Genomic DNA, 117,870 nt, shown 5'->3' with positions numbered 1-117,870 from the left:
CCTCGCTGTTGGGCCTCACCTTGGTCGAATCAAACTCTTTGCAACGTTTATGAACAACCAACATAACGTCCAATGGCTCGGTGCTGGGACTTTGCCCGCTCACAAAAGGGATGGAAAAACTACCCCATTTGGACTCGTTAAGCTTGTGCTCGTCCATTTCGCTCGTCCAATGCGTTAATTTTTCGAATCTTAACTACCTCCGGAGTGTGGAGTTTGGAATGTTAAATGCCACATCCTGCTCCAGCCCCCCCCCCCCCCCCCCCTCCCTCTTTTGCCCCGTCGCTCTTTAACGCATCCAAGGGTCACACAAACGCTTCACAAACGGCGAAAAGGCGAACGTGCACAACTTTTCCGACCGCTTCTCAGGAAACGCACCGACGCTGAAGAGTGTCGGCCATCCGTTACTCCCGACCTCTCCACCAATGCAGTTGGCGTCAATCCCTGCTACGAGTCCGAGCTGGAGCTCACTTTGTCCTCTTATTGCCGAGGTTTCGGTTTCGAGTTCGGAACGTTTTCTGAAGCTGCGTGCTGCGTGGCGTCCCTCCCGCTGAAGTAGGTGGTGTGGGAAATGGAGTAAGAGGAAAAGAAAAAGAAGCCCCAGCCCAGGCGCGCGGGAAAGCAATTGTACGGTTGCGGTCAGCCACAATGAGAGCAATGGACAAAACAGTGCCAAACAAAAATCAAAGCAAACCCAACCCCTCTCTCGGGTGTTCGGATCGGAAAAAACGGAAACCGCAACTGGCAATTTTCTCACCGGGTGCGCTGCTCCCAATAGATGGGGCCGCACCGGTAACAACAAATCTAGGGTGGCGGTCGTCAGTTCGTCTGTCGAACTAGTCGTCGCTGCCCCAACCGGCGACTTTTCGTCACTTCGAATCTTCCGTCCGACTTTCTTGGGCGGGTCAGAACAACAATGTTTTTTAATTAGACAGCGAGAAGGTTTTCTTTATTTATTTCACCCTCCGCGTTCGAGCGTCGACGACGAGCTTCGCCAATACCGCGGGGCACAACATGGCGCTGGAAGAGGTGCTATAAATTTTCCCGCGCCATTCATAGAAAATAATACTGAGTGCTGAGAGGAGGCAAAGGGAAGGAACGTAAACCATTCCAATTCTTTCGCTTTTAATGTTGAGGTTTCATTTTTCGCTCGGCTTCTTGGGTGGCGTACATCTATGATTAGCAGGTAAAACAACGAACTTCAATTCAATGCTTTAATATTTTTGACTTTGCTTGGAAAATAATGGCAAATGAATGAGTTCTTCTAGACCAGAACAGAAAAGCACGGTGCTTCAAATAGCAAAGACTCTTGACGTTCAAAGCCTTATGAGTTTCACATGAAGAATGGTTGATCTTTATCTTTCGGGGTAGGATTCAATGGAAGGTAACATAAAACGGTAGCACTAGATCTAAGAAGTATTAATTTGATGTAGGCAAACTTTCAAAAAATTCATATTTCGTTGTTTCTAAAGAATATTCGACTTTAAATCTCTAAAACAAAACTCACAGTAAAAATGTTCATTTAATTTATGCAAACAGGCGTTTTATCTCGTTCTGTGCCGTAACCGGTTGACTTGTTTACACAACTCAGGTTAATTCCACACGACATACTGTTTAAAATTTAATTTTCCAAACGGGGCCCTTCATGGTGTTGGGCCATAAAGTCCACCCTCGCACCACGCACAGTAGTAACCATGTTTACCATCCGAAGGCCAAATGGTCCGCGTGTGAGTGAAGCGCACCGATAGCCGCTTCGTCTCCTTCTGTGGCTTTCCAAACCTTTCCCAATTTATTGAAGCCACCGCCGGTCGGATCTCCTCCCCCCACCCCCCTCTGGTTCAGGCCAATCATCCGATGACACATAGCCGTCGGCACAAACTTGTGACGGTGGAGGAGGAAAAACGGTCCTACCAACACCCTCCGGCCGGCCATAAAAGGTGATTAACGGAAAGAGGGGAGAGATATTCCCGGAGTTGGGGAATACTTTTACTGGCCGGGCGAAAAAGGGATCTGTATCCTGTGCGTCCCTTTGAAGCCGAATACCGAAATTTGGAGCAACATTTGTCCGGCAGTTCAAAACAGTTCCAATGGCACACTGGAGTTCGCTTCATGGAACGCGAATGAATTGGAAAAAATACTTCGGTTTAGAAGGAAACTGCCAGGAGGTTCGTTTGGGAGGGATGGGGCTATGTTTTTAATCGTAAACGATTCTTCCATTTTCCCAAAACGACCCTTGCCCGCGTGGAATCGCACGTTTCCCTACGCAAGAGAGTATGCGAAACCAAAGAGGGGGACTTGCGAACAGCACCGAACTCCAGATGGGGGAGTTCGGGATTTGTTTGTTTCGATGTAGCGACAGGATGTTGCTTCCGTGGGATGTTGCTTACCCTCGTGCCGGGAGGAAGAAAATTCGTAATCGGAATTTCCCCAGGAGACGCAGACGCTCGATTTCGGCAGCTTCTACGAGCGACGAGGGTTCGAAAGGGCACTCCGATTCTCAAGTGCTTCCCGGAGTTGTGCGCGTGCGCTCGTCTCGCTTCGTTCCTTGTTTTTTTTTTTTTGGCATGGATTTTCCACCCCCGGGTCGTTCGCACGCGTCCAAGCCATCTGCCGCCACCAGGGAAAAGGTGTTCATTTCATTCATTTTCCACTTTACGTACGGAGTGTCGTGTCCTATCCCTTCGACCGGTGGATTCTCTTTGTGCGTCTGTTACCATACCCTAGGATCGGAGCTTGCCGTGGGTTGTCGAGTAGATTTGGCCGGTTCCTCGCAGTCGTGGTGGTGAGTAAACAGGAAACTACAACCCCGCGGTACACATACCAAGATGTGCGATAAGCCACGCGGTCCCGTTTTTGTTTGCGTTTCGAGGTTGATTTTCGGAAGGACATGTTTATCAAGAAGGAAGATTTTTCCATCAACATTTGAGAATTATAAGCGTTCATTTGTATTAATTTAAAATTCTCTGTTTATTCTTTTCAATAATTATTCGAGCATAGCGTTGCATTTACTTCAATTGAAATGACATGTAATCGAAGCTAGGATTGAAACATCTCCAGAACATAAAAATCGACCAAGGAAAACGAGGAACCTCGGATCGGTTTCGATTTGTTTTGAGATGAGTTTCTGTTTTCCGCATCATCGGTTTTACCGCCACACGATCGGATGTGTTTAACTTTCCGATTTACATTTAATGGATTGATTTCGTATGGAAATAGAGGAAACCACGACGTGGTGTCCCGTTAGCCGATGCTGTGTGTTCTAAGATGTTTTGTTTTGATCTCCGCTTTGCCAAGAAAGGATGCATGATGCGGAATGATGAACGAGCGAGCGAGGGAATACATAAATTTCCAGTTCCAAAATAAAATACGACAAAAACCAGCTTCCTTTCCTCCCTCCTGGTGGGGTGGATTTGCGACCGGCAAAGCGACAAACACGGTCCGTGACACACCGGAAGCTTTGGAGAGGTTTCCAGAGTTTGTTGGGATGTGGGTTTTATTTCTTTTGTTTCTTTATTCGGGTGCAGTTCATTCATTTCATCGCTTCCGCCCGGCGGTGTTCTCTTCGTTCCAAAGTGCAACATTCTATACTCACACACACACACATACAGAACCGGTTGTGATGCTTTGGTTTGTGGTTTTCCGGGATTTTCCTTTCACCTGACTCTCCGTTCTATTCTGCATCGCGTTTGCAAAGAGCGACCCTTTGCTTGCCTCCGGTCCAAACCCATCGTCAATATTTCACTGTCATCTTACCGTCTCCTCCTCCCCCGGGCGGGCGAAAAGCGATTGTAGGAAATAAGTAAAAATTATCCAACACTGCTGCTGGTTAAGCATAGACGCTCCACCGGAGAGAAAGGAAACCAGCGGCGTACAACAACAACAACTAGCGAAAAAGAAATGAATGAACCCTTAGGGCCAAAACGAACACCGACTAAAAAGACACGGAAACCACATTAGCCCACTTGTGTGTGGTGCTGCTTAGTTATCAGCATCAACGGCAACAAACATGCCAGTAGTAAAGCACGACCATTGCGAGGAGGATGGTGTTGGTAGGGATTGCAATTTCGGTCCCTTCTTACCCGGTTCGCTTTCTTCTCTTATCCGTTCACGGTTCAGCCACCTTTTGGGGATTCTACAATGCATTTAAATGTTTTCACAGTTCAGTTTCTGTTTTAAGCCTCAAGTAAAATATTCCCTCGTCCATGGCTTGGAATCGGAACCCAATCGGGAAAAGTGTGTTTCCTTTCTAGTTAAGCACGTAAGGGTTAAGTGTAAAATGGCCAAAGCGGGTAGCAGCATCAGCAAGCAGTGGGGAAATAATTACACACGTCAAAGAGCAATGGCGGCGCAGGAGGTATATGATGTCTTGTGCGAAGCGAACGTTCAATTTCCAAAATTGCTAAATCGCCGTCATTCTCTCTTGTGCCAAAAAACCCACCCCTCCACGTTCGTTTTCCACGTAAGATATCGCATGTAACTCGTGCTGGGACTGGGAGTCAAACTGGGATCGTAAAACGTACCGAAAGGTATTACGGGGATTTATCCGAGAAAATGCAACATTTCGCAGCCCACTCCAAAAAGGGGGCAGGTTTTCTTGCTCAAAGTCGTGCACACTTTAGTGCACCCTCTCCCGTTCACCACCCCCTCCCTTATTGTAGATGGGTTTCTTGCAGCTTCTCAGCGCGAGTTCTTCCCGCATGCTGATGTGTGACGGCAAGAGGGCATGGCGACTGAGTAGCGCCGCGTGTGATCCGTTGTTGATATTATATGTCCCGCCAGCAACCCGCGGGTTTCCCGCGTGTCAAACCCTTCGCTGGGCATCACACGTTTTTTGTTTTTTTGCGGAAAACGTCGGCGTGAACATAAAGGACGCCGGTGCCGGAGCTGGAGCCGGAACGCAGTCTAGGCGTCTGCCTTCTTCCTTTGGCCAGCGTTTCTGGTGTGGTGGTGAATCCGATGGGTATTGTGTAAATTTCCAATTCATTCTGCTGAAGATTATCATCGGAAATACGAATAAGGGGGACACGGTGGAAAACCGAAAGAAAAATGGAAAACTAGGGAGAGACTTCGGTTCGAACAATGTTTCCGTATTTTCGTAGTGGAGAGTTTTTTGTTTTGGGAATGCTTGCATACTTTAGTTTTCCTTGGTTGCCTGTTCTTATGGTGGTGATTCTGCGCGACAAAGGAGTACCGTATTGTCACTACAACAGTGCCTTCTTGTCCTACATAAGTAACATAGAAATAAGAAAGAATCTGTTTTGTATTGATAAAGAGCACTCACCTCAGTTGTGTTCTGCATCGGAAAGGCACTACGTTTTCCACTCTCAATTAACAACCGTCGAACTGAATCGAATGAACTTCACATCGAGTGAGCGTTATGGATTCTATTTCCTTACACCACAGACCGTTGCCATTAGCATAAACTCTGAATTTTTCCCCCGCAATGAAGGACCGACGTGCTTTTCCGAAGGCATTACCTTTAAAGGGCAAGTGAGGAGATTCTTTGCTCGGCCGGAACAACGCTCGAGTGCCTTTCGGAGTGCATGATTCACAGGGGGTGATTTTCGGGGTAGGAAAAAAGAAAGTGCTTCAAGCGTCGTTTCTTTTTCCCAACGAAATAGAAGATGCTTGAGAATTCGAAGAAAATTGTTCTTCTACGCAAAAGGAGGACCAGGACTTGTTGGCGAGCAACGTACACAGTTTCAGCCGAAGGGATTGAACCGAACGTGAACGAGAGGAAAGAAGGCGTTGCATGAAACCATGTGCGTTCAGTGTAGCATAACGTTATGCTTCGTTCCATATCATATCGCGAGCTCCGATCGACCGACGCAGGTTGGTGGACGTATGTGTGTGTGTGCATGCGTGGCCAGAGAATACCAGTTGCATTCTGCTGCACATCGGTGCAAAGTGCAACCAGCGAGTCTAAACATTAAATAGTCAGTGTTCGAATGGTTGGCGGGAGACAGCGCGAAGGCGCGAGGGCGACGGTGAAAGGGCAAATAAATGCACGTCCTCATGAAGAAGAAGTGTTTCGCCCCTTTTCAGAACTGCACGAAAGGGGCCTTTCATTCTCGGTTCCATTCTGAATGGCTGCGAATGGATATGAAAACGATGGTTGTGTTTTTTTTGTAACTGAATGGAAAATCCATTGCCACAACGAGAAACAGACACCAACAAGTTCCATTTCATTCCATTTCATTGCACTCTCCGAAAGGGCGGAGGGATGCGGTCGGCGTGGAATGGATCAGACACCATGGAAATGAGCCGCAGCTCGCGTCAGGAAAACTATTCCCCACATGTGCGAATTCGAAATAATAATATGCCTCACACACCGAATTACAAACATTTGGCTCGTGGGGAAGGGTGGAAACTGGAACGTTCTTTCTCGCCAAAGCGCATCATTTGCTGCAAAGGTTTCAGACTAATTTCCCCCCAAACAGATCCCGATGAAAATGGTGTTCGACAAGGAAATAGAACAGTACTAGAAATGAAAACAAAAAAGTTCCCTCTCACCAGCTTCCTTTCATACAAACACGAGCTGCATTCAGGTGCAGCAGGGAAACGGGAGTGGAAAATGCATTCCTCATGCAGGGAGGTGCAGTAAACATTGCACCAAACTTCCTGTTGTTGTTATTCTCACTCCGCTTTCCCGTTGAAGAGTGTTGATTCTATAGTTTTTTCGAGTTCGAGCTGGGCTTTGTGAACTATTCGGTTTGTTTATTTGTCGCTCGGTTTTTGTGTGTGGATGCTCGTGCTTCTTTCGTTATGTTTGTGCGGCTGCTGGTGCCGACGCCGTGTTGCCGGCCGTGTGCTCGGCCGACCGGAATTGAGATGAATTTCTCTGAACTGGTGTTCAAACAGACAGCCATAAACATAAGCATAACCCTTGATCAAGGAGATGAAAAGGACTCCTCGAGTCTGCAGCGTAAGAGGAAGAGGCGACGCGAAGGCTTTGAAATAATTGGAGAAGGTGGAAAAAATACCGACCGCTCACTGGGAAGCGAGATGAAGCAAAAACAAGGCACATGAAAACACACAACCATTTCCTGTTTTAACAGCACTTCGGAAGGGAAGCCAATCTGCTAAGCATCACATAACAATCATGTGGTACTAATTTAGTTTAAAAAAAAAGTAACGAGTGATGCATTCGATAATAATTCGAACTACGTTTGCTTTAGCGACCTTGTGACGCTGGGTCCCTAACACTTGCCTTTGAGAGTCACTTTTTCTCAAGCGTGTTTCATTGCGCGTGAATTTACGACCTGGTAAGATGAAAACAGTTTACCGAAAACCAAAAAAAAAACCCGTTCACTAAACGTTCATCATGGTTCGCTGAACGTTTCTTCGAATCATCACTTGCTCACCATCCCCGACCGAGCGTGTGTATGTTTATAGGAAAAGATCGCATTGTGTTTCATCAACTACTCATGCTAGTCTTGCCTAGAGATCCTTCCCCTCCTAAATCGATCCCGCTTGGCAGGCGTCTTTTCCACTTTTTTTTTCGCTAAACCGGTAAAGAAAATAGCAACACAATGAATTGACGATAATTAATTAACCAATTTGGCTGAGCCAACCGTACGATGGATGATGCGATGAGAGGGTGTGCGCGTAGCGAAAAAATTGACACCTTTTCGGCTTCGCAGGTGCAGGTGTTGTCTTGCTTCCTTCGCTCAGCTACTTTCTTATGGTAGTTGTTTGCTTACTCACGTGGCTCATGGAGCTACAACATCGACGACGACGACGAAAGTCACAACAACGATCGTTTCTGCAATGATTGCGCCAGTCTGGTTCAGAGAGAGGTTCGTTTTGTTCGTTTCCATTTCATCATTAGCCACCAAAGTACGCACCGAGCGTGTAGTGTGTGGTGAATGTGTTTAATGTGGAACTTCATTACCATTTTAAAACATTTGGCGCACCTCTTGACGACACGAAACTGGCGGTCGCCGCCTGGAGCATTCACTTTTCCTTGCCATCCGCTTATCCGCAACAGTTGTGTTGTAAACGCAATTAGGGAATCTCAACTTGCAACGAACGTGTCGTCGTTTGTCTCGCCGTTTCCGTTGGACAAAAGTTGGAGAAATGGATCGCGCGACGGACGTTCATCCCCACGGATTTTATTATCCACATTTCTCCTCTCCATCGCACGCAGCATCACCAGGAAGATGGGATGGGAAAATGTGTGCACACCATGTGTGTGTCTTTCGTGTTTTAGTTTGGGAAAAAAGACCTTTGACCGGGAAAGTGCAAACAAATGCACGCGAATCCAGATGAATAACGATGTTGTCTCGTGCACGGAAGGCTTTTGGCAGACACATAAAAATACACAGATTCGTTCATTAAAAAACGGAATCTTGAAGCCGCATGTTAGCCTTTTAAAAGTGACTTCTCCGGTAGCTCGATATGATCGAAAGTTGGAATTTATCAGATGTCAAACACAACGGGTGGTCAGCTCCTTGTGTTTTAAACGCCATGCTTCCGGTTATCAATGCAATTTTATTACTGACCAAACTACAGCTGGTTTTCTTCCAATCACGATGTTGCTTCATAAACGAAGGTTTGGGATTTACTTATACACTTTGCGGCCTGGAACACTCCACTTTTCATTGCCATCCGCTTATCCGCAACAGTTGTGTTGTGGTCTTGTTGCTTCTTCGAATCCTACCGCCTGTGAATTGTTCCTACCGCCTGTGAGTCGATTGTGTTTTAAACTTTTTGCAAATTGGTTGCAAACATCATCAAATCGAGATATTTAAGGTCCAGCCCGACACGGAGATGATCCGCGAAGTTAGTCAGGCATGCCAACCGCTGATTTGAAAATCACAATTTGAAAATAAACCGAGCTCTGACGTCTAGAGGGCGCTAGCGCGGCGTTCCCGTTTCCAACCGGTTCGAACCGGGAATTAGAGCCTACGGCTCGTTAGAGGGCGCTAGTATGCTAGCTAGGTCTACGCACCACTAGAGGGCGCTAGCAGCTTTCGTCCGGTTCGGATGTTTCGAATTTTGTAATTTCAATTATTTTTTCCGTTCATTCCGAATGGTTTCCTCTCCGCATTGTTCACAGAGAGACGATCTTTGTCGTCTAATCTTTGATCGTTCTTAAGGATCTAATTTAGGTCTCTTTCTAAGTTAGTTTCCTTCACAATTCTACTCGCTGATGTGGTTCTTTTTGTCATTTCCTTCAGTATTGCATCTATTGTCATTTTATGTTTTTTTATGTAGGCCATAGCCCTTTAAAAGGATAAATGTAGGACAATACATTTATGAAAGAGTTTGTTAGGACTGCGATTTTGTTTGACCCTTGGGAAAAAGGCAATGGAATTGGGAAATAACTTCCATTTCCGTTCTCTACTTTTCCCACCCTTTTCCCACCGGAAGCAACGAGCTGGAACCAAAACAAAACGAAAAGGGATCCATTGATGAAGTTAGGGACCCCACTCAAAATAAAGAGGGGGTTAGAACCTTACCGTGGTATGCAACAAGTGCGGCGCGGATGGCGTGAACAGCAAGTGCTGCGGATGTCCGCTATCGACGCGGTTCCTTTTCCTTAATTTTCTTTCCTGGGAACCCTTCTCTCTCAGTTCCGGTCCGTTTGATTGCATTCTAATGCCACCGACTCAACAGTCGAAAAGGTCGATTTAAACACCGCTTGCTGGCGGGTCCCTTTTGTACATTTCAAATCCTTCGGGACTCCTGTTTTCATCTGGACCGCTTGCTCTATTCTTTTTTGTTTAGTCTTCGCTTGTTTGTGTCTCATGCTCTTCTGAACAACAGATCGCTTTGATCTGTGACGACATAACTGGCGACTTATGCTGCAAGTCTTCTGCGTCTCTTTAACTCTCCATCAATGGGATCGAGCGGTTTCTCTCTTTCTGTGTTGGTCTTCTTCTTCGATTGAGACAACGATCCACCATCAGAAGAGAAGGAGAGCGATCGGTGGAAAACCGACGGGAATCTCTTGTACAAGCTAAGACACTCTCTTCAGTTGAATTCGAGGCGCGATCGTAGACGGTTGGGGATCTTAGCAAGTGCTTCGCGAGCCAACATCCTGCTCGTGTTTAGTTTCAGTAAGGTAGTCTTTTCAGTCCATAGGTTTGAAGTTTGGAGCAACAACTAATGGCAGAGTGTCTGTTGGTCGGAATGACATAACATTTAACCGAGTGTAGCGAGTCAGTTTTAAAACTTTGTTCGTTATCGCTCCTCCTTCGCTGCATCGCGTGTGCATTTTGATATCTCCAGGACGATCATAATTTCAGCTTGTCCGCGTGTGTGCGTGTGTAAAGTTTTATGGTGCCCACTCTTTCGCTTTTCAAACCAACCGTCCTCTCCGGCGTTTGTGTCCTCGGGAAAGCCGGCGACGCCGAGAGATGAAACAGGTCCCACCGACGAAAGGTGGTGTGCAGTGTGTGCGCACGTGTGTTCGTGGTTTTCAACGGCGCAGGTGAAACGCATCCGCGTTCCCCGGGATCGAATTGATCGCGAAGACAGGAAGAAGAGAAGCTTGCGACGATGCCGTGAAGAAGTCGCGCCGATGAACGTGCTTTTTGACGATCAAGAAAGAGTGTTATTCCCGCCTTTCCTCGCCAGCGATTCGCCAGCGTGGCTTCGTGGATGTCGTTGTGCATCGATCCGAACGGCGTCTGGTTGTGTGCTGCGCATGTTGTTGTTCGTGTGCGTCCAAAGATTGTTTCCCGTTGCATTGGCGTTGCAGTCTGAAGGAATCGTGGTTTTGTGATAAGGAAGCTCTTTCGAAGTGATGTTTTTGCAGGGGGAAGATTCTTGATCGTTCGCCAAAGTTCGGAAGAGTAAACTTCTGAGCCTTTTTGGTAGAAGAAATACTTATTTTCAGCTCGATCCTTTAAGATCACCGTATCAATTTTCAACAGATCAACAACGCATCTTGAGCAACACAAATCCCCAACCTGTGATCGCATCTTGTGCACGTTTCCGTACTGGTATAGGTGCTCCGGTGTGTGCATGTTCTTCCGATGCTCGCTCGACAAAGTGTGTACGAATTCAAAGCATTCCAATCCGTTCGAAAACTCGTTTCTCGTTCGATCCTCGTAGGCCATAGAGCAAAGCCGCCACCACCATCGTCCAAGCCAGGCCAGGGCTTTCGATGTTTTGATTTTATATTTTTGCCTTTCCCCCACCGTGCCCTCTTGCCCCTTCCAGCACCCGATTGCGTTCAACATAAAGAAGGTGGCTTGGAGAGTTATGTTTTGTTTTTTCCCCCTGCCACCAATAGAGACTACCAATTCTCGGGCGATTGCAAACGATCGCCAACCGCCAACCTCTAGTCTCTAGTCGGGACGCGTGTGTTCGTGTGAATTTTTATGTCGATGCTTATTATTGGCTGAAGGTGGAATCGGTTGTGCACATATTAACAGCACAGGATCTTGCAAAATCGCCCACTCATTGAACGGAGCGACACGCAAATCAGATGTGCATGTGTGGGAGCACATGTCCATGGCAGTCTAAAAGTCTTATTTTATTTCCTATTTTCAAACACAATTTAAAGGTTTGTTTCTTGGTCTCCGAATGTTGACAAAACAAGCACTCGGAAGTAGTGACTTAATTTTTATTTACATAAACCACGCTGCCTTCTTAAAAGCTCCCCCTTGCTTTGTGGGCACAAACAAAAAATCGAAAGCCAAACCCACATACACAAACACACACACACGCGCGCGTTTTTCCGTAATGGCTCACCAAACGAACGTCGTTACGAGATGCAGGAGATCCGGTGGACCTAAATACGGCTCCGGCTCCGGGACTTCCATAAAGGAAGCTTAAAAACGAAAGGCAAGCGAATTATGATGGCCTCCAGCGCGCCCTCCGGGAAGGGTTTCGAGTCAAACCGTCGAAAGGGGGTGGTGGAACGGCAACATTTGAGCACACACGAGATGAAGTTCGTACGCGCCATCGATGGTTGTATTAGTTGATTATGATTAATGGTCGCCTACGGATTGGACGCCGTATGGGATCGGGTTCGCCGTATGGGAGTCAAGAAAAAAGGGAGGAAGGGCGAGGGGGTGCTCGATCGTCTGGCCGGCCGGGAGTTGATCATGTTTCTCCCTTCCCAACTCACACACTTATTTGATCACCCATTCGAGCACATGTTGCACGATTCTGGAGCTGGAGCAATAGACGGAAAAAGGGAGTAGAGGGAAAGCCCTCGCAGCGAATTATTGGTCGGTCGGGAGGGGGAGGGGGAAGGAAATAGACACCGGTTTTTCTTTTTTTTCTCAGCTGACGAAGGAAGTATATTGCGAGGCACTCCGTGCACAAATAAATCAAACCAACAATCTCTGGTGGCTTGGAGGACCGGATAGATGGGGGAAAGGCGTTGGGCGCATATCGGAGAAGGCAAAGAAACTCGCTCTCTGGAGTTGTCTACGTTCGGCTAGGGGTTGTGAAAATGGGCAAGGAAAAGGGAAGGGAAAATAAAAGCAACGTTTGGCGTGTCGCAAGCAATGGAAAATACGAACCGCGGCCAACGCAATTGTGCAGGCGCCACCTTTCGGGTGACTCACGACATAGGAAAACCTTGATGCGTGATCAACGAAAACCGACGCATGGGTGAGAGAGAGAGAGAGCGGTTTTCAATTTTCGGTTAAGTTCCGCATGGAAAGATTCCAACGCTCGGTCAAGCGACGAAATTCAACGCTAACCTATGGTTTTTCTCCGTTTCTTTTCGTTGTCATTTCGGAGTATCTTCATCGGGTGGCATGTCTCTAGATATCACTTCCTGCTAGAGGCGGCTTTTTCCTACTTTCCTTCATCCCTGTCACCCCCGAAGACGAATCCGGCAGGAGATTTAATCGGCTTTTTAAAACCAAACATTCTTCTACCACCGGAAGGCAGGAAGGGGGAAGGCGGAAGGCAAAAGAAATGGAACAGGCACACGCAGGGCGCAAGAGTGTTGCATGCCACGAACCGATCGCGCAACCCGAACCCGATGTTCCCGCTCCACTCCATTTCCCCCGGCCCGAGGATTTACCTTCGCTAGAATTCATGACGATGGCCTCTTGTTCAATCGAGCCAGCACCTCTTAACTCGAGCTCCACGGGCGATCTCTCCGATTCCCAAGGCTCGCTCCTCCAATGGAGGAAAGTTATGGGATCATTGTTGTGCGGTGTCGGCCTAGAAGAAGTGCGAAAACACTCTTAATCCCGATCTGCCAGCACCGATTCGTACGTACATGCGCGCGTCTAGCTTACGGTAAATCACCGCAAATGGAAGCAAACTCCTATCCCACCAAATGTGACCCGCCGTGTGTGTGTGTGAGTGTGTGTGTTAGCTAGCGGAGCATTAGGAAACTTGTTCCCCATTCCAGCTTTTCACCATCGGCTCCACCAGTTGGGAACGTTACTGGCCAGAACCGTAAAGTATCACTCCCGGCGGTGTTGTATCGAGAGCCTTCCAGCGGGCAGATTATTTAACGCTAATACCACCACCACATAAGCCACTAGCATCTGGTTGTAAAGTCGTACCGTGAACGAGCGACTCGTTGGCCGCATCCGTTTGGGGCGTTTTTATGAACGTGAAATACTCGCGGGATGTAAAACTATTTCAAACTCGAACGAAACATTTCGTATGCGTGAGACGAAAGCCCCAGGTTTTGCCATTTTATGGAGGTCATATACAACGCTCCTGCGTGTTCGCCTCCCGCTTCTCCCTGTTTGTCATCTCGTGACGACACGCGTTATGCCCGGATGATTAGTGGTGCGAATTTTTATGCTAGGCCAGCTCCAGTCGCTAATCGCTAACACAGCGCGCTGTCTTGATTGATCTTTATGATATGAAACGAAACCAGCGAGATTCCCGTTGCCTGGATGATGGATGGATGAGAGATTGTGTTGGGAATTCGAAATGGGAGCATTTTTTTTTTGCGTTATTTCTAGCCGAAACGGCGATTTTCCTTAACCTGATTAACCTGTTGCAAAAAAGGACAATATTTGAAATGGTTTCGTTGCGGTTTCGAATGAAATCAGGACTAAACTCTTAAACATTGGAAAACAAACATACATAATTTAGAATGCATTCACATGTGTTTTTCAATGTTATTTTATCAAGCTCAACAAATCATTTGCTCGTTTCACAACGAATTAATAAACATAAAGCAAATTTGTTCAAAGATAACGTTCGATTAAAAGCACCAAACCGAGTCGAGGAATGAGAAAAAGGGTTCGTTTTTCATCCCACCAGCCATAGTAATCAGATTGGATGAAAAAGCATTTTTCTTCCGTCGACAAGGCTTATAACCGGACACATGGTCCCGGTACTGTGTGTGAGGGGATGGGTGTTCTTTCCGTTCTGGAACCTGCTTTGTGGTAGAACATGAAACACAATAAAAACGCGTCTTTGGGGAGGAAAATGAGCGCAGCGAGCGATAAAGGGGACGTCCAACAGGTGTATGCGGGAATGAGTTTAACAACGTTTTCCCTCCCGCTGCATTGCACTTGTGTGTGGGAAAGCAGGGAAACTTACTCGCACGCTGCTGCGCATGAAGTAATCGCTGACTTCGTTAGAGGCAATTTGTAATCGTTACGCACGCAGCTCGCAGCCCCTCCAGGGACCGACGGATTGTAATAAATGTAAGCCGACGGAGTGCACGGATTTCATGCGCGAGAACAAACGCAGCCGGAAGAAACAACGAATTGTTTCCATTGCTACCGTGCAGAAAGGAGGAATGGTTCCCTATGGCGCGAGTGTTTTCCCGGACACTGCTTCTAGAATGTGTGAAAACATCACCCCTCGGAGTCTGGAGTCTCATCTCGATGGCGGTAGGAAAATGTTAAAGAACTACAGGAACTTGCTTTGCGTTGATCTTGAAACACTTTGTCCGTTGTCAACGTTTCTCCCGGCCATAATCTCGAAAAGAGGAATCAACTGATTATAAACATACCAGCAAGCACCCAAGAAGAGTACGGAACTGCAAATAAATGGCGCGGAAAAGTGTGTTCCATTGCCACCGATGTGTGCATTCTGCGCTTCAGAACACCGCGATGCGTTTGCATTCTCACTCTGGTGGTGTTTTTGTTTTTCTCACTTTGATGCAGTGCATTAATGCACTCGAGACGCGGCCAGAATTGTGGCCGAGGCTCGGGGCGGAATGTTTGTGTAGGTTTTCTTTTTATTCTCCATCGTTCGTCGCTTTTAAGTGGCTTGCTATGTTTGCGTGACGTGCTGCTGCTCCTCTGCGTACGCGCTGCGGATCATTAAAATAATATTGAAACCCCTCGGGGTGAAGCGAACCCGGTTTCCCTGGAAAGCCAAGAATCAGAAGGACCACTGTACGAAAGGACGGAACGGTGTAAAGAACCGGCGAGAAGACAAACCACCTTTCGTGCAGGGGCAAGTGCAGTCCCCGTGCTGTTATTGGTACACAAACACAAACACACACACACATCGGGGCATCGGTTGCACATGACGGGCGATGCCATGCACTTGCTTTCAGCCCAGTGTTCCAGGAGTCGGCAGCCAAACCGACCGGGAGCAGCCGATGAAGTCGAGCTCGCGGGCAAAGGGCGTTTTGTTCAACGGTTTTTCATTCCTGCTGTTGCTCTCCTGCGCCATCGCAGTTGGCTGCGAACGACCACAGAATCAATGGACTTCAACGCAGCGCACGGCGACGAACCTTAAAGTTTTCTTAGGGCGCGCTGTGGTTCGTTTGCACGAAGCACGGTTCGCTAAGAAGGAAGAAAGAAAAGTATCGTCCCGAGCGATGCCTACGGATCCAAAATGGGAAAACAGAACGGCACAGATGGAGGGGAAAAGCCACCGAATGCAAAGCAAGCTGCCAAGACGACGCAGCGTTTGCTAGGATGATGCTGGATGAAGTGGTCGCTATTTGCTTTGACTTATAATTTGTTCCTCGTTGCTACGGGGCACCGTATCGATGGAGTCTCTTGCTGTGTATTTGTTTGCCCCTTGAGGATCGCTATTGCGACTGGGGAAGAATTCTGGACGAAAGCATTTAGCTCCATTTTTTGCCAGGCCTGCTGAGATTATTAGGTTGTGTATCTTCTCAACTCGTTTGGAATTTGTTTTTGATGCAACCAACTCTTAAAAGACTCACTTTTTGGAAATGATTGCATTTTGGCCTAGGGCTGCCTCGTGGACCGAACTTTAAATTGCTCGTTCCGATTTGATAGCCTTCATCTCACTGTGGCTGTAAAAATACATCTCCCTTCCAAAGATACCATCACGAAAAGTATGTTCGTTTCTGCCCTCTAGCCTCTAGCGGTGGCTGGAGTTCTCATTTTGGGTGCAGTAATAATTGGCCGATTTTTCGGGAGCTACGTTGAATACGGTTCTGCCGTAAAAGTTCGAAGCGGCACCAGCTCCTTTTGCCAGACATGAACACATTTTTAACGATACATTTATCACGCCTGAACCGTTCTCCCGGGCGACTTTAAAAAGAGAAACTCTGATTGAGACCCTTAATTGCAGTCAGAGAAGGAGAAACTGTTGTGGCCGAAAGCTAAGAGTCATCATTCAAAATCGAACCGAAAGCCATTGTGGGGTGGAAAAATCCACCAAATTCATCTTCGAAACGCCTGGAGGCCAATTTTTCTCCTTCTTCCATTATTCTCGCCGAGCAACGTCGGGTCCAAAATGATGTAACAGAAATGGTCGCCAAATTATGCAGTTCTTTTCAAAAACCAACGCACACATTCAGTAGCGACAAAAGGGGCTACCGAAGGTAGCTGATTAACCTTTTGACCTTTTGCATACGCGAGGATGTGCACCAAAACGAGCGGGCTTATTATGTTCGGTAAAAGTCATTCGCTCGATGCGACGGGGGAAAATTCACACGCATCCAATTATGCCGGCCACTTAATGCCGGCCCGAAATCTCCTGCCGTTTGGCGCTCACTGTCATTTAATTTCTGCTTTCATGCTGAGCAAACCGGTGGCGTTGTTATTGCTGCGCTAAATTTGAGGGGGGTTTTTCGCTGACCAGTAGCTTCTGGTTTTTTGTGTTTTTTGGCTGGACAACAAAGCCAAGACAAGCCGGGTGGTGAATGAAACTCGCTGAACAGCCACAGGAACGGAAAATCTGCATCTCTTCCCGTGCGGGAGTGATTAGCGTATGATGGGAAAGCGAACACATTCATGAAACCCGGCTCGCATTCGTGTTGATTGTTGTGAGCTCAATTTTCCGGCGCGCGCTTAATTCACAGCAATTGCGGCACGGAAAATGGAGGTAGAAGGGAAGAAGAAGGGTGGCGGAAAAAGCACACCAATCCAGCCGGGATGATCCGAACCGCGGACACACAGAGGGCAGTGTGTTTTTGGGACTCAAGACCCGGGCGGGTAACATGGATGCATTCGGGATGGAGCGGAAGGCACACACACACACTCGGGAAAGTGGAACGTAGATTAGCCGCGGTTGAAGGTTGAGGAGCTCGAGAAGAAGCTCACTGGCGGGATAATTAGAATAGCACAATTTTGAGTAATCATCTTCACCCGTGTTGTTTGCAATGGTCAGTTTCAGTTCAGCAATGTTTACCGCGCCGTGCGTTGGTAAAGAAAATGGAGCCTCCGATGGGCCTCCATTTTTTCGAATATGCAAAACGGCGGGGATGACAAATTATTTAAATTACACAACATCAGTGGCAACCTGCGTTTGCGGGAAAAGCGAACAATATAAAACTGGTTTGCTGCTTGAGCCTGACCTATTCCCCGTGTCCGTGCGGCGTTTCGTGCGCTGTGTTCATGTTCATCCATCATCTTTTTTCACCCATCGCCAGCCGACCACCAATCATCGGCCACCTGAACCCGCCTCAGGGGGGGGAGGTCACCTGCTCCTGGAGTCGGGGTAAAAGAGGTCGCGACGCAGCAGCTCTCTCAACTTTCCCGCCGACCGAGCTTCCTGAGACGCACGCATGGGCGACTTTAATTATAGGCCGAGGAAGGGCGCGCGAGACTGGGCGATGTTTTGCGCCCTTTGTCTTGCGCGTCGGAAAATGACAGGATCGATGGGTTTCTGCTGTGCCTGTGTGCCTTTTTCTCTTGCACAGGCATCGGGCCGTGCGAACCCAAACGCACAAGACTGGTTGCCGCTGGATTGTAAATCAATAAAAATGAAATCGCGACCGGCAGCGACAAAAGGGAGCGAGAGAAATCGAAGAAGCACCGGATCTTTGGAATGCCATCCAGTTGGAGGTTGGTTTTCTAGGCCTGGGTGTGTTTTTTTTGTTTTTCAAGTTGCGATAGATTATTGTTTTACCACCGTACGCTATTAGTTCACCATTCTTCAACGTTGCTGCGGCCGATCGTAAAGGCTTACTTTTGTCTCCTTTTCATCATACGGCTGTTTGAAAACAAAAGGTCACACAACGCAACGATGATTTGTTGAAAAAATCTCGCTTGGTTACGAAAAGTGGCACCTCCAAAAATATGGAAAACAAAAACATGTTCATATGCTTCGCACAATATTTGCTCTTTGACGATTTTTTGGTGCATCTGCACGAACTCCAATCTTGTCACAGTTTGATCCTCTTTGGTGGCTGGAAAGTCTCCCGGGAAAGCCGTATAGCGTACGCTGTCCCGTGGTGAACGTATTAGAGAACGCAGTCTCACATTAATGAACCGATTAAATGAAAGCCCTCGGTGGCGCCTTTTCATTCCCAAAGCATCGAAAATCGATTAAACTCGATTCGGACAGGTTTGATTGAATAACATAAGCCCAGGGGGGTCAGGTTTTTTTCCTTCCTTCCCCCTCTACCCAAAGACAGGTGGCCTCGTTTTTCTTTCTCCGGCTCCATTGACAAGAAAACTGTGCGGACCTTTGAACGGCGTTGAGAAAATGTATTCTTTTTAATCGGGAGAGAAAACCAAACGGACAAAAAACTGCGTCTATTGCTTATCGCAAAGGTTTAGCAGTTTCTACTACCACGATCGAATCTTCGGTGGGGGTCTTTCTTTTTCATGTGAATCAATCACACTCCACGCACCCTGCAGCTCATTTCGTAGTGAATTCGTTGGGAAAATGAAAAAAAAACTCGCAGTGGGAGATTTGGAATACATTTTCGAAGCACATCGTACCATAAAGAATTTCGATGTCACTCCAACTGAGCTATAATAATAGTTACATTCTGTATAGTTATGCTGAGCCTATCCATCAACCGTTATTTTGAAACATGAGGTTCGTCGCTTAAATTTGTCTTTCAAGTCTTTCGTTTCTTTTCGTTATTTTAGCGAATTGGAATGTTCACCATTTGCTTTTACGAACAACGCATGATAACGCAAAAGTCTTTTTCTTGTTTTATAGTTCGATAAACCGTTTATGACAGAAGGTTGAAGGAATTGGATTAGGTCGAGCTCAACTAGACACCCTTTCGAGGCAAAAAAACGCCCGTATTTCGTTTCGATACGTTTCGGAGCTAGAACCGATCTCGTCTGTGCTTGTGCTTCCACAACATCGACGCGTTAGCATAGGACGAAACGCAAAAGCGCCCCACCTTTTCGACGGCGTTGTGGGGATGATTAACCGCATTTTGTTTTCCAATTAGCCGGATTTTAATTTTCTGCTGCTCATCAATGTTTCATAGCGTATCCTCGTGGCGAAGCGGAGGTAAAGGTGTCGACACATAGGAATATCCCGAAGAGGAAGAGCGGGCAGGCACTCTTCCTTTCCTCCTCTCTGCCTAATGTTGAAATCGCGGACTCATGATGGGCGCAATAAAACGGCGTGTTTCCAATTCGGCGTGTGTATGGCTACGGGATGTGTGAACGTGTTCATCTTGAATGGGGGGGGGGGGGGGGGCATTATGTGTGTGCGCGCGCGGATCCCCTTGAACATCTATTTTTGAGTTTCGCCCAACCGTTCGGTCCGTTCGGCGCTCCATTGGTGCACTTTGCCGTTTCTAATGTGATTTATCCATCCCCCGTTTTTTTATGGTCGGCGCAGCTAGTTGTTGGCTGATGCTGTGCCAAATCCGGGCCGCTGTTAAAGAGTGTTTGGCATGCGAGCAGAATTGGCGTGAGAAATGGAGTAATGCTGATGGGGGCTGCACATGAACTTGAATTTATTGTTCCGGCGGGAGTTCGCATCGAACTTCGCAGCGGAAGCAATTAAAAGAAAGGGGAGTCGGTTTAAAGGCTCAATATATCAAACAGTGACATGATGGGATCCACAAATAAAACGAGAAATGATTGCCTCCCGAGGAAAACAGCTACACGATGCCAATGCCTGGAGGTATTTCACTTGTATGAGGTCGAGTTTTAAATTGAATATCACTGTTACAAATCGAATGTCTGATCTTAAATTTTACATGCCATTTGTGAACGGACTACCATTCCAAAGTGGTAGCGTAAGTAAATCAATTAAGATAACAGCTGTTTCGTGCCTTATTCGCTCGCGTAGTAAACATGGTCAAAAATGGACAAACCATTCGTACATGAAACCGACAACCGGTTGGAACGTGTACGACGCGGATGTTTGAGCCGTCGTCTATCTCGCGGAAAGGTGCGATATTTTCAGATGATAGAGACGTGTGTAGAGTCCCTTTACCTCGTTCCTTCTTCTGTTCCACCCCATCGCCACGAGCTTAACGAGATGATCGATCTCTCTCAGCGAAAGGTGTGAAATAGTTTGTTCGTATGTAATTTTTCACACCGATCCTCCTGACGGGGAACGGTAGGAACGCTGGGTAGGGAGCAGAGCTGGTAGCTTCTTTGAGCCGTAAAATTGTGTGTCAAACAACCGACACGAAAGGCGTACGTCTGGAGACACTGTTTTATTTTCACACATTCCGCCTGGCACAAGGCGTACTTTACGTAGAGTCAAGAAAGGTTTTTTACTTAACCAATTAACCGATCTTCATCCTTCCTTTCCGGGTATTCTTACGTCACCAAAGGATTTAATTAACGAAAATCGTTAAACTTTCACGCTACACTATAAACGCAAACTACTTGTGTCCTGCTATGCGGCGGTGAGCAATTTCCATTTACTCGTTAACGAACAGGGTGAGAAGGGAGGGATAAAGGGGAGGGTGGTCTTCAAGAGTTCCAAAAGAAACTTTCGTTTTTCCCAGCGGAGTGCGGCTTCGCATGTATCGAATTTGGCTAGATGAACCCCATCCCTCGTTACGATTTTCGGCGCAAAGTTTCCCCCCTTTTTTCGGCGTTTGTCTTTGCTTTGGAGTTGATTTCTTCTCTGGCGCACCTTTTTATCGCCATTCCCACATTCTGAAGAGTGCTTTAAAGCGCATTTTTCTCGTTTTACGATGACTTACGACGGTCCGCCGCCTCTTATCGGTCCGTCAGTTTCGGTTTTTATTTGATTGTTAGTGCGATAGGGCGCGCATTCCGCATGCTTGGCCGATGTTTCCTCCCCCCTCCTTTTCCCACCTGAATCCACCCTAGTCTCGGATTTCCGATCAGGTGCTTGCAGCGGCATTCCACAGCCCGGAAGTGTTTCCTAAAATATGAGCCAGACAAAAGGAAGATAACATCCAGTTAGGCGTGTTTAACTGCCATGTTATCCAACAGGTCTCTCGGTAAGGCACGCGGTTGAAATGAAATTGCTTTAACACCCATCCGAGTGGCGGGCACCTTCTTCCATCTTCCAACGCTTCGCAAAGTGTCGTGGTTCATTTTGCAACACTTTTTTACGACAGATAGGACGGCCACTTTGACGGAAAGGAACTCAACAAACCGTGGCTTGTATAATTCAATTTATGGCCGCGGGAAAAATGCTCCACTTCATAAATACATGTGAGAAGGAAGGGAAGGGGGGTAGTCCTGGAAGGTAGGAGGTTTTTTCACCCCAAAAGATGTGGAAACAATTTCACGGTGTGGACAATGAAAGCAGAGTGCGTAAACTAAAGTTTGAGGAAATGTATTCCGATGATCAGTATAAAACCCAGCCAAGGCAAATCCGAATTAGACATTTAAGAATGTAAATAATTTTGAGAAGATACTCTCTGGACGAAAAGAAAGCTATGCTTCGCTAAAAGCATCTACATTTCAAGAACATCGTCGAACGATTTTTCGCATTTAAAACCCGTTGATTAGCAAATGCAAATGATTCGTAACCCAATGATGATCGTTTCGATCGGCGATAAGATCCACACAGGCGTAGAGATTTGTGTAACATTAAACGTCTGGCGCGAGGCCGTGCTCTTCTGCTGTGGTTGTGGCAATGATCGATAACGAACCCGTTTGCGAGCGATGGGCAAGATCGTTAAGATCCGAACGAAGCAGCATATTGATAGCACTTTCGCGTGCATGCGAAACATTGGCGGATTCCTTCGGGCATGTTCTAGCGCTTTGGTGCTAAATTACGAACCCACAGAACGGAATCCCGCAGCAGCCCGCAACGCACAATCTCGCGCGGCCTTGTTTTACGAGCGTGTTCGAATAAATTGAAATTTATAAGATGGCGAATTGGTGGTTGACGAGGAAGAAGGGGAAGCGGCTCGGGGATGATTGGCTAAATCATAACTCAAGGTGGGAAAAGGGCTGTGTAGGGGCTGTGGAAAAAGGTCTTGCTAGTTTAAAGGTTTGGTGGTTGGGTGCTGACTAGACAAACCAGTGTCTAACGGAACATGATAATCAAATTCTTCCCAATCGCGAGCGAGAACGAATGCCTCCTCGGACCTTCTGGGAGGCTCTTCTGCAAGCGGCGAAGGTCAGGCCATCCTATTAACCGAAGCCATAGTTCCAGCTCCAACCACCCAATCAATTTCCAATCGAATTTATGAGCATCTAAAAACTCCAGCTAAAAGCTTTGACTGATTGGCTTGCGGGGGTGCTGTTGGAGCACGAACGAAGCACCAAACCACCAGATTGACTGGTTTGTTCTTCAGCGCGCGTGGAAGAAAACGGAAACGAGAAGGCGTAGACGGAGGTCAATGATTGTAATTTGATGACCTTTGAAGAAAGATAAGATAATGTTCGGAGAAGGTAAGAACGCAGTGAGTTCGAGAGGAGTGTTATTAAAAAGTCCGTCGAAATGAAGTTGGTTTTGAATTATGTTTTTCCAAACGCCTTCCGATGATGGATAACAAAGCCTTTACCCAGTATGCGATTCATGAACTAAGGGTATAATTTTAAAAAGATTAGTTCACAGTAACCTTTTAAAGGTTTGTGACATTAACGCACCGAGCTTGGCAAAAACGTGTGCCTTCACACATTTTTTCCCAACACCTCGCTAAATTTAGGTGGACAAAGTTCGGTGGAGTCGTTTTAATGAACGTTACTTTGCTGTTTAGTGTAACGAATTGATTTTTGTAAGCTCTCCAATCGGCTCCCCAACCTCCAACCCGTCCACAGGAAGAGCCTTTACTTTCACTTTTTCGACCCCCAACGGATTTTAGTAGTGCGCCACAAATCAAAATTACACACACACATGGGAGGTTTAACATTTCGCCGAATTTGCTGTGAGAAAGACAACCCGAAGGCCTGGGAAACAACCTGGGGTGAAAAACTCCTCCACTCCAACGACGAGAAGATCGAACGAAAGCCGATATAAAATGGAAGCTTATTTGAACAAATATCAAAAGAGCAAAAAGCTAACTCGCTAACGGCTTCCGTTCGCGAGTCTGGGAATGGTTTTGCGTGAACTTGAAGAAAAGTAAACTTTATGCCCGGAAGGCAGAAGGTCTTCTCCAAACCAAAAGGGGGAGGAAATTGGGCCGAAGAAAGGAGGGGGATTCGTTGGAGAGAATCTTTTTGGTTTCAGTTTTGTTGAGTGAAAGCCTAATGAAGCAGCCACCTTCGAGTTGGTGGCGCCGCTGATGGATGATTGTTTCGAAAGAAAGTCCAACCGGCTAAAAATATGCAGGCCGACTTTTTTAACCGGAAAACCTCCGGGACCATCATTTATCTTGGCGAAAACTATGTTTTCTCCCAACGAGGAAAGCAGGCAACCGGCAGCCAGTTACATTTCCGGCGCTTGTTTGATTTAAAATACACCCGTTTTATGGCTCCATTTAGTAAAAACTTAGGCGAAGCTCAATCATTCGTGACTTGTGGCTAGTGGAAGTCCCACAGTTAAGTTATTTACATATGAATGTAGCTACATTTTAGTGTTTCGCCTCAGTATCAATCATTGGTCTGTCTGTGGAAGGGCTTTGCCATTCGCCGTTTTTGGTTTCGAACTCGCCGTCCGTGAACCGTTCATTTCGTCTGTCGAGCTGTCAAAAAAACCTTCACGGGTCAAACGGAGTGGTTTGGTTGGCCTTCTACCAGTTATCACCAGCACTGAAGGCTATTCCTTTTTCCGGTTTAATCTCTTATATGTTGTTAGATAGAAGAAACGTCATCTTTTGATGCTGACACCCCGAAATAATGGAAGATTGAGAAGGGAAACCGCACCGTCATTCACTTTCAAGCGTTTACCAATGAGAATCGTTTGCACGGCGAACGCTCGTTCTTCGCCCGGCCATAGATGGAACTGCTTTTTTTGCGGTTGATCAATTGATTGATCTCGCAGCATCCCGTCTGCAGAGATGAAAAATAGGTGAAGCTTCGCTACAATCGATAAAAGTAGATGGAAGAACAAGCATGAAAAAATTATAAAAGTATGATGCTTTCAATGGTACCGTGGTGATTCCTTTATTGTACAACTCTTTCGATAACACCTCGAACTAATCCGATTCAGTGATTGGTAATGCGAAAAACTAGTTTTTCGAATCGATTAATAAACTGAACTTCGAAATATTAATGACGTTGTTTTGAATGCATCCATTTTGATTGTATCGCCGTAACGACTTGGCTCTTCGAAATTAATTTCGATTTAGTCGACAGCCCAAAAACCATGTCGGAGACATAGAAAATGCACATGGCCATACTTTGAAAGGTCAAGATTTTTAGTTTTTTAATACGTTTGGTGTTTGACAAATCTGAAAGATGCAAAAGGAAGCTTGCATAACCCCACATTGCGTTACGGTCGGATTATGGTTCGATAACAGAGAGAAACAAAAACACCATTCCATATTCACATCCGGCCATTTATTGCAGGAAAAATACTGACCTTTGCTTGATCGGAATTATGCGACACAGTTGTGTTAGTCTCCTTGGCTAACAAGCCCCATTTTGAGGATGAAAGATTAGAGTGTATTTGCTGCTTGAGCGACGAACCAGAAGGTTAAAGGTAGTGAAGTGGAAAAGTGTGGAAGTAATCGACTCTAAAACGGAAAACGTTCATCGCGACGCTGCATAAAGCTGGCGGATAAAAGTAATGCGTAAAATGGGCATTCAAATAAACTGTCTCCACGAGCAAACAGCTTGTTTGCAGCTCATTACGAGCGATATTAGTTTCGGATACATGGTTAGCAGTGTGGAATGGAACGGGAATAGGTGGACGTACTTTTACAACCTCTTCGCTCGTAGGAGACTAGTTTGTTTTTTTCTTTTGGTTATAAACATACAATTTGCATTTTATATTGCTGAGAAAGCTAGGAAAAAAGCGGTATGGCGGATAGGTATACAAATAGAGGCGTGGATAGCTGGAACACAGACATCAAATCGCCCACCGATCGCGTTCTTCCCGACGGATGGAATGTTTCGCTGGTGCCAGTTTGGACTTCACTCAATGCGAGAGGGAGATCAATTAAAACCACACAGTCGTCTCCCGTCATTGGAACACGACCACGGATCGAAGAGGATCGACGATTCCTTCTTCGGGACTCGACGGGAATCGAAGACATATTCCCGCTGGAGATCGCTTCGAAGAAGCAGCGATGGCTGGTGGGGGCTTTACGAGCTGTTTTATGGCTCGATCTTAATTTGTATCTTTGTTCGTTGATGGTGGTCGAGGAAGCGAGGGGACGATCGCCGAAGGGAAGGCGAACGACGTCACATTCTTCGCCCGTGGAACCACGACCGCCACCATCATTCTTTATCGCAGCCGATTTAGTGCTACCGGGACTACAAATGGCGTCCAATCGGGGGCAATATGTAAATCAGAGAGCTTTGTGAAGAGCCTTTTAAGTGAGCCAACGCAGCGCTCGAGAGCCCCCGAAAGAATCGAACGCATGCCAACTGTCGGCTGGCTTGGAGCTTCGGTTGGAAGAAATTCCATCGCACTTCGATCGGGTGGAGGAATCTTCAGCTCGACGTAAAAGCTCTCCCGTCTTCCACTACCAATTAGCATACGCGCGGCGCAGGTTGCTGTAATCGCTCGGGCCGGCATAATCGTTTGAGTTATATCTCCGCGATGTTCGCGATTGCTCAAACAAGGGTTCTGTTCGTTTAAGATCGTACATAAAAGCTCGTGATTTGTTGTACAAATTTTCGGTCCCCCGAATCGTCAGGGTTGCGTGTTTCGTTGCTTCTCTCTACCTCCCCTAATGGCGTCGCTCTTGAGGGCAAGAGAATCGTGCGGCTCTTTTCGGGATGATTGATGATAAAGATTCAAATACGTACGAAGGAAGGGGTGGATGGATTTTTATTTGCTTGTCCGTTGCTTGTTTCGTTACTACCATCGAAAAATATCAAACGTTACCGGAATCGAAATGTTTCAGAGGCAAAAAACCCCCACGCACACGTAAACAAACATGCGGCGCACACAACACTTTTAACGAAGACGATCACGATCCTCCATTAAATTCTACATTTCCTTGTGGCGTCGCTAATGGAATTTAAAACACCATCGTTTGTATCCTGCAGCTAGAACGAAAGTTGAACGATAAACAGAATCATACGCGGGTGTCTGTGTGTGTGTAGAAGATACAGAAACGAAACTCTCAAACGATAGACTTCGTCGAGGTGGCGAAGCGACGAACCCCGAGAGACAAACGCCGAGTGCAACTGGAATCGCGCGTGGTGGGAAAATCCTCTAAAAGCGTGATGATTTCCTGAGTGTTTACATCCAAACCCCTTGCTCGAGTTTCGGTGTTTTTAGTGGCGAAGATCGAAGAATGACAGCCGGCGGCGAAAGCCCGACGAAAGCGTCGCCAAGCGGTGCGAGGGCGTCTGCAAGCAGTAACAATGCAAACGGCGGTGGTGGTGGTGGTGGTGGTGTGGGAGGAAGCGGCACCGCCCTCACCAAGCAGTGGTGGAAGGTGTGCTTTCTGTACGGAGGCAATCAGGAGAAGTATTATCGCCAAATCTACGGCAAAGCCGCCTCGGAGCGTCTGGCAGCGGCGAGCGCAAAACAGATGGCCGTCACCGCGGAGGGTGGTGGTGGTGGTGCTACCGGTGGGCGAGGGGATGGCTTGCCGACGAAAAAACAAACACCGTCCGCCCATTATCGACCAGTCCCACCGCCGTCGTCCTCGGTGCTCCCGGATGATGGATTTCGATTCCGCAAAGGGTCGCCGGTCATAAAGTCGGCATCCTCACGCTCCAACCTGGCCATGCCCTGCTCGGTGATGGCGTCCCCGGGCGACCGCCGCCAACCATCACCGGCGGCCGCACCGGTGACGGGAATCCTGCGGAAGCGCGTCACCGTGCTGGACGAATCGTTCCTTTTGGGTAACGCGCCGTCGATCGAGGGCGAGCTGCTGGAGGAGGTGGAAGCGGACGAGCAACGCTCGGACAGTGGCATCAACGTGGACGCGCGTCAACCGTCGCCACAGAACGAACATGATGACCAGCAGCAGCAACAACAGCAACAGCAGCAGCAGCACCATCGTCTGGAATGCCATCGGCCCGGCATGAGACGAACCTTCCATCTGAGTGGAGAGGAGTTACGTTTGCTTAACTTTGACCAACCGGACGGCGACGACGCAAGCTCCCGGGGGGAACTTCCCTTCAACGGTACCTTGGCCACCAGCCACCACCAGCACCACCAGCAACAACAAATTAGTGCCGCCAGCAATCCATCATCATCATCCACGTCGTCGTCGACGATGACGTCGTTTCCGAACCTCCCGGCACGTCGTTCTCCACCCAATACCTCCACGACCGGTGGAAGTGGACCTGGAGGAGCAGGAGAAAGAGGAACCGGGTCGTTAGCAGCCAGCACGCCAGCTTCCAACGGGACCCGAACCGCCGGTCCGCACAACAATGAGTGAGTAAATATTTGTGGTCATTTTCCAACCACGACGGGCGACTCCCGGGAACGAAACTAATGAACATCGCGCGGCAGGAGAAAGACTCCATGCTACGTGGAATCGAAACTGGAAAAACAAACGGAGGGAAATGTTCCGGATTTTCCCCAACCCCGGGACAACCCGTGGGTGTTGCGAATTTCGTTGGGTACATGCAAATGACATCGGAGGGAGGTTAATTCTGGCGCACTGCATTGCCCGAAGAAAATCATTAAAGACATCTCACACAACCCCTGGCAACATTTTTTTAGCAATGCTGTGCCCTTTCCCCTGGTGGCAAATTATTTTTCCTTCGCAATATCGCGCGTTTCCACGGTGAAATTACAAGAGTTCCGTTCACACGCGGTGCGTTTCGGGGTTGCGCAAAAGGCAGTTCTCCACGAGTTCTGTTCTCCCCGGGAGTAAATGATGGTGATTACGAAAAATTTAAATTTTCTGTCTCCGTTTCCCGCGCAATCCACAACCTGCGGTGCATTGTTTTCGTTTCGCGCTTTTCTTCGTTTGAGGGGCAGAAAAAAAAGTGATACTGGCCGAAAAGGAGAATATTCAAAATCGGGGAGAAAATTGACCAATTTAATGTTGTGAGACTGCACCGTTCGTTTGGTTTTGCTTTATTCTCTTCACCGTTTCTTTCGATTCGTTGGATTTTTGCTCCGTAGTTTTGTAAGATTGGAATCATCGATATGTATGGGTAACATTAAATTGTCCTACAAATGAAAATAAACGTCATGTAATTTGTCTGTTCGGACACGAATCTTTATCCCCCATAAGTGTTGTGGTTAAACACAGGAAGAAAGTCTTTTAATCTCAGTTTGTTTTGACCATCTTCACTGAGAATGTTTTGGGTTTCTTTCAAGAACAGACTTAAGTTTGTGATTCCAAATTATGTTAAACTGTCAAGGTTTGCAGGTCATTTGCACCTCGTTAGGTTCCAACAACATCGGCAACAAAGAAGATGAGTCACACACCAACGAAAAACAACTCCACCGAACCATAGGTAATCAATTCGAAATCGAGTAACGTTCGTAGAGGTGGCGTCCTGGTCCTTGAGAAACCTCGCCGAAACTCGTCGTAAACCTCACGATCAAGGTAAGGCGCCGCCGGCAGAGACCTACGATATTCCGTCTTAACCGTATGGCTTTTAATTTCCTGACGCTCGAATTTAATTAAAGTGAGCGCCTGAGGAGTTGCGAAACGGTTTATTCCGTGCAGTGAAAGGCTCGCGGACCAGGCCCGGACGGCATTCACGTTTTACAATCGAGTTCCATCGAAAATCCACAGCTGAGTTGAATTGAATACTCGGTTTGATGTGTGTGAAATTGCCCTTTTTCGGCTTTAGCACGCAGTGGAGTGTTGTAGGGTTACGGTGGAATCCGGATTTCGTCAAACCCTCATATGTGCAGTGCCGATTTCTTAATTGAGAAGACAATTAGCGTTAAAGAAGGTATTTTTATCGACATGTTCCTGATCGTTCAATCCAACAGGAATTTTGGATTGTTTTTTTTTATTGGACGCAAAGGATATAATTGGATTTGGAATCGAGGTTGCAAAATGTTACATGACGGGATAAACGGGACTCCGGCTATCAGCAATCGATTTCGGATTGAATCAGTGATGAAATAATTATCCACCAACTTACCAATACTGTAAAACTGGTTGGAGCAACCATTTCGAATATGTGAGAGGTTATTTTGTGTAAAAAAGTGAAGGTTTGAAGCTCTGGTTCCCTTTAGAGTACAGTTTAAATTCTTTTCAACAAACATGTTTGGAAGAACTTGTGAAAAACAGAATACTTATTTTGGATTTTCGTTTTTCTTTTATTGTTTCAGGTTGACCTCATCAGTACAAATGTCATATCCATACCAAAAATCGCATCCTCAAATGCAGCAGCCCCTGGCGGGTCCGCACCCGACAAACCCGCAGCATCCGCTCCTGCTGCAGCATCATCAGCAACAATCGCTGGATCATCATCGCCAGCACAATCATCATCTGCATCAACACCATCATCAGTCGCAGCAGCATCAGCAGCAAACTTATCTGTACGATGTCGGGCGAAGTCCGCTGCGTAGTCCTCAGTCGCCACCCCTGTACGATGAAAAACCACCCCCACCACCCCAACCCATCCACTACCAGCATCAACCCGGTCCACAATCGTTGCCCGGAGGAATGGGAGGCCTTTCGCAGCAAACGGCCGGCATGACCCTTTCCCTGTCGAACGGTCCGGGTTCGGCGGACTGCTATATGCTGCCACCGCTACAACCTCAGTCCCAGCAGCTCCCGGACGGATTGCCGCCCGCAACGACCTCTTGTGGCGCTCCCTCGTCCCGCGCGATCTTCCACCACCACCAGCAGCAACAACCATACCCTTCAATCGTGCCGCCTTCCCACCATCCGTATCACTCGCCCGCCTCGGCCCAGGCCGCGCTAATCGGACCCTCGATCCCCCATCAATTGCCACCCTTCCCGGTGCATCCCCAGCAAGCAGCGGTGCACCTGCTCGGCCCTGGTACGGCCGGTCCACCAACTCTTGGAGGCAGCACAGGCCCAAGCGGTGCAAACGGTGGAGTGGTTGGTGTTGTTGGAGCAGCAGTGGTCAACGGAGGACCTGGACCGGGTGGAGGAGCAGGAGGAGCGGGTGGAGGAGGCATGGGAGGCCATAACTACTCACAATCGGACGACGATAGTGGCTGCGCGCTTGAAGAGTACACCTGGGTTCCGCCAGGACTACGACCGGATCAGGTACGTTCCAAAGGTTTCACCTACATATCTTACTTTCAAATCAACCCTCGACTACTTAACAACATCCCTTTCTCAATGTAGGACAATAATTCTTACTCCACATTACTTGATAGAAGATTTTTAAACATTAACACTTGAATTCTAACAAAAATTCGCTTGAACTAAGTAGGCTTAACGTCGCTTTGTATACTGCAAGGCTGTCTTATGCTACCGCTCAATGATGATGATGATGATGGTGGGGAAAGATGATCGGTTTTCGCACTCGTGAACTCGACGATGCCGATGGAATTTCATAATTACACACTGCAAACGCGACGTGCTCGAGCCGCGCGCAGCCTTTGCGGTTCGATAGGACCTTCCTTCCATCTTGGACCGACTCGGTCGTACTCTTACCCCCGAAGATAATAAATAAGAAGACTGCAATGCAATGGCCGCGGATGAAAATGGTACGCCAAAGCGCCATAGCACAAAGAAAGTGTACGCGAGCGGGAAGACGAAGAGAATGAAGTAGACCGGAGAACAACCAAATAATATACAACCCAAGAAACTAGTTCGGCAACGTAATAAATACTCTGCTGGGGTGTAAAATTATGAGTAACTGAAAAAAGTTAGGAATTACCCGACGAAAACACCCTGAAGAGATGAAGTTAACAGTGGTACGATGGGAAACTTTCGCCGCAAAGAACTGTAGGATCATCGGAATAGCGATTCGATTTCAACTAAAGGTTCTTAGAGTGGTTTTATCGACTCGATTGCCACTAAATTAAGATTTAATCCGGTATAAATACCTCGATCGCACAATTAAAAGATCAAGAACCTTCGGCGGCAATGAAGCAATTCCATGGAATGTTATCTCCATATTGGCTAAATGGTGACGCATTTTATTCCATCCAACCGTGTGCCATTCCTGAACCGGCTCTTTGTATCTTTTCCGATCAAACGTTTTACGCCCTCGTGAAAAAAGCGAACATCTTTCGTGATAAAATCGCGATCGAATGTTCCGTTCGAAGTCGAATGTTGGGGACAACTGTGTTCTGTGCCGGCGGAACACAACGGCTCCCGGACCAAAGTGTGTGTTGCTGCGACACTTCACGCTGGATTTACTTCACAAGTGCACATACACCGATGGCACGACCGGTGCATTCACCTCTCCGGGAGTGTGCATTAGCGTGTGTCGGAGGAGGGCGCGCGGGAGCGGATCGAGGGGAAATTATAAATCCAGTTTTTGCATCTTGCATGTTGCAAGACCTACCTCCCCTTCTAGGACCCACACTAATTACAACCCAGACGTCAGATAAGTGTTATTGCTACCGTCTCGGCACACACGGGAGTCAGCCCTCGGGGAAGCAGAGTTGTCGCCCCGTGCCACTGGCCAGGTAGTTGCGCCTTCGCGCCCTTCGGTAATGGATATCACCTGCTTCCGGTGCCGGTGTGCCGGGTTGGCCACCAACCTATCGATCGCACCGATCTAGCGAACGAGTGAGAGACACGGAGCGAAACGACCTCCGAAACGGCTCCCGATTTGGAGCTTCGATCGGGAACTGATCGTAATCACGAGAGTCGGCGGACCGACCAGCTAAAGGCACGCGATTCTTTATTTATGTTTCAACTTTTTCAAACGCGCACTACAGATTACAACAACAGAGGCCGCTTTCCTCGGTGGTTTCGTGAGACAAACCCAGCAAAGGCCCCGGTAACACTGGTCTAATCATTTCGAATGTGTTTCGATTAGTAGGAACAGGCGGCGGGAATGCACGCAATCAGGATCGGTTCCCGCCTCCCGAGTGTTAAGCGTCTTCGGCGGAGCAAATCAAATGAATAGTTAATAAATAAAAACAACACCAAAGAACGGGTACTTGCGGTAATGGGCGGCTGGTGGCGGCAGGACAGGGTGCACGAATGAATGGAAAATATGCTTGCTCGTCTCGACCCATGGCATAACATGGCGACGATAAAGCAGCATAATTCGAATGCAAATGCACATAACGGCAGCAAATACCTATGCGCGTGCTGCCCTTCGTTTTTCCCTTCGTCCCTGCCGGGAACGAGAAATTACTCCCGACTTCATCAAGTCTATCATCATGGCCCTTGCTTCTTCCTCCATTGAAATTTGTGTCTGCTTCCTGCAATATTGAAAGGTCTTTACTCGTACCTGGTTTTTATTTCTGTTTTGCCCCGATCACTTTTCGATTATCTAGTCCTGTTTGCCTCGGCCGAGTCGAGTAAAAAGACAAGCGGAACCGTTGCAACAACTTCCTGTCCGTTCGTACACTCGGGGAGCAGCTTTCATTATCCTTTTGTAGCTGGAAACCACACTAACTGTTGATAAAATGCTGTACATTGGACCTATTAATTAATCCCGTTTTTTTTTTTCTTCAACCGTTTATTGTAGGTTCATCTTTACTTCTCCGCCATCCCGGAGGATAAGGTCCCGTATGTGAACAGCATAGGCGAAAGGCACCGGGTTCGGCAGCTGCTCCAACAGCTTCCACCGCACGATAACGAGGTGAATAGTTTGGTTGGTCCCCTTGCCTTGCCTTGCAGTCTTAACAATGAAGCTTTCTTGTGTTCAATTTTAGGTCCGCTATTGCCATTCGCTAACCGACGAGGAACGGAAGGAGTTGAAACTCTTTTCTGCCCAGCGCAAACGGGAAGCGTTGGGACGCGGCACAGTCAAACAGATAACGACCACGTTGATTTGCGAACGGGTAAGTAGATAGGTCGGGCCAGACCAAAGTCCTGCCGTTGAACGTAATAAATCTGATCGACCTTTCTTTTCGCAGTGCGGTGAATGTGCTTCCTCCGGTGACATGATGGTATTTGCGTCCCGCTTCGAACCGAACACCTGCTGGCATCCGGCTTGCTTTGCCTGCTGTGTCTGTAAGGAGCTGCTCGTCGATCTGATCTACTTCCACCGGGAGAACCGACTCTACTGTGGACGCCATCATGCTGAAACGCTGAAGCCGCGCTGTTCCGCTTGCGATGAGGTAAGTTTCGGACAAAGATGTTTGTGGCCAATTACCAGCACATTTTTCTATCATTTCCTCTCTCTCGATTTTCAGATTATTCTGGCCGACGAATGCACCGAAGCAGAAGGCAGAGCGTGGCATATCAAACATTTCGCCTGCTTCGAGTGTGACAAGCAGCTTGGTGGACAGAGGTAGGGACTGGATAATTTACCCACAATGCGGCTTTTTCTAATCGTTGTTTGTTGATTCTTCCTATAAAAGGTACATTATGCGGGATGGCAAACCGTACTGTCTACATTGCTTCGATGCCATGTTTGCCGAGTACTGTGACTACTGTAGCGAGCCGATCGGGGTAGACCAGGGTCAGATGAGCCATGACGGCCAGCACTGGCACGCGACGGATCAGTGTTTCGCCTGCAGTACGTGCCGTTGTTCGTTGCTGGGTCGCCCGTTTTTACCGCGACGTGGTGAGATTTACTGTTCAATAGCGTGCAGCAAGGGAGAACCACCGACACCATCCGATGGGTCCTTACCGGCTGCAGCTGCCCTGATGCACGGACATTTACGCAGCGCGAGAAACACCGAACAGCAGGATCAGCAGGACGGCCATGAATACGAGCACACTGGCTCGACCAAAGCGTACCGCTCTTCGCCATCGCTGCCAAAGTCTCCCGAGCCTCTAAGGAGCCCCGAAGGAAGCCACCATGATCGGCGTGACTCACCATCGCACACAGAACATTCGGCGGTCGGGAGTGGGGTCGATCAGAACTTCACCGATGGCAACGGTAACGACGAGATGACCCTTTCCTGCTACACAGCAGCAACCAGCATTACCACGTCGTTGTCGGCGGCTACGGGCAACACCAGCGCCACTCTTGCCACCACCACCAACACCATTGCCACCGAGTCGGCCACGGCCAACGAGCACGAAGTACAAAGTCATGGTAGTCGCGCCAGCAGCGATCGGCTTATGGTTCCAGCCGTTGTCGGCGATACAAACCGTCATCGCATCCCGCAGTGTTCACCAGAATTGAACCGATTATTGCACAAAGATCGCAGCCGGCAACCGCTCGACCTGACCGACCTTTCCCTTAGTCTCGAGCAACACTGGCAGACGGAACGGACGGGTAGTGAAACGATCACCACAGTCATGGCTACAAATTCCACCACCGGCAAGACACAATCGGGAGCCCCATCATCTCCGGTTGGAGCTCAGATACTGACCTCTTCAATGCCGGAGTTGAACCGCTGTGTGCAGGTGGGATCGCCAAGCTTCAGCAGCTCCAACAGCCCAACGACAATGGGGGGTAGCACAAACGTCACGTTAGGACACGATGCGGATGAGCAGAACCAAAACGCTTCGGATGCATCCCATTCGGTGGTGGAGCTTCCTACGCCTCCGCCAATCGGTACGTACCAGTTAAATAGTTCTGGCAATAAAATCAATGAACTATCCTTACCTGCGCCTTCACTTTCTTTCTTTATAGTGATCAAGAAGGAGGTACGATTCGAGGGAGATTTCCAAGATTCTTTGCCCCGCTCGAAGAGTCACTGCCAGCGCAGTAGTGGTCAGCGTAACCGGTCAGCAAAGCCTTCCAAAAAACGGACCGATTACGATCGATATGAGAGTAGTGCATCCACGTCAAGGCGACAGCACCATCATTCGCAATCCCAGCAAGGCGATCGCCACGATCGTCACGATCGACACGGTAGCTCGTCGACGAGGCGATCTCCACGCCGAAGGCGCCACACTGCCAGCCAAAGGAATTATGCCTCCGATGATGACGAGCTAGCGGAAGATGAAACCGACAAGTATCGCCATCGGCATCACGCAAGTCACAGGGAGCAACAACGGCCGGTGGATGATTCCGACACGCGCAGCATTTGCTCGACCTGCTCGTCCAGCTCGTCCAGTGCGGACGACGACGTATATGAACTGCCCCTTCGACGCACCTCGTATGGAGGCACGCGTATACACTACATGCCAAACAATTCGCTGGTTTGTGCGCGAAAACGAAAGCAACTACAGACGGCCACCACCGGTGGCATCGGTGGCCAGCACTATGAAAAGGACAATAAGAATTGTATCATATCGTAAGTAGTATCAACCGAGTAAGTGTGTTGTGTCGTCCCCTCTCCGTTTCCAATTGTTACATATCTTCTGTCGGAGCAACTCTTCGCTAAACTTAAAAGCAATAAATTAAATTAAACTAAAAAGTTAAGATAAAATATATCGCATATCACATAGTAGTATTTAATCGAAATGAGAAAATATTACTTTAGATCATTTTAGTTTTTATTGTGTAATTATCTTTTACCATTCTTATGTTACTTGCAATCTTATTCATTAGCTCAGTATCATTTATCATTTATACTTGCTGTTTTGTAAACCGCGAAATGGGTTGGATTTAAATTTTAAAAAGTACGCAGCCATCGTCACATGTCAATGGTTTCTGTTTTGAACCTCTCAAGCCTGGTATTGTAAACTTGTGGCAACTGTCAGATGTCTGGCGCCGCCAAATCCGACGAATTGTAGAAATTTGTAAACAATCGCTGTTTCCGTTTAAATACTTCGGTTTTTGATCAAAACTGATGGAATCACTTCGTCGTTTAGAAATTTATAATCCATGTTGTGCGTGCCCGGTGTATTCTCACCCATTAGTGTAGGCTTGAGTTGAAACTTTTGGCATTTGCGTTGCCGACTGCCCGGTTCATTAGTGTTGCTTACATTCCTTTCCGTCGATGGTGGATTCACTTTTCCGGTAGTTTGACGACGGGTTTATGTGGTTCTTCCCAGCACAATTCGCAGTGTTCGACTAAGATGCTCTCGGAACGCCGATAAGCGTTATTCATACGACGAACCATTTTGGCAGGTAATTTCCTTATCAACGCACATGACGCAATGACCGGTGATTGCACCAGACGACTCAGCTTGTCCGCACTGTCCACCTGCGGAGAGAGGTAAGCATTGTTTTATTAATATCTAATGCCCATTAATGACCCCATAGTTAAAGACATTAACGGAACCTACCCGGATGATGTAAATGTCGTGCTCGAAACAGAAAGCTTCCAGTAGCACCTCCTGCAAGTGTCCACCGCTTTCATCATTCTCCGAAGGTGCCAAGAAGCAAAACGAAAACTTATTCGGTTCCGTGGCCAAACTGCGAATCGCACTAGATAGTCCCACTACAAGGCGTTTTTCCTCGAGGGCACTGAGCAACATTTTCCTTGCACTCGACCCCACGCCGACGGTGTGGAATCCGGTGGCCATATTCCTCTCGTGTGATGTATCTAGAACCATACTTTGCCCCGGGGGTCGATCGCCAGACGTTGCTCGTTAATTTAGGTTTTACACTTTCACCTCTTTTTCACAGTTCGCAAACGGAGGCGTTGGGCAAGGTTGTGAAATAATGACCCACTTGATATTGGTCCTCACTTGGTCCGCGGCAACCTCAATCGTTCGAAGGTGTTCCCAAACACTCTGTTGAAAGATAACGATGAAGCTTTCTTTAAACAAATTCTCCGGTTGATGCACTCCCAGATAGATCAGATACTCGATACTGTTCCGACGGTTCGTCCGACAATGATTCAGCACCTCTTTCGAGAAGCGTCTTTTATGGAGTATGGAAGCGCGCGTTCGCGGTTTTCTCTCACATACACATCCAATGCGGTTCCGCCGATTACCGTATTTGTTTGTACCGCCCGGCCAATTCTATGAATGAACATCTCGGTTGCGGGGGTCGCGTTTGCGCAATCCAGAGCACCAAGTAACCCCATTATCAGCTGACAAGAGGCAGACGCCAAACGATGGGAATAAACCTGTACGAACATGAATCATTTTGAAAACAGATACCGCCCCCTTTTGCTGCCTCTTCGCTTAGGAATCCATGGCGGGAGGTATGGCCCCATGCGAAGGGACCTAAAAAAGGGGAGAGGGCGCATTTTTTCGGGGGCTCGTGATTTGCAAAATGATGCAACAATTGTGCGGATTTTCGGTACCTACCAACAGCAGTTTTAACGAACTATCATACTCGACCAGTTAGAATACCAATTTGAGATCATTTAAAAGATGCAAAAATGTGTAAAATATTCTACTAAACTGAAACCATCGGATTGCCAAGGGGGCTTTATAATTTCCAATGCTGTGGTAAAATTTATAATTTACTAGGTATAACGGCCCGGTTACACGGGCCCATGTTGATGAAAGGGGAATTTGCATTAGAATCTACTAAAGTTGTGGTAAAGCCTCAGTCCAGTTAAAAGATTGAACCTGTATCAAACTGAGAGAGGCAAAATCCAAATCCCGGTATGAGAAAGATAATCTGCAGGCCATTACATATTTAAAAACCGTGTCTAATTTTGTTTGAAAAAAAATGTATGTACAGTATTTTCAAGGAAAAATATGCTCAACTTTAAAATCACGTGAGAATGATGATTTTCTGAATCCCGTTGTTAACAAAATGGTACTTACCAAACCATAGGTACTTAATGGTTGTCCCACTGTCCCATAACAAACCAAATCAATTTAAAAATATATTTGCTTCAAAGTGTCTACTCAATACCTTCATTCTTTCGTTCGTTCGTGTGAAGTTCTAGGCCACTGTGAACGCCTGTTCAATTGATCGCGATTAAAAATTCCACTTCTGTCATATGTACTTGTTTTTAAGTATTTTTCTACTTTTTTGTGACATTTCGAACTTGTTTAAACCTTTCGAAGAATTGTTCGTGCATTACCAGTATTAGAAAAGATACAGCAAAGTGATTCAATTGAGCTTGCCCGTGCATGTTGAACACGGATTTGATTCACATTTTTTGGAACCATGTTGAAAGATTCATCCGGTATTTCCTTTATATATCTGATCAATCGAACGCATAATGCCCGGAAACGGCGTCATTATTCTTTTCATTTTACAAAATTTAGAAACATTTTGAAAAACCAGTTTTCCATTTCTCCAATCGAGCACGTTTCCCCAGGTCAACTGTGGTTGCTATAGCGATCCTTTCATTTTCCCCAAGCAAACTGATTGCTATGGCGATCAATGCAATGCAATGGGATGAGCGTTTAGAGAATTTCCATACAAAGATGTGGTTTTGCATCGATTTTAGTGCGTCACTTTATCCAAGTAGGAGCAGCGTTAGGATTTGCAGCGTGACGTTAAGGATTTTTTATAATAAGACTAGGTAAAACGGCCCGGTTACACGGCCCCGTTACAGGACCCAGTTACAGGACTCGGCTACAGTGCCCGTTTACAGGGCCCGGTAACACGGCCCGTTTACAGGGCCCAGTAACACGGCCCGTTTACAGGGCCCGGTAACACGGCCCGTTTACAGGGCCCGGTAAACGGCGCTAATATGGCCCGCTTACAGGGCCCGGTAACACAGCCCGTTTACATGGCCCGGTTACAGGGCCCGGTAACACGGCCCGTTTACATGGCCCGGGTACAGGGCCCGGTAACACGGCCCGTTTACAGGGCCCGGTACACGGCGGTAACATGGTCCGTTTACAGGGGCTAGTAACACGGCCTGTTTATAGGGCCCGTTGACAGGTCCCGGTTACAGGGCCGGTAACACGGCCAATTTACAGGGTCCGTTTACAGGGCAAGGTTACATTGCCCATTTACAGGACTCGTTTACAGGACCCGTTTACGTGGCCCGGTGACACGACCCGTTAACAGGACCCGCTTACACGGCCCGGTAACACGGCCCGTTTGCAGGGCCCGGTAAAAGGCCCGTTTACTGGGCTTAACCTTATGGATGTAGTTTTATTGTTGATTTTATTCTGTGTTGGTTATTTTCATCACGTTGCAGCACCACCTTTCCCAAGAGTAACTGCAATTTTCGAAAAAATTCGAAAATTTCGAAAAAAAAGTCTATTACAAACTTTGAATGAAACTGTGTAGCAGATTTCCGCTTTGCTTTGTTTTATTTTCCGGCAAAGTAATCATCGATAATCAATGTAACCATCGATTACCAAAAATCAGAGCGCATGGAAAATTTCCCCTTCCATCCTGCATCCTAGGTATCCTTAGCAACACAGTATAGCGTTATAGGGGAGGCTAACGCGTTAGCAGAGTGCATCTCACTTTCGCCCTCCCTACGCTCGCTTTCCATGCTATTGCTATCTAATAACAACGTCACCTCTAACTGTAATTTAAGAGGGCGATATTTTATCGGTGTTAATTGGCAGCGATAAGAAACAGACTGTAGACTGTAGCCTCTATCGAGGACACAAATGCCATTATCGTTCATATCGGTTAGCCATCTTTGGCATATTCGGCCTCGGCATTCCTTCCACGGCTGTCCGTAAAAGGGCTTTCGCGCGGGATCCCCAAAAAAGGAAGTAAATGTTATCGCGTCTCACGGGAAAACGATAAAGGGTAGGCATGACAATAAGGAGTGAAGAGAATTTTCGAATGTCATTTGCCCAATTCTGAATGGGTTGGCAATTCCTCTTATCAGCCAGCAGCAGAAGAGAAGGGATTTTTCGTTCGATGAAAATTGATTAAACAAACATAAATGCTTTGCTTTGTCACGTTTCGCTTTATTGAATTCCATTATGGTTATAATTGCTTTATACGTTTCACTTTAGCTAACTCTACACTGATGGAGGTGGAGGTGTTGACACTTGTTCCATAGATTTTGTAGTATCCATCAATAATAATTCCATTCCACTATCGAGATGTCTACAACGACATCGATGGTCGTTTCACTGCATAAAGTCACACTTCACAGAGCACATATTTCTATGTTCATAACTTGGGTCCAGAGTTTGTGCTCTTCAATACACCGATCGAAACAACTACGGAACACGCCACGCCACGCCACATGTGTTCCACATTATTCGTCACTTCCGAGCCATCGTTATTCCGATCTGAAACAACATCTCCCACATGTTCGCCAAACTAAACCCCGAAACATATTTCTTGTCCTTCAGGGGGGTAATGTTTGCTCGGTGGGAGTGGGGGGGAGAAGAGGTGCTGATTGAGGAGGCCACTTTCATTGGATCTCCAGAGCACTCTTTTTTTTTTGTAATATTTTCCACACTTTTCATCACTTTCCATGTTTGGGTCGCGATGATCGGTTCGGTCCGGTTCAGGCGGGATGTTACTTTTCCGGCAATTTGACGATCGGCTTGACCGGATTGTCCCAGTGCTCTTCGCAGTAGTCGACCAGGCGATCCTCGGCTGCAGTGGCAATATCCTTCCAGCCCTTCTGCACCAAGGCACACGATTCGACCCGGTGGGCACCGAGCATACGGCTTAATTTTTCCGCACTATCAACCTGCAGATAGAAAAGACCAAACAAACAAATTGTTAAATTCAAATGCTCTCCAATTCACTATTTTCATTGCATCACACTGTCGGTGGATCCCCTTTCGGGTTCTTCTTTACGTTCGAAATAGAACGCAACGAAGCGTGGGTAATTCCATCCGAAGGCTGCAAACAGCCATGACCTCTTTCGCGAGCGAAACTTACCTTGATTATGTAAATGTCGTGCTCGAAGCAGAACGCCTCCAGCAACACCTGATGCATGTGGTTGCCCGGAGCGCTACCATCGGTACCGGATGTGGCCAGGAAGCAGAAAAGAAAATCCTCCGGCGTCTTCGAGAGCGCGTTTATTGACTCGGAAAGTCCAACGATTGCACGCGCCTCGTAGTTTGCGGAGACCAACGTACGACGGACGGTTATTCCAATCTGCTCCGTCGGGATCTCGTCATCGTGGGTGGATGGTGGCGCATCCAGGAACATGCCCGCCAACTTGGCGTCGATGCTGTCCTCGCCGATGCTGCTGCTTGAGCTGGCTTTGCGGAGCTGGGTCGCTATCACCATTGTGTTAATCCTTGTTGTTTTCTTTATCGCAGATGCACACTCCGTGGCCGTTATTGCGCAACGTATTGAAAGCTGCCAAAGTTTCTAGACTGTTCACACTGAGAGAGGAGGATCGTTCCAGCCCGAAATCGCGGTATAAAGTTTGCTGTACGCTTTCTGAACGCTCAATACATGACGCAAAGTGTGTCGCGCAGGCTTTTATAGACGAGCACCCCGATCGCGCTCGCAAAACAACCCGACGGTGCCCGAGAATCACGCGAATCGCACCGAGGGGTGGCCGAACCCCCGAGCGAGCCAACGGCCGACCCCGCCGTAGACGGCCGTGAAGATGATAGTGGCGCGGTCTGTCCGCGAGAGCATTGCGTTGCGTGGATGTTTGCGTATTCTCCGCGGTTCGCCAGTTGAAAAATACCGGTTTCGCTTGGCTGCTCCGGTTTGTAGTTGTCGCGACGTACAGATCGACGGGGTGGGGTGGTGTAGCAGGGTGGGAACAGGCTGGGGGGTTGATATCTGGGAAAATCCAGTCGGTCCACACGAACGGGGCGTGTGTGTGAACGGATCTCGGGGAGTTTCTATTAGCGTTCGCAGAATCGTGCCGCAAGTAGAAAACCCACATCGGATGGAAACAAGATGAGCGTACTTCATTTAGGGAGAAGCGTTATGGGGAAATTTAGCGCATAAACTAGCGATGGATCCCAAAGAATGAAGAACGGCCTTCCGGGATGGGATTTCTCGGGGACCCCTTTCACGAAAGTATCAAGCTTGAGCTGTTCCTGAAAGTGCAGTCAAGCCCCACGTGGCCCCGAAATCCGGATCTAAACCCGCACGACAAGGTAGGCTTTGTTTGGATTGGCGTTTGCTCAAAGAGAATGTAAAGATTGGTCTGCTTCGAACCAACCTGTTCGACACGTCACCTGACGTCAATTTTGGCCACTTCAGAGCGGCCTTTGAACGCACCATCCTCCCAGAGAGACATTCCGACGATGCCGTCGGTCCAAAGTTCAGGTGATTTTGGTGGTAAAATTAATTTGGGTATGAATGGCGCGAGAGAAAGAGCGAGATTCCTAGTGGCGTTCGGAGGCGCAAGTCATCGTGGTCGCTATTGGAGCTCAAGACATGAATTCTCATGTTTTGTATCCGGCTTACAGCATCACCCCACAGCATGAATGAAATCGGTCAACATTAAACGGAACCGTTTGCCATGTTCTCTTTGCAGATCGTCTGCTATGCTGTTCCTTCGAATGAGTCATGTAATACTTTTCGAAATATAACGCCCACTGAACAGTGGCATTCCCATTTCGGGTGCATTAAAAAATCCAGCACAGATGGGCTTTTTTTTGGTACTTTTTAAACCAACATCGTTTTCTAATACGTGTATGCATATTTTGTTGTTTGTACGAAATTTCTTGGATGGATGGAATTTCCGGGGCCTGTAGTAAACATGAGATAAGGAACCGTATTCTCTTTAGTATTTTGCTTCTTGCGCTCCCACCGTCTGGCGCGTTCGTTAGAATCGACCGAGTTGTTGTTCTTGTTTACTTGTTTACTGTGGTGTTGATAATATTTTCCAACCCGACAGTCTGACGCGAATAGAATGAAATTTTCAATCTCTGTTTCGTATTGTTCCTTCCTCTAGCAAACTCTAGCATCAACGTGCCACGCGTGTGTTATTAATCTTTCCTTTGCGCTGAAACGAGAGGAGGATTCGAAGCAAAAAATGTCGTACGCGCGTCACGAGACGATCCGCGCTACCGCCGGCCTTGTCGCCGTCGGCCGGATTTGGTTGGCGCGTACTTTCCATCCCGCTGCAACTTACCAGGTCAGCAGGGGTTTCAACGCCACAACTGCAACACCCTTGCCGGGTGCACAGAATTGTGAGGATGGAGCTAACAAAACGGGTCGATGGAAAAGTTCCCTCGAGGCAGCTAATAAACGGTAAGTAGTGAACCCTGCTTTACTAGTTGCATAGAGCTAACATGATCATTAAAAGGCTTTAGCAATAATTTAGCTCCCATGAGAAGGCAAATTCGATCTGTCGTGTGATCAATTAGCATGTGGCGCGGGGGTCGTAATGCAAAAACACAGAAGAAACTTCCAGCATCTAAATGTAAGATAGCGCAAAGGAAATTTTTTATAATGTCATGGACTGGAGGCTCGTCGCCATCGCGTCGGTTATCAGTTGCCCAGACAAGTTTATTCCGTCTGAGCGTATGAGTAGTGTTATGGTTGATTAATCTAGGCGCGAGCGATCGAGCTGACCATGGTGAACCCAATGAAAATCAATTGGGCCTCCGGTCAGCTACCGGCAACTGTTCCACATGCGTCAGCTCGTTTTATGTTACCGACTGCGACGAACCCAAAAAGAACCAAGTAACGATATGTTATTTTTAGCACATTAAAATGTTTTGATACGCGATCGTGTTCGGTCGCAACTACGCGTTGCTATGTTTTGTTCCCATTAATACGTCACCAAACCGCGGGGGGGAACTGAAGAAGCTCGCAGTTTTTGAAGCGATGTTGGTTTGGATTGGTCAAGGTCCGAAGGAAACCGGAGGGTGGAATGATTTCGCGACCGAACAACCCGTAGGCAAAGAACCGTTACCATGCAGCCCATTTAGCACTTTCGTTTGTGGAACACGAACAATTTACGTTTTGGCGGGAACCATTTTGCGAACTGCAAACTTCCTTTTTACAAAAAATAAGTCAAACAGAGTTTGCTGATCAGTATTTTCATTAAGCATCATGTTTTTATTATGACTTTTACGCTTCAAAAGGTAACGTAGTTTCATTAGCCTTTCGTCTTAGAATGTATCGTATTTCGATAAAAAAAAAGACAATCATAACCCATAGTTTGAGGTGACAATGTGGTAATGGAATGTTCACGCGATTGCTCTTCCCTTTCTTTCACTTTCCTCGAGCAATGTTTCAAGGTGAAAGTTGAGACGTAACCATCGTCAACGTTACCGTTATGCTTTATAACGGTTTTGTTGGTAAAACTACTAACAAAAGGGTGCTGTATTAAACCTAACGGATGTGATCGACTTCACATGCACCTTTGGAGCCTCAAATACAATCATATCATCATGTTGCAAAAGATCAACTACCCTAGATTTGACCGCTGGTTTGACCGACGGCTACGTGACCACGATAGCGTTTCTGGCACAGGATAAGGCGACAGGTTATGCGAATCTTGCTGACTACCGTTTCGGCGAGGTTTAATGTTTCATGCGTGAAGCATTGAGGCCCGTTGGTTGGAGCATATTGCCAAATTGGAAATATCTTCGGAGAACGTGATCGCTGAAGCGTGTTCACTTGGCCTCGGTTGAGGACAACGACCAGTGCAGGATGACCCTCTGAGGAAGGTGACAAGGGAACTACTCATTCCATAAGGTGGTAATTTGATGAGACACAACTACCTTGTACATAGCGAGTACTGTGATTCAAAACTGCAATACTATCGAAATGAAAGTTTGATTACATTATGAAACCTACCAATTTCGTCCCGGTTTCATACTCTTGTTTGCTTACATGTCCGCTATCTTTATCGTTGCAAAATTTTGTTATCTAGTCCCCAAAGCCTCCCGCCGGATTTCGATGCAACAACCATGGTCGGAAAGATTTTATCAAACACGGTCCTATCGCGGCAGCACCTGACTCCGGAAATTGCGCTGCACCTCATAACTCCCCAGTGCGACATCTATCATCGTCCGGTTGGCGCCGGCGAAACCGATACCAATGCCTTCCCCTTTCCTATGGATCCTTTTTGGGGATTTTACTGGCCTGGAGGTCAGGCGCTTACGAGGTTAGCTAATAGACGGCGGGAAAACACATAATTATATTCGAATGGAATGTAAACTAGCGTCGCGTTACAGGTTTATTCTTGACACAGAATCTCTTTTCCGAGGGAAGTCGGTGTTGGATGTTGGCTGTGGGTGTGGAGCCTCTAGTATCGCTGCAAAAATGGTAGGAGCTTGCTCGGTCACTGCAAACGACATCGATCAAGGTAGGTCATTTGTTGACTCAATATAATATTTGTTTTATAATATGTTTCACCTGTTTTGCAGTCGCTTTACAGGCCACACTGCTAAACGCAAAAGTGAATGGTATAGTGGACAATGCAGATGAACTGGACGTACGAAGTGATAATCTTATCGGCAATGGCGCCTCGGCGACACGTTATGATATTGTGTTAATAGGAGACCTGTTTTATGATACGGAGATAGCAGCGGTTCTACATCCATGGATACAACGTTTGGCACGTGCTGGCAAAAAGGTGATAATGTTCATGAATGGGTAATAGTTGCACAGAGGACTAATTTGCTTTGTTTTAACAGATTTATATTGGCGATCCTGGAAGGCACGGAATTACTGACACCGGCGTACTGAACAACATGATTTTGCATGCTCGGTATGAGCTCCCGGACAATGTGTGTCTTGAAAATAATGGATTTTCTCATGCTAATGTGTGGCAGTACCAGTTATCTACGGAAGAAAAAGATTAGAGGTGGGTGGTAGACATTTTTAACGCCCTTGTTATCCCCATTTTATGGTGCTATTTTAAAAACATGTGTTTTACACATAAATTTAACATTGGCACATTTAACATTGATTAGCCATTTAAATTATGTTGCTATTCCTAGTATCTCACTATTTTTCAAATCAGCTGACTTTGCCGCAGCCACTTTGCGCTCAAAGTACGCAGCCATAGATAAACTGCTCATCTGTCATATTTGTGAGTCACAAACTAGTCATTGCGAGCTTCAATCCCATGGATTCGAATCTTTCGAATCCGTCTAGGGATCGAATCTTCGAATCTTCCGAATCCCGATTCTGCCAACACTAGACACACAGCTACTTTCAGAAGCGATTTCATCATCCTTTTTGCTGCGCTTGGTTTCTACTTTATTGTGCGCTACCACCGGATAGGAAAATCGTAATAACACGTGCCAATATCAATCGTTTCTCGTGAAGAAAGTGTCCCTCCGGTAGTGCGTCGCAAAGTGCAACAACAATGGTGGTAGAAACCGCGTGGAAGCGCCAGCAATCGATACTCGTCTGATCGTCGTCGTCATCGACCTTGAAAAGTGTATGTGCAAGAAACTCCTTAGCCGTTCTTGAAGAAAACAGACCAACAGCTCAACATAGCCACGGGAGTGATTACTGTAATAGCACCTTCGCAGTTCGAAGCAATAGCAAAATGTGCAATATGTTAACTCTGGTGCAGAAAAGCGAGCAAGTGGAAACTACTACTTACGAAATCCGCACGTCGCACGGGTTTACGTCATATCTGACGGCGCTTATCAGTCGCTAGATGGGACCACGGTGAAGCAGTCGTAGCGGTATATTTGTGGCAGTTCCGGGTCGTCGCTGCACGGCAACGAACGAACGAACAAATTTACGCGCACTAGCTTCCCTCCCCGAAACCGAAGAAAAACGCAGGAGAGTCCGCGGAGTGTACGAAGCAATAGGCAGCGAACGGCATCACATTCACCTCCTCCAATAGTGAAACTCCGGAGCGGACGTATGGAAGGAACCAGTAATTGTTGCAAACATCGCGCCGGGAAAGATATTGTTGCTCGGTTGCTATCCGCGTTGTACATAATGTATATATTCTGTATTGCTTTCAACCACCCTTTCTGTCCTACGCCTGTCGTGTCGTAAGTCTAAAGAAGTAAACACGCCTCGTTTAGTTACTTGTTTCCCGCAACGAGAAGTCTGCAGGAAAGTCACACCTTCCGGATCAGGAGATCTGGAACCAGCAGGACACAGCAGTAGAGCACGATTTCACAAAGTGTTCAAATCGTGTCTGACTACTTACGGAACATCCGTCTAAAGGTAGCAATAATATTAATTACTGATAGCGTGGGAACGCTGCTGAAAAGAAGACAACCGAGAGCATTATCGGTTCGAGAAGACACATACTTGTACCAACCACTCGTCAGCAGTTGCCATGGCATCCTCACTGAAGAACCACAAAACGGCCGCCGTTGCTGCAGCAGCCACAGCTGGTGCCGCCGGTACCGGAAAAGGAAACTTTGGATGGTTGGCACACGTGAAGTACGAACATCTGATGGCCGGCGTATCTGGAGGTGTTACTTCCACTTTGCTGCTGCACCCGCTCGATCTTATTAAGATTCGGTTCGCGGTCAACGATGGTCGTACAGCATCGGTTCCACAGTACCGGGGACTCACCAGCGCTTTCCTGACAATTTTCCGCCAGGAAGGCTTTCGAGGATTGTACAAAGGAGTCACGCCGAACATGTGGGGCTCTGGCAGCGCCTGGGGATTCTATTTTATGTTGTAAGTGTTAAGATTTATTCTCAACAAATTCCAATCTGTCTGATAACATTTTTACTTTTAGCTACAATACGATTAAAACTTATATTCAGGATGGAAATACGGCCCAACCACTAGGACCGACTTTGCATATGCTGGCCGCAGCCGAAGCTGGCGTTCTGACGCTTGCCATGACGAACCCGATCTGGGTGGTAAAGACAAGGCTGTGTCTGCAATGCAATGAACGTGTCACGGCCGGAACTGGCACCGGTTACGCCGGTATGGTAGATGGCCTGACGAAGATCTACCGCACGGAAGGAATCCGTGGGCTTTATCGGGTAAGAATGAAAATTGCGGAAATTGCGAAGGAGAATGTAAAACAATGCTCTTGTTATGGCAGGGTTTCGTCCCGGGAATGTTTGGTGTGTCGCACGGAGCGCTGCAGTTCATGACATACGAAGAAATGAAGAACAAGTACAACCAGCACCGCAAGCGACCGATCGACTCTAAACTGGTAACATACCTCCCTGTCACATATCGCAATGGACGGGAGTTCCATGGTCCATTTCATGCTGCTAACCCCTGTTTGCTTTCCCTTTCTTTTTATGGCTGACCTCCTGATCGTATGGGAAATCGTACAAACTACCGTAGACAACCTCCGAGTATCTAACGTTTGCAGCCATTTCGAAGCTGATTGCGGCCGCCGGTACCTACCCGTACCAGGTTATTCGGGCTCGCCTGCAGGATCAAAACCATAGCTACAAAGGCACCTGGGACTGCGTTAAGCTAACTTGGAGGTACGAACGGGTGTCGGGGTTCTATAAAGGTCTCTGGCCGTATCTAGTGCACGTAACGCCCAACATTTGCCTGGTGATGTTGATCTATGAGAAATTTACGAACCACTAAGAGGCATAGCCGGCCATCTTTTCTCCATCCATATGCTGCCCCGACACCACGATGTTTGGTCAGAAAGAAATTTCCAACTCCATTCCTGCCCAAGACAGGGCTTTTCTCATCCCTTCTGCCTGTCCTTGTTTCCAAAACCACCCGGCTGTATATTGTTAAGTGAAGTGAGTGAGACATTCAGAATTCCACCGTCATTGGATAAAAGTGCGTATTTGTGCAAAAAAGCACGTCATTTATAAGTATCTCCTGTGTCTGCTCTTGTGTAGTCTTCTCGATGTAAACAAGCGAAAGCAGCGCAGCTCAGTTCATCAGTAATTATTATTATGTTATAGCCATTACGATTGTTGTTGCGAATTATGCTATTATTGCAAAAAGTAGTTGATGTTTAAAGATCCTCGTAAAGTCTCTGAAATATTGAATGCCTGACCAAACTATATTGAATATACTGCAGAGCTCCCCTGCAAGGTTTAATTCTTAAGCATATGTTCTTTGCAATGCATGTACATCTGTCGACCTGCTAAGTATTTGCTCGTGCTCCTCATTATCTTATGCGCAGTACTGGCGAAGCTAATTTCGGTAAGCACTCTTCGCCAAGTGTTAATGGACAAAGGTGCGATTTTGATTGTCATTCCTAGTTATCTTATCTGTTTCTATTCTTCGTTTCTGCATCTTCGAGATAGAGTTATGGAGCAGTGCTCTTGAAGTAAAAAAAAAGCCATTTTCAACAGATGAGGCGCTCAACATTCATAGTAATGATAAATTGATTTTAAAGCAGAACCGAGTAAAAGGCAAGATTTGTTTTCTTACATGTGAAACAAAATCAATTGAATGTATCTCATTTGAGTAAATATGTAATGGATGAAATCCACGAGCCCCGTATGAAAACACCGTTAAATCAACTACACAACTGAATGGCAATGTGGAAAATGCAGCAAATGCCGTTAGCCACGTTAAAAAGGACAATTAAAAACAACCAATGTGAACATAAACATAACTGGGGAATAAAAACAACAGCAGATTAAGAGATTAACCGGAGACGCAGAATCTCCAATCTTCCTTGAACGTATTTTGCCCCCGCTGCAGGCCTCCCTCCGATCATGACATGCGCTCGGCTGCTGGAGGCATGAATTTCCTACCCAGGGGTCAGTTATCAGTAGTTTGTCGGGTTGGTCCCAATCGTTGGAGATTTCGTTGCCAAGTGTCTCGAAATGGAGCGAGTAACAGAAAAAAAATGTAACAACATAAAAAAATCTTGCATGGTCGAAGCTGTACGTGATGTTCAAATTACGCAGCTAAAAGATTTAATCAAAAAAACACAATAATAGCACCTCTTTCTCGCAAGACCACATGCTCTTACTTAAAACTAAGGTACCAGACAAAATGCGTTAAAAGCACTAATCAATTTGCAGCAATCGAAACAAAATTAAAGGTATAGTTTTTGAGGCGTAATGCATATAAAAAGCTAAAAGATATAATTACAAAACATCAAGGAAAATCAGGCATACAAATGAAAGGGAAAATATCTTTCGTTAATAAGAACGAAGGCATAACTTCTTTAGACTTACTTTACGCCCTAAGATTTATTTAAGATCAATACTCTATCTTTGTTCTACTTCCTCCCTTCCGCGTGTCTCTTTTTCATTATATTTTATATTCTCTCCTCATACTTATTGTGAACGAGTTTAATGATTTCAAATCGAGTAGAAGAAAAAAAGGTAAAAACCAAACTCTTAAAACAAATAAAACTATAAAAAACGGTATAAAATGCTTACGAGCAAAAAAAAAATCAACGTATGACCAAAAAAACAGAAAAATCTATGAAAAGTAATGTTTTCTTTCTTTCTGATCTTTTTCTCCATCTCAGATATGAGTCGTGGCGTGGATTCTATAAAGGTCTCGGTCCGAACCTGACCCGGGTCGTCCCTGCGACGATGGTTACGTTCTTAACGTACGAAAAAGTATCACAGTATCTGTTGGATAGAAGTAAAGCTAAGAGCAAGCATTAACAATGCACTCTCTCCTGCACTGGCAAAACGGATACAGAGTCTTAGTCTAAGCTCACAGTTTGCCCCCCCCTTAAACCATGCCGTAAATTATCCGGCTGGTCCCTTACTGGTCCCTTACTGGTCTTATAACATAACCAAATAATAGCTTTACGGAACACGAACAATAATCACAGCATAATTGTTATAGTATAAGCTTATAGTTCCTTTAATCAAATATTGATTTCCGTAGCAACGTAGAGCATATAATTCGCTTCTCTAGATGTTTATCAAAAACAAAATTGATTGTTTCTTACTGATAGAGAGATTAATTTCTCTTTATCATCATGTTGAAGGACTTCGTGAGTACATTCACCGATCATCGAAAAAGCCGTTAAAGAACATTTTTGTTAGGAGAATTTTCATTGGACATTCCTAGAATTGATTCAATTCATGGTTCGTCCAAGTACAGTTTAACAATTTCCAGTTTAATATCCTAAGAAACCAATTGCGTGGGTGAGCTACGAACGACTATGGATGACTCATCAGCAACTTCTCGCACAATAGCAAAAGCCGTTGGAAAAATAGATTCTTGTTTAAGAAAACGTAGCTCATGGACCGATTATGTTCTCCTCCCGCGCGTCCTAAAGCCGAAGTGATATCACAATAAGTTCCTGGAAGTTTGTACAAGTAATCCCCAGCAGCAAGTGCCGTAAAGCCAATGCTTTTTGGAACGTTCAGGTGAGATTTACAACAAATTAAATTCCATCAATATACATAACGATCACGTGGTCAATATGCCTGTCAATTGATTCATTGAGTTCTATTGCTTACATTCGGATCCTTTATCATGCGGTGTGACACCACGATATTTTCAAAATCAGCGAATGCGCACTAGCCACGGTTGTGTCATCAGTTGCGAATGCATACATGACACCTGATGGAAAAAAGATTTGTGATAAAATTACAAATCTTTCAGTATGACATTTTTTTTATAAAACATACAATGTCTGCTAGTTGAGGCAAGATAATTGAAGAACAAATCAGACTTGTGCATTTTTAATTATCAAGTGTTGTGTTTTTCGTTCCGCACTGTAGTAGGACATGCCATCGCTACCGCATCGTTCAGACTGGAGGTGAAATCAAAACATGGTATACCCCCCATGGGGGAGCAGTCGTCAAGCCGTGGAATGGAACGCAACGGGGGAATAACGACGGTGAACCGATTGCAGCACTTCAACATTACAACCGATCGATGGGGGATATTTGAGAAGGGATTCTACGCTAGTTAGCAGCCGTATCGGTGTGAATGACAACCCCAAAACTAGTCCGATTTTCGTCCATCCAGTTACTACCTCTCTGCTGGCAGAGAATTCATTGGTACTCGGATTCCGTGTAGGTTGCAACTCACGACGTGGACATTTGGTGCGCAAAGTTCGCGAAAAGCAGACACGTCCACGTCGAAATGGTAGCACCGGATGGATTGCATTACGCCAATGGAAATAAGGTAAGTGTTAAGTACTACTATCCGTGTAATTAGTCGCCCAAGGTGAACAAGTGTAAAAAAAACCCCCATAGCTGTGTATTGGCAAGTACCGGCAAAACGTCTAGCGGATCCTCGTGAGACGTGAGAAACGGAAAACCATGAGCTACGCTGCATGGTGAGTGTTACTATGGTTACGGCAATAACGTTACCGAATCCATCTATAGGATTTCAAATGTGGTGGAACAAAATAACCTGGCCTTTTGCAGTATGTTTGAAAAAAAAAAGGCTTAAAGACGAACGCAGGGAGAACATTCTTCCCTGAAGTCAAGGTACACCAGCAAAGGCAACAAGGAGAAACATAGATAAGATAATGTCGGCCACAGCTCGGAGCGAGCCCTTTGCGTCAACGGCAACGCGAACGGTAGTTTATTATCAGCTGAACTGTTACTTTCACTTTCACCAGGAAAGTTTGCTATTCTCTTGCCCTGTTCTCTTCTTTCCAATGCTTTTATTTTTAGGTCGGTAGATTTAGTCAAGGTTTATTTCCACGCTGGTGGGTGCTGGTGGGTGATCCTGAAACGACATACGTTGTATTTTTGTAAGAATGGCCAAGCATTTTCTGTGGTGGAGCGGAGGGGTAAAAGATGTACAGGATGAGTTGGTAATGTTTTCGAGACTGTTCTTGATCCTTGGTTTGTGAGACGATGACTCAAAGCTGGTCACGAATACCATCACCGGCGACATGCGCCATCGTTCCAAAAAACATCTTAATCTCTTATCAATCGCTGGCCAGACGCGAAGCAGTGTGTGCGCAGCGTTGTACACCGGAACGGACGCGGGCACTTGTAATGCCCGTAATAGAAACAGCACCACACAGCGTGGATGATAGTGTGTCCGCTGTGTGCAACCGAATGTGAACTCCGGGCACGTTGTTGATTCGTTACTCATTTCGCTAGTGTTCGTTTACAGTGTGGTGTCGTGGCTGCCCGGTGTTTGGTTTTTAATATACACGGGGTGCATTGCGAACACAATTTGCTGAACGTTTGGTCGAGAACACAAATCTTGTAATTTCCTATCAATAAACGGTGCCCGCGTAGTGTTAACACCTCATTCCGGAATCGTCAACGGGCTGAAGGACGCCGCCTCACATACCTGATCAAAGGTCTTGGAAGCCCATCAACTTTTACTTCAGTCCCAGCATTTGGAGGAGCACAAGTAGCCGAATTTACTGGTGTGTAAGTGGTGTGCGTTAAAAACAACGCCAACTTCGCAGGTGAACCTGTCGAAAGGTGATACGCTGGTTCGCTATGTAATGTTCACATCTAAGTATCCTTTGGGTCGTTAATCTTGATTTTCGTGATGAGAATTTGTTTGAAATCGTGCAAGCCGTTGCAACGAGGATCGAAATGAACATTTTGTCCATGCACAAAGGATGCTGGACCATTGGCGCCGACATCGCGTAAATATACGAGCCAAGAAGAAACGCTTATCTATGAAAACAAACATAGGCAAAGGCGTACACAGAACCCTTTGATAGCGTATGCATGCACTCGGCACGAATGCAAAGCCGCTCCAGCCAAACAGCATCTTAGTGACTCAAATGGCGTGACTCTGAGCTTTTTCTAGAGGATTACTAACCTCCGTCTCGGTCCGTCGGTACGGGCGGGTGAGCCCTTTTTCGCCATCGGCGGTTAGTTGTTAGCGATGGTTACGACCGTCATCACGGCGGTGGCTGCTGCAAGACGCCATACAAACTGCTCGGAAGATAGTGGCGAAGACGAAGGTACTCGTCCGAAGGTATCCGGAGGTCGTGGTTCATCCTTCCGACGGTTACGTCGACGATCGTCTCGTTTGCGAATGCTCCTTCCATCACTCGGTGGTGGAGCTAACGGTACCGCGCCAAAACCAACCAATACGCCGACGGTGGAAAAGGTATACTTTAAGCTACATCCTTTCGTTTCGTGTGTTTATGTGGCGAAAGTAGATAATATCTTAGTGAAGTGTTTCAAGCGGATCCTCGTTAGTAAAAACCGTATCTAATTGTGATTTGATTCTGTGATAATTTTTTGTGTGAAAAGTGACATTTATCACCCTTATGTGAAAAGTAATTATTTGAATCCGGGATGAACCATACAGTTATATATAAATTGAATTGTTTATGGTAACTATTCATAATTCTATTCAAGTAGAGCGAGTGCTGTATACTCTATCACCGGTTGTTGTTAGCTGTGTTGTTTGACTCACCCTTCGGTTGTCCAAACAAACATGGGCAAGATAAAAATATAACGAACACGAACGTCCGTTGTCTCGAGCATTTTGTCGTGATTTCACGCTTAGTCCACGGACAGCAAACTGTGTGGCACAATCAGAGTGACTTATTATAATGTTTATTCTAGCATTGGCTCAATGGACGCTCCCAAGAACATCCGCAGAAGAGCAGTCACGTGTCGTGGCCCCATGGATAGAAATACCTTTTAGGCATATTATTATTGCCAAGAACCTATTGTATCGCTAATCTAGGTGAAAAACGCCCTGCGTAAAATGCATCCAGGCATATTGAATATGAAACCGTAGCCCCATTGCATATGAATCCAAAAAATTGTCGTGTTCAACGGCCCCAGCGGATTATTCGAAAGCGAGGAGCGTTTTCGAAACATTGTACATTTTTTACCAATGGAATTAACGATTTTGCGTAATCAATATTCGGTTCTCATCACGTTTTTTGTTTACTGCAAGTCCTTATCTCAGTTGCCGGAAACTAAACGAATGAATCCAAGGTTCCAAAACCTTGAGTTAACGGAGACCAATTAAAACCGATTGAATTAATCTTGCTGAACAATCTTGGAGGACGAAAATAAAAAAGTTGGCCTCAGACAATTTTTTAACGTCATTTAATTTTCCTCTTTTTCACCCACTCTTTTCTCGCTTTGGCAAGATGCTGATTCGAAACTAATCACACTGAAAGACTCGTCGATCGGAAAAAAGGTGGAAAATAAAACAACTTCCCAACATCCCAATGACCGCTTGAAGGATGAGGTTAGAGCCGAAAGATTAAGATGATGTTAATGACGCGGCCGAGAGTGTATCATAGGAGGTCTTATTTATTTGCTTTGGTGACAAAAAACGACAACTTTTGCGCTATGCCTGATAAGCTATGATGGACCTTTCTGATCTCGTTGCATGCCAATGATGCTTGGTTGTTGTCCGAGTTCCTTTTGATGAAATGTTGTCGAGAGATGTCGAGAATACATCAAGCTGACGGAGACATCATTGGCTTCTTCTTAATCCAAGGCACACTTTCCCGATTAATCTAGAAGTAATGTACCGGTGGGCTTCCTATTAGTAGGAAACGCTTTTCCAATGTTGTTAGGAAACGCTTTTCCAACGTTAATGAAGGTATCATTACTCGGAATAGGGAAGTCCTGCCAGAGCCAGGAAGCTAGACAAAACAGAGCGCACCATCGAGGGCTATTTCGTTTCCTCGTATCACCGATAGCCTCATTATTTGGTGGGTTATTGGAACAACAACATACCCACACGACGCCGCAAAGCAGACGAAGTTCAGCCCTTCTGAGGCTTCTCTTGCTAAGGGCCGCGCAAATGGGATACTCCGGTCAAGAAACGGCTTACAACTTCACAGGAAAAGCCGTTCACGGCCGACAAACGATTTTCACTGTGCCGTGAGGTGTAAGATAGAGAGCGAAAACGAGAGCGCTGAAGTTATGGCCTAGTCTGGGTGGATTCCTACAAATACATTCCCAACACCGTGGGGGCGACTTCCACTGCCTTGCATGTTTCTCCACCTTGCGGTAAGAAAACCTGCTTCAATTGACTTTAGATATAATTACCGTCGGGATATAGAATTACAGTCACATTTTTGTTTATAATGCGCCGTTTGTGTACTGGAGCGTGCAAAGGCGACGATGCAATTGCCATCCAAAGACATATTCCGCAAAGTAGTCTGGGAAAGACTCAAACAAGGAAGAATGTTATTCCTGATTGACACAAAAAATGTCTGCTCTATGTTTAAATATACTTTTTACTGCATCCAAGTATGTTTTACTAATCGCTGAAAGCAGGTCTTGTGCAATTCTAGAAGTGTCCATCGTGACTCAAATTATACATAATGTCAATGCATCATCAGTTCGATCATTTGAGAAGATTGCTCTTCGCCACGGTTGAAAGGAAGGTCAGATTCATTGCTCATGTTGCCTACCATGGCCGACCGTTCCATCAACCGAATCCTCCCTCCATCCACAAGCTTCACCAATCCGGCGAGCCCTATCTATCCCAATCATCCCGAGCTCCAAGGGAAGGTTTCATCAACAGTTCGGAATTTTGCCGGAAAGCTTTAGCTATCAGATTTTTTGTCAACACACCGTTGCAAGGTCCTTTTTTTGTGCTCGGCTTGGCTCCCGTTCGAGCTCAGTGAGCTCAGCGGGGTCCGGACAAAACATGGCAACATTCCTTAGATCGGGGCCGACTGATAGGGCAGGACGACGGCGTAGCCACCGACCGAATCCCCGACAATCGTACGGGCCAATAGTGAACGCCTCCTCCTGATAATGCCAAGCAGCCGATTAAGATGAGCCCGAGCGTCCACCACCACCACCGCCACCGCCGCCGCCGACCGACATCAGCTAGCGGTGGCGATGTCGTAACGTTCCAGAATATGGGCAAGAAGTCCGCATCGGTGGATTTGCAGCACCGCGAGGAGGGAACACGGTCCGTGTTGGCGATCCGGTCGAGTTAGTCTTGTCGTGCGATCGGGCGGAAGCTGAAGCTAAGAAGAGAGCAGCTAATAAGAGTACCCTCACCGTGGTCGAGAACCGCAAAACAGCAAAAGGGCCTGCAACATCGCTCGAAAATCGCGCGGAACCAAGTTAGGTTGAGGCTGGCCGTCTACGCGGTGGGGTGTCAGGCACGAACGAGGAAGGAGCGTATCCAAGGTGGTGGTGACGCGAAACCCGATACTCCTGCTGACTCCCGGAAGGGCGGCGCAAAAAGTGACGACGCGTACTGGCACGGAACGGAAGGAAAACAACAGTTCTAAGCGGGGGGCGGCAACCTGTTCTCCGAAGCCGAAGCGGAACGGAACGACAAAACGCGTATCAACTGTGCAGCACCTGTCGTTCGCGCATCTTTCGCTTTCGTTAGTGTAGGATTTTGGTTTTAGACGACCGCTTGGTGGTGGAGCGCTGGTCGCGATAAGTTCGCTTCTCCGTAAGCTCTAATCGAATTACAGCTCGACCGCTCGAGATCGCCCTGTGAGCGAGTGTGTTGCCATCGTTAGTCGTCGTACAGGACTTCGTGAGTCCTTTTCGGGGCGTTCCGTAGTGCTCGGGAACGATGGAAAAATCTCGCGCAGCTCAACTAGGACGCGGCGAGTCCGAGGACAGCCCGGTGGAGTTTGTTGTGGTCGACTCGGACGTGTCGGTATCGGACGCGGGTCTCGCCAGCCCGGAGAAGAAGCCGAAAAAGAAGCGTGGGCTGTCGTTCAAGAAACTCCGCAGCAATGCGCAAAAGCTGATCCCGCGCCGCGGTAAGAAGGATGCATCGTCCTCGCAGGCCAGCTCCGAGACTACCTCGACGATGGGGGATTCGGGCGTGGTCGTGGATGAGATTTCAGCCAGCCCTTCACCTCCACCAACGCCAGTCGCATCGCCAACGCCTACCACGGAGTCGTTTGACATGACCCTTAAGTCGACCGAAAGTCTTCCGGCGATCAAGGAGGATCCGATCCGTGAAGCGGCCCTGACGGCGGGCACACGCTCGGACGAAGACGCGCTTGGAGAGGGCAAGGACAAGCAGCAACGCCAGAAGAAGGCACGTAAACCGAGCCGAGCGGCCAGTTTTATGAAGAAGCTGGCCGGTCGCTCGAAGTCGTCCAAGGTCGCCCCGAATCCGGCGGCCACTGCGGCTGGTGACGGGGATGAGGTTTCCTCCGGCACGCTCGAAACACCGCTCAGCATAAAACGACAAACACCCGAAGGGGCCATGCTGAGTGCTTCCGAGACGGAACTGTACCCGGGTGAGGGAGGCGGCGTGGACGGCACGTCGGTTGACCCTCCGTCACCGGTGATGGTACGCCAGCTAGAGTCCGAACCGAGGCCGCTGAGGGCCAAACGAACCGACCTGAAAATCACGCTCACACGGAATACCCAGGAGACGACGTTCGATGTGGACGAGGACGAGGGCAGTGAGAACGACTTCAGCAATGGTAAGGCTTCTTCCGGTTTTTAGTTACAGACTTCGGTGGTTGTCGATTGGTTGCTACAAACACCACTGAAACACAGGCACCACCAACCAACTGATGATGTCGATGATAATTCCCACCCCGTAGGTCGCGTTCCTCGTCGTCGTGTTGGTGGTGGTGACGCTGAGACGAGCTTCCAGGAGCTGTTGCCCGACCCGATGCCGATCGGCTCCTCAAAACCAATTAGTGTCGTTCGTTCGGCGCAACTGGCAACATCGACGACGACAACGACGATCGGCGCCGCACTGTTGTCGCCGAGGGAAGGAATCGAACCGAATCGGCCACAGTCGATCGGAGACGACGTTCGCACACAGCAGCAGCCACTGTCCACCGTCGATGCGCGCCTGTCCAGTCTGCTGAGCGGGGACTACATCGCGGAGATTAACAAGTTTTCCATCGAGAACATTTCGAACGGTGGAACAGCAGGAGCCTTATCGGCACCGCAGCCACCGCAGCCAACGCCCCGCGGATCGCTGTCGATTCGGGAAAAGTTCTTCCAGCCGCCGGCACCCCTGACCCTCCCTGATTCGCCACCATCATCGCCATCATCGCCACCGTCGTCGGTTGCGGTCGACGAGGCAATAGACAGTTTTATGAGGAAGGCGAAGGGAGCGAACGCGGCACGGTCGAAAGCGGGCAACAAGAGTCCGACAGTGGTGACACCGCCGCCCCCCGTCACCGAAGGTGAGGATCCCCCCGGAACGCTTCCGAAGGCAGCTTCGACGGTCCGCACGCAGGAAGCGGCCAAGCCGTACCAGCTCGGCAATAGCCTCAAGAATCCGAACAATTCTGGCTTTAAATCGATCGAGCCACAGCCACAACCGAAAGTGGAAGTGAACGTCAGTGAGGAACCAGAACCACGGCCGAACACGGACAAGGAGGAGGCAGCGAAACAGAGCAAGAACGACCAAGAGGAAAATCCAGTGACGACGACGGAACCGGAATCGGCGACGATTGTGTTCGATATCGGAACCCAGGTACGCCCCGACAGGACCTCCACTATTCTTAAGCCCGGTACGAGCTCAACCACGCTCGCCGTTCCTTCAATTTCGGGCACGTACGCTTCACTCGGAAGCGGCACGCGATCGCTAGACGAGCTCGCCGGTGGTGGTGGTGGTGGTGGTGGAACCGGTAGTGCGTCTTTCGACGACGATAACAGTCAGGCCAACAACACGACCAGCGAGGGCTCGCTGCGACGCATAGCGTACGTCGAACAGACGACGTTCTACACGCCGGAAGAGGAAGAGCTGCTCACCGGCAAACCTCTCCGGTCGTCCTCGTCGCTGCTATCGAGCGCGCTCCTCGAGTCCGGCGACTACTCGGAACTCGAGTCGGAGGACTATCTCGAGGGCAGCAAAATGTCCCCGCACGGTGACCTGCTACTCGAGAGGTCAGGGGCCGTCGACCCATCGGTAAGTCGTTGGCCCCATGCGTGTGTTTAGGAGTGTGCGTGTGTGTATGTGTGTCTGTGTAATCGATCCCCACAAAATGAGTATCACCATTCGGCGGGGAGGCACATTCAGATCGATGGAAACTGGTCCGACACCAAAAGATCAGCGAAGTCGGTCGTAACACCAACAGTTTAGGCACATGGAAACGAAACCGAAGAAGAAGAACAAAGCAAAGGTGCTTTAATGCGTGAAAATGAGCAGTGGGAAAAATCACATACCTGTCGTGTTCGTGTGAATATCCTAAGGCTTCTTATAACTGGTTCAGTTTTGAAAGCCCTCGCAAAGGTGCAAAGTGAATGGAAGCATCTTGTGGTTTCGGTTTGAGAAACCTATCAATCTTTAGGTCGTTTGAATTAGGCCAACTGAATTGTTCCTACAGGGATCTAAGCACTCTCCTGCATGGCTTCATCGCCATCGCAACAAACCGACGGTCTCACTCCATTATTCTTACACAGTCTTGCCATCAACGTTGGCGATGAAATTGCTGTGCAAATGTCATAAAGTGCATTCTGGGCAGCGCAGGTATCAACGTGATAGTATAAATGTTGCACAGCACGGCTCGTAAATTACCGTTATCAAAATCTTGCTATCAGAAGAAGCTGTGTGTGACATTAAACCCCCCCCCCCACCATCATACTTTTAGCAACATTGTCCACCAGACATTCGTCGCTGTTCGCCACTGCCAAAAGTGCAATGCGACTGGAAGATTTTATTTATTTATTCACAGTAGATATGCCATAAGGTGGGTGGTGGGTACGACGAAGTGGGGTTTTAGTGGATAACCCAACATTTTCGAAGCGGGGACTTTTTTCTCTGAACCTGCTCTGACTGTCCGAAAATATTCCGGCAATTTTCTTCTTGTACTCCGACAGGCAAACATGGCAACGGGACAGACCGAGAAGCGTGAACATCTTTACAAAATCCTCGTCATCGGAGAGCTTGGTACCGGCAAGACGTCATTCATCAAACGCTATGTGCATCAGTTCTTTAGCCAAAACTATCGTGCCACGATCGGGGTAGACTTTGCGCTGAAAGTGCTCAACTGGGATCAGAACACGATCATTCGGCTGCAGCTGTGGGACATAGCTGGTAGGACAACGCACCGTTGGTATATGGTTTACGTTATTATAATCTATGCTTATTTCTTTTTTAGGTCAGGAACGATTCGGTAACATGACTCGGGTGTACTATAAGGAAGCGGTCGGTGCGTTTATCGTGTTCGACGTAACGCGCAGTGCCACATTCGATGCCGTGATCAAGTGGAAACAGGATCTAGACTCAAAAGTGCAACTTCCTGATGGGAAACCGATTCCGTGCATCCTCTTAGCGAACAAGGTGATCGTAACTTCCTGCCAGCGTAGCCTCGTTTGCTAGTAACATTGTTTAAAATGGAAATCATCGTTTCCTTTTGCATTTCAGAGCGATCAACAAAAACAAGGAATCGTGACAACGCCCGCCAAACTGGACGAGTACGTGAAGGAACACGGTTTTGCCGGCTGGTTCGAAACCTCCGCTAAAGAGAACGTCAACATCGAAGAAGCTGCCAAAGCGTTAGTTAATAAGGTAAAGTGGAAGGATAAAGGAGAAACGTAGACATAATGTGAGCCCAAAACCTCTAATACACCCATTCCGTTTCCGGCAATCCACAGATCCTGATGAATGACAAACTGTTAAACACCGGTGAGGTCATCGATTCGGAGCGGTTCGCGCTGGCCGGAGGAAAGGCGGATATGACCCAGAAGAAATCCTGCGCCTGCTGACCACTCTCCCGTTCGCGCAGCACAATCCAATGCACCATCCGGCTCGCCCTCGTACATGTGTATATGCGTTTCTGTTTCATGTGTTTCTGTGTGCGTGTTTGTGTACGTTAGTTTGACCTGTGTGGATGAGTCATCGCTTGCGATGGCTTACGTTTCTTTGTTTTACTTTTAATTGTTTTACTATTTTTATACCACCCCCTCTTTCCCTCAGATCGGTACTCTGTTTTTGTTTTTCTGTTTCTCTTTTAATCACAAGTAACATAACATTATGCGAACTATAATTATATCACAATAAGTTTAACTAACTAAAGTTGTACTCTCCCAATCGCTATCGTTTCTGTTATTACTATTAATATACTGTTTTAACAATGAACTCTTTCAATTGTAACAAATTTACCCTAACGCTCTTTGTTTGGTTTTTTTTTTACTTTGTGGTTGGGATGATTCGAACATAGAAAAGGACATTACCAAGCTACGTATAGTTTACTACTTAAAACACTTAAGCGCTACCGGTCCAAATAATGTTGAAACCACACTCATCGATAAAAAAAGGGACGGGCCACCCGTTTAAATGATAAAAAAAGAAATTTATCGTTCACCGACGATACTGTTACTGTTAGCATAAAAAAACTAAATATCAAAAACCGTACCGGCGATAAGGTTTGAGCTTTTAGACTGCTCTCCGATTAAGGCTTTTTGCCAGAAATAAAGCAACGATTCTTTTACAGTCACATGTTGCTGAGTGTGTTAGCTGAGGGAATGTCGCGTTAATTTGTAATAGTACCAGCGAAGCGATAACACAAGGCTTTTAAAACCTGCTTGGAGCTGATTTGGTAGGAAAGTGTTTTTGACTACGATCACTAGTTTTTGACAAAGATCTGAAACATGATGAGATTGTTAATGTTGAAGCTATTTATAGATCACGGCATTTACCTAACATCATCGGTCAAAAACTTCGAAACAGATCAATTAGTCACGTCAACAAGAGCAAAAGACAATTAATGAAAAATATAAACTAACAGCCTTAAATATAACTCAACTAATGGTGTGGGAGAGGGTAGGGAAGAAACCGATTTATTTGGAAAGAATTGCAACTTTGTAGGGTCAAGCACACGAACTCTAGGAGGAATGCAGAATATCGATTATTTCAATATTTATAGTAAGGTAATTACTTTCAAGTTTCACCCTTTTCAATCATTTATTCGTTTGTAGCAACGATTGTTCAACTCTTAACTGGAACAGGTCCATGCATCGACGCTTCCGTTGCGCGCCAGACCAGCTGTCGGGGAACGTGCCATTTCCGAGCCGAGCGCTGTTTTGGCGCGCCCGGGGTATGGAAACGACCGACCGAAGCAGCTGGTAAGTCATAATTTGATTCCTAATAAAATGGGGATACTCTTTCGTGGTGGTCTGCTTTGCACTATAATATAACATTTATCGAACCATGTGTGTTGTTAATATTCTCTAACAGCAATTAGCAGTTTCATCGCAGCTCTCTTTTTCCCTACAGTTATCCGAATGTGCCCTTTTTGCCTGTACGATCCTGTAGCAATTTTCCCAATGTTGCATACAAAATTAGAATATTCTTCTCCCCCCCATAATCCGGACGGGTTTAGACGATCGTTTCCGGGAAAATGGATGTTAATGTTGTTAAACATAAATACTCATCCGGGTGAATTCGAAGGCATTTGATCTGATGGGTGCGGGTGTGTTTTCGTGCGTGTGCAAGGTTAACATCAAAGATATAGGAACACCGTACTTATTCCTGTCGGAAGGAAGGAAGGAAGAAAGGAAGGAAGGAGATGTAAAAATGGCTCAAAACGGTAGCAAACGATGACTGATGATGGTGGGGTGTTTTTTTTCCTCTTTTCTCGTTATTACTGCTGTTTTGTGGTTGATTTTGGGCACGCGTTTAGGCCCGCCTTCCTTTTCCGCCCTCCCTTCGAATCTTCGTACCGATCTGCCTCGATCGACGTGTTTCAGTTTTAACAACTATAGCACAGTTTAACGTACAATTAATCCATCGGGAACGGTGCCCACAGACCTGGCAGGCAAGCAATCCGCCAAACCCAACAAAGGAGCAGGAGAATGCGGCGAGAAAAATCAATTAGCTGCCGATCGAGGCAGCCTCCGCCTCAGCCTCCTTCGATGAAGATGAGCCGAACCTATGGCAACGGCACGATAGTTACCCCCTCCCGAAAGAGTGTGGAATGAGGCACACAGCATAAATGCAAAACACCGACCTGTACGGCATCAGGTGAAATGGAAAAGCTGCCCTCCCCCCCCCCACCACATAACACACATGTAACACGTATATGCCGTAAAGTTTCGGAGTGGTTAAAAACGACGTTGCCTGCACCTAAATGCTGGCTATAAAGCCAAGTCAAAAGGGTACCACAAACACTACACACGCGCGTCGATTGGTGCCGGGCGGAAAACTAGAGGAAAACCTACCGGCGAGCGAGTGGCCCTAAATTATACGCCTTTTTTACACGCTAATTCGAGGCGAATGTTTAATGATAATAATCGATGGCCGATTTGTTGTGGGGTGCGGCCCCGGGAGTCCAGTGTGTTTCTAATTGCATTATAACGACTTCATTCGACAGTTGGTCACGGATTATCCGAACCGCTCGGCCCCCGGAGTCGGGTCGGGTGTGCGAGTGAGTGGAGCAGGCAAATGAGCGACGATCGTCACCTGATTTCGCGTTGGGTCGGGCGATCTTCTGCAAACAAATAGGTTGCACAGGAGAGAAAAGAAAGATGAAAACAAGGCCACGACGCTCTTGCCTTCAGACAATACGGAAAGGATCATGGAATGGCCAAGATGGGTGTTCATCGTCGGTGTTAAAATTCATCATTGCTGCAATATGTTTCGTCTGGAAAAAGGGCACGTGCTTCGATTTGAACAGCTCGGTGGATTCAATAACAGTAAGACAGACAGAGCAGAGGGTGAGAGCTGAAAAATGGCCAACCGTAAGGCGATCGAAACCGGCGCGGCGTAACACTAGAAATTGCCAGGAAATGGATTGCGGATGTACAGCGGAAGAATTTGTTTAAACAAAACTAAACTCCCCCGCGCGCACGAGAGCGCGTTGGAATGCCAAACAAAAGAAAACAAAGGAAAAACACTTACCTAGCCGAAATATCGACATAATGCTTTATGCTATCCATCAATTATCCGTTGAAATATTCGTTGCGCCTTTTCGTACTTCTTACTTTGCGCACACACACACACACACAAAACCACCCGAACGCGGGAGGTAGGGTTTTCTTCGCCAAAGAAAAGCTTTCCAATCGTCGGGAAAAACAGCTTCTTTCGGCGAGCACTTCATCTTCGTCCTCCTCCGGCAACCCAAATCCACCTGTTGTAGAGTTTTTTTTCCTCGCCCCCGCTGCTGTTCCATAAAACGGCCTTTAAGCTCTGCTCTGTTGCCTTTGAATTTTCCGAAGCTCAAATGCTTTTCGGGTTTTTTATGTGTGCGATGATGATGGAATCACAATATGCCGGTGTTCCGGTACTCATGACTCGGTAAACTACAGGAATAATTGATTTTCGAATTGAATGTTGTTACCAATTGCGATGTAACTATTTCGATCCGATTACGACTGTTAGGTAAAAGGTTTCCAAATGGATCTCCCACATTCGAGGAGTGGCGCGTGAGTAAGTGGTAAAAATCGATTACCTACATCGAATGCACGAGTTGATAGTAACGTCAAAAGGGCGACCACAATGTACGGCGGGTATATTATACGATCGTGGAAATTTATTCGATCAGTAGAATCCAGCCTTACGAACGAACCTCCTGAGCAGAACGTACGCTAGTAAGTGGACCAGCACGATCTGTACCGCCATGACGAGATAGTTCAGCTCGAGTGCCTCGTACGACGTGGCATATCCGGCATCCTCCAGGACGGCTATCCCGGTGGGCAGGCAGGTGACCGTTTCGTTACCTCTCCGCTGGTCGGAGTCGCACGGTATCGAACCGATCGACAGCCAGTAGTAGACAGAGACTCCTTCGCTGGCGAAGAAGAAACACGACAGATACTTGAGCATCGGGAACGCGTTCACGTTCAGGTACAGGCCACCAAGCAGCATGAACGCCAGGAACACGATGTTGCTGATCTCGATGGCCATATTCGTCGAGCCGGAGGTGCACGAGAGGAGATACCCTACAGGGAAAAAATGAGGAGCGGTGTCAATGCCGAATGCCGAATGCCGAATTCGTAAAACACAGTTCCTACCGTAGGCCATGGCGAGGACACTCGCTGCTCCGGTGACGAGCGACATAGAGCAGTACGTAAGGAAGTCGGTGGTGAAGCCGACGGACGCGTAGATTACACCGATGAAGAGAAATGACTCGAAAAAGGCTCGCGGGATGCTGTAGAGGACTTTGTGCGCGTAGTATACCGACAGGTTGTACGTCTTCTCGCCGATCTCGCGCCGAATGAGGGGCATTTCGGCCGGAAACGTGTAGAAAACGCCGTAGCTGGTCGTGTAGACGAGTTCGCTGATCATCAGAAATAGCGCCCCTCGGATATCCTGGATGGAAGTCTGCGTGAGAGGGCGCACTTCGTAATACAGGGATGCAATCACGACACTCGTAAACTGTTGGTTATCGAAAGGAAAGGGCTAGAGGCTACCTCGAATTAACAATCCGCACAGATTGGAACGTACCATGAATATAGCTGTCACCGTGAGGTACTCTCTGAAGTTCCGAATACTAGTGAGGGCCGTTCGATGGAGTAGTATGGTCAGCTGGCGTGCACGACAGACACGATGCTTATCGTTGGTCAACTTCTGGATAATCATCGCCTGATGATACCGCGTCGTAAGGCACTTGCGGGCGATATTTTCCCGGCACGCCTTACGGATCGTTTCGTGGCGATGGATGGCTTCCTCGGCTTCGCTAGCCGGCGAAACGCTTGCCCCGGGGCTGACTAGTTGAAAGTAGTAGTCCGCGGGATTCCCCGTCACTGGGAGTACCTTTCCAATGCTGCTCCCCAAAAAGAACCGAATGTTCAGTTTTAGTTAACTCCACCACGGGGAATAGAATACTTACGAATTAAAAAACACTACTCGATCGGCGGTGGGACCCTGATAGAGCACGGATCCACCGTCCTGCATCAGGATGACGTCGCTGAAGCGCTGGAACACCTGCGATGGTGGATCGTGGATCGTACAGACGACCGCTCGACGTCCATTTTCCACCAGCGATTGGAGCGTTTTCATTACCGATGCCGCATTGTAGCTGTCGAGACCGGTGGTCGGCTCGTCACAGAACAAAATCTGCGGCTCGGTCAGGAGCTCGCCGGCCAGATTTACCTTCTTCCGCTCACCCCCCGACAGATGCGCGATGCGCGTGCTCAGACAACCCTGCAGACCGAGCTCGTTTGCAATGCGCATCGCCCCAACGTAGCCGACGTTTTTCAGCTTCGCCTGCATCATTAAGACAAGCAAAGATACGGAAGGGGAGGAACGGTGACGAGTTAGAGAGCGAATGATGGTCCTTCCTCAAGCCGACGCTTGTTGTGTATGTTTTTTGTTTGCCTAGTCCGCGAGAGATAACTCCGCGACGAGCAGAGACCTACCGCAAAACTTAGATGCTCGGCGACCGTGAGGGATTTTAGCGCGATGTCGTACTGCGGCACGAACCCGGTCAGCTGCTTCATCTGCGTCCTGGTCACATACAGCCCGTTGATAAGGACCTTACCGTGCACGGTGGTAGCGCCCGTTATGCGCATCGAAATGGCGGCCAGCAGGGTCGTCTTACCCGCACCACTTGATGGTGGAGAAGAGTGAGGAGGAAATTAGATAGATTAATGCCGGTAGTAACACCCTACTGAGGACTCGGAAGACTACTAACCTTGGTCCCATAATGGCTACCAAATTGTCCGATCTAACAGCACCGTTTGCTGTAAGAGACGGAAGAGAGAAATAGGTACTCGAGTCGAAGTGGACAGAAGCTGGCTTTGATTTCGTACCGTTTCGAAGGATGACAGTTTCCTTTCGCTGTTGATGTCCCGGTCTTCCGGTCCATTCCGTTTGGCTAGAGTTTCCCGTGGGGCGCACACTAACGGTCAAGTTTTTCCATTCCAATAGAACTGCACTGCGAAGCTGAGTATCCATGGTGGAAGGCGGGATCAAGATGCAATTATCACAGGGAGGACTAAAAACAAGGCTTCAAACCATCACACCCGAGGGACGCTTCCGGTAGCCAGTGAATCACTGCTCGTTGTATCCGAGTGTTGACCGTGACAAATTGCACTTGAATCGATTAATCAACGATAGGCGATCGATGAGGCACGCACGCGATCGTAGCCTGCTGGAAACTGTCGTATTGCTTCGCGACGTCTAGAAGCCACGGCGCACGAGAGAGGTCTTGAATCCGATCGTCCATCCATCGGGAGACAGCTCTCGTCGGCTATCAGCGCTGATAACGAGTCGTACATACGGCCGTTGTGGTCATATAACCGTACTGGACCGCCTTCCTACATTCCTTCGGAGCTCGCGGTACGATTCCAGCTAATGATTGCACGCCAACATACTCTGCTCCCTTTCCCACCGGCCACTTTCTTTTTCCTCTCGCTCGGGAGACCGTTTTGTTGTCCGGGAATCGCGGGACCGAGTGTCGCTTTCGGTGCCGTTATCACTGGCTATGACTCAAAGTAATAATCGATCTCACAAAAAAGCAAACCAAAACCAAACAAATCATTAAAGCCAGCCTGCTTAGTTTAGATTGCTCCTGTTGCGTCGATGCTCGGACGGAGGCAAACGAATGCTAATATTTTTATTTTACACATGGCAAGCAATCTTTGCAAAGGAGATAAGCTCATCAAGGCTTATGGTTGATTGATTTCTAGACAACACGAAGCCAGAAGCGAAAGGTTTGCCAAAATCTCGTTCTAACCAACATCAGCGTATTGAGGGCGTTTCTATTCTAACGGACCGTTTCTTGGAAGACGCTAACCGTGCATGTTTGGGATTATGTCTTGCTAAGGATAATCATTAAAGCCAGCTAGTCGTCCTTTTAGGCCAGGTAGTCATGAAACCTAACCGTTCCGCTTGTTCTTTCCCGTTTAATGGCATGCCTGGGGAAGTTGTTGGTCCAATCTAGATGCTTATGCCAGGCAAGCTTTAAAGATGGATGCATGGTCCTTAGACCAAGTGCTTAGCCGAACGAATGCAAAGGATTATAAATAACCCTGACCACACGAAGAAACGATTTTGCTCGCAAAGGGACGACGGTCTGAGTCAAAAAGGAGCGTGGAAAGTAATAAAGCCTAGCAGTTCGTAAAAGTATCGTTTGAAAGGTATGGCAAAACAATAGAACCAACCCGCCTTTACCTGAGAAAATGCAAACTTAGTTGCAGCGGAAATGTTACACTCTTGAGGATCGCCCTGATCGGCAGCTACCTGTCCATGTTCTTCACAAAAATGAACATTTGGTTTACGATACCTAACCGTAGATCTTCTTTTTATGTTTTCCAGCTTGCAGGCTGTGGACAGTTTCGCATTTCACAGCAGCATAATAGCCGAACAGCGAACCCTGAATTTAGCCGGAATAGGGGAAGCTTAGCCAAAGAGGGTAATTCCTTAAATGCACCCGATGCTGCTAGCAAGCAAAAGTAAAAATCAAATCGAGGAAGACAGAAATATCCTATTGCTAGCGTTACTTGTATTTCCAAGAATTTTAGGCCTGACCCTCTGGGCACAGCAGCTGGCCGGACGATACTCTTCCTAAATGGATTCTGCCTAAACAGTATCTCAATCAGAGAACAACTTCTCTCACTGCAGCATAATCGAACAAGAAATAGCTTCGATTCGAGCACGGAACCAGTTCTAGTGGCATGGTGTATGGTATCGGTAATTAGAACTAGTTAAGACAAAGTTCGAAGGGAGTTCTTCCGGTTCTCACATCGAGGTGAAGCACCTGGACGGACATTTCCTTTCTGTTCTTTGCTTCAACTCGCGCTTCCAAAAGGGAACGTCTGGCTCTCGGTATTACAACATCATTTGCCCCGGAGCGTTCATTTCCCTACTGCTGCCTCGGTGATTGTTTGCCGAAATTTGCTCCGTTAGAAAAATCTGGGCGCACCTCCGACGGCTCTTCCGCCGAAGCTCTATTTCAGTTACCGGTAGACCGTAGGATATCAAAACGGAAGGAACAAACGGAAAAGAACGTTTGCTTTGATTGATCGATTTGAACGATCGATCGATCGTTTGAGCAATTTTCCAGCTTCAGTAACCATGCCTTTTCCCTCGGTATAGTTTTTCCACCCACTCCGGGTGCGTTAGTTTTCTATCTGTTCTTTTAAGTACCATGTGTTTCTAACAAACAGAAACATAGCAACTACCATCTTCCCTACTGTCGCTCGTAGTATGACAAGTTGATGTATCTTCTGTTTCTGATTTGAACTTCCCTATCTTTCTAGGATGCTGTTGGAGCACTTAACGCTACACTCATTTTGGTTCCAAGTTGGTTCGTTCTCTTCTCGATTTTCTCACGCCCCAGTCAGGCTGAAAGCTATGCCGATAAATGCACGCATTTACACGAACACGCCGAGATCTAATTTTGCTTCGGTCAGTGAAATTTTCCGCACGGCCCAAATATGTTTGATCATTTCATCTTTTAATGTGCGTGTGTGCATAATTTTCGTGTGGCTCACCACGGAATGGAAAAGCAACCGAACGGAATGGATCATTTATCGAGCGGCTTTTTGTCCAAATCAAAAACGTGCCGAAACAACGGGTCACAATTAATGTTTAACCTGGCTTATACGATCGAACATTAAAAAAAAGTAATTCCACGTTAAACAATGGTATATGTAGGCTATGTAAAATTTTCGCGAAGCATTTCTTTTTCTACTATGGACAATTTCAAGCTTCTGCTCTACTGATACTCTTCCTTCTTGCCTTCAATGAACGTTGTCCTTTGTAGGTCGTGTTCTACAAACCAGGAGCAGAATTCCGGCAGAACCATAATTTACGCACACCATGAAACAACACAGGATAAAAGGCTTTGAATGAACAGTTCGAGAAGGTATGTATTGCTCAACCCATATGACATTTTGTAAATTTTTGACACTGATTTCACGCTTGCCTGTGCCTTGTAGGACCATCAGGATGTTGCACCGAAAAAAAAGGATCAAAGCAGCCGGTGAAGGCAATCACACCTGGCGATCTTCGGCACACACCCAAGCATCCTGGCATGTGAGACAGAACGAATAGGTACGAGAAAACGGAAGATATACCCAGGTGATGTCTCCACGTTCTGTTATGTTATTTGCAGCAGGTTGCTTTAAGCCCAGCGCTGAGCAATACTTCTTTAAGATCGTCTCCAGAAGCTCCAAAACCGGGTAGCTTTGATCGACAGAGAGCACACAAAGGCCAGGGGGAGTGAAAAAGACGCGAGCATGAAAAATCACACATCGGTGCCGTACTGTGACCAGAACCAGGAGAAAAAAAAGAAGAAGGTATGAGGTACTTCGAATGTGTATGTACCTACCTCCGTTTAAAACGCACATACTCGAAAATACGGTAAACAAATATGGTATGTTTTTTGGGCTTCTCCTGCCCTCCCTCCGTTCTCGTATCCGCCTGATGAACTCTATCTCGGCGGAGGCTGCTATTTTTCCCTCTTTCCCTCTATCGTTTGCTTTTACATATAATGATCCTCTATTGCCGTCTGTTTGAATCCTCTCTTTTACTTCCACCACCCACTTTCTCGCTTACTCGTCCTCCTTTTTCCCAAACGATATGTTCGAATTCATATGCTTGCTTTAGTTGCGGATGCTGTATTGGCATTGTTATTTTAAGTTACCCACCATGCGCACCCCACGATCTCCCACGATCTCCTATCATGGTGCACTAACACAATTACGCGCGGAACCATTGATTTATGGTGTGGTGCCCTCCTGGTCCACTACTCGATACGGATTTACATTACTTGCTCGCTAGTACAAACCGTTTGTACTGTCGCGTCGACTGTCCTGAATTTTGCGTGTGTCTGCCAGTCTTTCAGGTGTATGTGTGTGGGGGTGGATTTGGAATGCCAAAAACCCGGTGCGCGGTTCCGATCCGGGGAAAAATCAATTTGAGTCATTAGTAATATTTTATTACCATCGCAATCATCATCGTGCAGATCGGAAGAGGAACTGCTGTAATGCGTTTCGCGGTTCATGCGAGAAAAAGAGCAATAGACCGAGGAAGCCTTCGATCGCGTGCCTTCAATTCGGACGATTGAGTACAATCCGTAGATTCTCAACAAAAAAAAAACGCATCATTTTTTGCCGCCACCTTTCGTCGTGTTTTGGGAGGTATTTGTTTTCCCCCTCCCCACCCAAAACCAATCTTCGAATCGATCATCGAGGGGATCCACGTGGGTGCGGGTGAGGGTGCTTCTCCCTTGGGGGAAGAAAGAAGCTGTGCCAGCGCCAGAAGCGTGCAGGTTGCCGAGCCTGAGGAACGTTCGTCGTCTCCGGAGCGTCTCAGTCGGTTCGCGGCTCTGGACGGGATTCGTCGATGTCTCGTCGCTGTCTCGGGTGTGGAAGAGGAAACGGAAGACGCAGTCCACAAAGTCCAGGATATAACGAATGGACGTTCACCACACATTCGACTAAGAGGTCAACTTAAACACTTCCTTCCTGATGATACTCGTCCTTCGAAGTGGAAGTTTGGGAATAGTAGCAATAGCGTAAACGAAAAAATAGGAAGCATACTCTCAAGTGATTGTGCTGTGTTGAAAACTCGGCTTCCGGTTGGAAAACAGTGACTCAAATTATAACATTTTTTTTCGAGTGAACCTACGAATTTCCGGGTGGAATTTCGTGACGGAACGAAGAACACCCCTAGTCCGAAGTGTTATACCATATACCAAAAAAAAATTAGGGAAGCTCTGTAGTTGTGTCGGGTACGTGTGTGCATGCGATCTTGTACCGGAACGTCGTTGCGAACGATTACGATGCGCTAAATAAGGTGCAAATGGACGTCAAAGTACGTCACCTTCGAGTGTCGAGTGTCTAGTGTTATCCTAATTGTGATTTTCTCCAACATTTCATCGTGATCGTCGAGCATCGATTGAAGACAGGTGAGAAAGTTTCAAGTTCCTTTCGTATAGTTTCTTAGCCATCGTTAGGGAATTTTTGTACAGACTTAACCATTTCCGGCATATGCTGACGATAGGGAACGGCAAAGAAATATGAATCACTAGTTCCTGAACGGGAGCATCGACATCACTCTGCCCCTGTGTTGATATCGTTCGGCTCAAATTAATCAAAACAAAAGACTTGAAGAAACGAAAAGCGACGAACCCCTTTCGTCGTTTCATCGTGATTCAGTCATTCGTGTTTTTGGGATCGCCTTTTGCTATCGAAATCGATCGTTTGCACCGATTAAGTTGCTATGGAGATGAGCTACTGGTTGCAGGTTGATATTTTTTTGGTTTTGGCTTTTTTTCTTGTAGCATCATAATTTTCTCCAAAATCTGCATCCAACATTGACCTGCTTCCGTTTTTCATCTGGCAAATAACCCCGCCACGGATTTGGTGGCGATGTTACGTAACATTTTGCCATGCTTCCAACCAACGAAACGACTTCTCTACCTCGTCAAACTTTGCGCGAGCGAATTCAACCAAAATGCCACCACCCTGGAATCATTTTTTAATGCTGTTCGTCCAATAAGTATATATATATATTTTTAACAAAAGGAGGCACATTCAGCCAAAAACGAAATGCTTGTACCCCGTCGAAACCGGCGCTCCGATGGTACGGATTATGAATGTGTGAAAAAGTGGGACAACATCGATTAATTACCATACCTTCGGATGACCGCGGATCGTTCGCATCCTCACACATCCCGACTGTGCCGATGTGTGTTTAAACCAGGCGGAACGGGTTGACTACGTACTACGATCATCATCTGCGGACTCGAACCGTCAAGTACCGTCCAAATCCAAGTAAAACGACCGAGGGAAGTGTGTATTTGCACCTTCGCTCCACCTTCCCTTACGCCACGCCAACAACCAACCTCCCCCCGTGAGGAATCCTGTTTGGAGATGGCCAAAAAATCTGGTGGCTTCCAATTCGTTAGTTCGATTCGTGGTGATGATGTGAGCATTTTTACTTGCCACGGGCCCGGACTAGTCTCGCTATTCGCTTGGTTGCGTGCTTGCTTGCTTGCTTACTTCGAAGTAGTCGTAGTTGACGAGATCGGTCTTAAGTTTACCTTCAATTGAATTTAGCTTATTCACATATCTCCTTACCTCACCTTTTTATTTTTTGACAACAACAAAAAAACGTGGAACGGGACTTGGTCCAGGGCTGGGTTTCGATGGAGGCAGGAGGAGGAGGGGGACCACTCTGTACCGTAGCTCACATTCAAGCACAATACCTCCATCTCCGCAACCTGCGGCCTCAACAGCCGATCTGCTGGTTTGCACCAAAAGTTTAATCCTCGACATTCAAAGTTAAAGAAAAAAAAAATGTTTCACAAAAAATGAACCGTTTGAGGTCGAATTCCCCTAAAACTTGCCTCCCCCCCCCCCCCCCCCCCCGTCTCCGTTACCTTATGGAGGCTGCTGTGTGCGCTGGGCACGGTATTGAATAAATTCGATAAAGATAATAACAGAAACTACACGAACAAGTCCAGCATCATCGGCAACAACAACCGCATCGAAACCATCATCAACATCATCACTCATAACTGACCGATGTACGATGACGATTGTTCATAATTGTTTGTCCCGGCAAGCACTGCCCTCCTGCGTAGCACCGCTCCCTCCCTGCTACTCCCGTGTACTTACTGTTCACGGTTTACCCGGTCCTCCTAAACCCTCGGCTTAAGTCTTCTCCTCCTGGCCAGAGAAGACACACACGAACAAAAAACAATCCTCCTTCTCTCCACCTCGGTCTAGCTTAAGACGATGTTGTCTCTCGACGTGTGTCGAAAAATCTCCCAAAAAAAAACCCACCAACAAATACCTCCTTCTTCTATTGAACCTGCTTTAAAATCGGTACTCGTTTCTTACGACCTCATCATCTTTCTCTTTTTACTCGGTCTCTCTATCCAACCACTACCCCGTTTCCTCCGCTCACATTGTCCATTGTATGTACCTGCCCCACGAGCCCTGCCCTGCCCTGCCCTGTCCTGTCCGCCTTCTTACTACCCTCCCGTGGCAACCCACGTGCAAACCAAACCCCCTTTCCTAGTACCCTGGGCCGGGAGTTGTGAAGAAGGTTTGAAGGTTTTTAAGCGCGCGTAAGTTTATTTAAAAGTAGGAGCATAAAAGGAGGTAATAATTAGATATTCGATTGTGTTGCTGATGCTGCTGCAGCGAGCTTTCCTTACACCTTTCCTTTTCGTCCATCTCTCGCTCGGGTAGCGGGTAGGGTAGGGTAGGGTAGGATCGGAGGAGGGGCCTGTTTTCTGTTTACCTCAATTTCTCTGCATGGCCAGGATTTAGGCGATCGTTAAGTTAAGGAGTATGATTATGATTGCGAGCATAACTAGATGAGCCATTGGCTTGCAAACAAGTCCTCAGGAGCTAGTCGTCAACTTAAAAGGAACAACTATTTACCGTACATTACAAAAAACAGTTTTAGTTCCTTTACGTACAACAGTCGTAACACGTATTTTAAAACAAGCAAAGTTTTGGTAAGTTGGTTTGATCAGCTATTGTGCCATGTAACCGTTAGGTTTTGATCGCTTGATAAGCGAGAGGAGCAGTGTGTCCGTTGATTTGGCAACAAAGAAGCTGAAAGTGGAAGGTCTGACTTCCCGATCGACCCGAGAGGCAACGATTATGATCTTGGATCTAATTATGCTTCAAGAGTGAACGGTTATCGGGAATTCGTAGTAGTTTTACTTCACGTTGCGGAAAACATGAAAAGCAATACAGTAGGTGCGCCGCGATTTTGAATACAGTTCTCTCGTACGTCTTGTGATAGACGTTTATTGACAGTGAAATTATCGCTCACAATAAATGTTTTCACTTTAAAACGTGAATGCCGGAGCTCCAGCAAACACTTTGGGTTTTTGCTATGTTGTGTTTACTTATTGGATTTCTATGTGGTGCCTTGTGGTAATATTAGTAATATCCTTTCCGACGGTAACACATACCAAGGTATATAAGCAATATAACTTACACATGTTTTCTATCCTTATTTCCAGATCGTGAGTCACTGTGAAGACTACAAGAGAGTGTTTCAATAGCAGTTCAGTAGCGAACTGAGAAGAAACACACACGCAAAATTTACGAGTCTCTATCGGTTCCCCTAAAATCCAAAGTTTGACGAAACAAAATGCTTCAAAGCAGTCTCGGACAGGCGCAACGCTTCAAGAAGCGCGAACGTACGCAAAACTGGGCGTATGAGGAAAAACATTTCCTGCTGGAGCTATGCCGGAAGGACATGCACATCATCGAGAACAAGCGGCTGGACAGTGCGCTGACGACGTTAAAGAACCGCGCATGGAAGATCATCCATCAGCAGTTTGCGATCGCATTCGGTACCGATCGAAACTGCAATCGGCTGAAGGAACAGTGGCGCCGAATGAAGGCCTGTACACGGGCGGAAATGCTTGACTATCAACAGCGGGTACAGCGCTTCGGACAGGAGGTGGCCGATCGGAAGAAACCGAGCCAGTTCACGTTCGAGATCTGGGAGTTTATGCAGGAAGCGAAGAAGGTATGCAAGAACGAGCTGATGGATGATGTGGACTACTCGAAGATGAAGCTTTCGCTAGAAGAGAACCTTCCGCAGGGCGTTTCGATCAAGGAGTGTAGCGATGAGAACGATGACGAGAGTTCCTCGATGTGGTAAGTGTCATTGAAGCCGTTTCGCAAAACCATAACCTCAATCTGTTCAACCTCTAACGGCTACTGTATGTCAAATTTGCAGGGACAAAACTTCGCAAAACATTTGCGAAGTGCAGATCAAGGAGGACTCGCAGGACGAAATGGATGATTACGATAAAGGCTCGGCGGCCAAGTACCCTCGACTGCGTGGCCTCTCGAGCACATCGACTCCGTTCGGAACCGCATCGGCGGCGGCGGAAGCAGCTCACAGCCGCTTTAACGAACTGCTGGCGACCAGCTTTGCGAACCGTCTGGCCAACGAGCACCACCACCATCACCATCTGGGCAACAGTGGCTCGGCCGCAGGAAACCACAACAATAATAACAACAACAACAACAATACGGCTAGTGCGCACAAACTGCTTGAAAGTCTCGACGCGTACAATCGGGCGGCGGCGGCCGGTTTTGGTAACGACTCGACGGGCCTGGCGGATCTTTCGCACGGGGCATCCGTTAGCGGGTCCAACTTTTCTGCGATGGACCTAAACAACACCCTCGAGGCGCTGAACCTGCTCAAAACCCGCTTCAACCGTATGGGTGACCTCGGGCATTGGAAGAACGCATTTCAGGAGGCACAGAACTTGAGCACAGTTAACCACGCACCGGATTCACCGACCGGTCATAGCAACGCACAAAACACCCTCCAAGGGCTCGCTAATGGAGGCACTAATGAAGCCACTGGTCTAATGCACGATGACGCAGAAAATGTCCTTCCCAGAGCTTGCACCCCAGTGCCTGGAATGGTTGGATCGAACGGAACCAGTAGGACGCTCTCAAAGTTGCTGGAAACGCACCACCAGGCGGAGCACGATTTGCGGATGGAGATACTGCGAACCGATCTCGAAACAGCTAAGATCAACAAAGAAACCGCCGAGCTGAATCGGAAGCTGGCTTTACAGAAACTTCAGCTGGGCGAGGACAGTAACAACGTCAGCAACGGTTCAAGCACCGACAGGAGAGAGGAAGTGAACGATGATGTGGTCGTCGAGGTAGATGGCAGTGCTTCCGATCCGGCAGTTTCCATTCCACAGAGCAGCAGATTGACCGTACGAACATCACTCGGAAGCGCAGAAGGACCTCCTCCGATGGCGTTATCCGTATCTTCGTGATCACTTTTTGCATAAGTGACCTCAGCAGGTTTGATCGTGCAGCGATGCAAATTTAAACAGTACCTTCGATTGAATCAGCAGCTGCCACCATCAGGTTTTGACTTTAAATGTAAAATAAAAGAACTATATTCCAAATGTTATAGCTTGCGGCAAAAAAAAGAGAACATTAGATACAACCAAACGTGTGTGTGCTTAGTTTAGTTTGAAAGACTGCCGGTGCTTTCGTAATTGCATCGGAATCAATTATAAAAGTAGCTAAAGATAGATGGGCAAGCAGTGGAAATGGAGGAGGGGCGGTGAGTCGGGGGAGGGGGCATACAAGGGCTACGATGGCCAAAATTTCGATGAAATAAAAGGTAGCGAATTTGTACTCAGTTTTGCTATTTGGTTAGTAGACGGTATCGGAGCTAGGCTTAATGGTAAATACAGTAATAGTAGCAACAATTCGGTAGATGAGGCCACGACCTGCCAGTACGAGGGAATTCAGCAATCGGTGGGAGATTTAAAGAAATTGGTTCAAAGCAATTTTCTTTCCTCCATTGAGCTAAGCCGACCATCGCGGCTACGAACATGGGCACGCGAAAGAAGGATAGATAAAAAAAAGCAAGATATCAATCAATGGGTTATAATGCATTCCCCCGTTAAGGTTGTAGATGTTGGAGGAGGCTCGAATATGGAAAAATCAATACTCCCCAAACTGTGGCGAGCGTGTATCAATAGATTTTCACGATTATTTCATCATTTTTTGTTTTGTTTCGATTAAGTCGAATTCAACTGTTCGAAATTGCAACCCAGATTTGCTATGTAATTATCGTCCGCCCCGGCGTGTAGTAGTTTAATTGTAGTGAAAGCAGCACCCATTGGTAGTTTAATGTGGCGATGTTGTTTGGAAGCATTTTACACAAATGGTACATTTGTGAGGTCAGCAGATTTATGAAGTTCGATACAATATCGATTCAATGCAGAACGAACTCTCCGTTTTGAATGGCAGGAGGTTGGTAAAATAATCATGGCAGCGATAATTACTGTTCGTGAATATACCAACACAATAAAATATTCTGGTACGTTAAAATTCAAAATTCGGGGATAAATAACCAGGAAAAAGCATGCATGAACATTATTTACTCCATGTTCACTGCTTGTGAAACTGCTGTTTCAAATCAGGTGTTATTAGTTACCCGTTTCCCGCTAGGTGGCATCATGGTATCGATCGCTTTATATTCGCTGCGAGCCGTTTGCGACTCACAGTTTGTTTCGGAAACAACAACAAAAACAACAATGTTGTCCCTAGTGTTTAGAAAATCTATTCCCGGTTGGGACTCAATCTTTCGATTCAAATCCATTTGGAGATTCGGATTACCAAATCCAAATCCCAATCCGTCACATCATACATGCATATCTAACTTGCAAATTTTTCATGATTTTTTTAACTTTGCATTTATTTTGTTTCAAGATCAAATATGGCAGAGGGTTAAAGAGTAAATGAGGCCCCAGGCTAAATTATCCTCTTCCTACTGGTTCATATTAAGCGCCTGAAGCTATGCAAAGCTATTTTTCTTAGATGAAAGCCACAACTCCGAGTTTATGAAGTCCAACTTAGTTGACAGATAAAATCGGATGCGTCCATCCGATGAAATCATATGATTTTGATTTTATCGTGCGATTAAATCGTGCGAAGCTTCTTCTTCTTGGCGTAACGACCTTTTGGTCATGCCTGCCCGTTAAGGGCTTACGAGACTTGTTTCCCTGTTGTACGTGGATAGTCAGTCCTCTCGTACAGGGGAGGGTCCGGTCTCGGTTGGGATTCGAACCCACGCCGTCGAGGTGGTGAGCCCCGGCGCTCATTGGCCAATTTTCTAACCGGCGCTACCGCTCGGCTGTCGCGGACCCCCAAGCTTGCAGCTGTCAAAGCCCATACATTTTCGCCTGACGCGGTAAAGCACTGATACCAGCCTTATGTGACTAATTCGACTCAAAACATTGTGAGTCGAATCAAACAATTCAATTAGGATCAAGTCAGAATCGAATCAAATCGAGTCCCAAACCAATCAAATCTGATTCAAATCCTAATCGAATCAAATCTTTAGAATCCGTCAAATGATGGGAACCAAATCCTTAGAATCTTTCAGATGGGATTCGAATCTTTGGAATCCTTCAACTGGGATTCGAATCTTTGGAATCTGTCTAGGGATCGAATCTTCGAATCTTCCCAATCCCGATTCTGCCAACACTAGTTAGTTGTGCTTGAGAGCTAGCTAGCAGCAAACGCAGGAAAAAAGCAGCGACCGTTGTCGTCGTCGTTTCAGAAGCGAAAATCCCGCCGTCTAGTTTCTGCGTAATGGCCGTACGATAGAATTCTGTTTGTTCTGTTCGTGCAATAAAACAGTTGGTCACCATCGTGCTGTGCAAAAGGCAGCGAAGGAAGCAGCAGCAGCAGCAGACGTAGTGAAAAGAGTGGGGTGTCGCTCGGTGTGTATGGTGCATGTGTATTTTTTCACTTCTTTCACGCAGTGCGTAGTGCCCACGAATGTTGTCCGCCAGGAATGAGCATTTCTGTTCCTCGGCTGCCGTGTAAGACCGTGTTGTTGAATAATTGTGCTGCCAACCTGTCCGACAGAGTTTGCTGCAGCGAAAACATCAGGAACGACCACAGCAGCAGCAGCAGCAGCACCGTCCAGTTCGACTTCTCCGACCCGGAGTTTTCGACGGCTGCTAGCAATACCAGCGGATTCGTTTCGTTTGCAGTAGCACCCGTGTTCGTCGCTGTGGCAAAGCTCCAGGGAAAGGTGTAAATTAGCGGAATCCGGTGCACGCAGCTCGTGTGTTTTTCGTCCCCCGTGCTGTCCCGTGAAAAAGTGTTTCCGTCTGAAAAGCTGCTGCACACCGATGTGTGTATGTGTGTGTTGGTTGTGTTCTAAGGGATTTTCCATTGGCTTCCTCGTGTGCCAGGGGGAAAAGTGAAAAGTGGAAGAAAAAACCCCGCTCGCCCCCGCCGAACGTCAACATCCGACCGTCGTTTGGAAAAATCCGTGGGCAGAAAGTGTGTTTGTGCGCGCGTGTGTGCTGTTTGTGCGTGTTTGTGAATGTTTTGAAACAGATTTGTGTCTCGTGTACCAAGCGCAGGTCGTGAGGCACGAAAGTAAAATAAAAAAAAACCGTCCAAAGAGCCCACCGAAAGGGTCTTTAATTTCCGCACGCATTTTGCGAGAAGTGATCCGCCGGATTACGCGATCCCCCACGGTTCTATACGCAAGGCGCACTACGTCAACTAAACGCAAAGATATGTCGCAACAAATCTCCAACATCAAACGAAGCGGCTTCGTAGGAGGAGGCAGTAAGGGCGGCGGCGGCGGCGGTAAAAGGAAACTGATCGCGTCGTCAGCAGCGACCCTCATGTTGCTCATGCTGCTGATCGCCATTCCGTGGACGGCGGCGGCTGCGGCGTCCAGCGAGAACGATCAGGTATTATTATTGTTAATTTTCCCCATTCTCCCCGAGTAGCCGGAGAAAAAAGAAATGTAAAAAAATAAGAGGAAACGGAGTTCCAAACACATCCCCCTCGTCGGCGAGAAATCTCTTTCACACCCTCCCTCTTCCCCCGCTCGCATTCTACCCTCAACAGGCGAGGAACGGCGGAACGAATGGAGCTGTGCTGGGCGTGTTTCTTTTTTGTTTTTATGCTGCCTTTCCTTTACGGAATTGCTCCAGCAAAGGGCGTACGAGTTCGTGCAGGATATTTTGTCGATCTGCTGCGGGTGGGGAAGAAGAAACACACGAAGCAAAAGAAGAAGCACCTCCTTTGGTCCATCATCTTCAGCCGTCGACGATGGGTGAGTTGTGTTTCCACGAATCCATCCGTTCGTTACCGACGACTGATCGGTCGACGCCATTGTCGTCCTCTTTCTCGCTCGCACTTCGTCGCAATGTCTTGAAGAAGTCTACGCACTACTCGCGGTGTCTTCTGTCGCCGCTGCGTTGCGTTTCTCCGCTAGTAGGCCCTGGTTGTGTGTGCTTTTTTTTATGATCCGAGCAAGATCCCTCGCTCCTTTTGTGTTTCCTGCCTCCCTGCCCTCCCTTGCCCGTCCACCACAGGGATCCAGTTATCTCAAAGTCAATCAAGTCGCCCTTACACACCTGCACACTTTCCAGCTCTCCTCCAGCGCTCGAAGCAGTTTTCGAAGACGAAGAAAAAAGGTCGAAGAAACCCCCTCACACACACACACTCGCCCTTTCTCGCTCGTTTGCGGAGGGATTAGTGTGGGCATAACAAGAATGCAGAATGCTAACACACGCCTGACGAAAGGGCCAATGTTAGCCAATTGGTTGCTAACTTTGGATTCGTTCAAGCGATTTTCACATTTGACCCCTTCAACGGATGGTTTTTCCAGGACAAATAGCTTTGTCGAAAGTAAACATTTACCATCTTTTCGTGTTTTTGAGAAAACCAATTGGGTCACGAACACATGCAGATGGTGGCACCAACACATGCAACCAACTATCCGGATGCAAAGGTTTACCGTTTCGATGACCTCTGCGGGAACAAGCAGCGGTAATTCGACCGTTTCACGAATCGGTCCAGAGTTCAAGGTGTGTACAACACACTAGAGGTTGAATAAAAACGGATGTAAAATATCCTAGATTATTTCTCCGGAAGCTGCGAAATTGCGAAACGTTTGTCCTGAAGAACCTACTGAATATTCCATGGAGTGAAGGGAAACACGTCCGCTTTTCTTGTGAACAACCTTACATGAAAATAGTCGTCCAAATCACTAATTAGATTCGTTTTGAAAGTCTTGTAGGACGTGGTTGACGGTACCACCTACCATAGGAATGGTGTAATACTATATGGCATTCCAGTATATGGGTTTATGTTCGTGTAATTATGCTTCACACAGAGTCTTGGGGCTCCAAAGCAAGGTTTTACACCTCCTACAAGTAACAGTAACGTAAGGCGAGGCTCTCCAGTTGAGACATTGCTTATGTCCCTGCTTCGATCAATTTAATCTATTGTTTTTAAGCCCAGGTGTTACAGCATTCAACCAAGCCCTGCAGTATTTCGCACGAAGGCGGATTTTGTTGACTAAAGCAACAAGCACTGTCGTCCCACTTGATAGTCACCTCGTCCAGGCACATCTCGCCCGTGTGGCTCATCTGCTGCTAACTGGTGGGCGAATGTTTCCAGTCCTGCCTTGCAATTTAGGATAGATAGCCGGAAGGCGCGAACGGGGGTCCGTTCGTTTCGAGGCCGTTGAATCATCAATACTGGGAATGTCGAAAAAAGGTTGTCCTCCCGGTGGTTTATTTGAGCGAGAGTGGAATGCTTCGGTAGGATTTTCGTTGCTGCCATTTTTTATCATGTTAACTGTATGCTAGCTTGTGGCCTGCTGTTTGTAGCCCACACGGTGGCCCGGGCACCTGTAGGCAATCGCCCACGCCGTGATGGCTTTCTGTGTCCACCAATACGGGTTTGGAGACAAGTCGGGGCGACTTTTTCATGAGACGATAATGTTCCATGCCTACGAGAGAAATCAGCAGCAAGATGGTAAAACGTACGGCTGTGGACGTGTATTGAATCTATTTCATATATTTTCTTCGTTCGGAAGGTTTAAACCGATGGAGGTATTGAACTAAATGTGAGAATGGTACATACTGGCGCTTTCGACTTCGGGGACCACATAATATCGGAACGGTATGAACGGGTACGAACGGAACTGTGAACGGAAAACGGAAAATCCTTCTGCCCAAGGCGCCGCCACCGCTGTGTGACCGAAGAATTCCCGGGTGTTCGAGAGCCTCGTCGGGAAAGGCCAACGATGAAAGATCGTGCTGGAATTAAATATCCGGTTCGCGAATCCCTCCTTGGACTGGCCTGGAGCGCGAGGGCCGGGGGTTTCCTTTTTGCTCCCGAAGGCGTCAAAATGGATGGATGTTGGGATACAACGTCTTCGATCCTCCCCCTTTTCCCGGAAGTGTGTTGAGGTGGAGGGGGAAAAATGGGGCCCGCGGAATACGGTAGAGGCAAACGGAAGAGTAGTCTTGTCTTTTCCTGTGTCTTCCGCCCGATAACGAGGAGACACACTAAGGAAGACCTAGAGGACTGAGCACGGACGCGGACGCAAACTCGCAAAAGCATTCATTGGCAGCGAACGTCTGGAGTGGTAGCTTTGGCTCGTAGTTCCGAAGTACTCTGGGTTCTTTGGTATTTTGTGATACATGCCAACGATTCGCTGCGGAAGGCATCGCTGAGCGATGAGCATAGTCGGGGTGGGGTTTTGTCCCATCCAAAGGAGGTCGCAAACATCCCGAACATTTGCACAAACGATCTGCAAACGAGCCGATACCATTCGACGTTTAAACGACCCCGACCCAGGACGAGTATCCGCTAATTGATAAATTGCAATCTCGCAGACAGATCGGGCGACTCGGGGTTTAAATATCCTCGGAGGTCCAATCTGGTTTAATATTCTTGAACGAATCAAAAGCGCCGGTCATATTTCTTTCTCAATATAATAACATTGAGTTTCTAGTGAATTATGTCCTTATATGAACTGATAATAATAGTAATCCCGATGAGGCTGTCTATTGCTCATAGCCCGTACCGCCGCGGTTCATTCCTGTTTGATTTGCCAATCTCACTCCTTATCTTATCGTCGATCGGAGTTTGCTTGAAACGCCGCACAAAACCCCAAACGATTCCGCGAAATCCATGCACCAACTTTGACCTTCCATCCGGCCGCAATCAATTCGCGTAGTTTCCACCTTCGGGAGGAAGAGCGATGGGTTGGAATATGGACCAGGCACTTTATTATGCAAACTGCACAAATTTCAAAACAACAATCCAAACATTGCTCATCGGCGACGGACGTGGTCGAAGGTTCTGGGAAAAAAAAAACTGCGCCATAATTTACCGTTTCTGATGAGAATCCCCGCGGACAGAAACCGAAACGAAGTTGTATTTGATCAGCAGCGTGTTGCTTGCGTGAAATGGGAATGTATTTTTGTGTTGTTTATAGAGGAAATTGTTTTCTTTCTTTAATCACAGCTATTCCTGAGTTCAACCATCCTTTGGTGATCGTGTTTTTTTGCCGTTCGGTAGAATACATGATTCATTCCCAGAAACCCCCCGATAGGTTATCCTCGGGGTGATTAAATGTGCACAAGTATTCAGCACAAAACGTGATTAATTTTGAAATCTGTTCGAGTTTTGAGATATTCGTCGAATACACCAAAGTTGTTGATGTTTATTACGCTGCATGTTGAAGAAATTGAAATTGTAAGCCGGCAAGGAGAAGGAGGGCCATGCCCACAACGATAATCAAATATCGTGCGTACGTGTGCGCAAGTGAAAATGTGGTTATGGTTATGGCATTCTGTGTTCTCCAACGCGGGGAATGGAAAAGGAAACACGCCACACACCAAACGAAGAAAGAGCGTGAAAAACAAAAAAGGAACCGGTCGGCAGTCCGGAATGCGGGTCTGAATTTAATTTTAAGTAAACATCTGCGGCTGACGAAACCTACGAACGGAACAGTTCGTCCATTCATGCCTTTACACGGCACAGGCGGCGGCAGTGGTGGTGGTGGTTAGTGGTGGTCGATGAATGGCCGAATGGTATGTCTTCCTCCTTCACAATTCGATTTCTATCACAACAGAATCATCGCCCAGTTATGGCCAGTTCGGTTGGTACGTGACTCTATGACGCCATCTGACTTAAAGTCGTTCAGAATTGTTGCTACCCAAAGATAGACTAATGTAAGTTTTGGCCCAAGTCCAATACACTCGAGTCACAAGTCCAATGGAGCTCGATTATCTCAATGCGATAACTTATAGGGTCATTAAGGGGTTACTGGATGCTGGATCCTTGTTGTATTCACATATTTCTCTGGTGAATGACGTTGTTCGAGTTCCTTTCATAAGGAAGCGTCAACTTGCATTCCGCACAAACAATGTATCGTCTGCGAGAGAATGCCTCCGAAATACCGGCCCTCATATTGACCTGAAGACGAGATGCTCATGTCCTTCCGGGAAATGATGCCTTCCTACAACCCGGAGGTAAAGGAAAACATTAGTCAGGAGAAAGAACGTAAGAATCTTGCAGTGTCCTTTATTGTTTCAAAATGGGCCCTGTGTTTGTCGCTGCTTTGTGCTAGTTGCATCGACTATGCCATAGCAAATCGGGCCACAGACCCATTTCGATGTCGTCGGGCTTTTTTTTCTTTCAAATGGACTACAAAACAAATTCAGCGACGGCGACAACATTCTTCCACATTGTCGAAGCTGCTGCCAGTTGTCCGCCGGCCGATTGTGGCGTTCAGGAAAGGGAATGCATTTTTCAATTGCGGCTCCAATCAACCACGGAGAGAGAGTAATGCTTGTATTTGCTGGATTTTGGGTTATGGTTTAAATGGAACAAATGCTACAGAATTTACATGTGTTTACCAAACACTGAAATACATTGCAATACCACGTTTTCTTCCATTTGCTTCATTTGAGGACAAAAAAAATCATTTCTTCAATAATGTAATCACTTGAGCTTGAAGCATCTGGATCGGGACGTTAGTCAACTTGAAAATATGAAGGAATCACCTGGCTGTGGAAAAGTCCTTCATGGGCTTGTACCTAGATCGGTTGAAGACTGCAGTTACCTAGTCAATGCTTAGACTTAGAAAACTTTCATTACTGAAGATCTACGCTGTCGACTCTTCGCTCATTCCGGCTCGAACATTATCATCGATCAAGGCGACGTCGTTTGATGTTAATGGGGGTAGATTGCATTTTGGCTCTTGGTTTTGGCTCCGGTAATGTCTTCCAAGCGAATATGTGATAAATTGCTCGCATGATTTGACGTCGCGCTGATTGAAATGATGTTGCCGGCGGGAAGATATATGGCGAGACGAGCGCGGGGGGTAAATCAAAGTGTGAATCGCTTGGAGGGGTTGTGTGTTGTTTTTGTTCTCGAAGGTCGACATGTTCGCTGCACGCGGGGTATTTCTGGACTTGGGTGGTCATTATTTATCCTCCATGCGAGAAGGAGAATATGTGGAGTTCCCCCTTTGGTTTAGCAGGTCTTTGAGCTTTTGAGCAGGTGAATGATTGAATTCCAGTTTTATCTGGGAAATCATAGGTTGCTAGATGGCGTACTGATTTTATGTTTTTCATTGCCGAACAGAATTTTCTATGCGACTTCCAAAGCTGTTGGTTTTTGTTGATCAGGCGAGCTCCTCTAATTTACATTCATTGAAGATTGATAAAAGGGTGAAAACGAAGCATTTTTAGTTACTTTAATTCTTTTTAAGAAATCCCAAACACGTGTGTATTCAGACGCTTTTTATTCGTTCTCTCGAAGCAATTCGTGAATGGAGCCTTCTATCATGCCAAAGCTCGCTACAGACGAACGAGTCAGAAATTATTGTAAAATGGATATCGTAACGCCAAAATGGGACTTCTTTAACCATTGGTTGGTGTGGAAGCTGCATATCCGGAAGTAATCTCGGAGCGCGCATGTACATCGCATGTCATCGCCGCAGTATGGACGATGAGCTTTGCGGACGGCGAGGAATCGGAGGGGACAAAAGCTTCCCGGCATGGAGTAACCTTTAACTACGGGAGGAGACGCGCTCTTTAGAACGAAGTCTAAAATTATATGAAACTTTAGAGGTTCTGAATACTAAATGTTTAACGGACAACAAACAAATAATAGGAAAATAGATACCATGAAATAGTTCGAAGTAAGCACCAAAACAGGCCAAAGAGAAAAGGCGAGAGTCTTTGAGAGATACCACGGAATCGAAAGAGAAACTTTCCGCAATTTCAATTCGATTACCCCAAAACTTGGTATTCCTCCCTTCATCCCAGTGTTATGAATTTGCGAACGTGAAAAACAATTGGCAAAAAGCTTGGAAGTTTTCCACGGGTGGCGCTGGGTGGTTTTCGCTCTCCGATTCTCCTACGGCTCTTTTATCTTGAGAAATTCTCTTGCATCATCTCTTCATCCTGCTGCTGCTGCTGCTGGATTGCTGACTGCTTATTGCTGGCCAAAAGGGTGCTGCGTGTGTGCAGGGAAATCGAGTCCTTAGTCAAAGGATTCGCTGGACTCTTTGGTAGAACGGACCGGAATCTGTGGCCGAGTAGAGAGGGCTCGACACACACTGGAACTGGACATCTCTCGCTGCTGGAGTCTTTCTACTCAGTGTGTTGATGTTCGTAGGGTAGTGTTGTAGGTCACTTTTTTCGACGGTGTGACTCGACGGGAGTTTTCGCATTCGCAAGTCGATCTTTGTTTCGGTTGTTTATTCTACCAGTTCTTCCGGGAGTGTCATCGTTCCAGGAAGCACGAAGAAAGGTTAGGAAAAGTAGGGGCGAAAATGGAATACCAGGAATCCCGGAGAGAGAAAGGTTCTTGCAGAGATATTATTTACAAACGCACATGGCCATCGCCTTGTGTGGGGTGTGTTCATCAACGCTGATGTCCTTGTACGAAATGTGAAATGTGTTCTTTTTATCACCCTTGGTTGACCCTCGACAATGGGACACTCGCCACCAGGATGTGTTGTAAATTGGTTGTGCATATGAAGACGATGGCCATCAAGACCATATTTTGTTACCAAGCGAAGTGCATGACAGCGTGCATGTGTGTGTCGGACTTGGTCGTCTCAAGTGCATTTGGAGTGGCATGCAATTTCTGAAGGGGCTCTACTTTTTATGAAACGAACATTTCTATACTTTATTTTCAAACGTTTAAAATATTTTCTTAAAAAAGCTTTTCAAAATTGACCTGACCAACAGTCGCGTGTCCTGCGTCAGTATTTATGAACTGTGTAACCTTTTTCATGTTCTGCAAAAGGGCTAGGTGTGGTTGGATGGTAATTTAATTAGGATCGCCAAAGGTATCGACGGCTGATGACGTAGGTAGGTTTGTATGTTTTTGTGACGGTTGACACACAAATTGGGAATTCCAGAGCCTCTTCGCTTCGTGTGCCTAAACCCAAATAGAAGGTGCTTTTGTGTAACTAAATCATTTGTTCTTACGTGTTCTGTCTGGAACGCGTTATCAATGTTATGCAATTCGCCAAAGTGGAAGTAACGCAGTAGTCCTAAAATCGATATATTAATCCGACGTGAAGGAAGCACGCTTGGGAGTCGCGAAGAGAAGAAAAAGGAGGGTCTTTGATTGAAGAAACTGCGAAAGGTGAGGCTGTGGAAGGATGAACTGTACCATAAACTAGGACACGGCGATCCACAGACGTCATCAGTGTGCTCTCTCGCAGAACCGACAAGAATTCGTGCCGCAGCACAATTTACCAAGCCAAGAGAGAAGGAAGCAAATTAAATTTGAAAATTATCTCGCTTAGCAAACACCCGGACCTTTTTTTTGGAGAATCGTTTCCTAATGTATCCATGTCTTTCCTATTTGTTTTCAGAAAACAAACATCCGTAACATCGATAGCAGTTCCTCCTATGCATCGGGACCCTCGAATCAGAATGATATTTACATCGATGACGATGGTCTGGAAGGTTCTGGAAGTCGCGGAGAAGTAAGCGTTTTTAAAAACCGAATTTTTCAATTGCACATTTGCCCTGACTCACGGTTCGTTGCGTTTCGTTTTCCACCAACCCGCAGGTACGTGAGGATCTAGAGAAAGAGGACGACGAAGCTTCCGGCTCCGGGTTCGGGGACGATGACGAAGACTCTACCTCCAGTCGATCGTCTCTGTCGTCTTCGTCCTCGTCGTCCGCAGGTAGCAACTTAAACCACGGTCAACGTGGTGGCGGCGGCGGTGGTGGCAGTATCAGCAGCAACAGCAACAACGATAACTTGCCCGGATCAGGTGATCATGACGATCTCTACACAGACACCAATCTACCCGTTGATCCATCGACCACCGACGACGAAGATAGTCAGTTTTGTTTGCATGGCTTTTTTAATTTTATTTCTCCCATTTTCCTCTATAGATCAAATCTATACATACACACAAAAACACAAAATAATAATACTTTGTATGTTTTTTCATTGCGACAATTACATGTACAGTATAGTGTGCTTTCCTACAAAAGGAAGAAATGGTAGACTTTCTGCTCATCAGTCTATCAGGCCACACTACACATGTCACCAAAACGTCGCAAATGAAACAAGATACTAGTTCTTCCTGTCAGGGAAGGGAAACAGGCAAGCTCAAAAAGAAAAGAAACAGAACAGAAACAAATTCCTCAGTCCAAGATGTGGATGCAAGAAAAAACCAAACAAGAAAAACTGTGGAAAATAGTTGTGGAGCATTCATGGCATAAAAATTATTCAATGTGCGATGTTTTTCGTAACAAAACCAACACCCATATACGCAGCTCAACGAGGATGATCCTTCCTTCTAATCCATCCCTTTGTTTCGAACTTCGAATCCTGTCAAAGAATATGAATCACATATCTCCGTGGGTTTACTTAATTTACTCTGGGGTAATCCCATTCTTTTTCCTTTTCTATTTTACTTTTACTGACTATTAACGTCCGTCTTTTTTACTATATATGTTATCATGTGAAGTTCTCATTCTCTTATATAAAAAAACATTGTTTGATTATCAAACTATCTTTCTTTTGGCTTTTACCTTCGTCTAATTCTTCTGCATGATTGTTCCAGTTTGTTTTGAATGCTATGCAATTTTTTTCGGCAAAATCAATCATCTCACTCGACATCCGTTAGCTCTTATCTTAACTCATTCATGAAGCATGACTAAAACACACGTGTCCTTTATTCGGACGTTCTCTACCATCATCCCAGACCGTCGAATAATACTGTTAAACCATAGATGTGAAATTTTGGTGCGATTTATGGTCATCCTATCGCCGTATTAATGTTGTAACGTTCATCTACCATCTATTTCTGCTCATTCCCATCATCTCACGTTCACTTCCATCCAATTGTATCTTACATGTCCCGTAACTTTCATCGCACGATTCACTTCACTTATTACACGAGGAGTTAAATCATCGCTCGGTAAATGTGTTTATGGTTTTTGTGTTACCATTTGTTTCACACCCATAGTTTTTTGCGCTACTGTGCTGCTAATGCCCACGAAATTGCGCGTTTGGTTTGCGTTTTTGTTTTGAGTTTCCGTTCAAGTTTATGCCGTTTCCAGTTTGCTCTAGTGTTTAGCATACATTTCTCTCTATACAATCAATTCGTCCACCCACCCTCTTTGTCGTTTAGTTATTCTGCAGTTGAACTAACGACCCGAAAATGGGGACTCTGCTTTTATTTCTTCACCAACTTCTTCTCGCACACTCAAAACGATAACAGTGCCAATCGGCAAGGAGAACAGCAAATCGTCCTCTTCATCGGCGTCCTCCCCGTCTGGCGGCACCGGTGGTTTCTCGAACATTGACGACACTCGCGAACCGGTTGAGAACGACCTCGATCTTGGTGGACTGCCGCGCCATCATAACACGCCGATCGAAGGAGGCAGCAGCGGAGTTAATAATCATCACGATAACACCCAGTACGGGCCGGGTAGTGGCGTTTTGATAATGAATGCCAAGAACGATGACCGAACGGCCAGCTTCTTTGCACAGCCTGGCATTTTGGCAGGTAAGGACGAAACGACATTTAGTAGCCGCTATCATGATTGGAAAGTTAAATTAGAATTTTAATAATTAATATCTCAGTCCCGAAAGCACACCACCACCACCTTTCCAAATAATTTCCTCACCACTTCCCGCTTAGAATTGGTAGATAGACATCATCATTTAACTTTAGTACCTGTTCAGGTAAAGTCTCTTTCGCTTGTATCTTATTTATTTCATTCCCTTTTTCCAGCTGTGATCGGAGGAGCTGTCGTTGGTTTACTGTGCGCCATCCTAGTGGTAATGTTTATCGTTTACCGGATGAGAAAAAAGGACGAAGGCTCGTACGCGCTCGATGAACCGAAGCGGTCGCCGACGGCCAACACCTACGCCAAGAACGCGAACAACCGGGAGTTCTACGCCTGAGATTACTCGATAGACTCGAGTGACGGCGATTTCTAAGAAAGCCGCCTTCTCTCAGCGGTCGTGTAGAACTAACAATTCAGTAAATCCATTCAAACGCGCAGAAGAATTGATCGAGTGAAGCCGAGGTAGTAAGGGTGAGGGAAGTGTCTGGGAGAATATAGAAACAAAAATCGCTAGAAATCGTGCGAAAAGGATACAAATAGATTAGTAGAATAAGTGAAGCGAGCCAGGTACCCGAACCCAATTGGTGGCCGCGACTCTGCTACTTGTAGTTGAGCAAAGCACAGAGGAAGGAAGTGCAGTAAATTGCAGATCCACAGAAACTGACGCCACTTACAGGCTGACGTTGAAACAACAAGTAGTGAACGCGTGCGAGGTTTTTCGTTTGTGGGATTGTAGAGAATAAGTTGTGGAAGGAACGAGTGTAGCGAGACATTCTACATCTTTAGGATTGCAGTACCAATCGGTGAGCATAACAATAAAAATGCAGGCACGCGCGCATGCACAATCCATCAATGCGCCATACCCACGAAGAAGAAACGTCGATCCATCCCGGTAACAAGGACCATGAATGAGATCCAATGGACTTGTGCGGGGTTTTCGGGTTTAACATTGCAAGACAGGTGGTTGATCCATCTTTGTATCTTATTTCATTCGATTGTTGGCAAAATCCCAATGCGTTACGCGTGCGCTTCAATTGGTGGTAATCGATTCTTTTCGTCCCCAAGGCAGGGTCCTGGGTCTTAAAATTATTTCTCGAAGCGAACACTTGTGCAGGGTCAAGGGCAGTCGAATGATTTTGTTTGTTCATCGACTCTTGACGATTTTATTTGTACCACTAAATGTTTTGTGTGCAGCTAGCAACAATTGTTCGGGCAGCTCAGAGCAATTGGATTGGTACGAAGGAGTTTGTTTTTTATGTTAATCCGACCCCATTTTAAACAGTTTATCGATGTGTTTTGAAAGCACCCAAAGCATTTAGGCCGAACCCACATTATTGTCTGGTGCAAGCCAATGACTAGGAGTACTCAAATATTTAATTGATGAGCAGTAAAAACACATACAAAAACTCACTGACACAAGAAAATGATATATATTGCATTATTGAAAAGAGCATAAGAAGATTATGGCGCGCCCCGTAGATGACTAAAGGCTAAAACTCTCTAGATTATAAGAATGATAGATGTTACATATTTATAAAAATAATAAGTGCAACAAGTATGAGTGCAAGAGGCGGATAGATTAGCAGAAATAATTCCGGACGCCAGATCCCCGGGGCGCATTGCAAAGGCTTTCTCGTATCTACGTATCATGTGCAAAACCAAACCGTTGGGGTTTTTTTTTTTTTGGAGTAAGAGTATGCAATGAACTTCTCTCTCTGTGTGTCTCTGTACATGTGCATGTTAACGAGGAGACGACGATGGAGAATGAATATCACGAAACAGTAGTAGCATGGTATGCGGATCCGCCGGGCAGACCCCGGAGCAAGGAAAAAAAACTATGTTAATCGTTAGATAATGTGGTCCTTGTATGGGTTTTGTGCGTTCCATTAAGTTACAGGCGAAAAGTTGGTCGGGATATAGAGGCTGTCGTTTGGAGTGGGAAGGAGGCAGAAGGTTAGATTACTGATGGCAATACTTTGATGGTAAAGCATCATGACAACACGTTAAGTTCGACAAAGTGCAAGAAACCCCACCCTGCCGAATAGGAGCCCCCCCAAGCCCGCGAACTGTACTGTGTAACTGTATCGACGATCATTTATAATGTTGATCGTTTATGCACTCTCAACCCCGGTCCTATTTTATTCCTCTACAATTCCAAACGCTTCTTTCAATCAAAACACACATAAATTGTACTAATATTAATCCTTAATAAGGTAGATGTGTTGAGCAGGACAGTGATGTGGCTGATTGGGATTCTGCAGCAGAGTTGACAGGCACAGATTATAGTGTAGGATGTCTGGGACAACGGAAACGCTAAATGCGACTAACACATTTGAATGCATCAGAAAAGAAAGGGATCAGCAAGGAGGAGTCTATCTAGCGAAAACAACTAGGTCTAAAGTTATACCCAAAATTATCATAAATACAACACAGACTCACACACACACACACACACCAACACTCACTTATATATATAATTGCCATAAGTAAGCGTGTACTACTAAAAAGCTTTCTTTGAAGAAAATCGTAATGTTGGCGACGGGGTACATAATCCTTTAGTCCTTCTACCCGAAGCCACTGGGGGATCTGTACTGTGAATTTGTTAAACATATTTGATTCTCTTTCGCGTTTGCAAACGATGAAATGAGTCTGATGCTTTCTATTTTTGTAAACTCCATTAATTCTCCGATAGTAAAGAAAGTGTCAGTGTCCTTGGAGCGGAATGAAGGGCAGCCGTTTGTGGTGGTCGAATATTAGAGAATTAGATAATCTTCAGTTACGCTCCACTGGCTTATATTGTTTTATTCTGATCGATCATTTTAAAATCCATAGTGGGTCTATTGTTGAAAGAGAATTAAACAATTTCATTCAAAATTGTCTCTTAAATTTGTAATGCATCCAGATAAACTTCCCTTGATCGCATTTCTCCTACACCAAGAAGAAACAGATAATAACAGATAACTCCTGGAGTCTAGAAATGGAACATTACTACAAATACTACAGAAAACAGATCTTGACATTGGAAATGAAAAATTAAGAACCTAATTTCATATCTTGCGAGTCGCGAAACGTTATTTTTGGTGCATTTATTACCAAATGCAAACTGAGTAACTTCTTGAAGAAAGAGAGAAATGCCTCTTGCATGTTCTTTTATCCAGTGCTTTTGTTAAGATGAAAGGTGGGCCATGTTGTGAGCTCAACGAACTAACGCAATGGCCTAATATCGCCCAGTTTGAATTTGAGAACATGCTTTAGTTTGTAGACGTGTTGTGAGTTTTGACGACTCCCGGTTTAACAGGAGAGACATTTTTTGAACGCCTGATATAAAACTGTAAGCTCCAGTGAAACTGCAAAACAAAACGAACACAAAATTTACGAAAGGGGCAAGGAGGTGTTCCCTTTATCAGCCAGACTGAACGAGGACGATGCAAAGAATGGGAATCTATGTGCTGGGTTTTATCGCTTAAGGCAGCTTTTTCTTCCACTATTTTTTAAAGTAATTTTATTGTTTAAGCTCATACTAAAATTACTATTTAACCTACTATAATAACGCTCAGCTTATTTCACTTTTTCTGACATTTTCATTTTGTGCCATTGGTAAGGAACAGACAGCGCGCGTTCCCTTCCTTTTTAAGCGTTTTCATTTCTTTTATTTTACCTTCCCATGTCGAGGGCAATGTTGGTCACAGAGTCGAAGCACCATTTGCGCAAAAGTAAAAACGTACTCATCCTAAAACAGCCAGAAACAATCAGTTCAGACAGATATCAGAGACAGACAAACAGGCAAACATACGAATACGCAAAAGCATTTATAAATCATTATAAGACATTCCGATAGGTTGGACGGTTCCAGCAGCAGAATCAGAAATTTAATCTGTTCCACATAAAATCTCTTATATACGTATTTAATAGACCCATATAAAGTAGACACGCTCTGCTCAGTGGCACTCATATGTGCGTTGTTTGATCGGCTCGGTTATTTTAGTTTTTAAAAACAGCCACAAGCTCTTGATGCTTCTCATTTGTGCTTCTCCTAGGAGATGAAGATCGGCGGAATTATCGACCATTCGTAACTCAAATGGAATATCAAAAACAGGTTGCCACGTAACTACAAAACTCACTAAAAAATCGTACAGCCTAAACATAGAAACGAAACCATGGGCAGTGCAAGATTCAAAATTAAAAGTAATCCGCATTTCTTTGGTTTTTCTGACGGCATCAGCAAGACCCGAGAGGATTTGAATCCATCTTCATTTAGCGAATGCACCGCAGATGAATACAATATCGAGAGAAAATAAATTTAATATAAAACTACTATAAAAATGAAAAGAAATCCAAAACACATGAAAAGGAACGCATGTAAAAGAGTGGAAGCATTGTAAATAAAGGAATCTTTACAGTGTAATAAAAATAAAAGTGGTTATGCCGAGGATCATTCATGGCTCCGATAAGTGGATTGGCAGCAGCAACTAAAAATTAACGTATCGTATCGATGACCTTTCCGACCAACTGCTCCTTTGGAAATATTCAAAATGCACGTACGTAGCCACATCTTCTTCTTCTTCTTTCGCTATGCGAGTCGGGGTATATCCTCCTACGCTAAGTCGAACGTTTGTTCCCTTACTCGTAATCAGAGGCGTACCGACTCTGTCCGAACTCCTATGAAGGGGCTCGTCCTTTAGGACCGGCTAATAATAGCCATATGTCCACCCGCCGGCCACGGGAGGGATAATTCCTTCCGTTGTCAGGACACAAGAACTCGTGGTCCGCTTGATTGACTCAAACAGAACGAGATGTGCGGCAGCTAGGATTTTTCTGACCTGAGCTCCAGCTCGGCGTGACCACGCGGTCGTGCCGTAACCTTACTTTTCCGCTAACCCTTTCAGGAACTGCACTGCTAACCTCCGCTCTGATTCACTGCCGAACTGAAACTGTACGTAGCCACATCGGAAAGACGTTTGCAAAGCAAAGCACGCAGCCTTCAGACGTTTTCCGAGCTGTCAAATCTGACAAGGCATATTTTTGACACTTCAGAAACAATTGTGTTTGTGACAAACTAAAAGTTGCGAATCCTTGCGCCGTCATCGAAGTACAGAATCGCTGTTTTCCTGTTGTCGGGGAAAAATTTAGATAAGAATTGTGTAGCATACAAGATTCTTTTAGCAGAACACTACGGAGCAAACTGATGGATGTTGTTGCCGGTTATCGACAATAGACAGAGGTTAACATTGCTCCAACATCTACGGCATCGCTCATGCTCCTGTGGAAGCCAGCAAGAACAAAAGAACTAGCATGAATGGAAGATAGGTGAACTATCTAAACGGTATTACAACTATTCCATTGTGTTTTGCAAGCCCCGTTAGCATCAAGTGCTTACATTTTCGCGTGAAGAAAGTGTGGAATTCCAGCTAACAGCTGCCACCATCAGACGGCTGTCAACTTTGTCAAGCACATCCCACAACAGCGTTGCGATGATTCCTGTTTAGACCTGTTGTATCTTGTTGCCGTTTAGCGAACATACAAGCGCGAGCAAAGAAGTGGTAGCGTAGTTTGTGCCAAGTGACCCCGTGAAAATTGTGCCAATTGCGAGAAGAAAGCAGGAACAGTACGCGGAAGTGGTATTTTCCATCTACTGACCACCGGCGTAAGGGCTATGAATCAACCATCTATCCGTCAATAAGGAGATTGATGTGGGAAGGGTTGTAAAATGGTCCCATGTTTCGAATGGAATACAACGCATCCGATATGATCGATAAAGCACGATCTTTAGTGGCAGTGACAGTAGAGTACACGAGACTGGGACTTCAAGTAGCAGCAGCATAGTTCGTGACCACGTACATGAGAGGAACACAGAAATAGCGACACGAGATAGAGCTGGAGGGACTCCATCAACAGGCGACAAACAAATCATCATGGGCAGTTGCTTAACATGTTTCCGGACCCCTCCAAATGCGAACGTGGCTACACCGGGTTGTCCTGCGACGAGTGCTGGCGGTGCCGGAGTAGCACACGATCCGGCGATGACGTACACAGAGATGGAACAGGTTGCACATGGTAAGTATCAACATCAGCTCCCGTGTCGACTTTGAGAAGCACCGTTTGACGATGACGAACTTTATCCTCACGCAGAAACAGACGATCTCCTTCCGGTGAGTCCCCTGGGCCACCATATGGGTCTATCAGAAAGGTGTAGTGGAGGAAGCTTTAAGAAGCCCGGCTCCGGCGGAATGTTGAACGGCAACATTAGCTGCTCGATGGTTGGCAGTGGTGGAGGACTGATCGGCGGCTCCGGTGGGGCCATCGGTGGAGGATTGACGGTCGAAAGCACGAACAACAACGGAATGGGCAGTAAGGAGTGGATCGGTGGAACAGTTGCCGCGAATCAAACGCTGCTTTCGGACAACGAACTGAACAAACTGTTCGAGAGCTACAAGGACGCGCAGGAGGACGCCATTCTGTCTGAGGGCATTGAGCGGCTGTGTGGCGATCTCGGCTACAAACCGGACGACTTTGCCATCCTAGTACTGGCCTGGCGCTTGGACGCAAGTCAGATGTGTCAGTTTACGAAGGCGGAATTCATTCAAGGATTGCAACGAATGAATGCGGCAAGCATCGAGGACATCCGCACGCGCTTACAGCAGATCGTCGAACGACTGCGGATGGATAGTACGGAGGACTTTAAAGCGCTGTACCGGTTTACTTTCCGCTTCGGGCTCGAGCCCGGCCACCGGATACTCTCGCTCGACATGGCCATCAGCCTGTGGCGGCTCGTGTTCACCGTGCACACGCCCGACATCCTGCAGCGCTGGCTGGACTTTCTGGAGCAGCATCAGAACATCCGGGGCGTCCCGAAGGATACCTGGAACATGTTTCTGAACTTTGTGGAAACCTGTGATATCGAGCACTACGACGACACCGAGGCGTGGCCTAGTCTGTTTGACGATTTCGTCGAGTACGAGCAGGAGCGCACCGGGCACCAGAAGACGAAGGACGACGACAGCGGCGGAGAACCACCGCCACCGTTAAGTCTCAACGAACACGATGGTTCATAGTATTCGAACGTTAAATAATTTCGCCGTTTACATCCACAACCACATACCGGTCGCCTGTTCTCATCTCTTCATCCTATCAACCCATCATGCACCATCTTCCCCTCATCGTTACCTGGTGTTTAGTACGCCAATGTTTATTTCGTTGCCAACAAAACTGCGCGCATTCGGTAAGCATGCAAACAACAATCTGCAATATCTGATTGGTAAAGGTGGACCTATCCTAACTATCTGTGCTAATGTGCTCCAGTGTTTCTTTTCTGGTAGAGGCAGGCCGTCCGTTTACTTCTTTCACACTTTTGGGATAATCAAGATTCATATTCGTTTTAACTATTATTTATTGCACTCTCATAAACCATTAACAAAGATCCGAAGAAATCGTGTCTGTGTTGATGAAGTAAATTCGTCGGCTTTTAAGAACGACATTATCCGTTCTTCCTTACTTTCCCAATAGTTATAGATGTCGGTTGTGTGTGAGGCATTTTTTTAAACATTGCTTTCTCAAAGTCGCATCTGAAGGCGAGTTTAGGTAAAGCTAGGAACAAAATTAAAACCGTAGAAGCGTTGTTGAGTCTCTTGCTGTTGATGTTTATGATGATATGAATCATACAACTTCGAGGTGCGAATCTTACAACCATATAAATTAGTAGAAATGATCGGACATTGTTTCGAAACGAGAAATGGCTGCATGTCTAAAGACAAAACCGAGGATAAACCACTACTAGAAGTGACTAGATCGAGTTTTAAGAGACACGTATTTATGAAGGAAACATGCAATGTAGGGCCTTTATCGAGACACACATGATTCATAGGTAAACTAGCGAATGAATCAATTGTTAGGACGCGTGACGAGTACTGAAAAAAAAAACAGATTAGCTAAATTTATGGCCAACAGTAAGCATAAAATAATTAAGAAAAAGAAAACACACAAACTGCGGCAAGTGAAGACAAGGAAATAGGGGCGTAATTGTATGTGATGGAAGCATATATAACAGTGCACGATCTTTCGATTTTTTAATTACTAAAACCCCTGGCGCGCGATAATGTATGAATTAAATGGAACCAGCAAAACGGTGGAAAGGTTGCCGAAAAAGTGCAATGTTTTCCCCCCGTGCTTATCGGAAACATTGCTGCGGATTCCACGGATCGATATCAAAACTTAGTGTAATTATTGCATTGACTAAAAACGGTTTTGAAATAAAGGTGATAAACCTGTATACCGTAATGCTGTGCGTAAATGGGTGAGAGTGGTGTATGTGTGTGGTGTGTTGTGTATGTCTATTGTTCTCTATGTTCTTACGTTTACTGTTTACTAAATGTTCAAAATTTGTTTATGCCGGTACATTCATTTTTGAACATTATTTCATACTTTGTTTGCATTTCTATTTCTTTATTTCCAAGCATATCTATTGGTTTAGTTTTTACTATTGCTTAATCAATACACCGCTAGCTAGAGGATTTCTTCTGGATTATTGTAATGTACTGTACCGTTGGTAAGTAGAGCAAACATTTATAAAATTAAATCATAGACTTAATTTACATACCTACATTTCCTACGCCTCGTGGCATCGGCTGTATTTAGATCATTTTGCATCGGAATGATCAGCAAGCCATGGGTTAATGAAGCAGAAGAAAAGTAAAAGAATTCTCTCGATACGAATTAAAAAAAACAGATTCATTGCCAGAGGAATAGGAATGAGCCGCCGTGAAGGCATGCGAAAAGGAAATGAGTCGCCAAACAGTTCGCTGCGGTATGTTCCGGTGCTGCGCGGTAAAATCCAATCAATGGATTTTCCGGACTTAAAAAATCCCTTACTCATTCTAGAGTTCTTAAATTTCCGGGCATGTGTTCGTTCTCTGTGGTGAAGGCATTGCTTTTCTTCGCAAAAAGAATTCGTTTTAGTCTGGCTCTGACGTTGGTTATAAGTTTGAACAAAACAACCAAGCGTTCTTTAAGCTTGGTGCGTGTTGTGTACAGTCCAAAATTTCCTACCATTCGGCAATCGGCCGGGCTGGGAAAAATTTTTGTTCCACGACTAATTGTGGGTCTAATTGGTCGGAAAATCGTGGCTTCCCAGGCCCCCGGGGTAGCGTCTGCATGTAATCTGGCTTTAACTAATGACCCATTAGCCCAACCGATAAGTGCTCAATGGATGGCATCCGTCGGTCGGTGTTTTGCGCGTGATAACTGTTGGTCGCACCACGGGCGTGGTGTCCCACAACTTCGGAAAAGACATCAAGATCAAATCAAAAATGGTTCTGTTACGTCAACACGAGAATAACATTGACGTCATTGATCAGCACACAAAGAAAAGAGCCGGGCGGGATCATTTCGCGGTTCACAGAATATGCAACTGATTTTATTCATTTCTTTACCTCGCCGACCGTGGTTTTGGCATGATTTGAAGGATTTGTTAAATATGCGCTCCGGACAATGGGCACCTCGTAGCCTTCGACAAACAAAATTTGACCCGAAAATGTTCTGATCATACTCCGCATTGGTCTCAGGTGAGTGAAAATTAGGCAATCCGGGGAATTTCCGGTGCGCCGGTTATTAGCCAACATGACAATCATTTTAAACAATCTCCGACAATAATTTATGATACGTCGCGAACAGAAGCGAGTTCGAATTTCATCACATTACGAGTGAGCGATGCGCTTCGTGATGCAAATGGATCTCTTGAAAGTGTGGCATTTTTTCTGTACCATGAACTTTATTCGTTAGGATGGTCTTGGATATTTTTCAATCTGTGCAACCCTACTTACGTAGCATTATTTTTTTTATTCATTCTTGAGACAATAATCGTTTTGAAGAAAAATGTGCACCAAAGAAACAAGCGGAACAAATACATCTTTCGTGAAGATGATCGGTGCGTAACCTGATACAGATTCTTAGTAGAATATAAATCATTCCAAGGCGTTAAGAATGGTTTGCTTACCCTAAGAAAAATCTAACGAATACTGCAGTTTGAATATCCATCGATCAATCGATCGACAGAGTCTCACCAACTAAAGGAGCTTAAATTTCCTGTCGCTAAAACTTGTTTTTAAAATGTGGTAGGGAATAAGAAGTGCATCTAAATACCCGCCAAGCGCCCCGGTTTATGACGCGGCAACTGCATCGAGCACCCTCGCCGACCCGGGAAATTATGCTCACCGGTCAATATCACAGCTTCCTACACACTCACACGCTCGCATAGTGTCCAACGGCTGGCATGGGTCTCCGAAGAAATGTTGACCGACGAAACGGCGGTCACACTGAACTCTCCCCCCTCTGCTGCGCATTGGGTTCTGCTGTTGTGTCGCTGTTCGCTGTTGCTCTCACACGCGCCGAATGCCCCCGGCCGGGACCGGTCGGTCTCCGGGTAGTGGTATCGGAAGATTTAACCGACCAAGGTGTCATTATGGTGTTCGCGCTGGACCAGAGCGCACGTACTCTGCACGCTCGTCCTCTCAACGGCTCGACTCTGGCAGGTTCGATTTCGTTTGAAAATCACAGTGCTTCGGTGTGTTGTGTGTGATCTCTGGTGTGCTTCTTTGGTGCATTGGTTCTAGCCTCATTCGAAATGGGAATACACGAAAAAGGCAACATCTGTCCCCGGGCCTAGCAGAAGAGTGGTACTCCTAGTGACAGTGCGTGTGTTCCTGCCTTCCGTGCCTTTCGCGCCGCGTGTGCGCCTGTGTTGTGCGTTCGGTTGTTGTAATCGTTGGGTTTGTTATGTGATCGATGAAATTCGCGCGATCAGCAGCCTCCAAACGGTCCGTTGTTCGAAAAGCGATACAACGCAAGGGCATTCGACGGCGGTGGCGGTGGCGGCGCCGAGAAGCAGATAAACGCACAGCGGAGGGGGAAGAAAGAAGGAACAAACAGAGTAGCGACGAAAAAAGCAAAAGTACAACCAAATCTACTCAACCCAGAGTCAGCGCCAGTGCGCCCGAAATTGCAACCGCTCGTTACTGGTAGGCCTTGTCGTCCCGAAGAAGTGAAGTGGAAAAATTGCTCTTCCCCGTAAGCTACCTCCTCTACCTTTTGTCGGTCTGGGGTCAGCAAACAAAGCGGTTGCAAATAATTTTAGGCTTCTCGCATCTATCGGGGTTTTCGGCAATAGTAGCTCCGAGTTGAGGCTTGGTTTTTTTTTGTTTTTTTCATTGCTTCTCCTCGACGGAAGATCCGGCTCACGTGCGAATCCGTATGTTCCGGTATTACTGCACCGCCACAGACCGCTTAGTGCGGTGGTGCGGTCCACGTGTGCGCGGGATTTGATAATAAATATTACGTAAAAAAAAGTACACCGTGCCGTGATGGCCCACGAGAGTGGTTCGTTCCGTACCAGCGAACAACTCGCGTGACCTGGGGCGTTGATTAGTGTGTGCGTGTTGATGCGTAGGATAGGAAGGCAAAGATATGAGGGGACAGGTCATCTGCCAGCAGCCTGGCTGGCAATTGGGATTTCGATTGATGCCTTTTGGGTGCTTCTTTCCAACTGCGTTAAGCTGGTAGTTAGCCCTGTCCAATCCTAGTAATCCATTTCTTTTGTGAATGATCACATCCGTCCGATCGATTGGCCACCAGGGAAGCATAAATGCTACCAGCTGCAGCTACTCCAGTGCCAATGCTAGGGACGCTTTTTGCCTTTCCTTTTCGTTGGCCCGATACAGATCGATAGACCGATCCGATTAATAGTACGGGGGAACTGAAGGAATTAAGTTTGTGTAAAATTTTCAGTTTTGCATTTCGCCACTATCATCGTGTAATCATCCCTACCTACCATCATCGACAGCAGCAATAATGGTGCTGAAGATACTGCGCGGTATCGTGTGTGTCGCAACGGTTTGTGTCGTGCTTAGCACGGTTGCCGTTGCGATCGGTCCGCGATTGGATACCGCAGATCAACCGGTGGCAAACAATGTCGTTAGTGCGAGCAAAAACACACAACCAAGTGACACGCAACAGCAACATCCCAGTGCGCACGAGGGAAACAACGGGACAGAGCCGGCCGCCGCGGAAGTGGTTCCGTGTGGAAATGCCACCGACGGTGGAGGAAGCGCTGAGGTGCAATCGAGGCGGCCCGTAGCGGCGGCGGCGGCGGCGGCGAGCAGTAAATTGAATAATGGTACATGCGTAAGTGCGTTCTGCGCCGCTACCGACGTGAACCCCGGCGATCGCGATGATGACGATGACAATGTGGATCATCGCAATAAGAGCGCCACGGGTCGCGCGGTCGACGTGATCAACGGCACCGCCCCTCTTGGGCAGCAACAGCAGCATCAGAAGCGCCCGATGCACCATCAGCTTCACCGGAATGTGCCGCGGCATCACCAGCATACTGCAGCGGGGGACATCGACGACGATCCGTTTGTCTACGGCAGCAAAAAGGTTGTTCTCAAGGCGGACGTCCTCCGGCACACTTCCGTCCTGTACGGTTTGCTCTCGATCGCCGACCGGGATGGCCTGTCCGAGCGGTGCTACCGTGAGCTGCAGCGCGTCTACGACGGCATCCAGCAGAAAGAAATCTGGGCGATGAAAGGTAGGTCTATTTCGTTCGAATCAACACGCTTCCTGGCACATAAACTAGAGCATTAATCTTTGGCTGTTGTTTATCCCAACCCCCGGGTGCCGATTTACGCAGCACAAACGCAAAGTCCTACGCAGCAGCATAAGAATGTGACTCACGCCCTTTTAAACACTCTCGCATGGGGTGGTTTTTGTGTAATACAAATAGGAGGAAACCCCGACTGACAAACTAAAAAAATCCACCTCAGATTTGGCACCCGCGAGCAAAAGCGGGTATGCCGTCGAACGTGTTCGAGGTCAGGACTTCATTAGAAGACCGTTTTCTCGTGAGGCGCCACCAAAGCGCGCTTAGTTTAGTAATCGCTGATGGAGGGAAAGATAAAACCAATCGAGAGCTTTTTTCAAGCTCATTTTTGGTTAAATGTGGCTACGCTTGTTTGTGGCACGCGTGGCTACGAAGTTCCATTGAGTCGGTTCTGTGACTTTATGGCGAGGCTATCAAAAACCATAAACGCCTTGTTATGTTGCGCGGTTTTTCCCCACCAAGCAGAGTGTTCTTGTTTTGAGATGAAATATACCAATCAAAACTCTTTGGGCAAGGCTGTGAAAAACCGAAAACTCATTCATTTTTGGCTTTTGTCCGTCGCCAAGGTCAAGCACGACCTCCGACCGCCAGTGTTTCCCCCGTATCGCTGAACTCCGGGTTAATAGTAGGTTGGGAGGACGGAACGAAACCATGTTATTGACCGCCTTAATTCGTTCCCTTTGTATTTGTGGCCGACCCAGGTGGTAATGGTGCGTGGAAACGGTTTACCGTTGTTTATATTTGGTTGATCGGCAAAATTAATAGATGATTTACTATTTCTTTCAAAGTGTAAACTGTGCGCTTGGTTTGCCTTTTTAAATGGACGCGTGTCAACCTTCGCGTGACTTCTTGCACCGTTTGCTAATTCACGCTGTTACTTCTCACGCCCAAATTGCATCAGAGTTGTCTGTAAACGGATGATAAAAAAAATCCGATTCTAAACAAACTTGTTTGTTAACGAAATTATGATGTTCAAAACCACCAAAGGAGGCGACGGCGAGAGGGGCAACCGGTAAAGCACAAACCAAACTCATGTCGTCTGGTGTCCCAACGGTTCCAAAGAGCGAGAGGCCCGCATCTTCACACCGTCGATTGCAACTCCAGGCTCGAATGAATGGCGCACTTTTCAGGGCCACCATCTCCAACGCGTTCGGGTACATGCAGCTAAAATGGAGGGCAACGAAAATGATTGGAATCACGGTTTGATTGTTTTTTCCATTAGCATATCAATCGAACGCAAGGGGAAAGGACACGGGTTTCGGCAATATCAATACCGAACGCGGAGGCCAACCATCGTTAGCGCGGAAAATAAAAAAACATAACTTTATACTTTATGGTCATTTACCCGACGATCGAACAGCCTATGAAAAACCTCCCGGATGCTGAGAGGTAACGTGTATGCGTGCGTGTATGTTGGCATATGCTCGAATTTGCCTGCTTCACCCCCTCCTTGATTATTGGCAATGTGGCTCAAGGTCGATAAGCTCCGGTCCGGAGATTTTGGGTTAATATTTGAGTGAAAATGCTGGCGGAAAGTACAACAAAAAACACACACACCTGACACGGACAAAAACCCAAACAAAACAAAACGATACAAAAAAAACATCCCCCAAACAAACTCAACAACTTCTTGTGGAACTTGTGGTTGGCCTCCTGCCCCATGATCACAAGGCTGTAACATATGACACTTTTCTAGCGGTCGTCCTTGGCGCAACACCAACGGAAATACCGATGGTTGTGTTGTGAGCAATCGTGATCGATTGTGAGCACTTTCGTACGTGCTTGAGTTGAGGTGCGTAAGGCAAGGGAAAAGAGCGATATGAATCTGCTAACCTTAACCTTTTGGGGCACGCGCCAAACGCAGATACACTCCATTCCCACTGTTGAGCAGATGTTGAGTCAACAGTTTAAGGGAATCCTGGGTTCGGAACAAATTCCACCCCGTTTGCGACCACATACCTCGGCGGCCGTATTTGGCGACCAAGAATTGCTGCAATTTATCACTCTCGGGCGAGATTGCATAACCGTGCAGAAGCAACCGCCACACTTCCTTCCAGCTGGCAAACGTGACCGTGCCGGGTGTCTCGGTCTTGCCATTAGGTTGTGTAGGGTTGGTGATGTATCGGTGTTGTCCGAGTTGAACGGGACAACTTCCATCACAGGACAGGTTTTCTCTTCAGGCCGTGCGTGTCGTCGTCGTCAGCGGTGCTCGGGCCGTCGGATCGTCGGTCACTTGCTTTATGTAATCAACTTGAACTTCTACTGCATTGGCGCAGGCGCGTGTGTTGGAGGCCACCGGCAGCATAAATCGCGGAGGAAGTTTCTCTCGCCCGGCGCCGCGGAGGAAAAAGATGAGCACCCATTTTTCGTCCCCATCAACAACAACACATCTTCGGCCACGGATTCGGATGTCCCAAACGAAAGGGAAAATGAGAAGAGAAAAAAAATGCAAATACACGCGACACGACACGGTGTGCGATAATCACAGGTCGGGCCAGAAATAGGTCACACCAATGGAAGCCCGCATGCGTGTGTGTCCGTGTGTTGTGACGGGCATGTTGTGGTTGTTTTATTTTTAATACTACTTATGCTGCCTAATTTATCGACTTGAAGGCGACGCGAACCGCACCTCCGTCGGTTTTTCGGCAAGCAACAAAAGATACATTTTTTTTTCGGAGATGAAAATGACGCTGGATGAGCTTATGTTACGCCGTGGGTTGTTTGCTACTTTTACCCTTACGGTCTTGTCTTCGGTTTTCGGTTCGAAGTTTCGAATAGGTGTCTGTCTTCATGTTGCCGGTGTGCCATCCTATGGTTATTAAGGCTGGCGCGCGTAGCTAACGTCCAATGTCTGTACCATTAGCAAACGAAGCTTCTGCTGTTCGGTGAAAATTACTTTCATTTTTCACACTATCTCCCCTGGCTTCGTAATAAGTGGATGGGTCATTTTGGAAAATCAATAGGCCAAACAGAGCGAGTTCGTCTCAAAAACCGGCTGTGCAAGTAATAATACCTCATGATACGAGATAAAGCCTGGCCGTATCTCTAAAAACATGATGTTTCCGTTTAGATAGTATCGATTCGTAAATTTTAATTTACGAATTTGATTTTTTCTCAATCTGCAGAACTACATTTCAAAGGCAAAACCATGAGTGTGAGTCATGATTTCTCACGGGGCTCATTTTATTTTCATTTATGCGCATTTGAAATGATCTCTTCTCAAGAATCCCCGGAAAGGATGAATGTTTAGACCCATGAAACCAAAAAAGATTCGTAACCGATCAGGGACGGATGTGAGTCGAACGACGATCAAAGTAACCTTCTTTGTGCATTGGTTGCGCTTTACAAAATGATGCAGTGTCATCGGAACTGACACGCTTCAGCCAACTGAATATTGTCGACATGTTAATTGTACTTTTAGGTTGTTAGAGGCTGTACGTCAACTCAACAGCAGACAGGCGGCCGGAAAAGGGAAGGTCGGAAGAGTTGTTTAATTCTTCCTTCATTTTCGAATGAATGTGTTCCGTTGATCTGCAGCCGGTTGTAAGACTGGTAAAAGTTCATCAAACGTTGTCCAAAAACCCTAAACCTTAAAGCATTGTCGCATCGAATGTCTCGTCAAATGCCTTGCGGGTATCGCGCTTGGGCTCGCGGTCGTAGTGGACTTCGAACGTAGGATTTCGTGAAATCGATGTGTGAAATCATAAACATGCAATGAGACAATCGTTTCCTGTTGTTCGTTTGGAGGAATTAGAATGGTTTAGTTTTTATTCAAAAACAGGTTCTTACCAGACAGTCCATTTTGGGAAAACCATAGCTTTTTTTTCTCTAAATAATGCTTCCTGAAATATGGGATTTTGTTAAACCTTATCAAATAACCAATTGGTCTTAAGAAAAATTGTAAAAAAAAGTAGATAGCTTGTGCGTTCTATTTCCTGTACCATACGCACGTGTTCCACAAAGCAGTCAAACGCCCTTCCAAAAAGGGCCTCTGGCTTGAGTACAGGCTCGGTCAGTGGTGCTCGCTTGTGTGCGTATTTGTGTGTCGTTAGAAAAGTAACGGTTTCTTCGATGAACTTGATCACAATGACCTCTTCTGGAATTCGGCATTCCCCTCCCCGGTTTGGGTTAGATGCACTGTAACACATAGCGTAACCTGGCGTCTTTTCGAAAGAGACCGACCTTTGTCTACGGCCCGGAGTTGGCATTAGCCGTCGAGAACAACCCCACCGGTTTTAGATAAGAAAATAGAAAGTGACCGAAAACCGGGTTCATTCTGGCACGGGAGGGTCTCTCGTAAGCAAAAAGCTCTGTTTCGGCGGTTTCTTCGCTTGCGGTCCCGTTGAAGTCGTTTGTTTTGATTTCGTAAAGTGACGCGAGTATGAACTAGCGCCAAGGTGTGATAAAGGAACCGGAGTCGAGGGAAATGACAAGGATGCTGATAATAAGAGAACGCGAAACAAAACCAGATGTGTATCTTGGGGCAAAAGCAAAAGTGCAAAACATAACTGGAAGGCTTCATTCATGTCACGTATCGAAACGAGATCGAAACGTACGCCGTTTTTTTCAAGAGTCCAAAAAAGCTCTCCTGCTGGAGACCGGTTTAGACCTCCGGTGCTGATTTTTTCGTCTTTAAGAGGCTTTAATGTTTGCGCCAATCTTTGTTCTGTTTGTTCTTCAAGCAAGGAAAAGAGCTCTAAAATGCAAATTTGAGTCTTATTCTACCAAAATGGTAAATCCAACAACTGGTTCTAATTGGTTTTCTGGTATTTGTCACGGTTCAACAACCGTCAATATCGGTTTGTATTTAGTCTGCACAGAAAACTTCTTTGACAATATTTTTACTTGAGGTCTACCTTTAAACCAGAACGGATTTTACACTTCCCTTTTGATCGGTAAAGGTCGACCAGTTTTTTTTTTCTACTAAAATATCAACCAGAACATTTGGTTTTTACATCCTCGAAGTAACAAGAAAGACCGGAATGACTTACCATTGAATTCGACATACGTCCAGTTCTGGTTTGCTAAAAAAAATCAATGCAAACGACATTATGTTTTATGATTCCTTCTACAAACAGTCATGATCATTGTAACATCAGATTTTAATACAGGATCTATAAAACCATATTCCGAAATAGCTACAAGACCGTCTAGATGGACCGCGTCTGTTGTTTGAAAGTACCGGAGAAACCGGTATATTTTCCCATTTGTATTTCATTGCGTAGTTTGCAAATGTGAGTTTATTCATTCGCCTCTTTTCATTCCATACTCGTTCGCAAACCCTTGGGTATTTACAATATTTTATTTTCTTCACTTCGGACACCTTTATTTATCCATTTATTTAGACGCAAGAAAGGATTCCAATGTGTCCTTCTTCATTACTTCATCTTGCGAACAACCTTGAGCATTGCTACTAATGTATATTCGTTCTGTGTCTTTCCCAAGTGCTGGATTCTTCGGGTAGCCAAGAGTCGGGGTTCATGTGGGGACACAACCACTGGATCGGCTCCGAGAAGGGCTGCGAGGCGACTCAATCGCCCCTTTCGATCACGCTGTCCGATCGCTACCGGCGCAACATGAAACCGAACCTGGTGTCCGCTCTGGCCCCGTTCGAGCTGGACTACCGGATCGTGTTTGCCAAGCACCAGTCGGCCTGGCAGGTGGAAGTTAAATTCCAGAGTGAGGTAAGAAACACGATAGATTAAACGGCGCGAAAAACTTCCGAATTTACAACCCATGGCTATGCTTCGTCCCAGAACATTCTTCACATTGGCGTGTGCATCCCACGGTCGTGCTCAAACGACGAACTGCACAACCTGACGGCACGCTACTTCGACGAGAACGTCGTCTTGGCGCAAGACATCTACGAGTTCAAACCGAACGTGCTGCACGTGAAAAATACCACGCTCGACCGTGCCTTCTGGACGAAACCGAGCGTGTTCATCATCGGGTAAGCTGGCTTAGGCTTAGACAAAATGTACAGACATTGAAAGAGGATTGAGCGAGAGGGAGTGAGAGAGAGCGAAAGAGAGAGCGACGAGAAGAAAAAGAAGTAGCGATTGAGACATCGGACGGGCGGACCCTTATTTGTAACCCTTATTAGTAAGATTTTTTCGTTTACCGCTATGTTGCATTTCATCACGTTGAGAGTATTGACTGACTCCGGTGCTGAATCGGGTGCTAATGGCCTTCGGTCAGGGGATGCTGTAGTGGCAGTGTGCGCTACAAAAAGTTCATTCAACCCGCGTCGCCTTTGAGATGCATGTGGAAAATGATGATCACGTTGAACTGATCGTCCGTTTCGTGTTTCATTTTCAAACCCGCCAATATAAAGGATCTCACTGACCTTCACGCTGCTGATGGTGTATCTGGCGCACAGTAGAGAGCAACGTTCGATCGAGGGAAAGAGTCACCGGCGGGCTGATGAAAGCCGCGCAACCACCGAAGGCAGTAACACTGCACCGCCGATGCCATCCTCCGGCGACGAGGACAGTACCTTCACCGACAAAGTGATCGACAGTTTCAACCTGCGCAAAAATCTGGCCACCATTTTCCGCACCGACACCGGACCCCAGTCGCTGCCGGTCATCTGTGGCATGAAGTACGTACCCCGTGCGCCGTGAAATGTATGTTTAATAGACGCGTGCCGCTTACTGATTGCTTTACTCTCACTTTCTTACATTGGCGGATAAAAAAAGGTCGGTCTGTTGCTTCCTCATCCTGTGCTTCCACATGCAGTGGTACACCTTCTACACGGTGCACAATCCCTCGGTAATGCTGCACTACGCCGAGCAGATCCGATTTCAGCTGGTCAGCAATGCGCCCCTGCTGGTGGACGTCTTCTTCGCCATCAGCGGCTTTCTGCTCAGCTACAACTTCATCCGCAACCGGTCCAAAGTGCAGGAGGTCAAGGCGAATAGTGTCTGGGAAAATGGCAAGCTGTACGGCAAGATGCTCCTTCATCGCTACCTCCGGTAAGTAGGTGCCTACGACCCATTCGGTTCGGGTAATCGGTTTTTCCCTTTCCCATTAACTCTCCCCCCTCCTCCCTCCCTATTGCAGCCTCTCGCCCATGTACCTTTTTGTGACGGTGCTCGGCGAGCTGACGCACAGCTACATCGTGGAGACGTCCAAGTTTTGGGTGCACGAACGCTCCGACCTGGGCTGCCAGCGGTACTGGTGGCGCAATCTGTTCTACATCCAAAACCTCTACCCGGTCGACGACTTTTGTCTCACCTGGACGTGGTCGCTCGCTTGCGAGATGCAGTATTACATGCTCTTCACCGCGCTGCTGTTCGTCTACGCCAAGTACGTACCATTGTGCCGCTGCGATCGCTGTGGCGTTCAATTCTCAATAATCACTAATCTCTGGTGTGTGTGATCCATCATTGTCCTGTAGGAGCTCAAGGTTTGGTAAGCAGGTGTTTGGTGCGTTCGCGATCGGTACTCTGTTGCTGAACGTTGCGCTGACGCTGAACCTCCGCTTTATTCCATCGTATGACGTGCTGTACAACACCGGCGATGCCCTCTACACTGCGCCCTGGTCACGAGTGTCTCCGTACGTCGTTGGGATCTACTTCGGATGGTTGATGGCGTCCAGCCGCGACAAGTTCAATATCTCACAGGTAAGTTACGCTTCGCGCCTCGACATATCAGATCTTTAAAAAAAAATGTTACAATATAACATTCATAATTTTCCTCCCTCTCTTTCTCACCCTTTTTTATTTCCACCCGCAGAATCAATATCGATGGTACTGGCTGTTGGCATGTTTCTGCGTGATCTTCAGCATGCACTCGACGATCAAGCGTAACTTCCCGTTCCCAATTGCGTCGATCGTAATGGTGGCCGTGCGGTGGCTTATCTCTTGGGCTGCTTGTTGGGTGATCCTTGCCACTGGATTCGGCTACTCAAGTGAGGCTCGATATGATTGGAATATTTTCCTTTCCTCATTTTCCAGCTAACGATACGACCCATTTTCCCAGATATCGTCACTCGGCTGCTGTCGACAAAGTTTTTCGTGCACATCAACAAACTCACGTACGGAATATATCTGCTCAATCCTCTGATAATCATCGTCACGTTCGGTGTGTCCGATTCGAGCGTCCACGCGGACCCAATACCGGCGGTAAGGGGTGCCTCCCCAAAGCTTCATGCTCAAAACTCGCAACTGATTGCATCAACATTATGTTTCCGCAGATCGTGATGGCACTTGGAGTAACGCTCCTCTCCTACCTGGCAGCGATCCTGTTCTCAGCCTTCTTCGAAATACCTTACTGCAGAATTTCTAGCGAAATTTTGAAGCTCAACCGTAAAATCCCCGCGACGGTCACTGACCTACGATCGACGCCGGTGGCGAAAGGGGATGGAATCTCTCCGCAACCACCACCTGCAGCGGCCGCATTCTCCCCAGTGACTGATGTGGATCGGAAAACCAAGTGAGCGGCATCTACCTTCACACATCTTAATTTTGCCACCTTATTTTCGCTCTGGGATTCAGATTGGATTGTTCGAGGGAGGAAGCTGCCTCGATTCTCGATTGGTTCACCTCCTCCCCCTCGATGCCAGTCTGTTTAGTTGTTAAGAGTGCATGTGATATCTTCTTCTACTTCTTCTGCACGATCGGTGCAGAAAAGGGTATATGGGTTGGAAAACGACGGGTCTCTTTTGGCGTCTTTTTCCAGGGAGGTTTCGCGAGCTGCGGCAAGCTATTGTGTGCTTGCTGGTCACTACTACTACTATTACTACTACTACTAGAATTTGGATAGCTATTTATTAATTTAGTCTGTAAGGAGCAGACATGCGAGCGATGGACAAAGGACTTTACAATAAATGACTTTACCACCAAATACACCAGCAGAGCCCGTCCATCCCGGTGTGAGGTAATTTCGCTAGGCGGTTGCACCAGCTGTCACAAAAGGAAGGCGAGAAAAAAGATAATATCACGCACGAGAAGTAAGATGTGAATAACCCATGATGACATTTTACCTTCCCCTTTTTTTCGTTTAAGGACTCCGATGGGCTTTGGCATATGGCATGATGACGTACGCTTATGTACTTACTATACGCCCGTACTTTTAACCCGCGCCTACTGTGGAAGAAAAACCTGGACGCACGCTTCAAACCCCGCCTAAACCTACCCTCTTCCGGCGTAAGGTTCGCAGTTGGCGGTGACGAAAACTGGATAAATAAGTAAAACGACCCCACTGGATCAAGGTTGCGTGCTTGCGGATCGCGATCGCCCTGTGGCAACCCGCGACCGCTCCAGCCGCGTGCACTCTTGCGAACCCCACTCGTCGGCTCGCCGGCCTCATCGTAATCTGTGCGTCTTGTATAATGTGTGCCTGTTCGCGGCGAAGCAGGACAAGATGGATGAAAGTGAAACTGGTGTGTGTATATGTAATCGCGAAACCTACGGTAGAGTGATCTTTTTTCGGTTTTGCTTTCTGCGTGGATGACGATCACGCTGTTGGACGCGGTGTTGAGGTCGGTTACGTGCCTGGGAGGCTGTTGGGAGGAAAACCGAAACTAAAAGCACACGAAAAAATAAACGTGCGAGCGTGGTTGTGATGTACTAGTGCCAGGAGTGGTGACCAACCGACCGAGTGGTCCACTGGCATCGAATCCTTCCCACCCTCGCCGCTACCCCTTTGGGTGTCTTTTTTGCGGTCAATGGTTAATGCAGACATCGGTTGCACTGGCCCCGCGGGGCCTTCTCCAGGGAGCCGGAGCAGGTCTAACGGGTTTTTCCTGGGCATGACGGCGCTGATTTTTGGGGCTCGCGGTTGACTAACGTGGGGATGAAGTTGTGTGCGTGTGTGTGTGTGTTTTATACATTTTGGAATATCTTTCAATGGGATCAACAAGCTGCTGCTTGCTCGGTCCCTCGGAACAGGACCAAGCATCTGCATATGCTGTTGATTTTTCTCGCTGTCCGGCGATCGGCTGAAAGACCGCGCCCCCAAACCCTTTCCGACCTGACCGGCTGGTGCGGTTGGCATCATTGTTTGCCAAACGTTTGCGTCTTTTTGTGCTCATGCCATTTTACTGCGCTAAAAAAACAAACAGAAATGCGAACCACACGACCTGCCTGCTCGGTGCTTTTAGTGATCAATCCTTCGCTCATCGTGACACTCTCATCACTGTGTATGTGCATGCGTATCGGAATTGCCGTGTACGAGTTTGGCCGCAAAAGGTCGGTTTCTATTTTCGCAGGGAGTTGCCGGAGCGGTTGTGCGGGGCCTCCCGGGATTGAGTAACCGGCACACTATTTGGCCGCCCGTACGTCTGCTTGCATCTCACCGACTACCTCTATTGGTTTTTATTATTATTTTTTTTTTTTGAGCTTAAGGAAACAAAAGAACCAGCAATTGCACTTTTGGACAAAGTCGCGAAGTTGCAACATATTTTGCGGACGGGAAAGCACAGAAGAACGCAATCAAATGTGCTTTTTATTTAATTTTAGGTAGAACTTTTTGAAAGACCCACTTTTGACAAACAGTTACATTATCGATACCGATAATAAGAATAATTACAAGAGATGCCCAGTTCTTAATAACAATGTTTGACCAAACGAATGTTTAGCGACATTTTTAAACTGAGATATTCGTCAGTTTACTTAAAAGTGTCATGAAGAAAAAAGGATAAATTTTCCTTTGCTTTCTATTCACGTTATTTGTTATTAACATTGCGCCATACGCTATTCTATGCGACCCAATTCTCGACCTTTCGGTGGCACGAAAATTGGATTCTCACTTAGTATCCACAAATGGTCGTCATAGCTCTCGTCTTCACGTGCTGCCCCTCAAACAAGCTACCGTTGTTTATTTGCTCTGAAATTGTTCACACGCGGTTGCTGCAACCCCCTGGTACATCGTTCGGTCTATTCCGAGGAGAAAAGCCACTTAAACGCACTCCCGGTGTGGGTCTCAAGGCGGTGCTCGGTGTTGCTATGTTTTACGTTTGGACATCTTCGAAAACCTCCCCGATCATTGCATAAGGGCTAAACGCAACTAACCTTCTCACTGTCAAACGCAGCCTATCTCAAAACAGTAATGGGGAGTAAACGAAAAAAAACGAGCTTATCGTCGTTACTTGAAAGGGGGGTAGTTTTCTCGTTATGTTTCTTCATCCTAATTTGCCAGTTTTAGAGTTGCGCGCAATTAAAGTACACTAGCGAACATTTAATTGTCATATTCGCGTGTGTCAAAGGGCTCTTTGATGTGTGAAATGCCGGCTTGGAAGCGATAACAAAACGACCGGACGAAACAAAAGGAAGACCCTCCAGAGAGGGGGGATGGTGTAACTAGAATTGAGTAACTTAGTTTAAACCCACGTTTCGCCGGTCGACTACACTCTAATACAATCTCGCTAGTGAAACGAAGACAAACTTTTTAGCAACTATTTCGTAATACTAACAACCACCGTTCGACCCAGAGCTTGAAGTTGTTTGCCATGCGGTTTTTGTAACAAGTGCTAATTAAATTTACCCAAATCTACCCAGCGAGTCGTGCTAGAAGGCAAACAGGGTCAATGGAACTTAACCTGATCCACTTTCTCACATTTTTTTTTCGTGCAACAATGAAGAAAAGCAGTTAGTCTTGTGTCTCTAGTCGCGTGGTGAATACTGTGACACTAGCAATCGATCAAATGCAGTTAACGTTCGAATTATGATGCAACGGAGCTCCCAACAAGCTAGGTTACGTTCCCTTACTGCCGTTGACAGATGCTTTTTGCTTGAAAGATCAAGACGAGTGATAAATGTGCAATCTTTGCGCAGATCCTTGATGCATTTATGTGCAGCCTCTTACATCAAGTCCTTTCCACCTGTATATGTGATCGTATGCCCCCCCCCCTCCCCTTCCTCCTCCCACCACTCCACGCCACCCTTCCCAATGCCATTGAACGCTTGGAAGGGCATCAACATATACAACCCATGTCGAGGCTCCGCTACTCTTTCATGGTCAAATGGTAGGCATCTCTCAGGGTTCGGTTAATAATAGCACAGAAATAAATCTTGTGCGTACTCCTTTTTGCGTTGATAATGGAAGAACAAACAAGTGAAACCATAAATGAAGCAACAGGAAGTAAAGGGAAAACAAGGACATCGTTCCAATCGAACCAGAAGCGAAGGCAGTAAAGAATTGTTTCCGGCTTCTTAATTGAGGACTCTGGACGACATTGGACCATCATCGATCATATACCCGGTGTGATCCTGTTCATGTAGGTCAGGTTTATCGTGACGTGTGCACAAAAGAAACCCACCACACTGCATCCTCAGAAGCTGCATAGCGACGGCCTCGAACTATCGTTTTATTGCCAACCAGTGACACAATTTCCAGTCGAAATATCTGCGATTCTGTGTTGGTTAAACGCTCGGAGACCGCGAATCTCAGCCTTCGGTTCCTTTCACTTGGCAGCTGGTAGGCATGCGGGGGATGCTGAAGGAGGCTGATTCTCGAGGAACGGCCCCGCGACCGGCCTTGAAGAATAAATGCACGACTCCCGTGTAGTCCATCAACCAGCGTCGAATAGTTCTGGCGACAGTCGTTGGTCCTCGAAATATATCTGCCCCCTCTTTTCCGAGCCGAATTAAGAGACAGGAAGGAAGGTTGATGTGGGTGGGCGTAGGAGAGGGTCCAGTTTACTTTTGTTGCTTCTGTACAATCACATTTTCATCTGTGTTGTGTCGTGTTATGACACCAATCGGTGACCTTGCAAACCCAAACTTAAACCCAAAACACTATCACACAATCGCGGTACGCTAATTCTCTGCCAACGATACCACCCCCAACCATCTGCCCCCTCTGCGCAACCGGTTTCTGTCTTATCAAACATGGTCCAATATTGCACCAGCATCCCCCTTTAATGCAAAAACGAAAACGAACGAACCAAAGGATCGTTTGGCGGATTAATTCAATGATCAGCTGGAGATTCTCTAAACACCTTGGGATGCTGCATCCGCCGGTTGTTCTACGGGTCAAAGCTCCTGCTGCATTTACATGAATCGCTCTCTGCACTTTGGATTTTACGCGGCTATTGTCGTCCCACTCGCTCGCCATGGAACAATCGCGTTCGCGATCGCGGATCGTGATGTTGATCGTACCGCTCTCGCGGTTCGCGGCTCAATCTCAGCGTGGAAACACCACCTAGCCGGCTTGCTCTCTGGCTGTCTCCCGTGCTCTCTTCAGTTCTCGCTGATCTAGGGGGCTCCGTCGCGCATGGTAAAGGTGTGTTTGGCTGTCACGCGCGCGCGCTTGCATACTTTCCCGAAAGCTTTACGCCGACGAGGCACATTGTAACTGTACCTGGCGTCCTATTGTGTGCCTATTGTTGTGTGCGCGGAGGGTGCAGTTCGATCGCGAGAAGTGTGCGAGACGGAGGAGGAACGACCGTTCGTGGGATCGCGAGATCGTCTTGGGCCGCGCGAGTGTAGTTGTGAAGCAAAGTGTGTGGCGTAGTACGTCGATCGACGTCGCGATGTGCTGGGATTTTGAAGGAATGTGAGAAGCACCGTGTCTTTGGGGCCGTGCAAGACGTGCCTTGTGGTTGCCGTGTTTTTGCCTGCGAGGACGTGTCGAAATTTCAGTGCTACAGATTGCTGGTCATTAGATCGAATTGTGTGAGGTGTCCCAACCGGAAGAAAAAGTTGTCCGGTAGATCCGTGTAGACCGCGGAGTCTAAACAAAGTCTGCAACGTTGCTACGGACACTCCAAAACGGTGTTCGAAAGCGTACTCCGTCACCAGCTGATCCGTGATTATTGCATGAGCTGCAAGAAGAAGCGATCGTGTGATCAGTGTTTAGCACTTCTATTGAAGGTAAGTAGGATTACCTTCTTTCTTCCTATCCTATTGGCAGCCCAAAATAAGCCCCAGTTGCCGACCGCCTCACAAAACGCCCTCGCAGACGACACTTTTACTTGACGTCATTAGAAATGCATTATTCAGCAATGAGGTAGC

General features: G+C 46.8%; 10 protein-coding genes across 18 annotated transcripts; 7 read left to right on the top strand and 3 right to left on the bottom strand.

Annotated features, from left to right (window-relative positions):
* Positions 1 to 26,872: 26,872 nt before the first annotated feature.
* LOC131263582 (protein prickle-like) lies at positions 26,873 to 35,812 on the top strand. Its single transcript, XM_058265806.1, has 8 exons — positions 26,873 to 27,966; positions 29,836 to 30,745; positions 33,138 to 33,251; positions 33,325 to 33,453; positions 33,529 to 33,732; positions 33,808 to 33,905; positions 33,976 to 35,123; positions 35,202 to 35,812. The coding sequence occupies exons 1-8, from the start codon at positions 26,873 to 26,875 to the stop codon at positions 35,810 to 35,812; spliced, it is 4,308 nt and encodes a 1,435-aa protein (XP_058121789.1).
* A 651-nt stretch (positions 35,813 to 36,463) lies between these two features.
* Positions 36,464 to 37,122, bottom strand: LOC131266262 (uncharacterized). The gene is made up of 2 exons (XM_058268700.1): positions 36,746 to 37,122; positions 36,464 to 36,663 (listed from the first exon to the last, which is right to left on the bottom strand). Exons 1-2 carry the CDS (start codon positions 37,013 to 37,015, stop codon positions 36,466 to 36,468), a joined length of 468 nt encoding a protein of 155 aa, XP_058124683.1. The 5' UTR covers positions 37,016 to 37,122; the 3' UTR covers positions 36,464 to 36,465.
* On the top strand, positions 36,464 to 51,316 carry LOC131266260 (mitochondrial folate transporter/carrier). 2 transcript variants are annotated; one of them, XM_058268698.1, is made up of 7 exons: positions 36,464 to 36,587; positions 43,180 to 43,478; positions 45,112 to 45,345; positions 45,416 to 45,546; positions 45,608 to 45,816; positions 45,878 to 46,047; positions 50,590 to 50,728. In XM_058268698.1, the coding sequence occupies exons 2-6, from the start codon at positions 43,261 to 43,263 to the stop codon at positions 46,043 to 46,045; spliced, it is 960 nt and encodes a 319-aa protein (XP_058124681.1). In that variant the 5' UTR covers positions 36,464 to 36,587; positions 43,180 to 43,260; the 3' UTR covers positions 46,046 to 46,047; positions 50,590 to 50,728. The 2 variants fall into 2 exon arrangements, with proteins under 2 accessions (XP_058124681.1, XP_058124680.1); XM_058268697.1 differs by lacking the exons at positions 36,464 to 36,587; positions 43,180 to 43,478; positions 45,112 to 45,345; ... (1 more) ...; positions 45,608 to 45,816; positions 45,878 to 46,047 and adding exons at positions 46,412 to 47,843; positions 47,905 to 48,157; positions 48,220 to 48,333; positions 48,471 to 48,616 and having other exon boundaries at positions 50,590 to 51,316.
* On the bottom strand, positions 40,330 to 41,543 carry LOC131266261 (growth arrest and DNA damage-inducible protein GADD45 gamma-like). Its single transcript, XM_058268699.1, has 2 exons — positions 41,190 to 41,543; positions 40,330 to 40,995 (listed from the first exon to the last, which is right to left on the bottom strand). Exons 1-2 carry the CDS (start codon positions 41,541 to 41,543, stop codon positions 40,819 to 40,821), a joined length of 531 nt encoding a protein of 176 aa, XP_058124682.1. The 3' UTR covers positions 40,330 to 40,818.
* Positions 46,025 to 61,919, top strand: LOC131266259 (ras-related protein Rab-32). Of its 7 annotated transcripts, none has more exons than XM_058268691.1 (6): positions 51,320 to 51,448; positions 51,806 to 52,214; positions 60,773 to 60,989; positions 61,054 to 61,235; positions 61,320 to 61,463; positions 61,550 to 61,919. In XM_058268691.1, exons 2-6 carry the CDS (start codon positions 52,173 to 52,175, stop codon positions 61,658 to 61,660), a joined length of 696 nt encoding a protein of 231 aa, XP_058124674.1. In that variant the 5' UTR covers positions 51,320 to 51,448; positions 51,806 to 52,172; the 3' UTR covers positions 61,661 to 61,919. The 7 variants fall into 7 exon arrangements, with proteins under 7 accessions (XP_058124679.1, XP_058124674.1, XP_058124676.1 ...); XM_058268689.1 differs by lacking the exons at positions 51,320 to 51,448; positions 51,806 to 52,214 and adding exons at positions 57,543 to 58,435; positions 58,637 to 59,861; XM_058268696.1 differs by lacking the exons at positions 51,320 to 51,448; positions 51,806 to 52,214 and adding an exon at positions 46,025 to 46,047.
* A 3,509-nt stretch (positions 61,920 to 65,428) lies between these two features.
* On the bottom strand, positions 65,429 to 67,787 carry LOC131265382 (protein brown). The gene is made up of 7 exons (XM_058267641.1): positions 67,643 to 67,787; positions 67,525 to 67,573; positions 67,250 to 67,439; positions 66,721 to 67,097; positions 66,336 to 66,654; positions 65,903 to 66,266; positions 65,429 to 65,830 (listed from the first exon to the last, which is right to left on the bottom strand). The coding sequence occupies exons 1-7, from the start codon at positions 67,785 to 67,787 to the stop codon at positions 65,433 to 65,435; spliced, it is 1,842 nt and encodes a 613-aa protein (XP_058123624.1). The 3' UTR covers positions 65,429 to 65,432.
* An 8,172-nt stretch (positions 67,788 to 75,959) lies between these two features.
* LOC131263819 (probable serine/threonine-protein kinase DDB_G0288147) lies at positions 75,960 to 77,888 on the top strand. Its single transcript, XM_058266079.1, has 2 exons — positions 75,960 to 76,474; positions 76,557 to 77,888. Exons 1-2 carry the CDS (start codon positions 75,960 to 75,962, stop codon positions 77,620 to 77,622), a joined length of 1,581 nt encoding a protein of 526 aa, XP_058122062.1. The 3' UTR covers positions 77,623 to 77,888.
* A 1,996-nt stretch (positions 77,889 to 79,884) lies between these two features.
* LOC131267148 (syndecan) lies at positions 79,885 to 95,704 on the top strand. The gene is made up of 5 exons (XM_058269927.1): positions 79,885 to 81,084; positions 89,043 to 89,156; positions 89,243 to 89,519; positions 90,912 to 91,199; positions 91,428 to 95,704. Exons 1-5 carry the CDS (start codon positions 80,905 to 80,907, stop codon positions 91,598 to 91,600), a joined length of 1,032 nt encoding a protein of 343 aa, XP_058125910.1. The 5' UTR covers positions 79,885 to 80,904; the 3' UTR covers positions 91,601 to 95,704.
* A 657-nt stretch (positions 95,705 to 96,361) lies between these two features.
* Positions 96,362 to 99,529, top strand: LOC131263456 (DCN1-like protein 3). The gene is made up of 2 exons (XM_058265657.1): positions 96,362 to 97,317; positions 97,393 to 99,529. Exons 1-2 carry the CDS (start codon positions 97,176 to 97,178, stop codon positions 98,313 to 98,315), a joined length of 1,065 nt encoding a protein of 354 aa, XP_058121640.1. The 5' UTR covers positions 96,362 to 97,175; the 3' UTR covers positions 98,316 to 99,529.
* On the top strand, positions 98,367 to 112,427 carry LOC131263455 (O-acyltransferase like protein-like). 2 transcript variants are annotated; one of them, XM_058265655.1, is made up of 12 exons: positions 98,367 to 98,482; positions 99,714 to 99,805; positions 103,094 to 103,840; positions 109,358 to 109,596; positions 109,669 to 109,862; positions 110,247 to 110,513; positions 110,611 to 110,886; positions 110,975 to 111,220; positions 111,312 to 111,537; positions 111,650 to 111,824; positions 111,896 to 112,038; positions 112,110 to 112,427. In XM_058265655.1, exons 2-12 carry the CDS (start codon positions 99,790 to 99,792, stop codon positions 112,350 to 112,352), a joined length of 2,772 nt encoding a protein of 923 aa, XP_058121638.1. In that variant the 5' UTR covers positions 98,367 to 98,482; positions 99,714 to 99,789; the 3' UTR covers positions 112,353 to 112,427. The 2 variants fall into 2 exon arrangements, with proteins under 2 accessions (XP_058121638.1, XP_058121639.1); XM_058265656.1 differs by having other exon boundaries at positions 103,039 to 103,840.
* The last annotated feature ends 5,443 nt before the right edge of the window (positions 112,428 to 117,870 follow it).

This window comes from Anopheles coustani, chromosome 2 (assembly GCF_943734705.1).
Source record: "Anopheles coustani chromosome 2, idAnoCousDA_361_x.2, whole genome shotgun sequence".
NCBI lineage: Eukaryota > Metazoa > Arthropoda > Insecta > Diptera > Culicidae > Anopheles > Anopheles coustani.
The sequence above is the reverse complement of the archived record's forward strand: the minus strand, read 5'-3'. Positions and strand labels throughout refer to the sequence as shown.

Bases quoted from the DNA above. Each gene is read 5' to 3' on its own strand.
- LOC131263582 (XM_058265806.1), top strand. From the start codon at position 26,873: ATGACAGCCGGCGGCGAAAGCCCGACGAAAGCGTCGCCAAGCGGTGCG. The intron at 33,454-33,528 runs GTAAGTAGATAG...TTCTTTTCGCAG, and splicing joins CCACGTTGATTTGCGAACGG to TGCGGTGAATGTGCTTCCTC. The intron at 35,124-35,201 runs GTACGTACCAGT...CTTTCTTTATAG, and splicing joins TCCTACGCCTCCGCCAATCG to TGATCAAGAAGGAGGTACGA.
- LOC131266262 (XM_058268700.1), bottom strand. From the start codon at position 37,015: ATGGTTCTAGATACATCACACGAGAGGAATATGGCCACCGGATTCCAC. The intron at 36,664-36,745 runs GTAGGTTCCGTT...CTCTCTCCGCAG, and splicing joins ACGACATTTACATCATCCGG to GTGGACAGTGCGGACAAGCT.
- LOC131266261 (XM_058268699.1), bottom strand. From the start codon at position 41,543: ATGGTGATAGCGACCCAGCTCCGCAAAGCCAGCTCAAGCAGCAGCATC. The intron at 40,996-41,189 runs GTAAGTTTCGCT...TTCTATCTGCAG, and splicing joins ACGACATTTACATAATCAAG to GTTGATAGTGCGGAAAAATT.
- LOC131266260 (XM_058268697.1), top strand. From the start codon at position 47,494: ATGGCATCCTCACTGAAGAACCACAAAACGGCCGCCGTTGCTGCAGCA. The intron at 47,844-47,904 runs GTAAGTGTTAAG...TTTTACTTTTAG, and splicing joins TGGGGATTCTATTTTATGTT to CTACAATACGATTAAAACTT. The intron at 48,334-48,470 runs GTAACATACCTC...AAACTACCGTAG, and splicing joins GACCGATCGACTCTAAACTG to ACAACCTCCGAGTATCTAAC.
- LOC131266259 (XM_058268689.1), top strand. From the start codon at position 57,543: ATGGAAAAATCTCGCGCAGCTCAACTAGGACGCGGCGAGTCCGAGGAC. The intron at 60,990-61,053 runs GTAGGACAACGC...TTTCTTTTTTAG, and splicing joins GCAGCTGTGGGACATAGCTG to GTCAGGAACGATTCGGTAAC. The intron at 61,236-61,319 runs GTGATCGTAACT...TTTGCATTTCAG, and splicing joins GCATCCTCTTAGCGAACAAG to AGCGATCAACAAAAACAAGG.
- LOC131265382 (XM_058267641.1), bottom strand. From the start codon at position 67,787: ATGGATACTCAGCTTCGCAGTGCAGTTCTATTGGAATGGAAAAACTTG. The intron at 67,098-67,249 runs GTAGGTCTCTGC...TTAATGATGCAG, and splicing joins CCGAGCATCTAAGTTTTGCG to GCGAAGCTGAAAAACGTCGG. The intron at 66,655-66,720 runs GTAAGTATTCTA...TTTGGGGAGCAG, and splicing joins CGAGTAGTGTTTTTTAATTC to CATTGGAAAGGTACTCCCAG.
- LOC131263819 (XM_058266079.1), top strand. From the start codon at position 75,960: ATGCTTCAAAGCAGTCTCGGACAGGCGCAACGCTTCAAGAAGCGCGAA. The intron at 76,475-76,556 runs GTAAGTGTCATT...TCAAATTTGCAG, and splicing joins GACGAGAGTTCCTCGATGTG to GGACAAAACTTCGCAAAACA.
- LOC131267148 (XM_058269927.1), top strand. From the start codon at position 80,905: ATGTCGCAACAAATCTCCAACATCAAACGAAGCGGCTTCGTAGGAGGA. The intron at 89,520-90,911 runs GTCAGTTTTGTT...AAACGATAACAG, and splicing joins GACCACCGACGACGAAGATA to TGCCAATCGGCAAGGAGAAC. The intron at 91,200-91,427 runs GTAAGGACGAAA...CCCTTTTTCCAG, and splicing joins ACAGCCTGGCATTTTGGCAG to CTGTGATCGGAGGAGCTGTC.
- LOC131263456 (XM_058265657.1), top strand. From the start codon at position 97,176: ATGGGCAGTTGCTTAACATGTTTCCGGACCCCTCCAAATGCGAACGTG. The intron at 97,318-97,392 runs GTAAGTATCAAC...ATCCTCACGCAG, and splicing joins GATGGAACAGGTTGCACATG to AAACAGACGATCTCCTTCCG.
- LOC131263455 (XM_058265655.1), top strand. The intron at 111,221-111,311 runs GTACGTACCATT...ATTGTCCTGTAG, and splicing joins CTGCTGTTCGTCTACGCCAA to GAGCTCAAGGTTTGGTAAGC. The intron at 111,538-111,649 runs GTAAGTTACGCT...TTCCACCCGCAG, and splicing joins ACAAGTTCAATATCTCACAG to AATCAATATCGATGGTACTG.